The 133,308-nt window shown below is 47.8% G+C and overlaps 2 protein-coding genes and 1 long non-coding RNA gene across 7 annotated transcripts; all 3 read left to right on the top strand.

The window, feature by feature from the left end:
* Positions 1–13,794: 13,794 nt before the first annotated feature.
* On the top strand, positions 13,795–41,293 carry KLHL36 (kelch like family member 36). 5 transcript variants are annotated; one of them, XM_044382356.3, is made up of 6 exons: positions 13,799–14,073; positions 15,891–16,100; positions 26,469–26,547; positions 31,102–32,175; positions 33,710–33,867; positions 35,998–41,293. In XM_044382356.3, the coding sequence occupies exons 1-6, from the start codon at positions 14,027–14,029 to the stop codon at positions 36,551–36,553; spliced, it is 2,124 nt and encodes a 707-aa protein (XP_044238291.1). In that variant the 5' UTR covers positions 13,799–14,026; the 3' UTR covers positions 36,554–41,293. The 5 variants fall into 5 exon arrangements, with proteins under 5 accessions (XP_044238292.1, XP_044238291.1, XP_026350454.1 ...); XM_044382357.3 differs by lacking the exon at positions 15,891–16,100 and having other exon boundaries at positions 13,795–14,073; XM_026494669.4 differs by lacking the exons at positions 13,799–14,073; positions 15,891–16,100 and adding an exon at positions 23,576–23,710.
* A 10,667-nt stretch (positions 41,294–51,960) lies between these two features.
* Positions 51,961–56,642, top strand: LOC130544118 (uncharacterized). The gene is made up of 2 exons (XR_008960111.1): positions 51,961–55,329; positions 55,714–56,642. It is a non-coding gene; the product is annotated as an uncharacterized LOC130544118 (long non-coding RNA).
* A 3,906-nt stretch (positions 56,643–60,548) lies between these two features.
* Positions 60,549–133,068, top strand: USP10 (ubiquitin specific peptidase 10). Its single transcript, XM_026494668.4, has 14 exons — positions 60,549–60,708; positions 92,586–92,654; positions 99,771–99,831; positions 104,209–105,249; positions 115,861–115,952; positions 116,479–116,588; positions 116,993–117,048; positions 117,278–117,381; positions 119,755–119,854; positions 120,610–120,787; positions 123,391–123,556; positions 126,602–126,746; positions 128,542–128,607; positions 132,042–133,068. Exons 1-14 carry the CDS (start codon positions 60,673–60,675, stop codon positions 132,227–132,229), a joined length of 2,412 nt encoding a protein of 803 aa, XP_026350453.1. The 5' UTR covers positions 60,549–60,672; the 3' UTR covers positions 132,230–133,068.
* Positions 133,069–133,308: the final 240 nt, after the last annotated feature.

Here is a 133,308-nt window from a genome sequence, read left to right as displayed (position 1 = left end):
TCCTTCCCCAGACCTCTCCTCCCCTCCCCCTCCTTGCTCCTCCCACTTCCCTAACCCCTTCTGCCTCCTCTTCTTTTATCTCCCCTCCCTTCCTTTCTTCCGCTTCTCTCTTCCTTTTTTCCTCTCCCAGTATCCCCAAATCAAGCCCTTCTTCATCCTCCCTGTTCCCTCCTCCTCAAGATCTGTTCCTCCCCTCCTCCCTTCCCCCTTCCCCCTCCTCCCTTCCTCTTCCTCCCTTCCCTCCTCCTCCCTTCCCTCCTCTTCCCTTCTCCTCTTCTCCCTTCCCCCTCCTCCCTTCCCCCCTCCTCCCTTGTCTTCCTCCCCTTCTCTTCCCTCCCACTCCCTGCCTCTCCCTCCTCCTTATTCCTCCTCCTCCCTCCCCCCACCACCCAGGCTGCGGGGCTGCAGAGCTTCATGCCTCCAAAGGGATCCTCCAAGTGGGTGATTTAATCCAGCAAGCCAGAGGAGACTGCCACCACCTCAGTGTTTGGCTCTTTGGTTTCTAGGTGGGGAGGAATTGGGAAGAAGTAAGCATTTCAAATAGGAGGGGATAGAAAGTGGATTGCATCCAAAACGCTGGTGGGATCACTGTTTACTTTGTATTCTGGTTATTTGCATTCACGTCTTATCTCCCCCTTTGGGTTCCTCTGAGTGCGAGAGCTGACTCATTCTGTCTTCCTCACTCCCTCACTGACTCACTCATTCATTCCTCATCCTGCCATTCCACAAAGACCAGTTACAGTGTCAACGCAGGTAAAAGGGCCAGACCCTGGAAACCAGGCTTTTGAATTTCCTCCAGCACTGCCACTTTCTAACTGTGGGCCCTTGGGCAAGCCTCAAACACTCTGAGACTACTTTCCTCAAATGGGATAATAGTACTAGCATCATGGGTTTGTCTATGGTTTAATGGAAACATACATATAAACAATAGATATTCAATAAACGGTCGTTGTTGGTTATTAAGTAATCAAAATAAATCCTAAATAGAAATCCAAAAAGTCAGGGACAATGTCCAATTAATAATAACATTCTCAGTGGCAAACAAGAAGAATCAGTCAATCAGTGGATGGGTAAACGGGTGGGTGGATGGGACCACATTTTGAGAAAAAGCGGATCTGGTGTCACTATAAATAAAAAGACAAAAACAAATTTCGGTTTGAAGTAGCCCAAAGCAGTTTCTATCTTACTCCTTGATAAAGGTAATGATATGATTGGCCATTGGAAAGAAAAACAAGGGTGGATTCATACCTCACAGCATTGATCAGGATAAATCCAAAGCATCCAAGATTTAAATGTGAATAAAGGAAACCACAGAAGTTGCAGAAGAAAAACATAGGAAGCTGTCTTCACAAGTCTGGAATGGGAAGGGTCCTTCAGCCACGACTCTAAGTCCAGAAGCTAGAACAAAAGATGGATACTTTCAAGTATATAAGAAGTCTTCAAGGAAAAAAACAGAGCAAAACCATAATGTCTCATGCAAAGTGTAAAAACAAAAGACTAAGCTGTGCAAAGTATTTGCAATCCAAATCACAAAGAATTCCTCTTGTTTACATACAAAGAAGCCAATCTAAACAAAAATGAAAACAAAATGGGCAAAGGCCACCCCCAGACAGACCTTGACTCTTAAACATATGCTAACTCTCTGCCCAAATTAAGGAGAGACTGAGATACCTTCAAAATAAATTAACAGGTCAGCAAAGATCCAAGTTCCACAAAGCCTGCTTTGTGGTGAGGCTAGGAAGACCCAGGCCCTCTCAAGCCGGTGGGAGTGCAGGTGGGCATAACCCCCAACACAGGCCACTTGGCAATATCTAGCAGATTTGCAAGTCCCTGCGCTCTTGACCCATCAGGTTCCCCCAGAGGTCAGTGGTGTCCAGGGCCGGCTGCAGGCTGGAGTTTCTGTGATGCTTCCGCAACACACTCAGAGATTCTGATGTAATTGATCTGAGGTTCAGCCTGGGGGGTTGGGACATTTAAAGGCCGCCGCTGTGATTCTCGTGGCAGCGGGGTGGGGGGGTGGGGGGGTGGTGTTGCAGCCACTGCTGTACTCAACGCTCACACGAGTGTAATTCTTTTCAAGGTTATTCACTGAGCTTTATTTCCAGTAGCAGGAGGTTAGGAGCAACCTGAGTGCCCGTCAATAGGGGGACTGGACAAATAGATAATGACACAGGTCTGCCAGGGAGAACCAAGGCAGCTGTGAAAGAGTGGTGGGGGAGGGGAGGTTGGCGTGGGGGAGGCTGCGACCTTCTCCGTGGACGAATGTGGAACATCCTACCAGATACATCATGAGCACACAAAGCTGGGTTCAGCACACTTTTGGGTGTTGCTACCTTTTGGGTAAAGTTGGGGGTGTAAGTAGATATTTCTATTTGTTTACACACGCATAGAAACCTTTGGAAGAGCACACAAGAGAAAAGTCACAGTCACAGTCGTACCTGTGATGGAGGTGAGGTTGGAGATCAGGCACAAGGGGAAGGGTATTGAGAGTAGGGAGATTTCATCCAGTGCCATCCTATTGATTCCATTCTATTCTGAGCCATGTGAGTGAATTATCTATTCAGAATAGATGAAGTAAAGCCCCCCCACCCCCTCACAAAGGTGGCTCCCATCCTGAACATGACCCCACAGCTCAGCATCCCTGGAGAGAGCACCTTGCCTGCATTTCACCTTTAACGGTTGTTCTCCTTCTACTCGTTGCTGCTGTCGCCCCCTACTGGACGGAAATGGAAAGGGCCGGTTTTCAAGGGAAGGGGATTCTGAGTGCCCTGAGGTCAGCTTGCCCAGCTAAGGCGGAAAAAGAAACTTCACTCCGGAACTAAATGCCTGTCAATATTGGTTTAAATCGAAATCCGCACAATATGAAAAGCAATATAATTCATGTTTCTTTAGAAATCAAATAAAAATATTTGACGCTCTGTGTAACGGACTGTGTCAAGAATTGAGGGAGTGTTATAAATTCATTCATTCATTCATCCATCCATTCATTCCTGGCACTGGGCCTATTAAGTGTCCAAGGGGATCGCAGATTCACTTGCCTGTAGGGGGCAGGCGCGTAGTGTAAATGAGCGAAGACGCAATCTGCAAGGGAAGTTTTTCTGGAGAAGGTGACCCTCTCCATTCCGCCCTCCCCTGGCTGTCAGTTTCATCTTCAGATCTGACGTCAAAAGGGGACCACTGGTCCTCCGCTCTGCCCTCACTGCCATGCAGGAATCTTAGCCCGGCGCTGCCAAGCCCTCCAGTTGTCTAAGAAAAGCAAAACAGGGGTGTCTGGGGTTGAGCGTCTGACTCTTGGGTTCACCTCAGATCGTGATCTCAGGATTGTGGGGTTGAGCCCCAAGTCGGGCTTGTGGTCAGTGTGAAGTCTGCTTGAGATTCTCTCTCTTCCTCCCCTTGTGCCCCTCCCCCCTGCTCGCTCGCACTCTCTCTCAAATAAAAAAAATAAATCTTTCAAAAAAGAAAAGAAAAGAAAAATATCTGGACCTCTTTGTGAAAGCTCTGGATTAGGGGTGGCTGAGTGGCTCAGTCAGTTGGGCGGCTGCCTTCAGCTCAGGTCGTGATCCCAGGGTCCTGGGATGGAGTCCTGCGTCTGGCTCCTTGCTCAGCGGGGAGCCTGCTTCTCCCTCTCCCTCTGCCTGCCATTCCTCCTGCTTGTGCTCTCTCTCTCACTCTCTCTGTGTGTCAAATAAATGAATAAAGTCTTTAAAAAAAAAAAAGAAAGAAAGAAAGAAAGCTCTTGATTCTTAAACTTGGGCAATAGAGATGTTACATGCAAGAGCTCCCTGTGTGCAAATTTGAGCTTGACAAATACTCCCGTGGCCCTCACAGGGCTTAGAGTCTCACAGGAGAACAAGCAGTTCCTTCCGTGTGAACACTATTGCTTCTTAACAACAGAAAATTCTATTCAAATGGGCTTCCACAGTGGAGGGCAAGTCATGGCTCAGAGACTGAAAAGCCCAGAGGTAAGGGGGCTTCAGGCGCGTCAGGATCAGGGTTTCCCCTCTGTCTTCCTCAGTGTTTCTGTTTGGCCCTTCCTTGTGCGTCAGTTTCTGCTTTAGGCAAACTCGGCCCCTCTGCCTGGCACAGCCGCCCCAGCGCTGCAGAGCCGACCTCTCCTGCTTACTGTTGTAGGCCCATGTCCAAACACAGCACCAACCGCAGACAGACGCAGAATTCACTGTCGCTGAGTGGATGGATGGAGGATGAAAGAGAGAGAAGGGCCAAGGAAGGGGATACTTACAGAAGGATAAACATACAGATCAAGGGAATACCATTGAAAGTCTAGAAACAAACTCTTATATTTAAGGCCAATTGATTTTCTTTTTCTTTTTTTAAGATTTATTTATTTATTTGAGAGAGAGAGTGGGGGCGAAGGGCAGGTAGAATCCTCGAGCAGGGTCCCTGCTGAGCACAGATGCAGGGCTCAATCCCAGGACCCTGAGATCATGATCTGAGCTGAAATTAAGAATCTGCCACTTCACCAACTGAACCACCCAGGCACCCCTGGTCAACTGATTTTCAACAACGGTGCCAACATCATTCCATGGGGAAAGAATGGCCCTTTTAACAATTGGTAAAGGAACAACTGAACAGCAAATGCAAAAGAGTGAAGTCAGACCCCTACCTCACACCACATACAAAAACTGACTCAAAATGGGTCTTCTTTTTTTCTTTTTTTTTAAAGATTTTATTTATTCATTTGAGAGAGAGAGAGCTAGTATGAGTGGGGGGAGGGTCAGAGAGAGAGAAGGAAGCAGGCTCCCCACTGAGCAGGCACCTCAATGTGGGACTTGATCCCAGGACTCTGAGATCATGACCTGAGCTGAAGGCAGATGCTTCACCCTCTGAGCCACCCAGGCGCCCCTCAAAATGGATCTTCTAAGAACCGCTCTCCGAAGGAAACATGACCTCGGATTAAGCAATTATTTCTCAGCTATGATGCAAAAGGCAGGAGCAACAAAAGAAAAAATTAGATAAATTGGACTCGTCAAATTAAAAAAAAATTGTAATTCGGAGGCACCAAGAAAGTGAAAAGACAATGCACAGGATGGGAGAAAGTACATGCAGCTCATATATCTGATAAGGATCTAGAGTCCAGGACATATAAAGAACTCTTACAATCAAAAAAAAAAAAAAAAAAAAGACAAGTAACCCAATTTATTTTATTTTTTCAATTTTTATTGTCTTTTGAGAGAGAGAAAGAGCCCAAGCGGGGAGAGGGGCAGAGGGAGAAAGAGAGAGACAATCCCAAGCAGGCTCCATGCTGAGCCCGGGCTTGACAGGGGCTCAGCATGGGGCTCCACACAGGATTAGATGCCGGGCTTGATCTCACAACCCTGAGATCGTGATCTGAACCGAAATCAAGAGTTGGACACTTAACCGACTGAGCCACCCAGGTGCCCCAACCCAATTTAAAAATAAGAAAAGGATTTGAATACACATCTCTCTAAAGAAAGTATACAAATGACCAACAAACACAAGAGAAGATGCTCAGTAAGATTAGTCATTATGGAAATGCAAGTCAGAACCGCGACGAGATACCCCCACACTCACCAAGACGCGAAAGTTAAAAAGACAATAGTAAGTGTTCATGAGACACTGGAGCCCTCATCCCCTACTGGTGGGAATATGAAATCCTGCAGCTACTTGGGAAAACAATTTGGCAGTTCCTCAAAATGTTAAACATAGCGTCGGCATATGGACCCAGCAATTCTGCTCCTGAAAATATACCCAAAAGAAATGAAAACCTACATCTACATAAAAACTAGCATGTGAATGTCCACAGCAGTATTGTTCATAATAGCCAACAGTCCAGAATTTTTGCCAGCAGTCACTCTCCATTCCCTGCCACCCATCCCAGCCCCTGGCAGTCACGAATCTACCTCCTGTCTCTAATGGATTTGCCTATTCTGGATGTTTCATACAGATGGAATCCTACCCTTTGGTCTTTTGTGGTTGGCGTCTTTCATTTAGCGTAATGTTTTTAGGGTTCGTCTGCATCGTAGAATGAATCTGTGCCTCATTCCTTTTAATGACTGAATAAATATTTCATTGCATGGAGAGACCACATTTCGTGTATGTATCAATCAGCTCATAGGCACTTAGGTTTTCACTTCCTGGCTGCACAATTTGTGAATATATGAAAAATCACTGAATTGTACCCTTAAAAAAATGTTTAATGATGTTTTTTAAAAGAGTGAAGGAAGGTTCTTGGGCTTAGGTCTGAAGAGCTGGGCAGGTGGAGGAAATGAGCCCAGTTTGGGACACGTGGCATCTGAGATGCCCATGGGACATCAAAGTGGAGACGTCCAGCAGAACCACAGGTCTGAGACAGGACAGAAACTGGGTGGGAGATGCAGATCTGGAAGCTATGAGTCTATGGGGTGGGGGGTGATCAGGCCAGGGGTGTTTGAGATAGCCCAGGGAGGAGGCTTAGGTAAAAGAAGAAGGTCTACGGAAGAGCCCCAAAGATGACCAGCACTTAAGGGAAAAGGAGCCAGTGAAGTAGACTGAGAAGGATATTCCAGAGGGAGAAAGAAGCCCAGGAGAGGTGGTATTTCAGGAAAGGGGGTGGGGTGACCAGCATCAGACAAGCTAGGATCCATCCCTGCAATATTAAGCAGGGGAGAAGACGGAGGTCAGCCAGGAAGGAGGGGGTTTAAGACAATACACGAATAAGTTTTCTCTTTTAAGATTCTACATCCTTATTTATTTATTTGAGAGAGAGTGAGAGCGAGAGAGATCACAGACGGAGAGGGAGAAGCCGACTGGCCGCTGAGCAGAAAGCCCCATGCGGGCCTCAATCCCAGGGCCCCAGGATTATGACCTGAGCCAAGGGCAGATGCTTCACCGGCTGAGACACCCAGGCACGCTTCACAAATAAGTTTTTAAATCTGTCATTGGAAATGGGCAATGGACAGAAACTAGGGTGTGTGAGCCCTGCACCTGTTTCGTAGTACTGTCTCTTTGCCCCGCCCCCCATGCCAGCTGGAGAAATTATTCAATAGACAGATGAAGTAGTACACGGTGTTAATAATAGCCGTCACATAGCGCAGGGTTATATAGTCACTATATTACGCAGTATCAGTAAGAGGAATGCCTTCCTATCCGTTGTGTGCCGGCGGCCATGCTAAGTGTCACTCTTTTCTCAGCGAATTCTCACATCAGCCGGAGCGACGACGCTGTCACTAACCCCCCAACGTGGACGAGGGAGCCGCATTCATCTCCCAAGATGACACAGCTAGAACATTGCAGAGATTCTCGTTGAACCCAGGCAGTCTGACCTCAGGGGTCTGAGCCTCCCCACCAAGCAGCAGCCTGGAGACCTTGACGTTGACCTAGGGTAGCTCAGCTACGCCTGCGCTGACACAATTAGAAAAATTTGTGCTGGCTTTTTAAGACCATCACTTCTGCACGGGTTTTCTTTCTTTCATGGCAAAAACCTTACAGACGTTGTAAGGTCAGCGTCCTGGTTTCCACATTTTCCTTGGGGCTACGAATACAAAAGGAAAGAAAGAAAGAAATCCCACCTCAGCTGTAATTAGAGACGGGAATAAAACGTAACCCTGAAATTTGCTGTTCTCAGCAAGGTGGTTGTCATTCTGAAGCAGGTGCCTTCACGGAATGAATATTTCTAGAAAATGATATTTATAGAATCAGTGCTGAGCTCACCCATCATCAAGTCTCTGAAAAGAGGTTCCCAGGAACGTTTGAAAATTAAAGATGCTGAGCCAGTGACTGAGTGTAAGACGGAGCTCTTGACTGGTCTTTTTCAGGAACTATGAGTCGCTCAGAGAGAACTCCACTCAGGTCCTGGAAATCCAGCAGGAAAATGCTGGAAAGGCAATGTGACCTGGGGTCTTAGCTACCAGTGAGTAGGACAGTGGTCTAATGGTTAAGGGTTTAGAACAGCCACTCACCCAAATCTGGGCTCTACCCTATCCCTCCTCTGCCTCAGTTTCCTCTTGTACAAAATGGATACCTCCCACAGAGGAATTGTTTAATCTGTAAATGTATTTTCTCTTCCTTGTGATTTTATATGATTTTTTAAAAGATTTTATTTGAGAGAGAGAGCATGAGCAGGGGGAAGGGCCAGAGAGAGACGGAGAAGCAGACTCCCCTGAGCAGGGAGCCCGACGTGGGACTGGATCCCAGGACTCCGGGATCATGACCTGAGCCAAAGGCAGATGCTTAACCAACTGAGCCACCCAGGCGTCCCTGCTTGTGATTTTCTTAATAACATTTTCTTTTCTCTAGCTTACTTTATTGTAGGAATACAGTGTATCATACAAAGAACATAAAAAACACGTGTTAATTGACTGTTCATCTTATCAGTAAGTATTATCCAGTCAACAGTTGGCTACTTTATTGTAGGAATACAGTGTATCATACAAAGAACATAAAAAACACGTGTTAATTGACTGTTCATCTTATCAGTAAGTATTATCCAGTCAACAGTTGGCTATACGTAGTTAGGATTTGGGGGAGTCAAAAGTTATATGCAGATTTTCAACTGTGCCAGGGTTCAGCAGCCCTCGTTGTGCAAGGATCAAGTGCATATATGTTATCTCTCTCCATATAAATATCAGGTATATAAGCCGGAAGCATTGAATGCAGGGTGTTGGCTGCCCCAAGGTGGGAGACCTGAGAAGCCAGGCAGGTTGGTGAAGCACCCCGGAGATTAAACACAGCACAGAGACTGGCATCCAACCCTGGGCTGGAGGGACAGAGAGGGGAGAAGGATACTCGAGTCCTGGGGCCGGGGTCACCCAGGGAAAGCTGAGCAGGGAGGTGTAGCTGCTGGAGATCTGCTCCCGAGAGACGTAGAAATACCCCAGCCTTTTGTAGCCTCCTACCCTCCAGTCTCTACCAATGTCCCCCATTGGCCAGACCCAGCGGGGAGCCACTGACCAGGGAGCCTGGGAAATGCTGCCTGCAGGGGAGGCCCTCCTTCCAACCCCCAGGGCACGGGGGGAGGGGCAGACCCAGGTTCTGGAAGGGCGCCAACGCCCAGACCCAAGGAGGAGAAAGACGGGCTTTACTATGAGCCGTCACGCCACCCTTTGAGAATCGTGTTCTGATTTGGGGTTCACGTTTAAAGGAGGACCCCGGCTGACACAGGGCAGTGCTCAGTGCTCAGGACAGAGGGGATGAGGAGCCACGGATGTGGTTTACCCTGCAGGAGAGCAGGCTCACAGAGGACGGGAGAACTGCCTCTCCCTTTGGCAGGTGATCGTCTTCTTACATGAACCTCCTGAAAGCCAATCAAAAACAGTTACAGGAAGACAGAGTTGAAGTCAGTATAAAGAAGCTCTTTCTGATGCAGATGGCATGGGCTCCTCTGTGAGGTAGTGAGTTCTCCGTCACAGCAAAGAACCAAGAGAGTTCATTCTGACTTTTGCCACGTCAAGGAAGTTTCAGCAACGCAGAGGCTCTTGTATCATCGGTTAAATTTTTACACTTTCTGTCTTCTCTCTCCTGAACAGGGTATAAATCCCTCAGAGGCAGGAACGTGTTCGAGAGCTGCCCGACGTTAAGCTAACACAATATATGAAAATCTTGGGTTTTGGTTTTACTGAAAACAAACAAGCGAATGAATCTACCACCGAAGGCTTTCAAGCAGTGATTTTCCCTGGAACTTTGAATACTTTCAGGTTCACCTAAGATTGTTTTCTGAACCATTTCTTTCAGGCTGGAGAAGGGAAACCGTTACACTGAGGAGGCCCACAGGGAGGAAGGAATTAATGTGGACAATATGCAAATAAAAACCCACAATTGTCTGCAGCGTGCAGTTAAAGTTGTCCTCCTCCAGCGGGAAGCAGCCCGTAACAGCAGCCCGTAAAGAAGTCCCGTGTAAGTGAATTGACAGCGAATATTCCATTTAATTCAAGAAGTACAATACGTCAAAATTTAAATATTAAAGAGAATTACAATTAAGTACATTTAAAAAACCAGTTTCCTTTTCGGACATTTACTAAACAGAGGAAGAGGCAGACAAAATAGCAGAGAGAAGGGTAAGGGAAACAGGAAGAACAGGAAAAAGGGAAGAGAGAGAACTTCAGAAAGACAAGGAGGCTTTCTTACCCTGTAAGTCTCAACTCCGGTCAATCAGCTAATTGTGAGGCTAACAAGTCAGCTGTCCCCGGGAGTCCCCTGAAATACATCCCTTCCGTGCGGATTTCATGCAACCCGCGATGTGTGAGCCGACGTTCTTTCCTTGGCCACGGGCTGGTGGTGACACAAGCCTGTGTCACCTCCCCGTTCTCCCCGCATGGACCGCATGACTGCCCACCTGCTAAGTTTCCCGTTTCCTGTTCTTTGCTGCGGCTGGAGAAACTACGATGCTTTCCGAGAGAGCAACCTGCGGGAGGATCATCCCCTCTCCCCTGGGGTCACGGTCCCTCCCGCCTCGCCTTCCCGGTTCCACAGCTAGTTCAGGCGTGGGGCCGGGGTGAGGGTGCTGACGTCTGCTAACCTAGGCAGTCAGGTACGGAGAAGCCGGCTCAGAGAGGGTCTTAAAAATACATGTTTAAAAGTTCGAATTTGATTAGACATTAGAAGTTAGGGGTGGCTTTTATGCATGAGCTCACTTCGTTTGGTTACCCACGCATTATTTCATATCAATAAATATTCCTTCCGTGACCTGATAATACGAGACACAGCGCTTAGCACAGGCTGATCGACAGGGTCGGTATTACCGTGTCCTTTCTATTGGTGGGGAGACTGGGACCCAGTTATTTGTCCTTGGTCGGTGTGTGGCCAGTAAAAATGCCTGGCCTCAAACCCAGGTCCTCACGCACATCCTGCTATGTCATGCTGTGGGTTCAGATTGGTCTTCTCCTTCGACCAGAAGTTCAGATCCTCCACGTTGACGGTACGAGGCAGACAGCAGACAATGCTACAAGCCACTTTGGAAAATGACAGAGAAACAGATAGAAAGGCAAATTTTCCCAGGGTAGGGAACCAGGGTGCTGACAGCACACAGAAGCCACGTCGGATGGAATCCTGAAGAGCATTTCATTCAGGGGGAGCCAAGTTAGAACCGGCAAGGGCTACTGAGGCACCGGGAGCTAGCGAGAATGGAGCTATCACCCCTGAGCCTGGAGACAGGGAGGCAGGAAGGAGCGTTCCCGGGGCCGGGGGCCTGGAGGCATGGAGTGGGCTTTGCAAAAGCTCCTCCTTGACCGGACATTAGTCACGGCTCTTCCTTTTTTTTTTTTTTTTTTAAGATTTTATTTATTTATTTGACAGAGAGACAGTCAACGAGAGAGGGAACACAGGCAGGGGGAGTGGGAGAGGAAGAAGCAGGCTCCTAGCGGAGAAGCCTGAGGTGGGGCTCAATCCCAGAACACGGGGATCACGCCCTGAGCCAAAGGCAGATGCTTAACGACTGAGCCACCCAGACGCCCCAGTCACGCTCTTCCTTGATCTTGGCTCCCGCGTGTCTTTGGCCTGCCAAGCCCTGTTTTAGCAAAGAATCCTGCTAAGTCGGTTTAGGGAGAATCCCCCGACCCTCGGTATCTGATCAAATTCCTCATCCCCCACCTTGATGTCTTCAGCAAGAAACTCCCACCCTGACAGCCCCAACGATCAGGTTTCCATCCGCCACCCCCATCCAGCTATAAGCCCCCAGCCAGCGCGACTGCACTTGGAGGTGAGCTCACAGTCTCTCTCCTATCGCCATGGTCTTTTTTTTTTAACATTGCGTAAAGTTGTGCTTTTTATTTTTTAATTTGTTATTTATTTATTTATTTATTTATTTATTTATTTATTTATATAGAGAGAGCACACCTGGGGAGGGGCAGAAGGAGAAGGAGAGAGATAATCCCTTTTTAAAATTAAGATTATATTTATTTGTCAGAGAAAGAGAGCACAAGAAGGGGGAGCAGCAGGCAGAGCAGGCAGAGGGAGAAGCAGGCTCCCCACTGAGCAAGGAGCCAGGCATAGGACTTGATCCCAGGACCCCGGGATCATGACCTGAGCCAAAGGCAGACACTGAATTGACTGAATCACTCAGGCATCCTGGGAGAGAGACTCCTAAGCAGACTCTTGGAGTCTGACAGCGTGGAGCCCAGTGCAGGGCTCTCTCTCAGGACCCTGAGATCAAGACCTGAGCTGAAATCAAGAATCAGACGCTTAACTGACTGAGCCACCCAGGCGCCCCTCCTATTGCCATAGTCTTAAAACAAGCCTACCTTGCATCTTTAGCGAGCGTCAGAATGATTTCTTTTAATAGGACGGCCTGGCAGGAGCTGGGGTCATGTAAGGGGGCAGGAGCTGACAGACCCTGAGCCCAGAGCCCAGAGCGGCCAGGGGAAGAAATGTCCCAACCTGTCCCCTCCCGCCCTCCAATCTCCCGGTGTCTCCCATTGGCTGAAGCCAGCAAGAAGTCCTAGGGGAGGGAGCCCAGGTGAAGTCCTCCAATGTCAAACTTCTGGGATCTGAAGAGCCTGGAGAATGGAGCTGGGGGGTGGGCAAACAGGGAATAACCAGCCCACCCTGCTTGCCGATGGGTGGCATGGTTAATGGGGTCAGAATTCTTTTTTCCCTTACAAAGTTAAGAAATCTCTGAGATGAATGCAAGAGGAAGTGGCAGGGGCAGGAGGAGGACATGGCAGCCAGGGCAGTACTGGCTGCCAGCCCACCATGGTGGTCAGAGGAAGTGTGCAGGGGACAGGGAATTGACACACAGACCAGGCCAGCCAAACCTCTGGACTTTGCATGAGATTAAAGGTCAACAAAGCAGATGAGAGGTGTGGCAGACAGCTGTGACTCCCAACCCCATTCAAGAAAATCCCAGCAAGGGGTGACCGTGGCCCTCAGTCTGCTAGATGAGATATGCTCACTTGATGAAGTACACACCCTTCACATCCTCTCCCCTACCTCTCCCTCATGCCCCTGGCAGTTCTGCATAGGCCTCAGTGGCTTTGTCAAAAACCAAATGATGGGGCAACCCAGCCAAGGCCACCTACATTTTGCCTTTGGCCCCCACACTTCTCAGACACCATGGCCTGCAACACTTTTGGGGGACACACACATGTACCACCCAGAAGTTGGCAATGGGGTTAACTCCCTTGGGCTACCCTTGACCAGTGGGCTGCAGGATCCATACACAAATGTGTCCCCCTTTTGTCTCCTGGGTGGGCAGTTCTGAGATGCATTACACGGGCTCCCCAAAGGTCCCATGGGATCAACCACGCAGTCACCCTGTATTGGCGAACTTGAGGGTATATCCCTCTGATTCTGTTCCACGCCCCCATCCTGCATTCCTACTTTCTGGAATCACATGTATTATGTAACTTGGAAGAGAAAAGTAGGAAGCTTTCCAGTTGAGCTCAGCCTTCCGGGAACCAACCACATGGGAACAGCCTGGCCTTGAGTACACAGATTCATAATCCAAGATTCTCTGTCAACAAATATGTCTTTATCCCCAAAAATGCTGCCCCTCGTTAGTCTGAGGGATTAAAGTAAGAATGGACCCCACATTAGTGAGGACTCTGTCGTTGCAAGTGAGAGAATCAGAAATCACACTGACGTAAGCCAATCGTTTGGGGAGAAAAAAAGATGGGGAAGGTACTGGCACAGTGTAATCATCTCATGCAGAGAACTTTGAACTTACATCCTCCCCCAGTTAGCAGCAAAGAGGAGAGAGGACTTCTTGCTCCTGGCAACTGTATAAAAATGCCAGGGAACGATTCTGATTGGCCCTGCTTGAAGGACATGCCCACCCTTTCAGCCAATCACTGGAGCCAAGGAATCTGCGACTCTGATTGGCTAAATATGGGTTCTGTGCCCAAGCTTGGGGGTGGGTTTCTCAGACTGGCAACTTCTAGAAGCTTCTGGAAAGGACTTTGGGCAGGAATAGTTTCCTAAAGGAAGGTGCAGCGCATGCTATTGGTTTTCCATTCATACTGCTTAAGCCTCACTGCTCCAGCTGCCGGTATCTGCAGCCCTGGGTCGGAGGGCTTTGCTTAGACAGACAGGAGATGTTCTGTCCACCGGCCCAGCAGGCTGCAAGTGCGGGCTGATGAGCTCCGTGAGCAGCTGTCAGCCAATACACGCCAGGAACGTTGTGTAAGTACCCTGTCTGCCCCACCCCTCGTGTAGGAAAGCTCTAAAGGGTGTGTTCTCCAGTATTTCCGAGAGTTCCCTGTGTATAAAGCTCCAGCCAACCCTCGGGAGTAGCCGCCTTCATTTGTGCCGTCCAGACCCCTTCCCTTTGCTGTCTTGCTTCCTCCTCCCGATCAGTGTTTTTGCACTTTCCAAATTCGCTACTTGAACTTGAATCTTAGTCTTTGGGGAAAGCCAGACTAAGGGGGAAAGGATTGGTGGGGGCAGGGCTATCACTTTACAAGAGGGACAAAACCTTCATCTGCAGCTTCTTATGTCAGGTGTCTAACAAGCAGATCTTGAGACCTGGACTCTCTACAGGGACTTATGAAGGGAGAGCTTGCAGGAGAAACCAAACCTGTAAGGAACAGAGGAAGCAAGACAGGGCAGGAGAAGGCCCAGCAAAGGGTGATCTCAGCTCAATCCCAGAGAGAGCTCTGGGATTCAAGAGCTTGAACAGAACCACGAAATTTTCCCCTCCACCTTGAGGCAAGAGGCCATACATACCTTTATACTCTAATACTGGTCAGCATTTGACACTGGCTGCAGGCTGCCCTCAAGGGGAGGAGGCCGGAAGCCTCCAGGCATCCCAGGGGAGGAGGCTCGGATATTCACAAGGGGCAGGATCTGGGGGAACTGGGCAGCATCTTCTACTTGTGGATTGCAGCTTGGAGGAAAAGGGGCCTCAAAGCTGCTAAAACTTGACACAGACAACAAATATATACAGAGTGTGACCAAAAAAAAAATACGTGAGCTTTCCCTTCTCAAAGTTTATGGTGCCCTTGTAGAATTAAAATAAAGCTGCCTCAATCACCCCAGGCCAGACACCCAGCTCAGTGCTGATGGGTTTCTGTGTTTGTGGAGGCCCCGTTTCCTGCTGTTCCCTGCAGGCGCCCATTGTTCCAGCCCGGTAGGGTTCTTCCTGGACTCATCAGCTGCCTCATTCCCCAGCCTTTGTGCCAGCTGTTTCTTCAGCCTGGGATCCCCTTCCTCCTTCACCTGCCTCCTGATCCCCCACTTATCCTTGCAAATAGCTCAGATATCAATCCCCAAAAGCTATGTGTCATGAGCAGATAAGCTTTCTCCCAGGAATGCCAGAAGAGTTTAGTATCTGAAAAAAAAAATTTAGTTCATGAATGCAGCATGCCAACAGAGTGAAAAAGAAAAATCTCTGGGGACCCGGAGATGTATGTGTGACTGACAATAGCAGTGAGCCAATATCGCATACATACTACAGCGCCCCAGGCACCGTGCTAAGCCCTCTGCCTGCACTAACTCGCTAAATCCTCCCTGAGACCCAGACCCTCATTGGTAGGCTCTGTTGTAAACCCCATTTCACAAAAGAGAAAAGCAAGGCACAGAGAGTCTTGGCAATTCACCCAAGGTCACACAGCTGGTGAACGGTAGACACAAGAGTTGAACTCTGAGGTTTACATCAGGTATCATTACTACACGCTGTGCTGAATGAGTGATTGAAGGGACCAGCAAAACCAAAATGACATAAGATCCAGAGAGAGGACAGCCCTGCTGTGTCAGGCAGGGCCATCCGGGTCAGTCCGTGCGGTGGAGGACAGAGGGACCAGGACAGGCAGCTCAGAGGGTCTGGCTGGAGGCAGCAGTCCAGGATGTGCATCCCCCTGCCCCCCACACTGTGAGGCAGACTCCCAGGGACCCAGCGTTCCTTCCTCCCCTGAGTCCCCGCAACATAGGGCCACCTCCACCCTCCCCTTATCTTATCCATATGGCAATTCATGTTCACGTGTCTGCCTCTCCCACTTCAGATGCAGGCTGAGTTTCACTCAGACCTTTTTGGCCAGGACTGATTTGCCCTGCCTAGAAACAATCCACCTTCTTGATTCAAAAAGAAGAACAGGATTTGAGACCCCAGGAGCCCTGTGCGTGGAAGGCCAGACCCCACTCCAGGAGGCAGTAAAGCAAGAAACCCATTGCTGGCAGGAGGTCAGAGCAGGGCCAGCTGCTCGGCTGACAAGGTAATGACCAGGCATTTGCTCTTTCTCCTAAGTGGGGGCAGGCCTGGGCCTGGAGTCTGAGCTTCCACAGGACCTAAGGGGTCCCCCCATCCAGGATTGGGGGAGCAGGAAGCTTGTAGGAGAATGCAGAGGTGATTTTGTACAGGGTGGCGTGAGTTCTGAGAGAATGTGTCCGAGAGTGCTGCCTGATGCTCTGTTCCTAGAATCCCATAGGTACTTCTGGGTTCAGTGGAAAGCGTGCTGTGATCGATTAGCAATGTCTGCCATGGGTATTGGATGAGAAGTGGAGGCCTGAATGCTATGTATTTAACATTCCAGTTAGCAGGGCCATGGAAGAAGGGAGCTGGGCAGATTACTAGCAATAACAGCAGCTACCATCTATCAAGCACTTCAAATGCCCCAGGAACCATGTAAAGTGCTTTTCTTGCCCTATTTCATTTGATTCTCAAACAGACCCCAGGAGATAAATGCTGTTTTTGCCGCCCTTTAGAAGATCGATCAGATCCATGGGGTGCCTGGGAGGCTCAGTCGGTTGGGCATCTGACTCTTGGTTTCTGCTCGGGTCATGATCTTGGGGTCATGAGATTGAGCCCCACATCTGCATCAGGCTCTGCTGCTGGGCGTGGAGCCTGCTTGAGAGTCTCTCTCCCTCCTCCCCTCACCCACTCTCTTTCTCTTTTTTCCTCTCTCTCTCTCAAAAAAAAAAAAAAAAAAAAAAAGTCAGTTCCAGGAGGGCCATGATTCTATTTATCTGTGTTGTTTCGTGCTGTAACCCCAGCCCCTCGGAGAGTACCTGGCAGGCACCCAATTAAGCACTTGCTGTTGAGTAGATTAAGTCTCATGTTGCAGATGAGGAGACAGAGGCCCAGAGCGGTAAGTAACTTGCTCCAAGTCATGCAGCTAACAAGCGCTAGTAAGCTGGTAAGTCAGGCAGCTAGGACAGCGTCTCTTGTAGAACTTTCTGAGATGGTGGAAATGTCCTGTAACCTCTGGTGCCCAGTACAACAGCCACCAGGGCGTGTGCCTGTGACGTACTTGAAATGTGGCTCAAGCAACTAAGAAACTGAATTTTTTTAAAGATTTTATTTATTTGAGAGAGAGTGAGAGAGAGAGAGAGCACAAACAGGGTGAAGGACAGAGGGAGAAGCAGGCTCCCCGCTGAGCAGGGAGCCCGATGCGATGTGGGACTCAATCCCAGGACTCCGGGATCATGACCTGAGCTGAAGGCGGACGTTTCCCCGACTGAGCCCCCCAGGTGCCCAGAAACTGAATTTTTAATTTAAACCTAGCTAATTGACATTGAAATGGCCACGTGTGGCTGTTGGTGACCATTTTTACACAACACGATTCTAGAGCCCGAGGGCTTGCTTGCCTGCCCTAGACTGATCCCAGATGCCAGATTCAGAACGTGGTCCAGGTTCTCCGCAGACGTGCATGAATACACGGGGACGTTTTCAGTGATAATTCCATCAGGGAGGGCAGGGCTGTAACCAACAAGAGGACCTACAAGCAACTGCACTCGTGCTCTTCCGGTCACAACAGTTCTGGGAAGGCTTTTTTCCGTGTTGTCTAATTTTGCACATGAGAAGTCTGAAGATTCCAGAGGAGGATACGGTGCTCTCAGAGGGACCTGCTGGCCCTGGACCCAAGCCAAACCAGGTTCACGAACCTGAAATCCCAAGCATTTCATGTTAACCGTTGGCAGAAAGAGAAGCACAGGGTCAGTCTGGTGTGCCATGGAGGGGTCAGGCTGCGGGCAGTGCTAGCTGAGTTGGGGGCCTCCGTGGTGAGTGACAAGACCCAAGACAGAGTTGGCTCCAGGTGAAACCATGACCCGCAGGGAGCTTCCTGGACATCTTACCTGTGGCACCTGCTTCCCCCGCAGCCTTGTCCCTACCTCTGTCCAGGGGCTGGCATCTTTCTTCCCCTCTAGTCACAGCATGATCTTGAGAAAGTGCCCTAGGCTGATGAATGCTAAGGTGTGTATGACTAACAGGAAGTGTCCACTTCCTGACAATTTCTATTTTGACAGGACGCAGGGGCTTCGGCCAAGGGCAGCTCTCTGGCCAGCAGAGGGTCAGGCATCCTCAGCAAAAGCTCGTATGTATGCAGCCGCATGTGTCCCGCGCCACGGGAAGTGGTGGTTATGTATGAAGCCATTTAGCTCCGTCCCAGTGTGTGGGAGAAGCGCCACCCCACCTGGAGGTGGAGAAACTGAGGCACACTGCAGCTAACTAGCTGGTTCAGTTCGCAGCTGGGGGGGAGGGCAGTAGCCAGGCCAGGGCTCAGACCAGGCAGAGCTGCGGAGAGGAGCGCTGGGGATGAGAGGGAAGGAGGAAGCAGCAGGTGCCAATTGCAGGGAGGCATTTTTCCTTTCATCTGAGATGAGGGTCTGAGGGCCCGAGGGCTGGGCCAGACTCCTGCTGCCGCTGTGCCCATTTGCCAGCCTGATCTCCAGCAGCATCTGTTGCTTCTTGTCCTCAGGTCTAAACAGTTACAAACTTACAAGAGCGAGCTGGCCAAGAATGCCGCTTGACTTCGTGATCCTGGTTAGCCCCTGGGCCTGTTCCTTTATGCTGGGCTGCAATTTTTCTAGATTACTCAGCCTTTGGGAGGGAAGTTGGGCCAAGGACAAACCTTTGGTGAGAAGAACAGACTGTTTAGAGAACAGGCCCACCTCCTCCACCCTCCCTCCTCCTCCAGGAGGCTGGGGAGCCTGCAAACTCCCTGCAGGGGGCAGGGCTGGTTGCACCAAGCCATCCTAGAGGTCCGCCCCTGCCAAGCCCAGCTGCTCTCGGGGAACCTGGCTGGCAGCTCACTGACACCTTTCCCTGCCCCCCTTCTTATGGGCTGTGACCTCCTGGGTACAAGAAGGTCAGTGCCAACTCAGGAGCCCAAAAGCAAAGCAGCTTGTAGCCCTTCCAGAGAACCTTCTAACATTCTGGTCAATTCTGGGCACTGGCCCACAATGGCACGGGTTCCTCGTCCTGGTTCCTGCACTTATCATCTGCGTGGTTCTAGGTGTCCTATGCCGTCCTTCAGAGCCTCTACTTCCTCATCGGTAAAGTGGGAAGAGCTGTAGCATGGACCTTGAAGGTTACCCCCAGGAGGACGTAGGCCCCTGAGCGAGTTTGGCACAGGGCCTCTTCATTACCTGCCATTCACTTGGGCCTCTCTTGCCTATGTCCCTCCCCTGCCCTTTTTTTGTCATTCTGTGGATCCAGGTGACGTGTTCTTTACCAGGGGCACTCTGCTGTGACGTGTTTTTGAACTGAAGTATTGAGAATAGAAATAACATGAGCCTCGCGTGTCCCTCTTTGGTGACAGTCCCACCTGCCCTATCTGGCCAGCAGTCTCACAGAGCTCCACATTCAGGCCCTGCACTTGGGGTTTAACGCTCTGAGATGGTTGTCTTGAAATTCTTAATACTTCTATTTTTGGGGTTTGGATTGTGTAAGTGAGGCCGAGTGGGACAATGGAGCGTGTGCTGGTGGGCCTGGAGCATAGGTTTCCATGGCTGTCGCTCAGTGGGGGCTTGGGCACAGGTGCAGGAAGCCTTAGAGCCAAGCCTCTGGGCCCTGCCCACCAAATTACATGGCCCCAGGTGCTGTGAGGGTCTGCGTGTGTCCCCTAGGTACCCCCGCGCCCAAGGGACATGGCACTAAACAGCCAATAAAAAGCACCAAGACGGATGGAGAGACTGCAAAGAAAGGAAATAACTTTTTCCTGCTTTCTGAACAAGGGGCTCCAGATTTTCTTTTTGCCCTGGACCCCACAAATGATGTAGCTGGCCGTGGTTCCATCTGGTGCCTGAATCTCAGAAGTGTGAGGTTGCTGAGCTGCCGTCAGGGGGTACCCACTAGGACAGCATTTGGGGGGTTGATTAGAGCCTTACCAATAGGTACTCCCCCGGCCCAGCAATTCCGCTTTATCATTAGAGATGTGCACGAAGGTGTGTGTGTAAGAATGTTCACCTGGCATTATTTCTAACAGTGAAAGCAGTCAGACGCCCCCCAGTGAGGGAGGGTCAAGCACACAATCGAGATGGAGGACTCGGATGCCACGGAAGCACATCGCAGGAAAGAACTCACTGGCATGAGAAAAACTCATGATATTTGCAAAAGAGGAGAAAAGGCAGTTAGCAAAGGGCCTGTACCACCTGACTTCATTTGCATAGATGCGTGGGGAATATATGCATGGGGAACATACTGGGCAGATTTACACTTGAGTACTGACAGCTGTTCTCCTTGGGTGGGCGACTTTTTTCCCTTTCGTGGGTGTCTGTGTTTCCAACTTCCATGCGCGGAGTGCACCTCACTTTTACCATGGCACAGAGGCATGCAGAGGGCAAGGTTAGTTCTGACCTGCGGACCGTGGGGCCTCACTGCCTCGGTTCAAAACCCACCTCTGCTCCCTACGAGCTCTGTGACCTTGGGCAAGCGATTTAACTTCTCTGGGCCTCAGTTTCCCCATCTGTAAACAGGGAAAGTAGTACTACCTCCCTCAAAGAGGCAAGGAGATGAGTGAATGAGTGCAGGGAGCTTAGAGCAATGCCTGGCACATGGTAAGCTGTTTGTGGTGTTGTTTTTATCATAAAGAAATTATATAAGAGAAAAATCTGGAGGCACAACAATATTAACGATGATTATTTTTGGATGGTGCAGAAGTGAGTGGTTTCCTTTTCCTCTTGGACTTTTCTGTCTTTCCCAAGTTAAGCATGCACTTCTCTTATAATTTGAGAGGAAATATTAAAGAAAAAAAAACGTGGAAAAGGTGGTGTGCTAAGTGTTGGGGAAAACAGGATGAAGTCAGGTTAGCCACATCTGCACGCTTTTCAGGCCAAGATCACGAGTGGATTCTGGAACTCGTCCCAGGCCCTTATTCCAGACCTCCCATCGTGTTGTGTGCCTTCTCATTCATAAAGGACCCAACACCTGGTGGACAGATCCCAGTGCCAAATGATAGGCTCTCACAATGAAATAGCTATGACTAAATCCCTGATAGATAGAGATGTATCCACGCACGCGTGGAGGTACATACATATATCGTAACGACTTGTATTATATCTATCCTTCTATCTACTACGGATATAATATGTATATAGAGAGGGAATCTTTAACTACAGCTATAAAAGGAATACTTCCCACCCACAGCCCCCGAATATAACCCTAACATGAGACTGACCGTGATATGGTAATTGCTCATTTACTTGTTTGCCTCACTCCCTAAAATTCTTGAAAATGTCTTCTATCCCTGGCACATACCACAGTGCCCGGCACATAGTAGAAGTTCCCTAAAAGTCTGTTGAATGAATGAATGAATGAATGAATGAACGAACGAACGAACAAGTTCAAGTAACAGCAGAGATTCACATGTCAAGATACAGACAGAGAATGAGATGTGGGATCAGCTGTTTTGGGGTGGAGATGGGTCAAGGGAGGGTCGAAGATAGGGCTTTAGAGTAAAGATGATGCTTGAGTAGGGTATTGAAGGGTGACCATGTGCTTATATCCACAAAAAAAGGGAAAAGAGGTGAAAGAACAGTGAGAATGGCGTTCAAAGGATCTTCTAAGTGGTTCTGGGGTTAGTTTTACCCTAATTCCCTTTAAATTAAAAAGGCACTTTCTATACTTTTGTCTCTCAACAAATTAATGATATTTAATACGAATCTCAATTATCAAAAGTAATTTTTTTCTAAGTCCCATAAATGTAATGCTTTTCAGAAAGAAGCAGGGTGTGAATGTGCCGTGGGCTAACTAGGGAGGGAAGGGCAGGCTGGCTCTGCTCTTGGTTGACCCCATTCCCAGGTGAGGAACAAGGCTCAGGATGTGACATGCACTCAGGAGGAAGTGAGAGGTCTTACCCAGGCCCATCTACCCCTCCTGCAGACGTGAGACCTGCAGTTGAGCTCTCACGGCTGCACCCTTACTTTGCACCAGAGATGACTGACTGAGAGCCACCCACCCCCCTACCCCCACACCCAGGGGCTGGCAGCCTCTGGGGAGATGTACATGGTGAGGGTGGGACAGAGCCCGGACCCAGGCTGCTCAGGGGCCACATGGCTCCTCGCTGGAAATTATCTGATGGGAGGGCCTGAGCTGACTGTCGTGTCTAGCACAGCAAGAACAAAGACAAGCCTTGAGTGTTTGCCTGGCCATGCTGACTCCCCATCCCTATCTTTCTTTTCTGTCCTGGCCTACCTTCAGTGGCTGCGTCTAGCCATGCTTTCTGCAGCCCTGAATGGTGCTCCGAATCCTTTCCAGAGAAGGCAGGGAGTAGAAAAACAAGGAGAGAGAGGGTTTTGTTTGTTTGATTTTGTTTTTGTAACAGCTTTATTGAGATATAATTCACATACCATAAGTTTGCCCTTTTAAATTGTACAATTCAATGGGTTTTGGTATATTCAAGTTGTGCAACCATCAATGTCATCTAATTTCAGAACACTTGTATCATCCAAGAAATACTTATACTTTAACAGTCACCCCCATATCCTGCAATTGCCCAGACCTAGGCAGACACCAGCCTACTTTGTCTCCGTGGACTTGTCTGTTCTGGACACTTCATATAACTAAAATCATACATTCTGTGTCCTCTTTGTGTCTGACTGCTTTCAGTGAGCCTAATGCTTTCCAGTTTCACCCATGCTGCAGCATGAGAGAAGTTTCACAATTCATAGATTGGTAGGTGATGCTTAAATTCATTCGTTCCACAAATATGTACTGATTACTGAGCACCTACTGTGTGCCAGTCCTGGGGGCCCGGCCAGGAATAAAACCTACAGTGAACTCTTTCCTGGAGGGTTTGTAGTAGGGAAGAGAGACAGTAAGACAAATGAGTAAGAAAATGATTTGTAATATTCGACGGTGCTAAGAGCTACGTGAAGCGCAAAGCGGGCAGTGCCAGAGCAGGAGTGGGGGGGTTCTTACCTAGAGGGGCCAGGGGAGGCCTCACCTTAGGGTGAGCGCAGCGTACTGATGAGCTAAGACTGGGAGGAAGTGAGGGAGCCAGGAGGCTGTCGGATGACCCCTCGCAGCACTCAGGTCGGTACCTAAGGGCTGAGCCAGGGACCGTGGCGGACCCCAACGGGCGCTTCCAGGTGCGAGGCTGGGGCCCCCCCGCGCACGCCGCAGCAAGTCGGGTGACGCGGGCCTGGGCCGAAAGTGGGCGCCCCCACCACTCCGACCCCGCGCGCTGACCCCCTCCCCCCAGCCCCCACACACCGCCCTTTACTACCCCCGGCCCCGCGCGCCACCCCCCCTTCTGCCCGGCTCACTCTCCCTTCTCCGCGTGCCGCCCCCGCGGCCGGGCCCCGCGCACTGCCCCGGCCCCGCGCACTGCCCCCTCCCATCCGCGCTCGCCCCCCTCCCCCCGCGCGCCTCCCCCCCCTCCCGTGCGCAGGCCCCGCCTCGGCGCCGCCTGAACCCACCCCCTCGCGGCCGCCGCCATTGGCCGCGCGCGCCGCCTCCGCCCTCGGCCTCGCACTTCCTGGCGGAGCCATGGCTGCGCAGCCTGCCGGCCCCGGGGCTCCGGCGACACGGCCCTCCTGCCGCGCCCGCCCGGTCCCGCCGCCGCCGGGGGTCCCCGCGCCGCTTCCGTAGCGCGCCCTCCAGGTGGGCCTCCGCGCGCGCCGTCGGGGGGTCGGGGGACCGGGCGGGGGGGGCGCCCACCCTCGCGAGCGGTGACCCCCGGCCGCGCCGCCCCCTTTCCCTCCCCGCGTCCCCGGGTGCTGGGGGGCGCGGCGGCAGGGGGAACCGCAGGTAAGACAGGTGCGGCCTGTGCGGCCCGGCCCGCGCGGCCCAGGTGAGTGTGCCCGCGTCCCGCCGCGGGCGCCGGCCCGGCCGCGATCCGACTCCGCCTCCCTCCGCCTCCTCGCTGCCGGCTCGAGCCTGCCCGGCGGCCGTTGTGCCGGCAGTTCGGCCGGGGAGGGGGCGTGCGGGTGCGGGCGAGCGACCCCGGCGGCCGCGAGACCCAGGGCTGGTGAGTTGCGGCGGGCGTCCGAGTCCATTTCCCGATCGCTGAGGTCGGCCAGGTCCAGGGTAGAAACCGGGAAGCAGCTCGGAGAGCAGGCTCCCTGGGGACCCTCCGTCCGGACGTCGCCTCTGTTCCCATGTTTACTGAAAGACCTTTTAACGCGTAACTGGGGATCGCCGCTGCCCCTGTGGGTGGTCTTGGCCCCTTCATCTGCCTCCAGGAAGCAGGGGAGGCGGCTGACACCCAACACTCCTGCACACATTGGCCCCAAACCACTTGCCCCGAGACAAAGGGGAGCCTCCACCAGGGGAAACTCTCTCAAGAAATCTTGGCCTAGAAACGAAAGCTTTCTGCGCTGAGAGCAAACCTGAACCCTCGCTGGCTGCAGGGGTGGTGGAGAGAGGGAGCTGCTGCTTTCTGGGGTGTGACCTTGGGCGGGCCTCTCTACCAGCTGAGCCTGGGCGGCAGCGATGATGGGGCACCTGTCTTAGAGGGTGAAGGTACAACACCCAGCAGGCACTACATGAATGTTGGTTTCCTATCCCTCCCTCTTGAACCCCCTAGCAGCCCGAAGGCAGTCAGAAGGGACAGGGGTGGGTACAGCTGGTCTTTGTCACAAAGTTGCTAGTTTGTAAAAGAAAAATCTAGTTGTCCTTTCCTTTCCCCAGGGAGCTGGACGGGATGCATTGTACCCAAAGTTACTCCCGCGGGAACGCTGGAGCCCCCTCGGTGTGACTCGCGTTGTCTGGACACAGTGCTCACTCCTTGTGACACTGTTCTTTATCAGCCTGGGCTGTTTGTTCAGTAGGCAACAAATTGACTCTTCTCAACTCAGATGGCAAGGGGAAAATTCCTCCTTAAACCCAGTATGTGACTTGTGCCTCTGTAGCTGGGGTAGTCCTTCCTCTGTGTTCCCATCCCCCCAGGTCCCCCAAAGCCTGGCTCTGTGCTATTATTAGTGAGTTAGTTGGCATTTCAAAGCTGGAGGAAACTTTCACATTGCCTGATACACCAGCCCATCCCATAGAGGAGGTTATGAGGTCTAGAGAGGTGGACATGCTGGGTGTTCCAGGCAGGACATACTGCCTGTAGGCACTTTTTAAAAAGATTTTATTTATTTATTTGACAGAGACAGTGAGAGAGGGAACACAAGTGGGGTGGGGGGAGCTAGAGAGAGAGAAGCAGGCTCCCCACTGAGCAGGGAGCCCAACGCAGGGCTCGATCCCAGGACACTGGGATCATGACCTGAGCCGAAGGCAGATGTTTAACCCAGGCGCCCCTGTAGGCATTTTTTTTTTTTTTAAGATTTTATTTAATCACTAGAGAGAAAGGCAAAGCACAAGGAGAGGGAGAGGCAGACTCCGCGCTGAGCTGGGGCGCCCCCCCCCCCCCCGCCACATGGAGCTCGATTCCAGGACCTGGAGATTATGACCTGAGCCAAAGGCAGACACCTAACCATCTGAGCCACCTGCCCCCCCCCCCCCCCCCCCGCTTTAAATGGCCAGGCAGGGTAGCTTAGGGGTTGAGAGCACAGAAGCCTCCCTGGGTTGCAATCCCAGCTCTGCCGCTCCTTCCTGACTGTGTGTGGCTGGGCCAGTGACCATATCACCGTCAGCTTTCTCCTCCATAAACTGAAGAGAATAATAGTGCTGGCCTCCTGGGGGTTTTGTGCAGATTAAATGAGTGAAGACCTAGAAACGCTCTTGAAGGAAAGCGCCTGTGTCTAGAATGTGACTGTATTTCATATGTGGCTGTCATCACTGCATCACAGCCTGGCCTTCATCATGATATTTTGATAGTAAGATGCTCTCAGACACGGGGCCATGTTCAGCAGAGCTTCCTGGTGAAGAGCCCACGCTGCCCACTTTGAAGCGGGATGGGCTCAGCTTTGATTCCCAGCCATTTACTAGCTTTGTGACCTGGAGCCCGGTGTCCTCATCTATAAAATGGGATGTGACCTTAGCCCGGCTGCGTAGATGTGGGGCTAAATGAGACCGCACACGTACACCCCTTAGCCTAGTTCCTGGGTCACAGTCCGGGCTTCGAAATGGTGACTGTTGTCATTATAATTTTGATCTAGCCGAGGGCTTCCAAGAAGAAGAAGGCCTCCTTGGGATCAAGCAGCAAAAGGCGGATATTTGTAGGAGGTGGCCTAAAAGCCATGATGTCAGGTTTTACTTAATAAATGAGCAGCGTTAGATGTTCCGTCCGATTCTGATTCTAACCTGATTGTTTTCAACTCCGCGTACGAGAGTTCTTGGTAGTGTACTGTCTTCTCTCCCTCTTCCCTCCTCGTGACTGCACGCTGGTTGTCACTGATGTCTGCCAGCAGAGCTGCGATGAATGAACGGCCTAGGGTTTATTATCACACACTCAGAGATCCTGTTCTCGTTCCAGGGCTGCGGTCTCTTTCACGATGGAGGGAAGCCGGCAGACGCGAGTGTCTCGGCCGTACAAGATCAGCGAATCCTCAAAGGTCTGTGAGTGGTCACTTGCCACCTGTGCAGGTTGCCTCAGAAGTGCGGTGTCTTTCTGATGAGTTCATTCCTATCGCGCAGACTGACTTTCTGTTCTTGGTGGAGGTGGTAATCTCCTTAATGATGAGTAGAGAGGTAGCAGGGGCACGGAATGGAAAACGTCCTAAACTTAGAGGGGTGGCGGGCGGAGGGGGGGCCATTAGAGATACACCTTGACTCACTTGTTGTTCGCCTCAACCTGAAGAGGTGGATGGCACAGAAGAAAAGCCATGGGATGCTTGTCCTCGCGGGGGGGCTCAAAAAATCCCAAGGACACGTCTGTTGACAAGCCAGCGGCCAACCTCATGGTGGGGAAACATGTTGCAAACCTGGCTGTTAAGGACCAAGAGTCTTCCCCCAGTCATGACTTCTGGGACCCTAGGAGCAAGTGAGGGTGGGTTCCCCAGGGCCAGGCTACCAAACTGTGTCACATCACGATCACCCCGGGAGAAGGTGAGGGGGAAGGTATCTAATTAGAAATGCATATGTGCCGTCCCACCCCAGACCTGCTAAAGTAAAATCTGAGAGCAGGACCCGCCCATCTCTACCTTCAGCAGACCTTCAGAGGACTTGGAGCAGCCCCTGTCCCCAGGCTACTAGAAGGAAGGATCGGGGGACCAATTTGCAGGGCAGTCTCTATATATACCTGTCCCTCTACAAATATTAATAACACCCTCTTTTCTTTAAAAGTGTTTCTTTTGGAGATTAATAAATTTTACGGTTACCTTAGATCATGCATTTTCAGTGGAGCTAGTATTGCTCCCAAGGGGGCAAAATTGATTCTTGGGGGTGCAGAGAGAATTCTACTCTTTTGTGGTTAGAGCACAGTCGTACATACGGTTCATACACAGATACGCAGAATATATGGGGTGTTAAAATTTCACGGGAACCGTTATGAAAAAATATCTTAAAAGAAGATTGAGGAAAAGATGAACAAATACCACTTTAGGTAAAGGAGTTGTGAGCAGCCTATAGATTTGAGGGGAAAAAGAGGGACAGAGGTTCTGCAGATGTGCATGGTAGGAAAACGGGGTGTCATTTTCAGGAGAGGTTGGTCCTCCTGTTTCCATCTGAGTTACCGAGGAGCGCTTGCCAAGCCCGGCTTTATCTGCTGTGAAAACCCAGAGAGGTCTCGCGGCTGTCTCAAAGAGGCTTTGTTTGGGACCCTGGCTACGGAGACAGTGTAGCTTTCTCAGTGTGATAGAGCTAGAAATCTGTGTCCCTTAAAGCCACATCCAGTGTCTGTTTCTGTCTGAACCTATCCCTCGGCTAGATTGTATTTCTGTTTCTAACGTTGTGTATTAAAGAAAGAGCCCAAATGGTAAGTGTAACTTCGGTTTTCTAGACGTTAAGCACATCTGTGTCGCCAGCACCCGAATTACAAAAGACCATTGCCAGACACACACACACACACACACACACACACACACACACCCACCCATCCCCGGCTTCGAGGACTGGAGTTTTGTCTGCCCTTGAACTCAATGTAAATGGGACCGGGGGTAGGTATGCCCGTGTGCCTGGCTCCTTTCATGGGTTAGTGCACTTCCGAGGTTCATCCCGGTTTTTGTGTGTAGTGGGAGGGGGTTCCTTCCCAGTGTGCCCACGTCTTCCCTTGCGTGAAGGCCACCGTTCGTTTATCTGCTCTGAAATGTCTTCATCCGTTTTGATGGTGATCATTTTTTTTGTATGAAATACCCCATACCTGCTGCATTCTGGCGAGGTTAGCTGCTGAGAGGCTGTGTTCCTTCACCCGCCTTGCCTTGCCTTGCCTTGCCTCTGATGAAAGCACTAAAATAGGAAATCAGTGAGTAGGGTTAATACTGTCAAAGAATGTTGGGGTCGGGCCTTCCAAATTTTAGGCAACGCTGCGAGACTCTCACTGATGTCCCTTTAAAATTGGGCAGTCACGTTTGACTGGTTTTTTGGAAGTTTTCATCTTTGCAGCTACACAAAAATAACCAGAAACGGGTTGTAGTGGAGACCTAGGTGAAGACTGAAATGTGCCTACTTAGCACGGAGACCCAGTTTTAGAAAGAGTGGCTGCCCTGCTCCCTGCCCCAGCTCCCTGGAGCAGATGGCCCCCTCAGCAGCTGTCATCTGGGGCTGTCCCTGCTCCCCGGGGGGCTGTTTCTCTTTTTGCACTGCAGATGGGGGTCCTTGGTGCACCCATTTAAGTGTGCTGGTTCCACATCCCCACCAGCCTAGAGACAAGCGGGGGCCCAGAATGGGCAGCCTGCCCACTCGATGCCCCTCACTTCTCGGGCCTTTGAGCCTTTGCTGTTACGAGATAGCCTGCACGGCCATAGGGCTTTTATACTTCCTTCCTTCAGTCCACGCCCGAGAGGGGCCCCACGCCAGGGTGCGATGGAGCCCAGGCCATTTCTGCTTCAACAGAAGCCCAGACCAGGCCAGCCTGGCTCTCTGTGCCAGTAACCAGAATAGACCGGGAGACCGTGTACGGGACCTCCGAGAAACCGTCCTGTAATGCAACAGCGGTAGAGCCTGGCTCTTGGCACTTGGAAGGGAAGGCAGCTCGGGGCAGTATCTGTCTGTGTCCTCAGCAGAGCGTGAGAACGTTGGCTGCACCTGTGATCTAGATGGGGTGATTGGCGTGGGAAGTGGCAGGACCCAGAGGGACTGGAGGGGGATAAAGTAGCGTGATTACACCTGCGTTGGAGGCAGGAAGCAGAGAAGATGAGCTCCATGCAGTAGGGCACGGCTTGAGAGGAGACCTGCAGGAACCCAGGGAGCCCTCAGCTTGGCTCCCCGCTCCCATACCACTTCCCCTTGCAGGCTTACAGCCCAGCCAGCCCTTTCCTCAAACACCCTCAAATAGGCCAGTGACCTCGCGGATGTGTTTGGACAGCCTCTATCTCCCTGTGCTGAATTCCGTGGTGTTTCCAAGGTAAAAAAGTCAAGCAGCGTGCAGAGCCTGAACGCCTGGAGCCTAATTGGTCTTCCAAAGATGGAGGAGCTGCTGTCTCGGTCTGACGGATCTTTGCATCCTCCAAAGCACATGGCAGGCCTACAGCACTCAGTCAATGTCTCCCAACCTGAATGGCTTGAATTAATCCATTTTAATTGTTCAAACTAATTCTTTTATTAATTTCGGTGCTGTATGGTGATGAAAAGTGTGGGCTCTGGAATCAGAGCTAGCCTCAAATCCCAGTCACTGTGGGACTTTGGGCAAGTTTCCTAGTCTCTCTGAGCCTCAGTTTTCTTCATCTGGGAAATGGGCATGATAACAGACCTTGAAGGGTCATTGTGACCCTTGAATGAGAGAGCATATATCCAGGGCACAGTGCAGGACACATAAAAGCCCTGCTCTGGGAAAAGACCACGTTCCTGCATGTTTCGTGATTTCTCTCTTTTAATCTCAGCAGCAACTGGTGGGGTCATGTTTCTGAAAGTAGGAGCCCCAGAGCACCTTAGTCTGGATGCATTAAACAGTCTCTAGGACCGGCCACATCCCTGGACCCCATCAGTAGAAGACAGGGGTCTCTGTAGCACAGCTGGGTGCTGAGCTCTTTCTAAGAGAGAGAGCAGTCTTCCTCAGCGCGAGGCCTCGGTGGGAACTCCAGCTCTCCTGGCAGCAGCTCCGTGCCATGTTCTGTCTCCGGAGCTCCCCGTGCCGGAGTGCTAATGCCCTCAGCCTCACTCACTTATCGCAGCTTTCCCACGATCACACAGCTAGTGAGTAGCAGAGCTGGAATTCAAACCCGGATTCTGTCCGAGTTTAGACTAGACTGCACTTGAGCAACTTCGCCTGATAGGACAGCAGGTTGGGTTTTTTTGTCCTTTTTTTAATTAACATGTATTATTGGTTTCAGAGATACAGGTCTGTGATTCATCAGTCTTATACAATTCCCAGTGCTCATTACATTACATGCCCTCTTTAAAGGACAGCAGATTTTAGACCTATTTGCTTATGACCCACAGTAAGAAAGGATGGGGGCAGGGAGAGAAGAAAAAAAAGTTATAGGAATTTGATTTAGAAAGAAGAAAAGAAGGACAAGAGAGAGAAAGAGAAAATAACTGTTTAAGAATTGTATATATAAAGAAAGAAAGTAGGAAGGAAGGGAGAATGGGAAGTTAGTTTCTAGAAACCGCATTTGATGCACCACATTTTTTTTTGAAGATTTTGTTTTTAAGTAATCTCTACACACAACGTGGGGCTCAGACCCACAACCCCGAGACCAAGACCGAGTCTCCTGCTCCTCCAGCTAAGCCAGCCAGGCGCCCCTTTAGGACTAGCGTTTGAAAAGAAAGAAGGAAAGCGACAGGACACACACGCACACACACGCAGAAACACCCTTATTTCCCGCACGCTCTCTGATCCGCCGTTCGCCGTTCTCTTTCATTGTACTGTGTGCAGGTGCTGGTCGTGGGGTGTGAGATGGACCCCAGTACCTGGAGCAGGAGAGGGGAGCCGGGGTGGGGGAAGGGGGCGGCCACGCTTCGGCCTCCTGAGCCCCGGTGAGCCGACCCCTGAGCCGCGCTCTCTGCCGCAGGTGTACCGCTGGGCCGACCACTCGACCACGGTGCTGCAGCGGCTGAACGAGCAGCGTCTCCGCGGGCTCTTCTGCGACATCGTCCTCGTGGCCGACGAGCAGCGCGTGCCGGCCCACCGCAACCTGCTGGCCGTGTGCAGCGACTACTTCAACTCCATGTTCACCATCGGCATGCGCGAGGCCTTCCAGAAGGAGGTGGAGCTGATCGGCGCCTCCTACATCGGGCTCAAGGCCGTGGTGGACTTCCTGTACAGCGGGGAGCTGGCGCTGGACGGCGGCAACATCGACTACATCCTGGAGACAGCCCACCTGCTGCAGATCTGGACGGCGGTGGACTTCTGCTGTGAGTACCTGGAGCAGGAGGTGAGCGAGGACAACTACCTGTACCTGCAGGAGCTGGCCTCCATCTACAGCCTCAAGCGGCTCGACGCCTTCGTCGACGGCTTCATCCTGAGCCGCTTCGGCACGCTGTCCTTCACGCCCGACTTCCTGCAGAACGTGTCCATGCAGAAGCTGTGCGTCTACCTGAGCAGCAGCGCCGTGCAGCGCGAGTGCGAGCACGACCTGCTGCAGGCCGCCCTGCAGTGGCTCACGCAGCAGCCCGAGCGCGAGGCCCACGCCTACCAGGTGCTGGAGAACATCCACTTCCCGCTCATCCCCAAGAACGACCTGCTGCACCGCGTCAAGCCGGCCGTGTGCTCGCTGCTGCCGCGGGAGGCCAACTGCGAGGGCTTCATCGAGGAGGCGGTGCGCTACCACAACAGCCTGGCCGCGCAGCCCGTCATGCAGACCAAGCGCACGGCACTGCGCACCAACGAGGAGCGCCTGCTGTTCGTGGGCGGCGAGGTCTCCGAGCGGTGTCTGGAGCTCAGTGACGACACCTGCTACCTGGACGCCCAGAGCGAGCAGTGGGTCAAGGAGACGCCCCTGCCGGCCCGGCGGAGCCACCACTGCGTCGCTGTGCTGGGCGGCTTCATCTTCATCGCCGGTGGCAGCTTCTCCCGGGACAATGGAGGGGATGCGGCGTCCAATCTTCTTTATAGGTATGACCCCCGCTGTAAACAGTGGATCAAGGTGAGATTAAAGCCGGATTATTTCTTTACTTTTGACGACTTTTGGTCGCTTAACCTAGCCTTGACTGCCCTCCTCCTCTCAGGCCTTGCCCGGCGTCCTGCTTCTGAATGAGGGGTGACGCCGAAGTGACGTGCCCCGCGATTCCCACGCTCCTGGCACGGGGCGCGCGAGGGCTGACCGGCCTCTGTCTGCAGGCCCGGTCTTCGTCCGGAGTGGTGCTTGCTCTCCGGTAGAATGTTCTATGGCAGTAGAAACGTTCCACACCCGTGCTGGCCGATATCCTAGCCACGGGCCACATGTGGCGATTGAGCATTCAGAATGTGGCCATTGGGACTGAAACACAGAATTCTCTATTTTACTTCATTTTAACTAATTTATGTCCAAGTGGAAATGGCCACACGAGGCTAGTGGCTGCTGTGCTGGATAGTGCCAGTCAAGAGATTTGACCCGGAGTTCAAACACTGTTCCCCTGTCTCAGAGTCTCCCTGGAGCTCCCTTTTTGGGAAAGTTTGGGGCTGGTTGAGGGAGGCCACAGAGGCCCACGCCTGCTGGTAGCTGTGGTGCCTTGGCAGGTGTGGCGAATTCTGGGAAGTATGGGTCTCGGCGTCAGACTCGACTTCACACCCCAACTTGGCTAAGTCGTAGCTCCAGATTTCACGCTGGTCCTTGGCCTCCGAATTTCAGCTTCTGCCTCTGGAAACGGGGTGGGAGGGCACTGACCTTCTAAGGTCAGAAGCTATATGTTGCTCAGAGTGGTTGGCAAACACCTGGCACAGGGCAGGTGGCCCTTTCTCTCACGAACACCTCTCCAGGCCACCGCCCTAGAAAATCAGTCTGTGTTTATGCTCACACCTCCGTGTTTTTACTTTACTTGATGGGGTTTTTTTCTGGGCACAAAACTCAGAATGGACTCCGATGACTCCCCGGGTGTCTACCCCCACCCCCCAAAGTGTAAGTCCTGCCACTAGAAAGAGGCTCCCAGCTTTGGAGCCCGTCCTCAAAAGCTTTGTAGCAGTGACAGCCTGAAGGCATGGTCGCCTCCAGGACTGTGTTCATTTCTGTGTTCTGCCTGAATTATTAAAAAAAAAAAAAGATTGGGTCTTCTGCTTTTTAGTTTCCTTTTGATTGCTGTTAACATGACAGCAATCAGCATTAATTTTTAAAGTATCTGATATGGGGGGAGCAAAAGGAAAGATGAATTTTTATTCCAGGAAACCACGAAACCAATGTTTCTGAACTGTACGTTCTGTGAAACTCAAGTCCATGAGGTCAGCCACATGGCCAGACAAGTTAGGGGAACTGTGTTCTCGATCCCCTTCTTGGGGACTTGCAGTGCCCCAGGGTCCTGGGAGCTCTGAGAAGTCCCATCTCAAGAGCTCCTTTCTTCAAGTTTGACTTCCTTCTCCCAAACGCACTTGGCCACCACTTGACCTTCCTGGGCTGTGTGTTCCATAGAACACATTTGGGAACTCTGCTCGTTGTTGACATTGTCCGGGGATGGGCAAGGGGAGGTACAGGTGTCCTGCCTCCGCAGGTGGCCTCCATGAACCAGCGCCGCGTGGACTTCTACCTGGCCTCCATTGAAGACATGCTGGTGGCCGTCGGTGGCCGGAACGAGAATGGAGCTCTTTCTTCGGTGGAGACTTACAGCCCCAAGACCGACTCCTGGTCCTACGTGGCCGGCTTGCCAAGGTGATGGGGGGCTCTGTGGCACTCAAACGTGATGACTTTGTCCCCCTCGTTTTCTAGATATTTTGATCTCCAATTCCAGGAAAAAACATCTCCTGGCTTGTAAATAACCGTGGGCAGACCGTGGGGGCAGAGGGCATGGTGGTGACCAGTCAGGGGTCTGGTTTCAGACCATCTGGGTACAAGTGTCCGCTCTGCCGATCAGGCAGCTCTCCCTCAGTGTCCGAGTCTGTTCACTTCTGGAGTTTCATGGAGAGAGTATTGAGTTCAGATGGCGAGGCCTTCCCTAGGAGTGTCCCCGAGTGTGGGCTTGTGTTGTTCCGAGAGGTGACAGATGTGTGACATGAGCCAGTGTCTTCACCCTGCTCTCTTACTTCATCTGTACAGTAGGTGTGATAACGCCTACCCCGTAGGGCTGTCATGGCGAGATGTTCCTTAGGAGTCGTTCCCCCCCGCCCCCCCCCCCCCCCCCCCCCCGCACATGGCATCCAGCACCCGGGGAGTGCCCTGGGGCTCTCGCTCCTCAGTTGCCCTGCGTCGAGGTCTGCACTCGGGCTCTGGTCGTCCTCACAGATCCAGCAGAAGGTGCTTGCCACTGATTTTACCAGCTCCTTGTAGTTGAACCCGCAGGCACGCTTTGTGACCAGTCTTGCTGTGGGCCACAGGCAGCTGTCTCACACACATCCCCAGGAGCTGGAAGGCGTGTGACGTAAGCCTCAGGTTGTGAGTTCCAGTCCTGCAGCCCCTCGCTGCTACCACCTTTGCGTCGAGGTTCCAAGAAGCCGATGGAGTAACACCCTTGACAATCGGGATAGTGGCTTCTGATTAGTGTGTGCAGTCTCTTGGGCCAGATGTTTTAAGTGACGAGTCCCTCGAGACCCACCGTGACCTGGTGGGGTGGAGGTAGGCGCCTACATGATTTGTCATCCAAACCAGGATGGCAGGGAGCGGGGAAGGGTATCAGTGTAAATACTGACCGTGTTGTAGGCAAACCGAGACCTCTGGTCTCCCTGGCTTTAGGTACTGTTTTGTGTATCATCCCATTTCACAGATGGAGAAGTGAGGCTTCACGGTGGTGGTGAGAGCATCTGCTGCCGTCACTTTCTCTGGGCCAGCTGCTGTGACTTACGTACCTACACGCTACACCAACCCTGGTTTTTTCCTTTCTAAATGGGCCCGAGCTGTACGAGCCTGGTGTAAACATGGCCCATGACGCGGTGATCGTTGGTGTGTGCGCGTAACGGGGCCTCCAGGAACCCGCAGCCCAACCCCGGAGCTGCCCCCTGCCTCCCCTCACAGCCACTCCTGAGTCTCCTCCCCTCTGTCACCTGTGTTTGCTCCTGGGTTTTGTTCTCTTCTTTTTTGTTTTTATGTAAACTGCGCTTTTCAGAGAAAATTGAAAACGGAGCAGAAGGTGCAGACTGTTCTCATAGACCTTCTCAGCGCGTTTCCCCGTTGGTGACATCTTGAAGCGGGCGCTACATCTGTTACAGGCCGAGCGGCTCCCTTCCCCTGAGGGAGGTGCCCCGAGTGAGGGCTCACCGTCTGCGTTGCACCTGCTGTGGCTTGGGACAAAAGTGCGGGGACGCGCACACACTGTCACACGGAGTAGGTTCAGGGCCCCGAGAATCTCTTGGGCTCCGCCCAGTCATCCCACCCTCACCGCGAGCCCCTCGGATATTTCAGCGCCCTTACGGTCTTCTCCAGAATGTCGCAGGGTTGAGTAGTACTTTGGTTGGTTTCCGTCGGCTGTGTAATTTGATCAGGTGCCTCGGTGTGCCTCAGTCGCATAGCCTCATTGTTCCCAGCTCCTCCAGGAAGGATCAGCCTCATCATTCTCCCCACTGCTGACCTGGGGAAACGGGAGCGCGGGCCACAGGGCCCAGGCGGTGCGACTGCCCAGCTGCACGTACATGTCCGTGCCAGGCTCGGCCACTTCTTGTCCAGCGACAGCTGCCATCTACAAAGCGTGCATGGGATGCCTGCTCCCTGCATGGTCCCCTCAGGTCCCCCCAGCCCCCCTCTCTTCCCAGAGAGCAGAGGGAAAGAGCCAAGGCCCGGTGCCCAGAGGCCCAGCCCGACGCGGCACTGAGCTCCCTCTCTGTGTCTGCCCGTCCCTCCGTCTCTCCGCAGGTTCACCTACGGCCACGCGGGCACCATCTACAAAGACTTCGTGTACATCTCGGGGGGCCACGACTACCAGATCGGCCCCTACCGCAAGAACCTGCTGTGCTACGACCACCGGACGGACGTGTGGGAGGAGCGGCGGCCCATGACCACGGCGCGCGGCTGGCACAGCATGTGCAGCCTGGACGACAGCATCTACTCCATCGGCGGCAGCGACGACAGCATCGAGTCCATGGAGCGCTTCGACGTGCTGGGCGTCGAGGCCTACAGCCCGCAGTGCAACCAGTGGACCCGCGTGGCGCCGCTGCTGCACGCCAACAGCGAGTCGGGGGTGGCCGTGTGGGAGGGCCGCATCTACATCCTGGGCGGCTACAGCTGGGAGAACACGGCCTTCTCCAAGACCGTGCAGGTGTACGACCGCGAGAAGGACAAGTGGAGCAAGGGCACCGACCTGCCCAAGGCCATCGCCGGCGTGTCCGCCTGCGTGTGCGCCCTGAAGCCGCGGCTGGAGGACAAGAAGAAGAAGGGCAAGGGCAAGAGACACCAGGACCGGGGCCAGTAACCCTCCTTCCCCCACTCCCCCCCCCAGCGTGCCCCTGGCTGGGACCTGCTCCCCGCCCCACCTGCCAGAGCGTCTAGACCAGTGAGGACTTCGTAGCGTCCTGGAACCATGATGTACTTCCTAGCGGCTTTTTTACTTTTATGATTCTTGGTATTTCTATGATATCACAGTAACCGATTAAATATTCTCTATAATTTTACATATTATCTTGCTTGAATAATTGAACCAGGCAGGAAATATCCCTTCATCTCTGTGCAGGGCTTCTCCCCTTATTTTGAGTCTCCCCGAGGATGCCCCATCCCCGTCCCCCTGAGAGTACTTAGGGCAGGGGTTATGCAGCAAGTTTTGTAAGTGAAACTAGGGGCCATGGTGGGGAGATTGCAGATCCTCCAGTCCACACCTCCCTCAGCTTGGCTGAGCTTTTAAACAGATTCCTGGGCCCCACCTCAGAATTATCCGTTCTGAAACTCCAGGAGTAGGGGCAGAGGGGGGTGCCAGAAATTATAACCGATTCCTGGAATGACTGAGCACCGGCCACATTTGGCAATCACGGGCAACGTAAGGTGCGTTCATGTTTATGAGTGGGGACTCAGAGACCCCGACAGGGTGAGTGGGCTGCCCACTCACCGGACAGTCAGGCAAGACCTGGGACTTCTCACCAGGGAGATGTTCCCACCAGGATTTCCTGATCCGGTGACATTGTTTCCGAGTAGTCCCGTTTTCTTGATTAGTAATCTTCATGAATTCTAAAAGGGTCTAGGTAATCAAGGAACTTAAAAAAAGGCATGAAACTCTTAGAAACATGTATCTGTAATTCGTGGGGTTTTTTTTTCTTTTTTTTTTTTTTTTCCTGAACCCATTGTTTTCTTATGTTACTGACATACTGAGCCCCCAAAATCTATGTTCATTTCTCAGGAAGGAAAAAATGGGCATCCTAGAATTTGCCATTGCTTTCTCTGGCTTGGCTCCAAGAAGCCCTCGAGAGCCCCTCCATGAGCGAGCCTTACTCCCTAAGGAGGATGTCAGGTACCCCCCCCCAACCCAAACTCAGCCGTCTACTGCTCAGTTGTTTTGTGCTGCTGGGCAAATTCTTTAACAAGTCCTAGCTGTTCCCTCATTCATCACACGGTGGGTTCAAATCACCGCCTCCCAGGGCTCGGCTCCTTCAGTCCGTGTAAGCTATTGTGTATCCAGCACCTCCTCTCGCGATGTGTGACCGCACTGCACTGCGTCCCGCACGTGTCACTAACAGGGTGTGCCCTCGGAGGCGAGCTGGGACTCCTGCCCTGGCTGCTGTGGACACAAGGACGTGGGAAGAGAAGCCTGCTTGTGGGGGTAGGCGTTCACCGTCTATGCCTTGACAAAGATCAGATTGCAGAGGTGAGAACACCTCCAGGTTTATTGTTAACCTTGGTTTTAGAATATGAATCTCTGTTAACTTATGTCTTTAAAAAAAAAAAAAAAGATCTCTTTACTTCTTTTCCTTTCCCTTAAAGGGTTACTGTAATTTTGAGTGACTTGGGCGTTGAAAGTTTCACTACCTGAATCCACGCCTTCTGTCGTTAGTGGCGTGAGGGGTCTGCTGACTTGGCTAGTTCCGTGCCCGTGGAAGTCCCTAGAGGCTTACAAACTGTTGAGAACTTCTGCAAGGCACACAAACAATCAAACCAAAAACTGTGCACTCTTCTTGGAGCTCCACAATACTTCAGTGTATTAAAGGCTCTGAGAAGTCCTGCGTTAACTGTTAACCTTCCATCAATCCAGCATTTCCAAGCTTCAGTGAGCCCGAAACCCTTTTTTGTCTCATACCTTGTCCAGCCCTCCACAAGACATGTTTTGCAGAACTTCTGCCAACTTTGGGATAGCTTACCCCCTTCCTATTTCAGGAAAGATGTTATTATTGGAGGACCCTTTAGAAGGCATGGAACCTGTGGTCTGTTCTAAGTCATAAAGAGGTGGTTGTTCAACCAGAGTCCAGGGGCAGGTGGGGAAGAGCACATAGATTGCACGTGTGCTTTGGGGAGCAGGATGGCTTTGACCTTGGGAAGAGGAGAGCCATCAGTTTTTAGCTTAAGCCAGCTGTTTTGTTTTTGACTACCATGACGTGTCCCCGGATCCAGGTGCAGTGCTGGTCGCTATTCAAATTCTCTTGTGCCTTGTGGGTTCCGTACGATGTCCTGCACCTTGTACTTCGTGGTGTCACTCTTGCCGCTCTGAAGGCAGTTTGTCATTTACGTCGTTGAGAATCGGATATCATTACTGTCGGGAATGTTCTTTTAAAGGTACGGTTGATGAGTTTCTTCTCATGGACTGGCTTCGCATGGTTGGTGGTGGCGTCCCTATGCTAAAAAAACTTGTTGAGCGTCACAACCCGTGGACAGCAACTGCGTGGACGCCGGGCAGCACGGTGGTGGGACCCATGTCAGGTAGCTGCTGTCCCCGTCGTTAAGGTGCAGTCCCTCTGCTGTGCTGTCCAACTGAGAATGGGAGAAGATGCTGTTGACCCCCGCGGGCGGCAGCTGGGGCATGCGCTCCTGCAGAATCACTGCTGGGATTTCCAAGCCCAGTGACAAGGTTGGGTCCCTGCGGCTGCCATCTTGAGCCACAGCAGCCCCGCCCGCTGCCTCTGAGAACCGGGAGAACACCCGGATCATTTCTTTCTTTCAAATAAGCATAGTGGGCTTTCATTCACGTTTTTGGGTTTTTTTCTCACTTTTAAAGAACTAAAGTTTTCACTTCACGTGAGTTGTATGTGTTGAGTTTTGCTCACCCAAGTTGGAACCCTGTTTGCTTAAGACATAAATGTCATACCAGAAGGGAGGAGAAGAGAAGGCTGAAGAGTCCTGGTCCCTCCCAGTGGGCTTCCTGCTGTTTAAATGTACAGAGGTTGTCTTAGCAACATGTGTGCGCGTCCGGCTCAATTGGCGTTTTTAACATTTTAGATGTTACGTGTTAACGTTTTAGCGTTTTAGAAAGACTGCCAGGTAGGACTTGCAGATCTCGATCTGAGCAGAAAACCTCGTGTGTGTAACTATATTGCGAATGCCCCTCCCCTTGCTCTTTAATGATAAGGTAACCTCACGGTGACTTAGTAGAAACCCCAGAAGCCAACCCTGAGGGGTTTTCAGTTTGGGGTGGAAACCCAAATGCCAAAGGGAGTGGGGTCCCAGTTCCTCCTCTGAGCTCCACGGTCCCACTCTGGGAGCTCAGGTGAGTTAACCTGCGGTTCAGAGTGCCTGGCGCCTCGGCCAGATGACCTGCCAGTGGCTCGCAGCACTGTGGGGAGTGGAAGACCTCCACCCCCGTCCCCGCCCCCTCGTTGAGCTATCAGGCTTCATCTACCCTGGGCCTCCACAGCGTGTGGCTTAGCCAGCACCTGCCGAAGGAGTACCTCGCGGGCCTTCCGTCTCTCAGAGCCTTTGGCTGGAAACTCAGAGCACCAGCCCTACCCATCCTTGGCATCTCCGTGGATTCCGAGTGTCTTCAGAGGGCAGGGGAGGGGGCGGTGTCCTGCCCTCCAGCATAAACCTCTGGAGTGTGGGCCAGCGCCACAGGCCCTCGGACACCCTGCCCTGTGCGTCTGCCAAGCCGGGCAGTTTTTAAAGTTTTTTGAAATGTTTTAATACTTTTTGATACCATTTGCTAATAACCGTTTTGTAGGTTGCTGCCAGGGTTTTCCACTTCACGCCCCACCCCTCACCCAACTCCCTTGAGCTTGCACTAGACAGCAGGTGCCCTGGGGTCAGCGCCGCCACCTCGCCCGCCTCCAGTGGCTTTGTCTTGGCTCTTGCTCTCGTCTGGGGCTGTGATCTGATACAACTCTTGAAGTTTGTAAGGTCCCGCCTGGCCCCGCCCGGCCCCGCCCGGCCTGCGACGACGACCGCCTTAGGCCCCCAACTGAGCAAGAGGGCACTGACCTGCCAAGAAGACATTCTCATTCCCTTAAGATATTCTGCATTTCTCCCAAAGTGCCTCCCTCAGCGGTGTGCACAGAGGTGAAACCATCCCTGAGGACCGACCCATGTGTCACCTTTCTCATACGGGTCATTGCTCAACCCAGGGCTTGCCCGGGTCCCCGTCCTCTCCCATCCACCCCTCTTAAAGACATTTCAACACAAAGTCTGTAACAGTGAACCACCCTACACTTTACAGAATTACTGCCCTCAGCTGGGGAGTGAATTCTGCTCTGTTTTAACAGGAATAGAATCTAGGGCTTCTGAGGATGTGTTGGGGTCTGAAGAATTTGTCTCTCGGTTGCCTTAAAGAGATAAATGAATGTACGAATGTGGTGGAACGGGGCAGAGGGGATCAACCTTCTGTCCGTTTTCTTTGAGAAAAGGAGCTCCGCTTCTCAGAGTGACTTGATGCCTTTATAGGCTGGCTCGCAGTGGAAGGAAGGGAGGAAGACTCAAATCCTTTGGGGTCAACTGAAGTCAGTCATCACCACCAGCCCCCCGCCCCCCTTTCAAAGTTAGTAAGATATTTGACGATTAAGCAGTTCACTGGGTATGTTCTGGCTACTAATGTTACCAAAATCTGTAATTGTGTGTGTGGGTGTGTTTTAATTTGTTGCTTTTGTATTTGTAATTTTATGACACTCGAAGGTTTTCTGTGTCTTACCTCTTTTTAATTAATTTTCTGCACGTTGATTTTTTTCTTTGTTTTTAATTCCATACAGAATATTCAATTCTCAAAACACATTAAAATGACTTGCCTGCTAGGGTATGGTTTATTTTATAATTACGTTCCTAGGCTTGTGTGGTTATTGTAATGATCTTCAGACCTGTTTTCTCTGCCCGAATGAAAAAGAACCCTTCGCGTGTTAAGCCCAAATACAATTTGGAAATTAACCAGACTGCCTTTTAGGGCTGTGGGAGGCTGGGATATTTCGAGGCTGCTTTCATTGTGCTTCTAATTACTATATTTTGCCAGGAATTTCATTCAAATCCTTGATTGCAGGACGAAGTCCTGTGACCTGAAATGAAGCTATTTGCTTAAATTTGTGTCAGTTGGGGTAATTTGATTAGAGAAGAAAAACAGAAACCAGGGGAAACCTAGCTTATGACAAGCAGTTTATTATCTTTATCAGAAAAATAGCATAACATTTCTAAAGAATAGAGTTGGCTCTATGTCCCATGGGGCCCAGGACGAAAGTGTGACCCGACTGCCCCCCAGGGGTTTCACAGCCCATCCCCAGCAGACAAGCCCAGTCACCGTTGGGACGCCTTTTCCCTGTACCTTTAGTAATTCAGCATTGGGAAGACGGTGGGAGGTCCCTGGCGCGCCCATTGCCCCTGGAACCTAGACCAGCATTTGCCTCTGAGCCAATGAGCTGCCCCAAACAGGACCCGGATTACCAGATGCTAAATTCACTGGAATTCTTTCTTTCAACCCCAGGAAAATCTTAGGTTGGAATTGGCACTCTTCCCATTTTCCAGGTGAGGAATCCAAGGCTAGGGTTACGTTATCTTCCCTAAGTTGAATGACCTTACCTACCCAGCTGGTCAGTGCTTGTCTTGCCTTGGTAGCTCTTGAACCCAGAACTTCAGACAAAGCAGATGATTTATATGGGGAGGTGGTCCCCACGAAGCTGGAGTGAGGAAGGACAAAAGGCTGATGGGAAGGAGCTTTCTCTCCAGCTCAGAAAGAAACCTCTCCCAGGCAGCGGCTGTGAACGGTAATGAGCATTTACTTTGCGGACAAATCTGAGGGTTGAGCGGGGTCCGCTAGGCAGCTCCGCCCTGGGTCTCACGGACGAGCGGGGTCAGGTCGTGGCTCCCAGAGGCTCACTGCAAGATGGGGCTCCTCCGGCACCCCTCTTTCAGGCCTCCCTCCTCCTCCCACCCCTTTGCTCTCTCTCTGCTTTCTCCACATGGTGACCTTACCCAGTTCTCTGACCCGGCAGCCCCAGGCTCCCAGAGCCCGCGTGCCCGCGTCCCCAGCGTGAGGAGCGGTACGGCCTCCCCTATCGCAGCTGCAGCAACACAACACAGCCCCCTCCCGAGTTTGGGGGTGGGAAATAGAGGGGGCCCCTGTTGCTGGGAGAGTGTTGGTGAGATATGTTCGTGCGTCTGCTCCGGGAAGGAGAGCAGGAGCGTTGACCGGCCTTTGCCTCCCCGGTCAGGGCAGCTCCCAGAGGCCTTTGCGCTGCGCACCCTGAGCCGGCTCTGCTGTGCCAGAGACCTTGGGGGCAGCAGGAAGCGCCTTGGGGGGAAGAGCTGCTGTGGGAGAATCAGAGGACGGGAGTGGGCGTGAGTCACTCGCCAGAGGACCCGCTGCAGCCGGAGCTGGAGTAGCTGGGGCTAGGCCATAACCCGGCTCTGCAACTCTCAGCTACGTGAGAAGGACCACCGTTCAGACTCTCCGTGTGAAGTGTCCTGTCCTGCAAAGACCCCCCTGGGATGCAAACATGTGACCTCAGGGGCTCAGCAGGGAGGCTCTTAGCTGTTCCCAGCCTCAGAGGCGGCAGGGAAGCCTGTATGGGGCTGGGTGGAAGGCAGAATGGGGGGCACAGGCCCATCTCTTTGGAGCCCCACACGGACAAGGTCCTCACCACACGTCAGCGGAGGCCGGGCCATCTTCTCAAGGGCCTGATCTCATCCTTGAGATCACTTTCTCCATGCACCCAAACAACTGTGCCTGCCAGGCACCACTGCGGGGGGGCCGGGGACACGGTGACCGTCAAGCCCGAAGCACTTACATCCCAGTAGGGAGACAAGGATCGACAAGCACTGGTCAGGTAGGGCAGGGACACGCTGATCTGAGCGCACTAAAACCCGTCGAACTCTACTCTTCAAAGGGGCCAGTTTTATGAGATAAGAATTCTATCTCAACAAAGGTATTCATTTTTAAACCTCAGCATGGGGAGTGTGCATGGCGGGTGAGGGAAACCAAGGCACAGAGAGGTAGAAAGTGGCGAGGTTTGGGAGCTGGGGCAAGTCACAGAGGGCTTGGACAGAGGGGGGATGTGACCTGCCCCCTGTTTTCGAAGCAAAGTCTGGGCCATGGTGGAGAGCAGGGACTGGGTGTGGGGGGGGAGGATAGGAGGAGGGAGCTGCTGTCTGCATATGGACGTTGCTGGCCAGGGAGAACTCCCTGACAGACCCCCAGGGAGGGTCCGGCCTGCCCTGTCACCTAACGCCCACAAATGACACACGGACTTGGTGGCTCACGAGGACATCATCTTGTAGCTCAGAGCTCCGTGCCGGCGGACTGGCCGGGAGGGCGGCTGGGGCCCACCTAGGGGATTCTACTGCCCCCTGTGGCGGCTTGGCCAGGGTCTCCTGGGGGCACAGCCTCACTCCACACCTGCCCTGGAGGGGAGGCTGGCCCCACCCACCGCCCACCTGGGGGTCTCAGAGACCCTGAGCTCTCACCTGGGGGCTCAGGCCAACCCTGTTCTGAGACGGGAAGCAGAAGCTATCTGTGTCCTTTTTCTAAAAATGACCATACGATAAAATGTACTCTGTGTGTACAGTTCCACGAATTTTAACGAAAGACCAATCAATTATTTGCCGCAGAAACTAAAGCCCAGCACTGGATGAATGGAGACACAAAATGGGCTCAAACCACACAGTGAAGTATCACTGAGCCGTGCGCAGAATGAGGCTGGGATCCAGGCCACAGCGGCGAGGAGCCTGGCAACCACCCCACGGAGCCGGAGAAGGCAGACGCAGGGGCCGCATCCTGCAGGACCCACCTCCACGCCAGGGCCAGAATGGGCAAATTTAGAGAGCCAGGAGGTAGGTTAGGGGTGCTTAGGGCTGGGGTAGAGATGACGGAAAGAGAGCGATGCTCGTGGGCGCCAGCTTCCTCCTTGCAGGGATGGAAACGTCCTCGAACTGGTGGTGGTTCTGGCTGCACGTATCTGCGCCCACGAAAAATCAGTGAATTGTACCCTTCAACGGGGCAAGTGCTGTGTGATGAGAATTCTATCGCGATAGAGCTGGTGAAAGTATTAAAGCACTCATTCAGCCTATTCTCTGAGTTCTGAGCTCGGTGTCCCAGATAGCTCCAGGTTGAGAGCCGGGACACAAGCTCCCCGCTTGGGTTCTAAAACTGGGGACAAGATGGTTGAGACTAGAGGCAGCATTCATTCTAGACCCGTGGGGCAGCAAGTCTGGGGCTGGTGCTCAGGGCATCGTCCACGAGCACCCTAGAGCAGCGCTCCCCAAGCCGTGGTCCCCTGCCCCAGCGGCCTCACCATCACAGGGAGCTTGCTGGGTGTGCAGCTTCTCGGGCCCCACCCCAGACCCGCTGAGTCACCCTGCCTGGGGTTGGGCCAGCAATGCCTGTTTTCACAGGCCCTCCCAGGGAGTGTAATGCCTGCAAGATTGAGGACCACTGCCCTCCAGAGGTGTCTGTCTCCTGTCCCCAGCCACAGGCCTTCCCGGGCCGTGAGTCTCTGCCACATCGATCGCAGTTGTGCCGGTGGCCACAACCCGAACCGCGGGGCTTCTCTCTAGTTCAGCACAACCCACTCTGGGGGCGGCTGCAGCTTCCAGCTTGAAAGGCTGGAAAAGGTCTGGGAGCCAACTTCGGCAAGGCCACACACCTGCTGTACCCGGAGAAAGTGAACCTCGTCTGTGGGCTTCCTGCTGACGTGGGTGTGGCCCAGGCCTTTGAATGATCTCCAGCCTCCTCTGGCTTTAACGGGATCATTGGACCAGGCATGCCGCAGGGGTGACTCATCTTCCCCAGGGGCCGCGGTCCCACTCCTAGTCATCAAAAGGCGCTAAAAATATGTAACTCCCATAGGCAGCTTCAAGCGTCCAAGCTGTAGGCCTTTTTTTGTTCCAGGCTGAGGTTGAGATCTGGACCCCGATCCAGTGTTTGTAACGAGGGAGCCTCGAGCAAGGCTTCACTCAGTAGCTCCTGTTTGTAGAAAGGGACTGGATCTGCCCCCTGTGATGTTCACAGAGCATGGGCTGTGAGGCAGGAAGGCAAAGTTTAGCTTTGGCTCGGTCACGCACCCCCTGGATGGGGCACCGCCTCTCAAATCTTTGCGGCCGTGCCAGGAGATGGCTGGAGGCGACTTGGGTCCCTCGGTGTGACTTGCAGAACCCTTGTCCCCTAGGCAACCACCTAAAAGAGCTCCGTTCGCACACTCGAAGTTCACTGACGCTCCATGAAAGGGTCGTATCTACGTAGTTGACTAAAGCTACGCATGGGTTTTGAACGTTTCAAAAATAAATAAATAAATAAAGGCGTTCTGGTCAGGAAGGGTTTGGGAAATCCTGGAGACAATACCCACCTCTTGGAGATTCACACCAGGGTGCACATTTGTACATCACAGCCTCCAAAAGGCCCATCAGATAGCCATCGAACCTTGCTTAAACCTGTATTTTCCCAGCTCGTTTGCCGCCAGCCCCCTCCCCCTTTGTGCTCTACCAAGAACAACAGAGACTGTTGTGTCAGCACGTTACCCTCTGGGAAATGGGAAGCTGAAAGATTTCTGTGTCCCCATCAATTCTGACAGTCAAAGATCGAGTGATTGTTTCGTCACCCACATGGAAGGATGCCACGAAAAATATCAAAGAAAACGGTCAGCGGGCTTTGTAAGACATCTTCCCCCACGGAAGACAGGGGTTTGATGCCATTGCTCTGTTTTTGGGTCTGGCTTTCAGTTTTGCAGGTCAGGTATCTTGATTTAGTTAATGCATCGGTGCCGGGGAATTTTTTATGCGTAAACTTGTCTGAGCCACTGTGTCCGGGCATTTGGTCAAACGTCACTCTGGGTGTTTCTGTGGAAGTGTTTTTTGGTGAGATTAATACTGAAAGTGGTGACAGTGAAGTAAAGCAGATTGCCCTCCATCGCGTGCACGGGCCTCACGCAATCAGGTGAAGGCCTTACCAGAACAAAGACGAAACTTCCCAGAGCACGAGGGAATTCTCCAGTAGGTTGTCTTCAGGCTTGAACTGCAGCATCAGCCCCTCCCCAGGGCCCCCAGCCTACCAGCCCGTCCTGCAGATTTTGCACCTCCAGCCTCCATCATCACATGAACCAGTTCCTTAAACTGAATGTCTACCTTGGGGTGTGGAAGAGGGAAAAGAAAAGAAAAAGAAAAAGAAATTTCTGTCTCTGTGTATATACACCCTATTGGCTCTTTCTCTCTGGAAAACCCGAACTAATACAATGTGATAACTTGAAACGTAGAGACCACCTTAAGCACGAAGATGCTTATTAATAGTCATAAGAATGAAGGATTAATGCAATTTAAATACAGGAAATGTGCACAAGACAGAATATTGTACAGTGTTTATGACGTGGTTTTTTTTTTCATTTTTAATAAAATGGGAAAGTAGTTGCATAGAAACAGCCAGGATACAAAATCAGATATCCAATAATAATACTGGTAACACTTCCCGAGCAGTAGCCAAGTGCCTCGCACTGTCTTGGATGTTTTCTGCACACCATTGAACTCAATGAAATTCTCACTATTATGTTAATATCTATCTATCTATATATATATTTTTTTAAGGTTTGGAGATTATATACCAAAAAGCCAACAGTGTTGGTTTTTGAAGAGAAATGAGATTGTTCTTCTTTCTAGTCTGCTTTACCCTGTTTACCACATTGAGCTCGAATTGCCTTTAGGATTGGAAAGAATTAGAACAAACTGGATTATTCAAAGTAGGTTGGAGCCTCAGTCTCCTGCCTCTGATTCTTCTTGCCATTGATCTGAGGTCACAGCAGTAGTGGGGACAGCACTGGCAGGTGGTAGGGCGCCCCCTCCCCCTCCTGGGAGGCCACCATCCCCAGAATCTACCCATGAAGTTAAAGTCAAAATTATCGCATAACTAATGTATCAGTAGCGCTAACAGGAACAATATTATCTTATATGCAAATCACTTTTATTTAATCCTAGAGCAAGCACAGCATCGTAATTACCTGTTAAATGGTAATTATGCTTTTATTATTTTTTAAACTTCCATTTAAAGAAAAAAGCCTTTTAAATTGGAAAGAAACAATCCATGTCACAAGCCAGTTAGTCAAAAAATGTTTGTCTGTTTGGAATTCCCAGAACGATCATCCTAACGCCCACCTCTGACACAACACTGAACGCATACCAGGCACCTTGCAAAGCGGTTTGCATTCGGTGTCTCAGTACGTATTCCTCACCGCTGTGCTGGAGTTCCATCTTGTTATCCCAAGATTACGGATGAAGCAGCAGGAACTGAGTCAGATGAAATGGCTTGTTGTGGGGGCACAGCTAGAATTTCAGCCTAGGAGCACTGAACTCGGAAGCGAGGCTCCCTCAGCCACCATGGTTTTGCCAGGCGAGGGGTGTTCTTAACCTCTGCTGCGGTGTTCACAAGGGTGTGTTGGTGGAAGTGAGGACTAAGACGAGGCACATATCCTGTGTCTCGAGAGGAGCACTGTCATTCCCTTGGCTTATGTTTCTCTCGCCCGTCATTTTGAAAGCAACCAGACAGGTTCTACATGCAGTTAAATGCCTCCTCCCGGGCTGCCCCGTATACCCAGTCCAGCAAATCAGAAATATGGCATTAGGATAACATTGCCAGTCTCTCACCTTGCACATCAGTCGTCGGACTCCATCCCCTCAGTATCTTCCAATTCTGTCTCCCGTTACCTAGCTTCTCTCTAGCATCCTATTGAGGATGGCCTAATTGGGAAGTCTATGAATTTTCTCTAGCTTCAGGTATGGCTGTATCCAGGCATTAACAAAGTGTCTCCAGCCTTGGATTTAGTTCCAGGCTTTTAACTAGCTACAAGTTCTCCCATCTTTTTGTGGTCCTCTAGCCTCACCACCTTCCTACCCTTACCTCGCTGGTTTCCACGCTGATGCCTGAAATATCTTTTAAAAATGAAAATCTGATCACCATTCCTGTGCTAAAAGTCTTCAGTGCAGAATAATAGTTTAACTTCCTGCCTTAGCACAATCTGCCATCTGCCTAGCTCCCCAATCTTAACTCCCACCATTTCCCCCCATACGCCATTTAAAGAAAACTTATTCTAGGGGCACCTGGGTGGTGTAGTCAGTGAAGGGTCCGGCTCTTGGTTTTAGCTCAGGTCATGATCTTAGGGTCCTGGGATCACGTCCTGTCTCAGGCTCTGTGCTCAGCGCAGAGTCGGCTTGAGATTCTCTCTCCCTCTCCCTCTGCCCCTCCCCCTGCTCACATTCTCCCTCGCTCCCTCTCTCTCTGTCTCTCAAACAAATAAATAAATCTTGAAAAAAAAAGGGGAAAATTATTCTAAACTTGGAATACTGAATGCCCTTCAGATGTCACATCAGACTACTCAAGCAACGTCCTCAAGTCTGCCCAGAGGTCACCTGACTTTCAAAGGCATTAGAACCCTGGGGAGCCTGCTTTTGGAGTTTTTGATTCCATGGGGCTGAATGCAGAAGGAGTGCAAGCATTTACCTTTCTAACAATGCCCCGCTGCTGTTGCTCGTAGTTCAGGGACCGCACTTTGAGAACCACAGCTCCAGGCCAAGGGTCAGGAAACTGTCCTGTAAGCGATCTGATAGTAATGATTTTAGACTTTGTGGGCCAGAGGGTCTCTGTTGCAACCACTCCGTTTGCTGTTCCAGTGGGAAATCAGCCGCAGATAACACGTAAACGCATGGGCATGACCGTGTGCTAATAAACTCTCTTGCGTTGATTGAGTTCACGCTAAGGACCAGGCACTGTGCCAGATGCTGACACAAACAGCTCCACAGAACTCCCCCGGCATTAGCTCCATTTCATGGATGAAGACGCTGAGGTTTGGAAACGCAAAGTACTTCACCCAAGTTCACACAGCGATCAGTGGCAGGACTGTGACCCACGTCTACCTGAATCCAAAGCTTGTGTGGTTTCCAGTAATGCTGGTGGTGGGGTGCACACGCTGAGTCAGTAGGAGTTCGCCAGCCCGGAACGTTAGGGAAGGGTGTTTCAGACAGAGGGAAGGGCACTGCTAAGCTATGGGGCTGTGAGAGGTCATGTTGCCTGTAGTGGCCGGCCAGCTGGTGAGGCAGCATGGCAAGGCCAGAGGGCCCAAAAGGGGGTTCTCTGTCCACGCTGCCTGTTAGCACAGCGTGGGGCATGGGGCGGGGGAGGGGGGGAGGTTCATAAAACACGTGTGCCCGGGCCCATACCTGGAGACTTTGACTGATTGGTCTAGGATTGGGTCTGGCATCAGTGGTTTAAAAATTTAAGTAAAAACAAAAGGGGAAAACTCTTCCGGAGGTTTTGTTTATTTGTTGTCATTATTATTATTATTTTCACAGGAGGTCATTTTTTTAGATTGTATTTATTCATTTTATTTAGAGAGAGAAAGAAAGAGGGCACACGTGTGAGTGGGAGGAGGGGCAGAGGGAGAGAGAGAAGCAGACTCCCGGCTGAGCACGGAGCTGGACACGGGGCTCCATCCCAGGACCCCGAGATCACGACCTGAGCCGAGATCAAGAGTCGGGACCTTAACCGACTGAGGCACCCAGGCGCCTGTTTTGTTGTGTTTTGTTTAAGATTTAATTTATCTGAGAGAGCGTGTAAGCACGAGCATGTGAGGGCGTCTCAAGCAGACCCCGAGTTGAGCGCAGACCTTCAGGGGGCTCGATCTCACGCCCCTGAGATCACGAGCTGAGCGGAGAGCAAGAGTCCGGTGCTGAGCTGAGGAGCCACACAGGCCCCCAGGAGGGTGCATTTGCATGTGTTTTAGGGATGATGTTGGATGCGGCTGAATGTTCGTGTCCTGCTCCCCACCCCAAACACATATGTTGAGAGCCTAACCCCACAGTGTGACGGTGTGAGGAGGCAGGGCCTTTATGAGGTGCCGGGTCACGAGGGAGGAGCCTTATCAGGGAAACCCAGAGAGCTGCCTCCCTTCTCCGTCTGTGAAGACACAGGGTAAAGATGCCATCTATGAACCGGGGAGCGGATCCCCCAACCGGCCAGTGTCTTACTCTTGGACTTCTCAGACTCCAGCACTGTGAGAAATGTATTTCTGCTGTTTAGAAGCCATCCAGAATTATGGAATTATGGTGTTCCGGTGATAGCAGCCCCAACAGACCAGGGCATATGATTATTTATGACTGCGTAACGCGTCACCCGAAATATAGAGGCTTAACACAACCACCGTGACTTAATCTCTCACGATGTTGTGGGCTCAGCTGGGCCATCGTTTTCTCTGTGTGGCAACAGCTGGGGCTGCCGCCATCTGGGGTCTCAACTGGGTTGGGACATCCCAGGTGGCTCCCGCATGGGGCTGACAGTGGATGTGGCCGTCGGCTGGGAGCCTGGCTGAGGGGGAGGGCAGGACCTTCTCATTCTCCCCCATGTGGCCTTCCCATGTCCCTCGGACTTCTTACACCACAGGGGCTGGGTTCCACGAAGAAACACTCCGAGCACTAGAGAGAAAGGCTCGGCCTTGGAACTCACACAATGTCGCTTCCACTACATTCTGTTGGGCAAAGCAAGTCCCGGGGCAGCAATTCCAGGGGAGGGGAGCAGACTCCCTCTCCCAATGCAGAGCGTCAAAGAATTGGCAGCCGCCTGTACTCTTCCACACAGATGGCTCTGGGGGTGTGAGCGCGGGAGAAGTCCCTGGGGTGACTTTGAGTGTGGTGGAGCTAAAGGCCAGCAGGCTTTAGAGCACATTTCAAATGGAAAAAAAAAAAAGGTCTTGGAACCAACAGATGAGGAGTCAAAATCTTGATGTTCATCTGGAGGTAATGGTTGTCAGAGGTAAAAGAGGTCTTCGAGATTTGGGGACATCCTCCAAAGGTCCCCAAATGAAGACCCCAGATAAAGGAAGTGACTTGTCTTGGCTCTCAGGAGACCCCATTTGGGTTCATTAACCAAGCACTTAATTAAATCAGCACATATTTATGGAACACTTACGTGGAAGGTGCTGTCCTAGGCTGTGAGGACATTAGAGTGAACAAAGCATCAATATCTCTGCTTTCATTTAAAGAAAATAGATTCAATATAGGCATGTGAGTGATATGTCCTAATGAGAAAAAAAGAAGCAAAGAAGAGGATAAGCAGTTTGGGGTGGTTTCCCTTTGTCAAGGGCAACCAGGGAAGTCCTCATGAGAGAGGGAGGGAGTAGCCACGGACCTGTGGGGAGGACATCCCAGGCAGATGCGTGAGCGAGTGCTAATGTCCTGGGGCGGGAGGACCAGCAGGGAGGCCGGTGTGCTAAGGGGAGAGGGTGTTAGGGAAAGGAGAAGATGAGGGGACAGGACCGGATTGTGGAGGGCCTTGCAGGTCACTGTACGGACTTGTACCCAGAGTGCTGGGGGCCAGCGTGGGGTCCTGAGCAGAGGAGGGACAGGAGCGAGTGTGAGCTTCCACAGGCTCTCTGGCCGCTCCGCGGACAGTAGACTGAAGCGGCAGGGTGGAGTGGGAGGGTACTGCATGAGTAGGGTGTTGCTATCCTCCAGGCAAGGTGTGGGTGCTCATTTTTTCTGTGTTTAATTAGCCGGGTCACCTTGTCATGTTTCAAAGACCTAGTTTGTCATGAATCAGAAGAAACAGAATCTCTACTCTGGAGAAAACGTGAGGGTGGGTTCTGAAGGCTCAAAGCTGCTGCATCCCTGTCCGCACACTCTAGCTATGGTTCGAATATTCTCAGGGCCCCCATTGTTCATTCATTCATCAAGCATCCGTGAACACTCACCACGTGTCAGGGATTTGCCTGGTGGTAAGTCTCTAATGGAAAGCAAGGCGTGTATGGACCTCACCTCCCCAGAGCAAAATCATAATTATTGGGGCAGGACGAGGGAACCTTGTGGCCTTGACTGACCAGCATGTGATGGGACAAAACCAGTCTCCTGCTCCGTGTCTTCAGCTGGGAGTGGCCTCCCTTACAGGGAGTCACACCTGTCGGGAAACCCTTGGGTGATCCCCCAGCTGAAATGTGCTCACCAGCCACCAAGTGATTGCTTGTTCAATTGATAATCAAAAAGAAAGTCAGAAGGAGATGTGTTAAGACACCCACATTTCATGGCAGTGTCCTCAGTGATGGTGAAATGCTGGGGACAACCTGCACGGACAGTATGAGCTCAGAACGCATGTGTGTCTCTGTCCGGTAAATGGAGGCATTCTGTGTCACTTTCCCTCCCATCTCCAGCATTTAAATTAATACTTGCAAATGGTAGCAGCTCAATGCACTTTTGTCAAATGAATAAATACATGAATACATGATGGGCTGGTGCATATAAAAATGTAATGCAAGTGCCTAGCACACAGCCCTCGGTACATGGTAGATGTCATTATACGACCTGCCCCGCGCGTTTCTCCGACATCCTCTCTACCAAGACTCTGACAGTCCAGCCCTATTTTCCAGGCACTGCGTGGACTCCTCTAGTTTTTCCTGGACCGAACTCCTCTCCCCCTGCTCGTGCCCCACCATATCGCTTGCAGGGTCATTTGGTATCGGCTGCTTGGGGCGCCTTGGCTGACTCCTCCCTTTGATCCCCAGTTTACCGCACTCTAGCCAATATATATGAGTTCATTTAATCTTGCTGACTGTGTGAGAAGGGAAACGGAAGCTTCCAGCAGCCGGCTTGCCCACGGTATCCCCGCTGCTGAGTGGGTAGCTGGGAGCTGAGCTCAGATTGGCAGATTCCAAGTCCTCTCTGGAAAACCCCGTCCCATCCATGTTAACCACAGGCTTAGGGAGAAAAAAAAAATGAAGAAGTCAGAGTGTTTGTGCCAGAGTGCTGGGGTCATGGATTATTTTTTTATTTCTTGATTTTGTCATAATGATTAACCTTGCCTTTAGAGTAGAAAAGAGACTTATTTTTGTAGGCTATAAGAGATTGGAAGACTGTGGTATTTTTGTTCTGTTTTGTTTTCCCTCTGAGCTCCCTGTCTGACAGACAGGAAAAACCTAAGTTAGCTGAAAGTCAATGAAAAATAAGCAATTCTTGGCTGAGTGGGAAAGAAAGGGGAAGGCTTGTAAGGGGGACTGGACCGAGACAAATGAACGGCATCAAATTGCAATGTTGCCACTTGAACTCATTACTAACGCGAGCACTCAGCCATTAATGGCTCATTTTACGAGACTAGAGTCGCGTCACATTCGTGTCTCAACTGATCCTCTGAGGCGGGCAGGACCTCCCCCGTTACCTGGGACCTGAGCTCCGGGAAATCAGTGGTTCTGCCACGGTCTCCAGGTGGTTTGCCCTCCGCCTTGGAGATGCAATCCATCCCAGCGGTTCTTCTCACTTTGTGTTCACTGCCCTTCCTTAGCAGGGTCTCCCCGGCCATGGTGACGTCCTCGTCTGGGGCTGCGTCTGACCTGGGGGGAGGGCAGGGGCAAGGACATAAGGACAACGTGTGAGTGAGGAGCTGCTTTGCATGGATACTTAAGACCCTTCAACTTGATGAGTTCTGCCACCGAAAACGAGAGGGAGAGCAAGAGAATGAGAAGAAATAAAAAGGTGAGCGGTTGTGCTCAGGATGTCCCGGCCAGTGCACGGGCTGGGAGGTGGCAGTCTGGGTCCCCGTGTGCCCCCAGGGCAGCCTGGCTGAGTGTGACCTTCATGTTCACTACTAAACAGGTTTCACGTAATGTGTCCTGTGGAATAAGCTGCGATCAGGGGCTCAAGTGCACCGCCTGAGGTTCCAATGGGCTCAGGATGAAAAGTCCTCTGTGTTGGTTTTATTAAGGGACACAGAGACAGAGTCTCACAGCAGAAGGCCATGCGACAATGGAGGCAGAGGTGGGAGCCATGCAGCCACAAGCAGAGGCGTGCCAACCCCAGAGGCCTGGGCCGATTCTCCCCAGAGCTTCCAGAAGGAGCCCACACCTGCCGCCCACACCTTGATTCCAGACTCCTGACCTCCAGAGCTGTGAGCGTACAAGTTCCCCCTGGGTTAAGCCCGATCTGTGATACTTTGTTACAGCGGCCCTAGGATACGCACACTCCGCAGGCTCTTCCCTGAGACATGGGACCTCCTGGTGGGAAATGTGGCTCAGGGGCTCCTCGATGGCCCCGCGGAAACTCTCAAAGACTGTGGGGTAGCCGAAGACTACTCCTACCCAGCCCTGCTTGGTCCCCGTCTGCTCCCAGGGGACAGCCCCACAGCCCAGCCTGCAGGCTCCCGCCTCGGCCAGCTCCCTCCCGTTCCCCCTGCGGCACATCTTCACTCTGGCTTCTCAGAGGACCTGAACGGACACCCCCACATCTCGCGATCAACACCTACCAACAGTCTGCCATGTTGCCTCATCTTCTCCTTTCTTCTTTCTGTGCTTTCCTCAAATATTTTAAAGCATCGTACATCACGTATTTCACCTCTACGTACTTGAGCATACATCTCCTAAAACCAGAAGGGCTATTTTCGAGCATAGCTGAGATGGCTCTAGCACACCTAACCCATTTATTGATAAGAAATTCCGTGGTATCCTCCACGCCTCATTTGTACTCCCACATTGTCTCAAGAACGTCTTTGTACGCTGCTTGGCTTGACTCAATTTCCAAATAAGATCCCAATTCTGCATTTGACACACCCATGTTTTTCATCTCAATCTGCCCCACTTATTAGAGGTGCAAGTTTAGGCAGGTTGCTTGACTTCTTTGGGTTTCCCCAGCCCTAAAACGGGGAAGCCAAAAGCATCCACTTCACTGGGTCTTGTGAGAATTAAACGAGGCCATTCATTCATTCATTCAACAGATATTTATGGAGTGGCTGGCAAATGTCTGTCACTGTTGCGGATGCTGGGAATAGGACCAAACGCTGTGCTCCCTGAGCTTGGGGTCCTGGGGAGGAGACAGACGATCCACACATGACGTCAAGATTCCGCAGACTGGCAACTAGCGGTAAGTGCTCTGGAGAAAAATAAAGCAGGATAACAGGTGGGAAGGTGGCGAGGTGGCCATTAGGGCCAGAGTGGCCAGAGACCTCCTCTCAGAGACAGTGGCCATCAGAGAGCTGAGTGGCTGAGGGGAAAGAAAGTTCCGGGCAGATGAGCAAAGCAAAGAGGCAGGCTGTCTGTCATTCTCAAACTTCCTTACGTTCTTCAGAATTATTGCTGACCTCAGAAAATCTTTGTTTTTGTAAGTTATGTCTATTGTTATTTACCATTTAGGAATGAAAACTGAGACATTTAAAAAATAGAGTAATGCATTAATCATAAATGCACTGTACTTCAACGTAAAAACAATACATTTTTAAAATATTTTATTTATTTATTTATTTGACAGAGAGAGAGAGACAGCGACAGGAAACACAAGCAAAGGGGCTGTGAGAGGCAGAAGCAGGCTCCCAGCGGATCAGGGAGCCCGACGTGGGACTCGATCCCAGGACCCTGGGACCATGACCTGAGCCGAAGGCAGACGCTTAACTGACTGAGCCACCCAGGAGCCCCATAACATTTTTTTCTTAATGAGAAATAACTATTTTCCAAAGCAAAAAAAATGGGTGAAAAGAATGGCATTATGGTAGATTTTTCTTTTTTTATTTTACTTTTTAAAAGATTTTACTTATTTATTAGAGAGAGAGAGAGCGCACGCGAAGCAGGGGGAGCAGCAGAGGGAGAGGGAGAGGGAGAAGCAGGCTCTCCGCTGAGCAGGGAGCCCAACTCAGGGCTCGATCCTGGGACCCTGGGATCGTGACCTGAGTCAAAGGCAGATGCTTAACCCCCTGAGCCACCCAGGCGCCCCAACTTTTCTTTTTTTAAGTAAACTCCACACCCAACGTGGAGCCCAATGTAAGACTTGAACTCACGACCCTCAGATCAAGACCGGGGCTGAGATCAAGAGTTTTGTTTAACTGACTGAGCCACCCAGGGACCCCATATGGTGGATTTTTGTAAAGCTCTTTAGTGTCTGGCTTAAAGGAAAACAGCTGGGTTTTCACATCTGCTGCTGAATTCAGTCTGAAGTGATATGTTGCTTTGGTTGAGGTATGTGAAGAAAAGCCAGCCTCACACAGAGAGTGTGGTTAGGAAAGGGAGGGTAGGGTATTTTCCTAAAAAGTATATTCCTCCAAAGGAGGGATGTTTTTATTTTTTAATCTATTTTGTTTTATTATTTTATTATTTATTTTTTAGGAATGATGTTTTTAGACAGTGCTGGATATTTTTCCTCATCACTGCCAAAAGCAGACAGATTTCTTAAAGAAACACTGCAAAGCGGAATGCGAAATCATATTAATGAACTTTTTTCTACTCTGTTAGATTAAAATCTATTGGTCTGTCTTGTACTTTGAATGGATCTTTTACTCATGCATGATTTTATAATACCCCACTTGGGTCATGTGGGAAATATTGATTCACTGAGGTATGCAGATCTTCCAAATGCTGAAACATTCCATTCTTCATTATTAAAAAAAAAAAATCACATTTGTTACTATCGCCACCAATCCCACCAGAAAAATCTTTAAGTATTGGGAAGCCACCCAGCTCACAATGGTGGATATGTTTCCCAAAATTCCATTTTTTGTTTGAAAACTTGAATTTCGTTATCAGCAATAAATTCTGTCAAATACACTTCATTCTTCCTGTGCAAACATCACTTTCTTTTCCAAGGAGTCTGGGGTAATGATAGTTTCCACTGTTTACTGAGCTCTTGCTGTTGGCTGGATATTTTCCCAAGAAATCTACATATGTTATCTTGTTACTATATTCATTTTCACTACATCTTTGCAAGGTATTGTTTTTCCCATTTTTCAGATGAGGAAACTGAGACCAGAGAGGTCAGGTACTTGCCTCAGGTCATACAGCTAGTGGTATTCCTCTATACTATCAGAATTCCAGAAAAGAATTTTCCAGATAGGAAAGGCCTAATAGAAATAGTCTGTCCTCTGGGATCCAGGAATTAACTTCTGCTTGTCAGACTATGTATCTACCAGTTTATTTATTTATTTATTTATTCCTTTTTAAAGATTTTATTTATTTATTTGAGAGAGAGCACACAAGCAGGGGTGAGCGGCAGAGGGAGAGGGACAGGCAGACTCCCCACTGAGCAGGGAGCCCAATGCTGGGCGTGATCCCAGGACCCCGAAATTGTGACCTGACCTGAAGGCAGACGCTTAACTGACTGAGTCACCCAGGCACCCCATCTGCTGGTTTATTTTTTATTTATTTATTTTTTAAAAAAATATTTTATTTATTTATTCAACAGAGATAGAGACAGCCAGCGAGAGAGGGAACACAAGCAGGGGGAATGGGAGAGGAAGAAGCAGGCTCATAGCGGAGGAGCCTGATGTGGGGCTCGATCCCGTAACGCCAGGATCACGCCCTGAGCCGAAGGCAGACGCTTAACCGCTGTGCCACCCAGGCGCCCCCTATCTGCTGGTTTAGATGGGGAAATACAGATCCCTTCTCAAGATATACTCCTCAAGATTTAGCTCAAATGTTACCTCTTCAGAGAACACTTATAGCCTCCCTAGATATAACAAGTTTGTTGAACAGTAGTTAAAAACTGCCAGGCACCATATTCCACGTGCTGAGCCATTGCTTCATTTCCTCCTGGCAACACGTTTGCAAAGCAGGGGGTATCTTTCCCTCTGTCAGTTTTCTATTGTTGCTGTAACAAATGACCACAAACTTACTGGTTTACAAAGGATTATTCTGCAATTTTGTAGGTCAGAAGATTTACTGAAATCCAGGTGTGGGCAAGGCTATGCTCATTCTGGAAGAACTAGGAGGAAATCTGTTTCCTTGCCTTTTCCAGCTTCTGAGGCTGCCTGCATTCCTTGGCTCCTGGCCCTTCCCTCCACCTTCAAAGCCAGCAGCATAGCATCTCCAGATCAATCTCTCTCTCCCCCCACTCTGCTTCTGTTGCCACATTTCCTTGTCTGATTGTTTGACTCTCTGGCCTCCTCCCTCGTTCCCTTATAAGGATCGTTGTGCTCACCTGGGCCCACCCAGATAATGCAGAATGATCTCTTCATCTTAAGGTCTTCAATATAATCACATCTGCAAAGTTCTTTTTGTCATGTGAGGTCATGTATTCATAGATTCCAGGGATTAGGACGTAGACATTTTTGGGATGGAAGAGGGGCTGGCATTATTTTGCTTATCATACCTCCTTTTACGAAAGATTTACAGAAAGGCTAAGTAACCTGCTGATGTTCACACAACCAATGAGTGAAGGAGTCAGGATTTTAATTCAGGCCTGTGTTGACTCTGGGTTCCTCCAATGCCCCTGAACTGGTTGCAAATACCAGGGCCTGCTCAGCATTGTGGGGCCCAGAATACCTATTGATATTTTCTCTCTCTCTCTCTTTTTTAAGGTTTTATTTATTTATTTGACAGAGCACAAGCAAGGGGAGCAGCAGACAGAAGGAAAGGGAGAAGCAGGCAGAGGGAGAGGGAGAAGCAGGCTCCCCTGGGAGCAGGGAGCCCAATGCGGGGTTCCATCCTAGATCATGATCTGAGCAGAAGGCAGTCGCTTAACCAACTGAGCCACCCAGGCACCCCTGATATTTGCTCTTTACCATCTACCTCCTTGTACTGAAATCATGTGTTAATATCTCTGTGAGTGATTTGAAACTTAGAACTAGGTCCTATTTGATTTTTATTTTTTGTCCAAGCACCATTATGATAAAATCGAACATCAACCACCATAAGACTACACTGGGTTTTCATATCGCTTTGTCTTTATCCACATGCAGATATAATTTTTCTGTCGTAACCGTAGCATGGATACAATACCATATTGTTAACCCAGCTTTTTGTTATATAACTTTTCAAATGTACGGAAAAGTTGATAGTACCACTTTGATCCAATTGTTCACATTTGCCTCATTTGCTTTCTATGTCTAGTTGCCTGTCTTTATACACTGTTTTTTGTTGAACCATTAAAAAAGAACTCACAGGCATTATGACATTCATCCCTAAATTCTTCAGAGGCATATTCTAACAATAAGAACATTCTCTCACACGTGCACAATATCATTAGTACACCATTACAATTACCAATAACAAGGCATACTCCAATTTCTCTGATTGTCAAAAGATATCTACTCGCTTAAAAAACACAGCAGGATCCCATCAAGATTCAGCCATTGTATTTGGTTATATTTTAACTCTTTTATTTTAGAGCAATTTCCCCCCCTCCCTGTGATATTTTTCGTGGTGTCCCATTTTTGAGAAGACCAGGCCCTCGGTCTTAACAGAATGTAGCCATGGATCTTACTGTTGATCTCTGCTGCTTAGTACGGGGTCTGGCAACAGTAGGCTCTCCATGTATATTTGTTGAACAAGTGAAACCAATAATCACAGTAGCTACTTTTTTTTTTTTTTTGGAAGGCTGGCTCTCTTGGCCTATTTGTTCACATTCATCTAATATAATCCTCACAGAAATCCCTTGAGTTAAGAAATTGCATTCGTCTCATTCGTAGGTGAGGAAAGCAAAGCTGAAGAAAGAGAAGTAACATGTCCAAAGTCACACACCCAGAAAGGGGGCCAACCAGATGGTAAACTGCGTGGTCAGGTAGGGGGCTGTTTCTGGGATCAGTGATCCAAAAGGTGATCTGTCTGCATACGTGCACGTATGTGTGTAATAGGGAGCACTTCCTGAGTGCTTGCTATTTGCCAGCCCCCAGTGCTGAGCGCTTACGCGTGCGTTTTATTTGAATCTTCTCCGGTGCCTGGCAATAGGCGTGGCACAGAGTGGGCGCGCAGACGTTTGTGGAATGAAGAGTGAATGAACGAATGAATGGACAGAAGTGTTATCGCCATCAACAGGGGGGTTCCTCCGGGAACCTTCGGCGCTCACTTGGGAGACCCCGGCCTTGCGGCTCGAGGCCCGGGCCGACCTCAGGCTCCGGACGGTCCCGAGTCCCGCCCAGCACCCAGCTAGCCTCCCAGCAGGTGAGAAGCCCAGACCAGCTGGGCGCTTTGGCGTTACCATCTCCGTCCCCTGCCCATTCCCCTTTCAGCAACGCAGTCGGGGCCCGGAGCCCCCAGTGCACCGCCCAGCGGCCCGCGGCGCAGAGGGGCACGGGCTCACAGGCCACCAGGCCGGCTCCCGCCGCGCACGCCCACCTGTCGGCCGCGCATGCGCAGCACGCGCCCGGCGCGCCCGGCCTCCCCGCGCCCCGCGGCGCGCGGCCTGTGCGCAGGCGCGGCGGCCGATGCGAGTGTGTATGTGCGGGTGAGAAGATGGCGGCGGCGGGGGAAGCAGCGTGAGGAGTCGGACGAGCGCCGAGGCTCAATGAAACAGGCCGCCATGGCCCTTCGCAACCCGCAGGTAGCCGGCGGCCCGCGTTCTGGGCGGGAGCGGCCCCGAGCCGCGGCGGGCGGCGCCGGGGCGGGCGAGCGCAGCCTACCCGGAGCGAGCGTGTGGGAGTGGGGGAGGGCGCCGGGACACGCTGCCCCGGACTAGGCCCCGGCCTCCCGCCGCCGCCGCGCCCCGGCCGCCCCAGCCGCCTCGCGCGGAGCTCTAGGGCCCCGCCGCGGGGGAGCAGCGAAGAGGGGTTCCTGGCCGCCTGCGGAGGGCGCGGGGGACGCGAAGGGGTTAACCTCCTGGTGGACTGCGGGGGAGCCGGGGGTCCCGAGGGGCCCCTGGGCGCCCCGGAGAGGCAGCCCGGGCAGGGGGGGAGGCTTCGAGAGGTCCCGCAGTGTTAGGGCCCTCCAGACGCTTGGCTCGTCCTTCCGCGCCGAGCGGGACCCCAAGGCGTGGGGGTGCCCTGCTGCCCAGAAGGTTTCTTCCCCAGCTTGATTGACCGCGAGGGGCTTACTGCTTTTCTGGTTGATGGACTCGAGTCACTGCGGGGCAGTCTTAGGTTACTGTTGCAAAGAGAATTGGAAATTGAGTCGCTAGGACCATACTTTTACTTGCATTAGAGTGACATCTTTTGCACGAATTCATCGCAGTCTGGCTGACACTAACGCGCCGTGTCTTAGCTGTATCTAAAGTTTAGGGGCCGTTTATAATAACGTAGTGGGAAGAAGGGTAGGACTCCCCTTTCTCTTCTAGGGAGATGTACGTGTAGAGTCGATCCCCCCCTCCTCCATTACAATTACTCATGTGGTATTACAGTTACTCATGTGGTATTCTCTTTCAAGTTTGCTTTAGACCCCTGGTTTTTTGACATCTAATCCCTAGAAATTACTGCGCTTTATACAGTCCCAGGGTGCTTTGGAGTTAAATATGGGAAAGTGAAACAACGTAGCTACTGGGAAAACTGGTGCCCGGTAAATACTAACCCTCTGTAAGCTATTGGTTTTTCTCGCTCTTTTTGGAAATGAAGTCGATTTTAATGGCCATTGTAATTAATGTGTGTCGTGAAATTTGAAACGAGAGAACCTTTTTTTTAAAAATGAGATCTTACAGGAAGCTAAAATTCTGTCAAATTTTTGGTATTGTAGTTTGCAGTAGAAGTTTCCCCCTTTAACTTTTTGTTCACTTGTACATCTGCTTTTGTGAGTATTTAGTATGATTTAGTATTTGAATAATTTTTACACATGTATAATTGAAAGATTTTCTTATGAGATTTGGTATTTGTCGCTTTCTCAACTTAAATATTAATGTGAATAGCTCGTTAAAATTAGTAAGAACAGGTGCAAGATTGTGGACTCGTGTAATGTAATATGCATAGTGATTTTGGGAAACGAAGAAAGCATGTTTAGGGATAATTCAGTCCATTTATTTTTTTTCAAGATTTTATTTTTGTAAGTAGCTTTTACATCCACTGTGGGGCTCGAACTCACAACCCCGAGATCAAGAGTTGCACGCTCCACCGACTTAGCCAGCCAGGCGCTCCTAATTCAGTCCATTATTATAAGCACCCATTACAACGCAAATTGATTGAAATGGTAATTAACAGTGACTATGTAAACTTAATTGTAATTTCGTTTGCGTTCATTGTCCTAGTATTTATGTTTTATACTACAGTATTGCCTATACACATCTTTAGAAAATTGCAGTGGCTGAAGTCAGCTGAGCATAAGTGTTAGCGGCTTGAGTTTATTCTTTTGTTGGGTTTATTTTTAAGAGTGATTTAAATGCTTTGAAGTTCTAGCATGGAGAAGGTGGCAGAGGATTAGTTTGATTTCTCTTAATTTTCTTTTTAAAAGAATAGTAATGAAAACAAGTAATGAAATCCTGTGACAGGCTTTCATGATTGTATCCTGCTTGATACACGATTGTATCCTGCCCAGCCTGCTGAGCATTTTTAGAAATTTGTTTTCATTCAGTTACCTTCCATCCTGAGGGTCCTGCAGCGTCAGTGGTCATCCATTCATTCATTCATTCAACAAATGGTGATCACTTACCATGTGCTAAGGATGGGTGTTAGGTGTATTACCTGTTTATAATTGGGAATGACAACCACAAATTAATAGTAAGGGTTTTATATTAAAATTGAATTGTTACGGTTACAGTTTTAAAAATTTATATAGATTATATCCTATTTCCTTGTTACTGATTGAACCCTGTTCCCTGGATTGAAGTGAACCAGTGCAGAACTTGGAAACATTTCTAATGCCAGTAGCTTTCAACATTTTACCAAATACAAAGGATAAACTTTACAGTTGAAGTGTAAATACATCTCTCATTTATGAATATTTGTTGTCTGATGAAATGCTCTGGGATAATTAGTTTGAACTGACCAGTTCTTCATTAAACCAGAAGAGATTTTTGTGGTCATTGAAGTTGTTTGTAATGAAATTCCCTTAACAGCTCATCCTACCCCTGTTTGAGTATCACGGCAGCTCTCCTGTCCTGGTCCCCTGAAGCGGGCTCACTCCAGTCTTTTCATTACCTCACAGTAGCGGGGCCCCCACATTTTATACTATGGAATTTCTTGGATCCCGTTTACAGCATATGGCAGAGTGTTACTGTGTCATTGAAAATCTGTTTGTAACTGACAGCTCTAATAGTAATTCTCAAAAGATACATTTTTATGGAGTCTCCCATAGTGAGCAGCTGAAGTAAATAAAATTATCTGAAATGCAGGGTATTTGGAGATCCTGATTTTCTTTTGCGTAGTGACAGCAAAATACGGAAACATGGCCTAAGACTAGATATGCCATTTAAAGTCTGTGAGCTGATGGTTGCTGCCGTGGTTTACAGAGCGGCGGTGCAGATGAGTCGTGTCCAGGGCCCTGGCCTCGTGTTCTCGAGCCATCTTGTTGGGACCACTGTTTACTGAAATTACATTGAAGGTGAAGCGGACCTGCCTCATTCCAGATTCCTCTCTAGAGCAAAAGTTAGGACATACATTCCAGTGCACTTTTATTTGGAAACTGCGTGATTTAAATAGTGGTTCACATAGAGAACTGAAAGGAGGAAAGGATTACAAGATTTAATGATCATTTAATGACAAACCTAGTGGCGCATTTACTTTGTGCCGTGTTTGGAGTGTAATATTCAGGTAATTGAGAAAAGTTGTATCATCTCTACTTGAATTATTAGTTACATCAAGATTCTTTTTCGTTTTTGTGTTTTTACTGATTTCAGACGTGTGAGTATGTGCTGTTAATGGATCTGGTTTTTCAAGTGGTTTGCTAAAGGTGGCTGCTGAGGACACTTTTTACTGATCTACTGAAGTATGAGAAATTGTAGGAAGAGCTTGCTTTTGGATTTGTAATTAGACTGTTAATATTTCTATTTACTGCCTCCCATGCAAGAATCCCAGTGGCACAAAACAGATAAATCTGTTTGCAGTGGAATCTATTGGCCTTGGGCCATGGGATTACTGTCATTTGTCACTTTAGTGCTACTTCAGCAGTGTGGATGTTCATTTCCAAAGACTTACATGTGCTTGGATTGCAGTTTGCCTGTTTATTGAGGTGATCTCCCCCAAAGGTCTTTTTGTGATCATTTTTGTCACTACAGGCTGGATTAAGTGTAGGTGACATAAAGGTAGCCCGTGCGGTATGTTCACAGTATTTGTTTCAAAGATCAGACATTGTAGAATCTATCATAAACCTGGATGTGGATCTTCAAAATGTAGACTTTTCGTGAGCTCGCTATTTTCTGACTATTTGAAAGCTCCTTAGCTGTGACCCCATTCCAGCAGAAGACCTGAGAAACCAGAAGCTGTTGGCCAGTGACTCCATTCTGCCCTCTGTCTTGACACATATGGTTCTCCTGTTGCCCTCTTTTGGGAATAGAGTAGGTGAGGAGTAGAGAAGATAGAGGTGTAGTTTAGAGCTGGGAGAATAATGTAGCGCAGAGAGGATTAGAGCATATTTTGTTTGAGTTTCCTTTTCTGGCTTACTGGAGAATTGTTAGATGGTACTGTGCATGGAGTGTTATCCCCCAGTGCCTGCCACCAAGTGTCCATGTGCTGATGCTGGCTGCTCTTGTGGTTCTCAGACCCCTTCCTTTTGGGCTTTGTCTGCAGCTTTATTGGTTGTCATTCTTCAGATTAATTCTTAATTTATGGTTTTGGTATCGGCTTGAGTGACATGCCTACACTGTCTGATTCAAGAGTCTCACAACTGCACTACAAGTGAAAGCAGCTTCTAGTAGAAAGGCTGGGATCCCCACTCTTGCACCTTTGGTACTTGATTTTTACATCTAGTTGCCTTTTTCCCTTCCTCCCCCTTCCTTTGCTCCCTTTTTATCATATATGGTGGTGGCAGGTTTTCTTTCCCCATTTGTCCTTGTTTTATGAGGAAAGTTTTTTCGGGGATCCTGGGAGGCTCAGTCAGTTACGTGTCCGACTCTTCAGCTCAGGTCAGATCTCAGGGTGGTGAGATCAAGCCCTGAGTTGGGCTCCACACTCAGGGTGGAGTCTGCTTGAGGATTCTCTCTCTCCCTTTCCTGCTTGTGCTTTCTCTCTCTCTCTAAAATAAGTATATAAATCTTTGAAAAAAGAAAATTTTTTCATTTCCTGTACTGTGTGCAGACAGCTTGGTGGCTGGGGTGGGAAGGCAGGGTGCCATGAATGGTGCACCCCCTGGAGCTGTTGTTCTGAGATGAGACCTGTTGATTGTGCTAGAGGTGGTGGGGACAGCTTTCCAGACCATTTTCTCCACTTAGTTCTCCCACTGTCCACAAAAATGGTGGTTTTGCATTATTATGAGTACATGTCAAAAATACTTGTGTTATAAAATGAATTGAATAAAAAAGCTAAATATCTGTGTAAGTTACATTTGCAAGTACAGGCTTGTGAAGTGGAACTGCTCACGGACAGTTAAGATGATCGTGTGTAGAAAATTGTGATTGGCCTTTTGGTGTAACTGGTTACAGTCTGCAGTGTTTACTTGTTCTCACAGAAACATGACATCCTTTGCCCTGGATATAAGGAGTGCATTTTAAATTTTATTATATTCATTTAAATTCAGTTAGGACTAATTAACTTATGAATTTATTTGGTATTCTAATAACTGTTAAGAGGATTTCTGGTGTTTTTTTTTTTTTGGGGGGGGGAGTTTCTCCTATTTTAGACATTTTATAACTCTAGAGAAGCAGTGCCTTTCTTGAGAAACTTTCATACGTCATTAAAGTACTTACTCTCCCTATTCTTTCTGAAAGTCTTAATTTTTTTTTTCTTTTGATTCGCTGTGTTGAAGCTTTAGGGGAGATGGAAGAGAATTTGACAGCGAAATTTAATTCTGGAGTGTTTTTTTTTTTAGATTTAGATTTAGATTTATTTGAGAGTTAGAAAAAGAGAGTGTGCGAGAGCGCAGGGGGAGGGAGAAGCATACTCCCCGGTGAGCAGGGAGCCTGCCGCAGGTTCCATCCCAAGAAGATTCCAAGATGGTGGCATCATGACCTGGGCTGAAGGCAGAAGCTTAACTGACTGAGCCACCCAGGCGCCCCTTTCTGGAGTTTTTTGAGAGGCTTGCCTGGTGTTGTAAAGTACTTCTCTTGATATTTTAAGTAGTAATTCCACTTAGATGGCTGCCAAGATGTGTATATTTATTTGAGACCTGAAGTAGGCCTTCTGTGTAGATCCCATAATTGGGCAAGGAAGAACATATTAATAATAAAACACTGAATGTCACAGTATTCAGCATTTGAGGAATGTTGTGCCGGGTGTAAGCGTCATCGTTTATAAAGTGCGGTAGCTTGTTTGATCGTTATGGCCACTGTGCAGCATGTTGTTGTCATCACCATTTCACAGATGAATGAAGTGAGTGAGACCCAGCTTGTGACTTGAAGTCCCATGGCTGTTAAGTGTGTGATTAGGGTCCTGCAAGCAGGTCTTTGGACTTCTGAATTCTTTGTTTTTTCTGCTTTGCCAGACTGCTTTTCTACAAGAGACTGGTAAAGACTTAGTGCTTCACATGGTGACTTTGCCATAGCACTTCCTCAGTGGAAGTTTACGGAATGGGTGAATGCATGAAATAAAAATTGAAATGTTTAAAGATTTTATTAATTTGAGAGAGAGCGAGAGAGAGTGTGCATGCATGAGCAGAGGAAGTGTAGATGGAGAAACAGGTTCTCTGCTGAGCACGGAGTTTGACGTGGGGCTCCATCCCGTGACCCTGAGATCATGACCTGAGCCGAAATCAAGAGTTGGATGCTCAGCCTACTGAGTCACCCAGGTGCCCCCCCCAATTGAAACTGTTTAAAGGTAGTAACCTTACTACGAGTTGCTAATATGTTACTCGTTACTAAATTTTGTGTGGGGTGCGTCCGTATTGATTTTTTTTAAACACAAAGTCCAAGGGCGATATATGTCTTCCATGCTTTTTTCTGCTGGGTGTTTTTGTTGTTGTTCCATTGTGTGGTCTGTTTAACCAGACGGTCACTGAGCTGAACCTTTTGGAGCAAATCTTGTTTTTAAAATTTTTGAAGGCATCTATTCAAGCATAGTAAGTTTTCTTCTTTATACCTGATTTTTGTCAGGGAATGGAACAGATATTCTGGAGGTTAAAGTATACTGAAAACTGTGGAAGTGCTCTAGAAATTTCTGAGTAATAAAATGTCCAAGCACTCTTTTTTTTTTTAAAGAAATGGTAGTTTAAAGAATTCAACCCCTCAATTATAGCAGCCATGCCATCCAGTTTTTATATAGTAAAAAGAGACCTGAATCAGATTGGGATTCTTGTCTCTTGGTCCCCCCTCTTCACTAGAAGGTTATTGAGAGGATGAACCTTTCCTTAGTTGGAGAGATTGGTAGGTAGGTCACCAGCCCGAGTGAATAGTGGGGGAATTGGTAGTTAGCCTGGGTTTTCCCCTGTCTTCTATTAAAATCAGGTTTTCTTCTCCTCCTCCTTTGTTTTAATCAAAGCACTACGATGGCAGAAAATAAAACACTCTTGCATTGCCCACCTCAGGTCCCTCTCCCCAGAGACAACAGCATTCAGCCACTTCTGACAAATAAAATGCAAAATCAGGTCTTCCAAGGGTAGCATTCTTTTTCATTTGGAATTAATTTGTAGGCTATCAGATGCTTTTATTCAGAACCACATATAAAGGACTTTATATTTTTTGTGATTGTTCAAACAAAAATTTTTGGCACCTGGGCATTAGGAATACAGAGCTGAAGAGAGTTCCTGTGCTTTAGAAGAAGTTCACAGAGTAGCAGAGGGGAGAGAAACAGGCTAATTGGTGAATTCTGATTTCGGGTGGTAATTCCTGTAACGGAAGTGTGAAGAACTTTGTCAAGAATTTTCATTCATTCATTCAGCAAATAGTTATTGAGGGGCTGCTGTGTACCAGGCACTGAGGATGGGGTGACAAGCAAAAACAGGCATTGTCCCCCCTGCCAGGGAGCTTACTGTCTGGTGAGGGACGCAGTTGCTGATCAGATAATCACAGTAATGCATGTGTGGTTCCAGGCCGAGAAGCGTGTCCCAAAGGAAGGGGACACAGTGTGTTGGCGTGGCCTGGGGAAGTCAAGGAAGTGTTTCCCTGACAGTGGTGCCTTAGGGGAGATGAACAGTGTGAGACAGCGCAGACTGCCTGTGCACTGGCCCTGTGGCTGAAGGGTGTTCAGAGCGCTCGAGAGAACTTGGACAAAGCCTGTGTGTGCAGAGCTCAGTGCTGGAGAGGAGAGGCAGACCAGGGTCTATCCAACCTTGCCGGCTTTCTCAGATGTTAATGTCTTTATCCTGAGGAAAACATGGAAGGAGGGGCTCATACAGCGTGGAGCCACATAGTCATGTAGAGTCATGTAGCAGTGTGGGCTCACTCTCTGACGGCCCTGTGCAGAATAGACTCATAATGGGGTCACAGTGGCCATCGGAGGGTCAGGTAGGAGAGTTTCTGGCTTTTTGTTTAGGGAGAGTGCAGTGGGGACGCCTGGGTGGCTCAGTCAGTTAAGCGTCTGCCTTCAGCTCAGGTCATGATCCCAGTGTCTCGGGATTGAGTCCCGCATCCGGCTCCTTGCGAGACCCGCATCCGGCTCCTTGCTCAGCGGGGAACCTGCTTCTCCCTCTGCCTGCCTTTCCCCCTGCTTGTACTCTCACTCTCTCATTGTCTCTGGAAATAAATAAAATCCCTAAAAAAAACAGAGTGCAGTGGAGAGAGGTGGCATGGTTCAAGAGATATTTAGGTGTAAGATGGATTGAACAGGAGGAGAGAATGACTTGAGTGTCAGGGGAAGCTGGGAAGATGTCTCTTCTAAAAAGGTGACATTTGGGCAGAGAAGCGTGAGGACAAGGGCTTATGGGAGAGTGCATGCAGAGGAACCGGGTCCCAAAACCTGAGGCATGTTTAGAGACCCGGGAGAGGTTTGTGGCTGACATGATGTTTAGGGTGAAGTGGTGGGGCAGGAGTCAGGAGAGGTGAAAGACCTTGAGAGAGTCCAAGCCAAAGACTGCCTTTGATCTTGTAAGCAGGTGGGGGTCTGTGGGAACCCACAGTTTTTTTGTAATAAAACCACAGGTTTTAAAAAGCGGTAGTACCACTTTGTGTTAGCCTTGCTGGCGGAGATGGTTTCCAGGGGGTTAGTTGAAGAACTTCATGGGCTGTTAAAGGCTTCACTCCTCTGGCTGTCCTCCAGATCTGGGAATGTCCTCTGTTCACTTCACCCCAAGCATGTTAAACCCCAAAACTTTGAGGGGAAAAAAGTAGGGCAGTCTTTTGGGGGCATCTGAGGCGGATTAATGCAAGGCAAATAGCTCTTGACTGTCCTCAGTGATAATTGGATAGATGTGTTAGGGAAGGCTACTTGGGGACATTATTCCCTTTATTTGGGGGGGCACCTTTAAAAACAAGCATTTGTTCCTTTGTTGTGATCCTAGGAATTAAAATATAAGAAATACATGTCACCTATAGTATCCCACAATCCTGAGGTGACTTAATGAGGTTAATATTTTGAAATGCTTCCCTTCAGCCCTTTTTATGGTAGATGTTAGAAATTTGGAATCATTTCATGTGATAGTATTTCTTACATTGTGACTTTTTTTTTTTTTAAAGATTTTATTTATTTATTTGCCAGAGATAGAGACAGCCAGCGAGAGAGGGAACACAAGCAGGGGGAGTGGGAGAGGAAGAAGCAGGCTCATAGCAGAGGAGCCTGATGTGGGGCTCGATCCCAGAACGCCGGGATCACGCCCTGAGCCGAAGGCAGGCGCTTAACCGCTGTGCCACCCAGGCGCCCCTACATTGTGACTTTTGATCATAGTCTTTTCCTTCGGGAATCTTTGCACCCTGATGGCTAGCCAGACCTCCTGGGTAGGGCTCCTCGTGGGCAGGCCCCCAGATCTGGGTTGTAGGCAGTTCCCCCTGGATGTTATAGCCATGCTCAGGTTTCAGAGCCTCCATATGGCTTTGGTTCTGGCTTGTTTCACTTAACCTGTTGAGCACTTACTATAAATAGGATTAATCTAAATCATTTTGGGTAAAATTATTTAACTTATCCATTCTAGGTTAGGTGTGAACAACAAAAATGCATGTATGTACCGCTGTGAGAGGCAATAGTATCTAATTTTAGCACTGAGTGGAATGAATTGTGGGAATAGAACAGGCATGAAAAACCTGAAAATTTTGCCCCTTTGTCACATTGGGTCTTCTGATGGAGATTTTATCTATCTATCTATCTATCTATCTGACAGAGAGAGATAGCGAGAGAGGGAACACAAGCAGGGGGAGTGGGAGAGAAGCAGGCTCCCAGTGGAGCAGGGAGCCCGATGTGGGGCTCCATCCCAGGACTCTGGGATCACGCTCTGAAGGCAGAGGCTTAACGACTGAGCCACCCAGGCACCCCTAGATGGAGTTTTTTTTTTTTTTTTGAAACAACTATCCAATTTCTTTTTCTTTCTTTCTTTCTTTCTTTCTTTCTTTCTTTCTTTCTTTCCTTCCTTCCTTCCTTCCTTCCTTCCTTCCTTTCCTTCCTTTCTTTCTTTCTTTCTTTCTTTCTTTTTCTTTCCTTCTTTTCTTTCTTTCTTTCTTTCTCTTTCTTTCTTTCTCTATTTCTTTCTTTCTTTTCTTTCTTTCTTTCTTTCTTTTCTTTCTTTTCTTTCTTTTCTTTCTTTTCTTTCTTTTCTTTCTTTCTTTCCTCAGCCAGCGAGAGAGGGAACACAAGCAGGGGGAGTGGGAGAGGAAGAAGCAGGCTCCTAGCAGAGGAGCCTGATGTGGGACTCTATCCTGGAACGCCAGGATCACGCCCTGAGCCGAAGGCAGCCGCCTAACGACTGCACTACCCAGGCGCCCCAACCAGATGGAGATTTTTGATTAATTACTTTTCAGCAACATTTGTCCAGCTCCTGCTGTGTGCTAGCACCTGTGTTGGGGTTTGTATGTTACAAAACACAGTTACAAAAAAATACCTAAGTACAGATACATTCTATAGAGCCACTCTGCTTGTGGTCTCGATGCTCTGAGTTGTGGGTAGGACCCAGTGTGGACGGTGTGGGAGCAGCCCAGACTGCCACACGGCTCATTCGAACTGTGACTATGTGATGTCCCAGAGAACTGGGGTGCACTTTCTAATTCACCCTAAAGTCTGGTCGTAGTCAAAATTTCTCTGAGGTTGTGTGTACAGTATTAAGCCAATTTGTTTTCAGAAATCGTGCTACCCTTTTTTGTTGCTGTCAGGGATTTGTCAGTTTAGGAAATTCTTGCCTCCGTTTCTTCACAAACGTGCTAAAATAATTACTTTTCTAAAGAAAGATTTTATTCACTTATTTTAGAGAGAAGGAGAGAGATTGAGAGAGAGTAGGGGGCAGGGCAGAGGGGCAGGGAGACGATCTCAGGCAGACTACATGTGGAGCTCGGAGCCCAACTTGGGACTCCATCCCACGACCCCAAGATTATGACCAGAGATGAAATCAAGAGTCAGATGCTCAACCGACTGAGCCACCCAGAGGTCCCTAAAATAATTACTCTTGGTTCCATCTTCTTATTGAACTCTTGGGTTTTCCATGCCACAACTGTACATGATGAATTAAGTGCCAGGAACACAAATTCTAAATTTAAAAATTGAAATTGACTAGTGTTAAATGAGAAAGATATGAGAGAGCTACTTTTTTCTATTTTTTTTTTTTCTTCAAATCTGAAAAGCATTCTCTGCAGTTTTGGCTGGAAGCTTAGCTGACTATAACTTGAACTTCACACACGATGACACTGTAGCAGTATCCTAGCAGTGACTAGTCTTGGACACAGAATTACCACAGCTGAGTTTGCAAAGAGTTTACCTCTTATCCCATGTTGAACAAATAGGCTTTTCTTTCTAAGGTGGACAGAAAGTAAAGTACATTGTCATTTTGTTTCTTTGACATTGATCTCTTTTTGGGTGGAAACCTATTTGAACTAGCTTTGTTAATTAGTCCTTCACTGTCCTATGAAAAAGGAAAGGAATGCCATGTATGTAACGTGCACAGTAAGCTTTGAGGCCCCTGTGGACTTTGGTTTTGTAGATGCACTATCTTTCCTCTGAGAGTCAGTCAGCCGTTCATAGAGGCCTGCAGCCTCCCAGGCCCTGCGTGGGCACTGTGCCCAGAGAGGGCCCTGCCTGGTGGAGGGGAACACCACACACATGGTTGTCTAACTAGAGCCCTGGCAGAGGCTCTGAAGTAAGAATAAGGACCCTGGGAATGACCCGGTGCCCCAGGAAGGCTTTCTTGAGGTCTGGTTCTCCTCCAGCACCTCCACTGTCAGCACAGCGTCTTGCCTCCGCTGTGTGTGCAGTGGTAAGTTACTTGATGGAGGGACCAGTTGGAGGAAATAAAAAGAACACCTGGTTGTCATTCAGTTTGTTCAGGACTGCATATGGGTTTGTTTTGGTGTTTCACATTCTGGAAATGAAGATTAGGACCACAGCGTGCAGAACCATGAGGGACAGATTGGTCCTCTGTAGAAATAACTTTTAGTAACGAGACCTGAATAAGGAGGATAGGCTGCTGATGAAGTAATCAGATTGATTATAATTTCTGCCTTAAGAATGAGTGGGTGGTGGGCGCCTGGGTGGCTCAGTCGGTTGAGCATCTACCTTCAGCTCAGATCGTGATCTTGGGGTCCAGGTCGTGATCCTGGGGTCCTGGGATCGAGCCGCATCAGGCTCATTTCTCCCTTGCCCTTTGTTGCTCCCCCTGCTTGTGTGTGTGTGTGTGTGTGTGTGTGTGTGCGTGTGTGTGTGTGCGCGCGCGCACGTGCAGCTCTCTCTCAGTCAAAAAAAAAAAAAAGAATGAGGAGGTGGGGCACCTGCCTGGCTCAGGTGGTGGAGCACGTGATTCTTGATCTCAGGGTTATGAGTTCAAGCCCCACATTGGGTGTAGAGTTTACTTAAAAAAAAAAAAAAAAAAAAAAAAAAAAAAGCATGGGTGACCTCTAAGCTTCTTTTAGGGTTTTTCATGGTTCTCTTTATCTCTGTTGTGTAGTTTCTTGAATCCAGGTGACTGACCTCAGTATCAGATAATAAGGTATTTTGTTTTATTTTCTGGGTTGTTTCTCAGTAAATGTAATCCTGAGATCAGAGGACAGTTGCTGATGCCAGTACAGTGCTTTCAGCACCCCTCTCCCATGCCCTGTTAGTGGGCCATGGTAACCATCCTTTATTGACCAGGCCAGAGCAGACGCCGTTAATCCCCCCAATTCAAGAGCCACAGAACTGTCAGCCTTCCCAGGTAGAGAGCCTAATTGTATGTCAGAGATGAGCATAAGTTTAACGAGAGCAGGGATTTCTTTGTTTTGTTTGCTGATACATCTCCAGGGCCTAGAACGTAACAGTGCTCAGTAAGTATGTATTGATGAACAAACTGGAGAAAGATACAGCACAGTCCATATATTGAGGAAGTTCACAGTTGAGTGTGGGAGAGACTAATCCACTGCTACAATCCAGAGTGAGTAACTCTGCAGGTTTGTTGGGAAAATAGTTGGTAAAGCTGAGACTTTGGAAGTGACTGAGTTCTCTGGTGTGAGAAGACCTCTAGGCCAGAGAGAAGGCCCCTGGTGCAAGAGACCCGCGTGTGCACAGCAGCGTGGAAGCGAACAGAGAGAGCTGCAGCGCCAGGCTGTGGGGGGAACTTGCTGATGAGTCTGGACAGGTAGGTGAATGACAAACCCTGAGTTCTTGTATGCTCTGCTGGAGCCTTTTCTCCTGAAGAGCTGTGGAAGGCTCTTCCTAGGGACCAAAATCACATTCCCATTTTAGAGAAAGTGCTGTGGTGGCTGCCTGTGGTTTGGAGTGTGGAGGCTGAGCCTGGAGGCAGGGACGGCTGACCCACTGAGGAGCACTGAAGGGATGGGGTGGGTAAATGAGGCTTTGGGTGACCAGCTGAAATGGGATGCAGAGGGAGCCAGGCAGCATTATTGTAATGTATTTTAATAATGCATTTTCTTCTTCAGTGAAATGCTGTGTGTTGTTTAGTAAAGTGTTTTTTTCCCACTTATATTGTGAATATTCTCCATTATTAAACTTTTTCTTCAGTATTATTTTTAAGTACTGTGGTACTTAGTTATTTAGTATTATTTTTAAGTACTGTGGTTTTATACATACTACCAACAGTAATGGGAGACACCTGGGTGGCTCAGTTGGTTAAGCATCTGCCTTCTGATCAGGTCATGATCCCGGGGTCCTGGGATCAAGTCCCGCATCAGGCTCCTTGCTCAGCAGGAAGTCTGCTTCTCCCTCTGCCTGCTGCTCCCCCTGCATGTGCTCTCTCTGACGAATAAATAAGATCTTTAAAAAACAACAACAACAAAAACAGTGATGGGCATTTTTTGGATACATTTTTTAGTTGTTTCAGTTTGTGAATTATCTTATTTCTCACAACTAAAGCATTGAAGTAAATCAAAAGGTGAATTTAAATCATTGATTATCTTGGGGGTAGAGGGGGAGATATATTTTGCTAAGTAATATTAAGTAATTAGTGGTAATTTAAAACAAAGTTTTTTTTTTTAAGATTTTATTTTTAAGTAATCTCTACACCCAATGAGGGGCTCAAACTCACAACGCTGACATCAAAAGTCTTATGCTCTACTGACAGGTCCAGCCAGGTGCCCCGAAAACATGAAGTTTTTTTAATGTTTGGATTTTTATTTTATTTATTTTTTTTAAAGATATTATTTGAGAGAGAGAGAGAGTAGAGATAGAGAGCATGAGTAGGGGGGAGGGGTGGAGGGAGAGGGAGAAGCGGACTTGCCACTGAGCAGAGAGCCTAAGGCAGGGCTTTATCCCAGGACTTCGGGATCACCTGGAATCATGACCTGAGCAGACGTTTAACCACCTGAGCCACTCATGTGCCCTAAATGTTTGGATTTTAAAACTACATACTGATTTGATCAGAGACAAGTTATACATGTGAAATACTTGAAAAAGATTGAGAAAGCTCTTTCCATAAAATATTTGTCAATAAGCTGGTTAATGTTTGGTGAAGGCCAACTATTTTAGCTGCTGCTAGAACTATTCAGGAAGGTAACTGAAGTGCTCTTACCCTGTGTGGGCAGTGGGTGACTAAGCACATGTTTGAGGCCTCGGGAACAGCTGGGGCACGTTGTGAGATGTGTAGTTAAGTGCCGAGTTTGTGTGGTGCACGTGTGAAGTTCTCCAGTAATTCAGAGAGTGAAGGAGATGAGTGACGAGTAGCCTTGACAGTGAAAGAGGATTTTGGCGAATGGAGTGGAAGTAGGAGGGCATTCTGTGTGGGGAAACAGAATGAGGAGGGCTTAGATTTCACATTAACCAGGTTTTGGCTTTTGGAGTGATCTTACTTTCTATGAATCCCCTGATTGCTACCACTGAACTTGGAGCAGGCCTTTTATCTCCTTCATTACTCACTTCATTCCTATCTTAGTTAGGATGCTTTTGATAACAAGTAAAAAAAGAAAGGCCGACTCTAACTGGCTTGCGCCATACACTAGGGACATAGTGGCTCATGGAACTAGAAATCCCAGAGGGAGGCCAGGCTTCAGGGCTGGTCTGCTGAGTCAGTCCAGTGCTGTCTTTGAGGACCTGGTTTCTTCTCACTTCTGTTGTGTCAGCATTTTCCTAAGGCTAGTTCTCCAAATGACACCATGGTCATAGCAGATGCAGGCTTCACGGGTGGTGTCCAGCCTACAGCGCATCAACCAGAACAAGAGAGTGCATGTGTGTTCTGGAGTTCTTGACTGTGTCCTGGGGTTTGTGCCCTTTGGGTCACCCTTGAACCAAGCACTGTGGGCAAGGGGTGTGGTGTGCCAAGTCAGGCTCCATCTAGAACTGGGAGTGTGTGTGTGTCAGCCTTCTGAGCTGGGGGACCACTCACTAGCAGGGAGGAGGAAAACGCACTTTCAGAGGATGGCTGCAAAGTTCATTACCTTCCCATCCGGGAACACCATTTCTTCCCACTCTCCTTTTTCAGGTTTGTCAGTTCCTCCTCCTTCTGGACTCCTCTGAATGAAGACTCTGCCGTTTTTTCTTGGCAAGTCATCCTGCACAGTCCGATGGCATTCTATTGTATTTCAGTCTTAATTAAATTTTATTCTACCTTAACTATTCATGTATTCTTTTTGGGTAGCCCCAAGCCCCAGGTTCTAATCCTGGCTCTCCCATCTTCTGTTCCTGGGATCTTGGGCAGTTAGTTCGCTGAACTTGAAGTTTTTTCATCTTAACACACAGTCAACAGATATTTACTAGATTCTAAGTATTGTACTTAAGCACTTAAGTGGTTGGGATCCCGAACTGAAAGACACAGGAGGTCACAATTCATTTACAGAGACATACAGGTAAATGAGAAATTACCATGAGATGTGATGTTGCTTTGACAGAAATAAGGAGTTGGGAAGACTTCCCTGAGGAAGGATGCCTGTGTTGACCCTTGACAAGCGGTGGTCACAGCAGCGAGGGAGGAGGGAGCTGCTTGCATGAAGGCTTCAGGGCAAGAGAATAACTGGGGTCGCTGCACAACAAGGCAAGGCTGGATTATTTAGGCGGGAATGGCCCTTATTCCAAGCTAAAGGGTTTAGATTCCATCTCTTTATACTGTACAGTTATACATCCTGGTTTACACTTGTCCCAGGATAATTAATGTGATTCTTTCATACTGAACTGTGCTTCCAGTTGGGGTGATAAATGGTCACCTGACTTAAAGTGGGAGTTGAGAGCCACGTGGTGGCAGTGTACAGGAAGCAGTGCTTACCTTAGAGTAGGACCTGGGATCACATAGGAATATAGCAGAACTTCTCAAACCTCACTACAGAAAGAGTCAACTGGGGATCTTTTTGATGGCACATTTGGCTGCTGTAGGTGTGAGGTGGGGCTTGAGAGCTGCATAAGCTCTTGAGTTATGCTATTGTTACTGGCCTGGGGACCACCCTTTGAGTAGCAGGGTAGGATAGGACATTAGGAGTGTCAAAGCGTCCCTGAAGTCCCTGGAATCATACACAAAAATGTGGGTGTGTGCATTCTTCAGGAAGTGGTCCTAATTTGCTTACATCAGATTCTCAGGGGCTCTGCAACCACCCCAAAACATTTAAAATCACTGCCTTTTAGAAATAATGTAATGATGAAATGACATGTATACATGAAATGCCTTTAAGGCAGTGCCTGACTCAGGAGAGTAATCCAGAATGCTTTAGGTATTTGTCTTCCTTCCCTCCCACTCCTCTTCCCCTGGCCAAGTTCTTTGAGGCAGGAAACATTGCTTAAACATTTAAAATAACTTTTTAATGTTTTGTATACTATCAGTGCTCAGCAAAAATCTGTGTAGTTTGGTGACAAACTGTTTCAGGACTGTTAGCCATCCTGACCGCATTTGAGGGTCCTCTTTGTGTGTCAGGTATTTTACTAGGTGTTGAGAGGCTGCCATTGGATGTCGTGCGTAGCCAAGCTTGAGGTAGGCTCATCAGGGCTTGGGTTGGATAGTAACAGGAACAGCAGGATTGAAGAGGAGATGAATCATATTTTTCTAATCTTATTATTGAGGTGTAATGTATGTTCAGAAAGGTGCTACTCCTGCCTTTGATGCATTGAGATACTGTTCTCTGGGTCTCCGTCATGTGGGATATCGGTAGGCATCGGTTAGAATGCTGCTTGTACTTCATGTAGTTGCTTTGTTCAAGCTCTGCTGGTAGAGCTTTCTGAACATTTTGGTATTTTGTTGATTGTCCCAGAAATTTGGGATGGAAAGAGTACCTAATTTAAGATAATCTTCAAAGTTTCTCATCTAGGAGGCTAGCAGAACAATGAAGTATGCCATTGGCACAAGTGTAGAAGCTGGTTCTGAAAAAATAATGGGTCTTTTGAATTTAAGGTTAAACATAAAAGAGGAAGTGCTGTGGGCCTGGCAGCCTGGAAAATGGAACTGCAGTGTGATGGCGCAGTCCACATGGAAGAAGTGAATTTGGACTTTACCAACACAGTTGATGCTTGGAGAGCAGGAGAGCTTCTTGTGGGGGATCTTGAGGGGCCAGCCGAAATGAGAGGAGGGAGTGGTGGGAGGCAGAGTCCAGTCTTACAGGGTATGGGAGCTACTGGTAGATGGAGTGTGTGTGAGAGAGAGCTCTTGATGTTAACAGATTGATGCTTGATGGAAAGACGCACTAGCTGGAGGGCGTAAAAGGATGCTGGATTGGATGGGAGGTTATTTCTGAAAAAGAGTGTTGGAGGTGAGTGTTAGATTTCAGTTAGTTAAGAGCAAATGGGAAATGAGCTCAGTTATAAAAGAACTGTCTTTGTGGAAAAGACATGACTAAAAAGTTGGGAGGGGGCAGGTACCAGGCTGGTTGAGTGGGTTGAGCGTCTGACTCTTGGTTTTCTCTCAGGTCGTGTTCTTGGGTTCATGAGATCGAGTCCCACATAGGGCTCTGCACTCAGGGAGGAGTCTGCTTGAGATTCTTTCCCCCTCCCTCTCCCTCCCTTTGCTCACACACTCTCTCTAAAATAAATAAATTAAATTTTTAAAAAGTTGCATAGGAGTGGAATTTTTTTTGTCAAATTATTTCAGTTGCATGATAGTTTTTCTTCTGATTGCCATTTAGCCTTGTTGTCTTTAAGTTGTTAGTGATCGATACACCCTTAAAAACACTAAAAGAGTTCTCATTTTATTTTGTTATTTTATTATTTTAAGATTTTGTTTATTTATGAGAGCACATGCATGTGAGCTTGAGTGTGGAGAGGGGCAGAGGGAGAGGGAGAAGCAGACTCTCTGCTGAGCACGGGCAGGACCTTGGAATCAAACCCAAGCCAAAGGCAGACACTTAGTCAGCTGAGCTACCCAGGTGCCCCAGGAGTTCCCCTTTTAAAAACATCTGTCCTGGATGTTGTTCATCAAGCAGTAGGTCATCTTATAAAGTGAATAATCGTTTCAAATTGTTTCATAGTTGCTTCTGTCTGGTTTGGGGGCATAACTGAGTGGCAAAGTAGCTCTGCTCACCTTCCCTCCTGTTGTCTGCTTAGTTTCTCCCACCCTTCAATTGTGTATAGTGGTAGAGCTTTTCCCTAGGTTATGGGAACACCCCTGCACAGTGATTCAGAACCCTAACTGCACATCAGAATTACACAGGAAGTGTTCAAAATGTCGAATGAAGCCTGGGCGCCCCTTACCCCCACTGAACCCTGATTTTTTGCAGCTATGACCTGAGGATCCTCAGGTGATTCTAGGGGATAGCCTGGGCTGAGAATCACTGCCTTCGGCCTTTAACCTGCATAGCTCACCCTGCTTCCCTGCTAGGTGAGCCCCACCAGTGTTTGATTTTCTGCTTCTGTATGGGAAACAGTATTGTGAGCTAATTGGGTAAAATACCTCTTTTCTAGGATACTGAAGTTTTGAGCTGTACATATTTACTGTAAAGGGGACTTTCTGAAGTCTCAGGTTTTATTTTCTCTAGATTTTTAGGGGCCCCTGGGTGACACAGTCGGTTAAATGTCCGACTCTTGGTTTTGGCTCAGGTCGTGATCTCAGGGTCGTGAGGTCAAGCCCCATGTCAGGCTCCACACTTAGCTCAGAATCTGCTTGAGGTTCTCTCTCCCTTTCCCACTCGTGTGTGCTTGCTCGCTTGCTCTCTCTCTCTCAAATAAATAAATCTTAAAAGATTTTTAATCATAACAGTGAACTTAAATACATACTTAAGGAATGAAGTTCAGTCTGTTGTTTTGGCTGGTAAAGGAAACTATTTCTGCATAGTTGCAGTCTTCGTTTTCAGCAGATCATTAGGTAGAAGTAAAGCTGAAAAAGCAAGCAGTGGACTGCTTCCTCAGTGGACTCTGCTGGCCTTAGCTGTCAGCACCGTATTTGTTGTGTTCTTTTATTTTCAGCAGGTCGTAGTTTAGCAGCTTTTATTGCTTGGACCAACTCTTCTAAGTAACTTTGATTTTCATTAACAACCAAAGCAACTCATTAAGGGGAACACGGGGAAGTTTTGAGAGCCATAGAAAGGGTTGACGGTATCTTCCTCCCTCTGGATGTATGGGATACAGACAGGGGTGTAAGTTGGGCAGCCCTAGATCTTGCGAGGTATTTAAGAAACCATGGGTAATGGCCAGCAAATTGAAGAAAGTCATTTATGTAGTAACACTGCTTTTTTCCAAATGTGTTTAAACCTGAAACTCTGGTTCAGCGATGCACTTTCCTTTCTGGCAGGTGGCCTTCAGTAGGCCAGCTTCTGTTGGTTTGGTTCCAGCATATTTCATTAAGTGAAAAATCCTGTAGAACAGACGCACTTACAAGTTTCTGCCCATGTAGCTCTCTGTTTAATGAGACACGTGAGGTTTGACTCAGTGTTCCTGGCAGTAATTGTCTGTGTGTGGTGTGGGGTTTGGATAGGGGGTCCGGGGATCTAGGCACTTACAAAGGCTGAGCCGGGCCAGAACAGTCTGAGGCCTAGTGATTGGAGAAGTACAAGAGTGGACACCCTTACGGTGAGAACAGGCAGGAAGATACAGGTGTCCTGCACAGTATGCTGGGTGGTGGTGGATGCTACCAGTAAGTCTTTGGACCAACGAACATGGCATCTTTAAAAAAGTCCTAGTGCGTGGATGTTTACAAACAGAATACTTAAGAATACTTATGTAAATGAAAGATTTATGCTGTGGTCCTTGGTCTTCAAGAGCTGTTTTTATAATACAGCTGCCTCATCCACCTTATTTGTAGGTGTGCATTGATTGCGCATGGATTTTGAAAAATCAACCATTTTGAGGTATAATTTAATACAATAAGTGTGCTCAAAATTTTCGGTTTTCAGTTTGAGCTTTGATAAATACATGCCAAGGTAACTACTACCACAGTCAGTCTGCTGCCCAGAAGTTCCCTCATGCCCCTTTGCCGTGGATCTCTATCCTGTACTGAGGCAGGTCTTGATCTGCTGTCCCTGGAGGCTCTTCCCCTTTTCTAGAATTTTGTCGAGGCAGAATTATGTGGCGTGTACTCTTCTTTCTGGCTTCTCTCACTCTGCGTAACATTTTGAGATTCGTCCATACTGTAAGAATTCTCTCCCTTTCAGTGTGGAGTGGTTTTCATTATATGGCTGTACTACGGTTTCTTTCTTCACCTCCGATGAACATTTGTTGTTGTCGTGTTTGTAATGATTGAAGCTGTGGTCTGCATTCATGTGCGAGTCTTTGCTGGACATAGGTTTTCACTTCTTGTGGGTAAACTATCTGGAAGTGGAATTGTTGGGTCGCATGGTGTGCACGTTTTATTTTATAGAAAGCTGCCGAGTTTCCCCAGAGTGTCTGTGTTGTTTGGCACCTGCACCGGCAGTCATGAGAGCTCCCCTTCTTCTGTGTCCTCCCAGCACTTGGTACTGTCAGGCTTGCTAACTTTATTGTGCATCAGTTTAAAAGGGAAGAATTGTTTGTCCACAAGAACAAGAGTCCACGTTGATGACAGAAAAGTGAATCTGAGTGCAGATAGGTGGTTCTTAGTGGAATATGTTAAAAAATAAAAAGTTTGAACCAAAAAGAGGGAGGGACAGTAAAGACTGGGAGAGTGCCCTCTTCACACTGTACATAGGAGACTTATTTGGTAGGCAAGGATAGTAGGGGTAGGGAATGAAACTGGGTTTTTAGAACGTTGACCTGCCCTGATACTTTTTGACCACATCTGTCATTTGTTTTACCCTTTTTTCCCCTTCTGGATTTAAAATGTGAAAGTTGGTTTTTCTTTAGTTTGGGAGACCCCGTGGTAATTGTGCATGATTTTCCTCTGGGTCAAAATACATGCACTGAATAAGTTTTCTGTAAAGCTTAATTCAAATTGTCTTATGTTTAAATGTTACATTTAAAAATTAAAAGTTATATATTTAAAGATTATATTGAAAAGTGAAAATTGTGCTTCTGGCTGGAACATCTCTGATCTTAAAAACAGAATAAAAAACCAGTCAGGGCAGTCCAGGTGATTTGACAGCACTGACATGTGGGAAGTTTCCCGATGTGGAGGCTGGAGAGGTTATCATTCCTTATCCCTAGAACTTACATTGGCCGTAGGGTTTTCTCTTCATCTTCCTTTTCCTGAATTCACTGCTCAGCAAGGCTTTTTTGAGCACCTACTGTATGCTAAGTACTTACTGTATTAGCTGCTGGCAATACAAAGATGAATTTAACTTGGTTCCTATTCTTTAAAAAAAAACAAAACAAAAAACAACTTTATGGAGACATAATATATCTGAATTTCACCCTTTTAAAGTATATATGATGAATCTTAACAAATGCACATGTTTGTGTAATCACCTCCACAGGTAAGATACCTTTCAACCCTTTCTCTGGCTCCCAGAACTTCCGCTTGTGCCCCCTGCAGCCAGCCTATCTTCTCATTCACCCTGGGCCCCAGCAAAGGTAGAGCTACTGCTAAAGTTTCTTGTTTATTGGTGTTCTGCTTGTTTTCCCTTTTCTTCTCTTTTCTTCCCTTCTCGCCTTCCTTGCCTTTCTTCCCATACCTTCCTTCCTAGATTAGCACCTAGGTGATTGTAATGAAAATTAAAGTAGGTGGAATCTGGAATCTTGAACTTCTACCAGAGCTATCCCGGATAACATGCACTAAATTCGCTCCCTAGTAATTTATCAGGTCTTTTCCATGTGATTGAAATTCTAGATAGCAAGTTACTGTATAATGTGGGCGCTTTTATCTTGCTGTTTAGTATTAGTTTAGAGCAAAGCAAGTTAAAATTTAACTGCCTTTGTGTGAAGTAACTAACTCTATTGTAGACATAGGACTGGATAGTTGGTAAAAAATGGATTTCTGTTATATGAATCATGTTTTCTAATTTGGAAATGCATTTGGTAGGGACAAGTTTTAGCTCAGAATCTCCATGAAAGCATTTAGAGAGTATACAGCCAACCCATTACAGATCCTGCTCGGGAAGGTGAGAGGCAGTCTTCTGATAGGACTTCAGTTGTCACATAAAATACACAAACCACGTGAAACTAGACACTACATTGTGCTCTTTTGATGCTTGAATTGTGAGAATGGGGTCCTGCCTGTGGGAGTGGCTTTGTAACACAGTTTGTCCATTCTGTCCCTTTCTCAGGACCCCTCTGCTCCAACCCAGTCCATTAAGGATCAGGCCTTCCTCTGCCTCCCTTTGTCTGCTTTTGCCCCTTGTGACACTGCAACTTGCAGTCTACTGGTGCTGCGATAAAACTGTAAATGTCACGGTGTCCTGAACCCTGTGTCTGTTGTATTCAGTTTCTTATAATCTAGCACAGCTCAGTGTGGGTAGTCGGTGCTCAGTACATACGGTTAAATCAATGAAATTCCTGCTGTGCATCGACTCCCCAAACAGTGTCATCTCCATGTGTTCCCAAACCACCCACACCACTTTGTGGAGTTGAAAGTGTGCTGTGACCGACTGTTCAGTAGACAGCAGTTAGCATCCATCAAGTAAGAGGCATGATCAGTAAAGGTTAGTGCAGGGGCACCTGGGTGGCTCAGTTGGTTAAGCATTTGCCTTCAGTTCAGGTCCTGGTCCCAGGGTGCTGGGATCGAGCCCCTTGTCAGGCTTCCTGCTCGCGCGCTTCCTCTCTCTCTCTCTCTCAAATAAATAAATAAATAAATGCTTTAAAAAGTTTAGTAAAGAAATTAGACTTTTTAAAAGGCAAGCACAGACCTTTTTTTTTTTTTACTTTATTGAGATAGAATTCACATACCATAGCACTCACCCATTTTAAGCAGAGTGCGCTTTAGTGTGTTTAGTGTGTTCACAGAGTTGGGCAGCCATCACCACAGTCAGTTTTAGAACATTTCATCACTCCAGAAGGAAACCCCATATCCATTAGCAGTGACTTCCCCTTTCCTTGAACACCTGACAACCACAATTTACTTGCTGTCTCTAGATTACCTCTGCTAGACGTTTCGTATGACTGGAATGCTACAGCTTGCAGCCCTATCATGTCTGACTTCTTTTACTCAGCGTGATGTTTTCAGGCTTCGTCCATGTGGTAGCATGGATTCGCCTGAGGACGTTTCCAGACCCCGTTTCTTTGTTCTTGTTAGATTCAGGAGATTTGGAGCCGGGGAGAGCTCTGGAAGTTGCTTAGTCCAGCACACCCTCATGTTAGAGATGAAATTAACACTTACCTCACCCTTGGGAACAGTTTGTTAGCCCTTCGTGTTTTGTCATCTCTCCCAAATTCAGCTTTCTTGGGCTGGGAAATGAGGGAGAAGGAGACTTTGTGCCTCTCGGCCTCTTGTTGGCGGCGCCTGCTTCTGTCCTTGCATCCTGCGAGGCTTGACTTAGGCCTGGACGCCAGAGGTGGTTCTGGAACTGGGGCTCCTGCCGTTGCCTGCCTGCCTTGGGAGACTGAGGGACGTTCACGGAGCCTTGTATCTTCATTTTTTCCCTCGGAGGCTGATCTCGTATTTCCAGAAGTCCTTATGAAGGCAGAGAACACGCTTTGGTGGCGCCCTGTGTATGTATTTGTGCTTTTAGAGGGGAGGTTTTTGAAAGTTGGACTGGAGGCGCGGCGTGCTGTGCTTCTGCGCCCCCTAGTGCCTCGCTGGAGTGCTAGCACCCCGTTTCTCCTGCCTGCGCTGTGGCAGATCTGTGTGGAGCTAGCCCGCCCTGTAGCGGGGAAGCTTCCTGCGGGGACCTTGCACGGTTGCTTTTCTTGTAGCATGAACGTGCTGTTTCCACGTTTAACCAGCCCCTTCCCTGGGCTTTACAGAGCCAGACCCTCTTAAGGGCCATGGCCTCGGGTCTCCGGAAGATGAGACCCAGAGCAGCCACATCCAGGGTCTGTGTTTCAGTGTGGTGTCTTGTCTCTGTCCTGTGTTGTGGGTTTGCCACCTTTTCCTGCAGCACTTCTTAAATCTGTTTTTATCATATCCTCTCTAGCAAGGATCAGAAAATAATCAAACATGCAAACTGGGAGTTCTGAAAGCCTGAGCTGAGGTGAGTAGGAAATGAGGGGAAGTCAGCTGTGTCCCTGGTGTTGGGCAGGAGCCTCTGCACCTCACTGGCTTGTGTCCCCGAGCAGGGAGTGGAGAGGCCGCAAGCCCTTGGGACATGCCCCCTGACCACGTGCCTTTCCTGCGGGCATCCTGGCTGCTGGGGAGGGAGCATTCCGTTTTGCTTTCATGTTTCTCCTCCTGACTCCATTATTTAGCCAACTCTGGTGGGGGTTGCTCAAAACCTAGAGGGAGTTTCCAGCTTTTGCCTTAGACAGTATTTGCTACAACTATTAGAAGAGTGAAATTATAAATGACAATATAAACATTTTTGTCATGCAGTTGGGTCGACAGAGGGCCTTCAGGCACCTTCTTTTGTTTTATCCTCACCGAACCTGTGGCCTGAGTGAGCTTCTGTCTGCCGGGCCCGGCACCGGTGTTTGAAAATGCGAGAAAGAATGCACTTGCTCATACTGTTTCTTCTCTCACGCAGACTCAGTTGTCCATGCAGTCAATCACTAAATTAGAAATCCTGTGAAATCAGGCAGAATCCTTTTTATCTTTTCTAACCCAGACTCCTATAATATTTTTTCCCTAAAAAGACTTTAAAATACATTTATTAATAATCCTCCAGAGAAAGGTGAATGTCTCACACTCACATAAAGAGAGGGTGTGAGGGTTTTCTTCGCAACTGAGTATTTTCTGCTTTGGCTTTTTAAAAAATAAATCTCTTCATTTGGAAATAATTTCAAATTTACAGAAGTTGCAAAAATAAAAATAGTATGAAGAACCCCCATTTACTCCTTTCCCCAGCTTAACCAGTTAAGATTTAACCTTTTCTTAATCATTGGTGTGTGCTTGAGTTCTCTCCTCACTCACACACATATTCCCAAACTCGCAGACACACCCGGACACACAGTTTTTCCTCCAGTCTCCGAGAGTTGAGAGATTATGCACCACGATCTTTTACCCCCATGTGCTTGAATGTATTTCCTCAGAATAGGAATATTCTCTTATATAAGCACAGTAGGACAGTTACCGCTTTCATAAATCTACACTGGACAGTACTTTTCATAACCTACTGTCAGTATTCTAATTTTGTCAGTTGACCTAATAATCTCCTTTATAGCATTTCCCTCCAGGACGGGATTCAGTCTGGGGTCAGGCACTGCATTCACTTGTCATGTCTCTTTAGCTTCTGTCATCTGGGACGTTTCCACGGTCTCTCATAACACTTTTTTTGAAGAGCACAGCCCTGCTCCTGTTTGGTCACATTCCTCATTTTGCCAAACACCTAGAATAATTTGTGATTGAACATTTGGAAGGCTTTGGAGCAGGAGGTGGTAGAACCTGAACGTGTAATGGCAGTTGGCCGTCCTGAATTTTTGTGACAGACTCCTCAGGGTCACATCACTGTGTGGCTTCAGCCTCTCGTCAGGCAGATTTAGTTAAATACTTGTCAGTAGAACGCAGGGCAGCATACTCTATGTCCATGCATTGGGATTTGCTCGAGAATAAATATTTGGCCTTTGTAGTTTCAGGTTATTTAAAAATTACCTTTTTTTTCTCCCACTGAATTTATGTAAGCTCACTTTTATTTTATAAGCAACTCTATTTGCCTTTCTGGAACGGTGTGGATAATAAATGCTTACTTGTGGTAATGCTTCCTGTAGTCAGTTTTGAATGATGTAAGTGATTTTGTTAAACACTGAAATGATGTCATAGCCTTAGAATTTTTACCATACTTCGTTAAATTGTTCCAAGTGAACATTTGAATGGTTACCAAAGAGGCATTCGTTACTGTTCCTAGAAAGAAACAATTGTCCAATTTGTTGCATATGCGCTGCGGGGATTCACGTTCAGGAAGCGTTCCCTTGCCTGAGCCCCCAAGGGCTTGAGCTCAGCTCCTCTGTGAGACTGAACTCCCTCCTGTACTGTTCCTTCATTACATTTGCATTTCTGGTTAAGCATCAGCAGTATGTGTACAGACACACAGAAGAAAGATCTGTGTTGTTTCTCTGCCATGAACATCAGGAAACACATCCCAACCAGGTTCCTCAGGGAGGTGGGCACCTTGCACAAATGCCGCCGTTCTTGGCACCAGCTTCCTATCAGTGCCCTCTGTCATCCCACTCACACAACTGAAATGACCGCTGTTTATATTGTGGAGGTGTAGCCGCTCGCTTTCAAAGATGTGCCTTTGAAGGGTTGGAAATCGGTGGCAGGAGGATGTGATGCACGGGTACTTCGACGGCGTTGTTTATTGAAACCACGTTGCGGGAAGAGCGGCTCCAGCTAGCCATTTGTTGAGTGCTCAGTGATATTTTAGCCTTGCATAGTTGGTAGTTAGTTGCTTATGACGGCTCTTTTGGATTGAATGTTTTTGTCAAGTCCTAACCTGTTGTCATTGAGATCTTGAAATGAACACAGGCGCAAATTTAGGTGCAAACTTGTAATTTTTTTGCGAAGTGGGTATCTTTGAATAGTTGTACAGTGATTTCTGAATTGTTTACATTGACTTTTTGCAAGTAATTTTTTGAATAGATAAGGTTTTTATATGGTTCAGAACTAAGAATTCTGACAAGAGACACACTAGGAATCTGGTGGGGCTGCACTGCCTCTGCTTGGCTTTTCTTCTGCTCCAGCTTTTCTTCTGCTCCAGCTTTTCTTCCCTTGTGTACCCAGAGTTTTCTCTTCGTTTAACAGTACCTGGAGATTTTCTTCCCACTTGTAAAGCAAGCTCTTCTGCATTTTTCCCCAGTTAGATTTGTGATCAGGTTGAAGGTATGTATCCAGTAGAGAAATGATTGGCATGAAGTTGTAATAAAAACACATTTAGGGGTGCCTGGGTGGCTCCATCAGTTGAGCATCTGACTCTTGATTGCAGCTCAGGTCATGATCTCAGGGTTCTGGGATCGAGTCCCGCAATGGCTCCTCACTCAGTGGGGAGTCTGCTTGAGGATTCTCTCTGCCCCTCCCCCTGCACTCTATCTAAAATAAATATATCTTAAAAAAAATAAAAACACATTTAAAATCTATAGGGAAGTTTTTCTTTTCTTTTTTTCTTTCTTCTTCTTCTTCTTTTTTTTTTTAAAGATTTTATTTATCCATTTGTCAGAGCGGGTGTCTGCATAAGTAGGGGAAGTAACAGGCAGAAGGAGAAGCAGGCTCCCTGCTGAGCAAGGGGCCTGATGCAGGACTGGATTCCAGGACTCTGGGATCATGACCTGAGCCAAAACCAGATTTTTTTTTTTTTAAGATTTTATTTATTTATTTGACAGAGAGAGGCATCGAGAGAGGGAACACAAGCAGGGGGAGTGGGAGAGGGAGAAGCAGGCTCCCGGAGCCCGATGCGGGGCTCGATCCCAGAATGCCCCAGGACGCCGGGATCATGACCTGAGCCAAAGGCAGACGTTTAATGACTGAGCCACCCAGGCGCCCCCCAAAGGCAGATTCTTAACTGACTGAGCCACCCAGGAGTCCTGAAAGTTTTTCAGATAATACTTAAAAAAAAATTTTTTTTTTAAGATTTTATTTATTTACTTGAGAGAGAATGAGGTGGGGGTAGAGGGAGAAGCAGACTTCCCGATGAGCAGGGAGCCCAACTCGGCTCTATCCCAGGACCGTGAGATCATGACCCCAGCCGAAGGCAGATGCTTAACCCTCTGAGCCACCCAGGTGCCCCTCAAATAATACTTTAAAAATAAAGAAAGCCACTGGGTGGCTCAGTTGGTTGAGCGTCTAACTCTTGATTTCGGCTCAGGTCGTGAAATTGAGCCCCGTATTGGGCTCTGTTCTGGGCATGGAGCCTGCTTGAGATTCTCTTTCTCTCTCTCCCTCTCTTAAAAAAAATAAATAAGTAAAGCAGTAAAAACGTAAAATTGAATGTAACAGAAAATTTTTCCTTGGAACCTTTCTGAGCATTGCCATGGTTGGCGGTGAGGCTGCTCCTAGCCCCCTGGTGCAGGGACTTGGCGCTCACAGGTCATACTGGCATTCGCGTGTCCTTTTTATTGACGGTATTACTAAGTCGTCTAGAGTTTTAGTTCTCTTACTGCACTACCCATATCTCTGTTTTTAAGACTTTAGATTGTATGTGAACCGAAATAAGAAAGTGTGCTTAGAAGTGTGATTTAATTGAGCGTTTTGTTTTTATTTTCAGACCCAGGAAGAAAACGTGCCTCAAGAAAATAACCTAATGATCTTGTCGAACCTTCCAGTTCTCATCCTTATATGTCTTCTCCACATTCTGAAATAAAATAGGGGTCCTTCTTCGTAAGAGAAGATAAAATGGATGTTTTTGCTATTTATATTAAATTAAGCACCAGGAATCCAGTTTAGTGACTCTTATTATCTGCATTGGACTTCACAGCTGCAGTATCAGCAGTTTCTTGGGTCCTGCTGCTTTGTTTACAACTCTTGTATCTCTTGAATTCATTTTCTGGAATTCTTAAGCACCCCTCCCCCAACAGAAAGGTTTGTGGTTGTCAAAGAATTATTTCTGTTTTGCATTTGAGGAGTAATCTTAATTGTGGAATAGAATGAAAACAAATAAAATGCTCAAAAATTCTACAGACATAATAGTTTTTTCTTGGAGATTGCTTCATTGCTTCATTGCTTCATTGCTTTATAGTCTTGTTGATTCTGCCTGTTAAGACCTTCTGCTGAGTTTTTAAATTTAGTAATTTAAATTGAACGACCTTCTGATCTGCACGAATACTTCCTTGTTCTCTGATAGCATCCTCCCCCCTCTTCCGCTTTTTTAAGTAAGTGGGTTCTGTGCCCAACAGGGGCTCAGACTCACACACAACCCTGAGATGAAGAGTAGCAAGCTCTTCGACTGAGCCAGCCAGGCGCTGCTGCTGGCTCCTTCGTTATGTCTATCTGGGTTTATTTCATCGGCCAGAATCTCTGTAAGGATACACATTAGAATTTCTTTGCTTTCTCTTCTTTTTCCTGTGTTTGCTACATTGACTCATTTTTAAGAGTAATTCTTTTCATTCATTGTCCTCACATGTCCATTCCTGTATGGGGACTGAAATCATTAATGTTGTAGTGGGTTGGGTGTTTCCTTGGCAATTAGGGCAGGTACTGTTTTTCCAGCAGGCTTCCCCTGTGAATATTTCATCACCCCCAAAAGTTCTCTTGTGCCTCTTTGTGATCAGCCCTTCCCCAGCCTTTGACAGCCACTCATCTGTTTTCTGTCCTTATAGTTTTGCCATAGAATATTACATAAATTGTAACCATACCACATGTAGTTTTTTAATTTGGACTTCTTTCCCTTAAATGCTTTTGAGAGCCATTGAGTAGCATTTCATTTTATAGATGTACCACATTCAGCTTTTGATGGACATTTGGGTGGTTTTTAGTGATTATGAGCAGAGCTGCTGTAAACATCAGCATACAGGTTTTTTCACGGACATAGGTCTTTATTTCTCTTGGGTGAGTGAGTAGGTGTGGGATAACTTGGTATGAAACTGCCAAACTCTTTTCCACAGGGGCTGTACCGTTCTGCTTCTGTGTCAGCCATGTAGAAAGTTTCAGTCATTCCTTATCCTTGTCAGCATTTGGTATTGTTGGGATTATTTTCTCCCAGTTTATGGCTTGTCTTTTCATTTCCTGCTGAGTAAATTTTGAGGTTTTATATCTAGACCTAAGGATCTCTCTCTGTAGTGGGACTCTAAAGGAATGCCAGTTGGCAGAGCTGTTTCTTCACCCCCACCCTTTCTTCCACTTCCTTTTCACTGAAAGATCCCTTTCCCTTCCGTAGGTTGCGATTACACCTGACTGCAGTTAATACAGGCTTTTTCCCTGGTGTTGGAAATGACAAGTAGGTCTGAGTTCACGGTGAAAGTATTGCAGGCGATGATTTCTAAATTGTTTTGGGACCCTGCTTATTTTCACCATTACTATTAATGCACAGTTTCTTTATGGATTTTTGCAAGTATATGTGAGTATTATGTGACGATATTCTTGTTATTAATACATATTTGCAGTTTTGCTAGCTATTGCTAAAGAGCCCCTCTAGCAGTATTTTCCTGTGAAATATTCGTGCATTGGGGCACCTGGCGGCTGAGTCAGTTGAGTGTCTGACTCTTGGTTTAGGCTCAGGTCATGATCTCAGGGTTGTGAGATTGAGCCCCTGTAGGGCTCTGTGCTCATCGGGGAGGCTGCTTGAGATTCTTTCCCCTCCCTCTACCCTTCCCCCTCTGCTCCTCCCATGCTCACACTTGCACACTCTCTCTAAAATAAATAAGCAAATTTAAAAAATTTTTTAAAGAAATATCAGTGCATTCTTTTTTTTTTTTTTTTTTAAGATTTATCTATATGCGAGAGAGAGCACATGCAGAGGGGGAGAGGGAGAATCTCAAATAGGCTCCCCGCTGAGCTGGGAGCCTGCCATGGGGCTCGATCCTAGGACCCTAGGATCATGACCTGAGCCGAAATCAGGAGTTGGCCATTTAACTGACTGTACCGCCCAGGTGGTCCTTGGTGTATTCTTACTAATAGGCTGTGGGAGTTAGTTATCATTTATTCACATTTACGATAATAATAGGCATTATCCATTTATATAATACGTAGTTACTGGTTATTTTTGAATCACATGCTTGTACATTTCCCTGCAGGTTACTCAGCTCTGTTAGAGCAGAGGAGCCACAGGTCTGCTTACCATTTTTATCCCCAGTACTGATACATCATGCATGGCGTTAGTAGGCTCTGAATAATTATTGATTAGATGAATGAATAATTTAGTGAGCGCTTCTCTGTTGTAGAAATCTAGTCGTACTGATTCTTGTCAATGACTTAGTTTTTAAAGTTCCAGGGAGAATATGAACTGCTAGGCACTTGCCAGACTTGCTTCCGTGCAGTTGAACCAGTAGTTTTTCCAGAAAGTCACGTTCAGAATTCTTTGAAGTGAGGGTTTACAGCTAGACTTGTGTCTGTTCAGTAATACGGTCATATGTCATGGTTAAATAAAGTTTCAGGATAAGAATGTACATACACATCTTAAAGATCCTCAGGATCAATAGCATTATTCTTTTTTTGGATTTCTCTGTCTTCCCATGTGAACCGTGTTTTCTGCTTTCCAGTAGTGCGTGTAGCAGACAGCACTGAAATGGACATATAAATGAGTCAGCGGAAAGGTGAATGGGACACCTGGAAGTGTCTGTGAGCCAGAAAGTTCTCCTTCAAGCAGAACTGTGCTTACTCGTTTGGTGTACACAATTGGCCTGTTTCAAAATAAGCTTTATCGATTTTACAGTGTTCTTTGACAATTTATTGAAAAGGCTAAGTAGTATCTTCTTGTTTGTAATTGGAAATCTCCATTTTGCAGAGCACCCTTGATTTGTTTAACTAAGGGTCTTGGGGCTTCTGGCCTACACATTTCATAGGATTGGTTTAATATGTAGCATTTTTCCTGAAAGTATATAAATTGTATGCCTTATGTGATCAGTGACTTTTTTTTTTCTTTTCCAGTATATTTTTGGAGATTTTAGCCCTGATGAATTCAATCAGTTCTTTGTGACTCCTCGCTCTTCAGTTGAGGTAAGACAAAACGCTTTATTGAGTATATGTGTAGATATAATTAATGGTTATGTTTTAGTTTTGATTTTTTTAATTTATGCTTTTGATAAATCCAGTGTACAGGAAAATACAGAGACAATAGGAGAAATGCCCAAAACCACCAACCAGATTTGACTGGTATTAACATTTTGCCGTATTTATGAATAGCAAAACATCACAGTTACATTTGAAGCCTCCTTTGTACCCCTCTCCCATCTCGTTCCCCTCCCTTCCCAGAAGTAACAACTCTGCTGAATTGGTATTGTTTACTGACTATGGTTTTCACCTCTTACTACATACATGGGTATCAACAGATAGTAATATCATACTGTTTTATGTGGTTTAAATGATAAACGGTTTCATACTGCAGTTGACTCTTGAACAACGCAGAGGTTAGGAGCGCCAATCCCAGTTCATTTGAAAATCTGCGTTAACGTTTGATTCCCCCAAAACTTAACTACTAATAGCCTACTTATGACCAGAAGCCTTACTGATAACATGAACAGTTGATTAGCACGTTTTGTGTTGTAAGTATTATGCAGTTATTCTTAGAATAAAGTAAGCCAGAGAAAAGAAAATGTTAGGAAAATAATAAGAGAAAATACATTTATAGAACTGTACTGTATTTATAGAAAAAAATCTGCCTGTGAAGTGGACCTGCACAGTTGAAACCCATGTTGTTTAAGGGTCAGCTGTATATTCATTATTTTGAGGTTTTTTTATTTCAAACAAACATATTCTTTACATTTATCTATGCTAATATGTTTTGGGTTTTGTTCTTTGTTTTTTTTTTTTTTTTTTTTTTTAAGATTTTATTTATTTATTCGACAGAGATAGAGACAGCCAGCGAGAGAGGGAACACAAGCAGGGGGAGTAGGAGAGGAAGAAGCAGGCTCATAGCAGAGGAGCCTGATGTGGGGCTCGATCCCATAACTCCAGGATCACGCCCTGAGCCGAAGGCAGACGCTTAACCGCTGTGCCACCCAGGCGCCCCTGGGTTTTGTTCTTTGATTTTAATTGCTGAGTACCGCTGATAGAACAGCTATCAACAGCTATCTCCGCTCATTTGCATTTTTTCCTCTGGAGGACCATTTAGGTCTTTAGTTTGTACACTGTTACAGAAAGGTTGCAGTAAACATATTTTACGTGCCTCTGTGGGTTTCTCCAGGATATGGCCGTAAGAATGGAACTGGTCAGTCTGCAGGGAGTAAGCGTCTATAGTTTTACTGGAGACTGCTGATCTGCTTTTGAAGTGGTTTAGCAGTCTGCATCCCCATCAGCAGTGCATGAGCGTTCTCACCATCTCATTTGAAGAAAAAGTTCTTGCTTATTCTCAGTAGAGGCATACTTAAAATTTTTGTGAGTTTGATGGGTATGAATGGATGCTCATTGTTTTAATTTACAATTCCCAGGTGATAGAGTTGAGAACTGTTTCATTACTTGCGTGTGCCGGTTGGTGGTAACAGATTTCCACCTCAGTGACTTAACCCTTTCTCCTCTTCCACATTTTTTATTAAGTGGCTTGCCTTTTTCTTACTGCTTATAGGATTAATAATCTTTGGTTTTGCGTGTTACAGGTATCTCTTTCTATCATGAGGGTTTTTAAACTTCATGTATGATGCACTTTAATTTCTTTTGCCTTATAAGGGAATTATTTTTTTAACTTTAATGTCAAAAGTATTGGCTTTTTTCCTCATGGTTTGTAAATGTCTTTAAGAAATATTTCCTTTCTTTGAGGTAATAAAGACGCTGGTTTTCTTCTAAAAGTTTTAAGGTTTAGTTTTCACTGTAGTGTGTAATACAGTTGGAATGAACTTTGCTGTGTATGTGAGGTGGGGCTCTGACTTGTCCTCTCCCACGGTGGTAGTGCCCTGTGGCTGTGACCCTCCTGCTTTATATCTGTATCGTTCCCACTCGTCTTAATTGCTGCAGCTCTATAACCCATCTTCTGGGAGGGCACACACCCCCTTACACTTACTCAGAAGTATTTTGATTCTCCTTCATCCTTAATTCTTCCTTGGGAATTTATGAGCTGCATGTCAAGTTTCATGAAAAATCCTATCGAAATTTCAGTTGGAATTGTGCTAAAATTGTAGGTTAATTTATAGGAGAATTAGAATCTTTATGATAGTTTTCCTAAATATGATTTCAGTGTATTTCTCCATTCAGTTGTTCTTTTATGCCCACTCTTCATGTGAGTAATGGTATCCATTTTAGTTTAATAAAAGCTTACCTGCAACATTTGTTCATATTTGAATTGTAAATGTGAAAATTGTTGAAATTGCATTGAAGAGGAGAAAGGGCAGTGGGAGGAACGCTAGGTGCCAATCAAGTAAAACTGTACTTTAATGAGACCTAACCGGCCACTTAGGTCCCTTAATAAATGTCCGTGGTAGGTTTGCACACATGTGAAGTGTTTTTGCATGAAGTTCTTTTATTTCTCAAACTGGAGCAGGAGAGGCTGACTCCTGAGATTTGGAGTCACAGGGCCAGTGTTGCATGTGGCCTTGGCTGGTCCTTCCTTCTTTACTTTGGCTTCTGGAACTCTAAGCTCTTTCTGGAGCTGTGGAGGAAGGATTAAATGACAGTGTGTTGAAAGTGTTATTTCAGTTGCACAGATGAGAGAAAGATTTATTGGTTTCTCCTCTTTCATTTTAGGAAAAGGGAAGAAATCAGAGAAGACTAAGCTTGTATCAGGTTTTATTTTAGAAAACGAGTAAATCCAGAGATTTGTGCCATCTCTGTCTGTTTTATGTTCATTGATGGTAACAGTTAGGATTTTAAGGAATATAAGGATACAAGCCAGGAAACCGTGAAGCTAAATTGTATATTGTATTTCCTAAGGCAGTAAAATATATCTGTGCATTTTAGATTCTGTAGGATAAGGCTTGAAGTTTAGTGTTTCCTGACAAAAAACAAAAAACACAATAGTTAATTAGGCAAAACATAACCAGATCCCATATTTCCCAAGTGTTAGTATTAACTGAGCTTCTACTCTATATAGTCTTCTAATGGTTTGAATTTTAAATCATTTCTGTCTCTGAATCATGATAAGATATGGAGGCACCTGCCAGGAATTGGACAGTCTGTGTTCTTCGCAGTTACGGTTTTAAAAAATGATAAAGCCCAACTTGTGTGTTTTACAAAAGCTTTTCTCAAGTGTGTGCATTTGTGTGGGTTTGTGAGTGCCTGTTTGCAAATAAGTGTCAGAGTAAAACCTTGGCTTTTCCTGTGATGTGAAAGTGGAAAAGTTAACCATATTTCAAGTTTGAAGAAGCTGGGCTCCTTCCTCTCTCTGCTGCGTAAGCAGGCTGGGCAGTCGTGGGCAGTTTCCTCCATTGCGTTGTGCTTTCTTAAATAAGGAAATGGAGAGTGTTGACTTACCTCACAGAACTGTTGGGAGATGATTAGTGTCTGGTGGACTACCTAGTGGATAACAGACATTGTGGGTAAGGGTGTTGGTGGTAAAGTCATGTCAGACTTTTTATTGCAGAAATAATGGCTCTGTCTTATCAGAATAAATTATAGCCAGAAGTCTAAATCTTGCTTATTTTGGGGTCTTCTGTGTTTTTGCTTTTGAGTATGCACTGACAGATGTTGTGTATCAAAATCACATATGGTCGGTCCAATAACCCGCAAAAGGGAAATGTAGGCTAATTAATGTGACTGGGCCAAGCTATCTTTCTTTGTATTGTAATTATTATAATTCAGGAGTCTGGAGTGTACTAATAGTATAATCACATCGGACACAGACTGTTTCACGGGGTTATGTGTGGCTCGATCGGTGGGTGTGGGAGTGATGTTCTCTTCCCCGCACTGCTGGGCCTTTTATCTCTCAGTGAAAATGACTGCAGCCCCAACCAGCACTGCTCCTGCCCTGTGCTCCTGGCGCGAACTAGAACCCCTCCCTGGTCTTCATATAGTTTTTTGGGTGTTAGCAACTCGATAAAACATTTTTTTCTCTACTTGGGGCCAAGAACCGATAAAACAAAATTTGAGAAACAGGTGTTAAAATGTAAAAACATTCTACCTTTCAGCTAAAGCACTGATCCTCTCAGCTGAGTTTTGGACTCTGTTTTAGTTTGCCTGTTTGAAAGCTTGCCACTGGCCAGGTAGGGTGGTTAGCAGTTCAACAGAATCAGAGGAAACAATCTCAGCTGATTTCTGTGTGTGATCCTAAATATCAGTATAAATTTAAAGGTAACATATCCTTTCTAAAGCTGTGCTCCAGTTCATAAGCCATCGTGATTTCAAGGTGAATTTCTCCAACTGAAAAAAAATAGTCAATTTATTGAATAAGCATGTTTTGAACCCCATTCATAATCGTGTCATTAGTGTTCAGAAAGAAGAGAATGCTCATTGTTCTTGAGACTTCCAGAACTCATCATTTGAGGCAACACACGCACACTTTAACGTGTTACTGGACACACAAGCCCAGGATAGCATAGTTCAGCTGCAGGCGTGCTGTTGTTCTCGGTGGTTTGGGGTCTTCGTGGGATTTCAGAGGAGAGATTTAGGGTTCATGAGGGCAAGAACAAATAGTGGCAGTGCCAAAAAGACTTAAAAACATTTCATTTTATTTTATGAAATATAATCAGCGTATAAAATCGTGTACGTTTAAGACGAATGCCATACTGATTTGATACATTTCTGTTGCGAGATTGCTGTTGTAGCGTTAGCGCTATCGTGTCACATAATTACCATTTCTTTGGTGGTGGGAACAGTTAAAATCTGGCTTCTTAGCAGGCTTAAAGTTTATAATAAGGTTTGCTGTCTGTAATCCCGGTACTGTGTATTAGACAGCAGGGACGTGTTTATCTGCTGGTTGCAAGTGTAAGTTCTGACCCCGCGGCTCCCCCGCCCCCTACTTCAGCCTTTGCTGGTGCCTTGCCAGTCTTCGTTTTTTTTATTTGAGTTTCTGTGTTTTGTTTTTTGTTAGATTCTAAAGATAAGGGATATCATATTTAAAATATTACCTTCCTAATCCAATGGCCTGAGTACTGACTTCACAAGATGGTAACATTGTTTTCAGACTAAATTGATTTGACCTTTTTTTTTTTTAAGATTTTATTTATTTATTTGACAGAGAGAGAGACAGCCAGTGAGAGAGGGAACACAAGCAGGGGGAGTGGGAGAGGAAGAAGCAGGCTTCCAGAAGAGCATGGAGCCCGATGTGGGGCTCGATCCCAGAACCCCGGGATCACGCCCTGAGCCAAAGGCAGACGCTTAATGACTGAGCCACCCAGGCGCCCCTGACCTTTTATTTAATATAACTAGATTTCACTTTTTTACATTGCTCACCTTGAATTCATGTCTGAGATTTTGTTTTTGCTTTGATTTTACAATTTCGTATTCTTATAAGTAGCTATATATAGTTAAAGAGGGAACTTTGAGCAATTCTTACAATTTCATTCTGTAAATACACATTTTCCACAGACCAGGGGGCATCTTATAAATGGTAGAGGTTTGTTGAGTTAAAGGTGCCACGTGCCTGTAGAGCAAAAAAGATACACATATACCCCTCCTTAGGACCTGAATTCATTCCAGTACTAATTCTCACAGTTGCACTCTTACCAGCTTAGTAACTCTTAGTAAGTGTTGTAAACGTGAACAGAAAATGGCTGCGTTGCCCTGGGGTCTGCTGGGGTGGGGAGTCTGTTTTCAGGTCCTGCCTCTATCACTTAACCACATTTTGTGTAAATACTGCATGATTAAAAAAAAAACAAAAAACTTTTAGTGCCTCACAGTTGTACCGATTTTTTTTCACCAGGGGGCACCCTGGTATCACTGATAGAAAAAGAAGGCATTCTGCCTCTGGGAGTTTGCTAAACTTCTTTTGTGACTCCAGGGGAACATGAACCTGATTGATCCTTGGATGCACCTTTTTTGCTCCATGTGGCTGTGCCAGCGGTAAATGCTGGAGCACGGGGTGCGAGCGTTTGACTGGTCTTTGTGCTACAGGTGCAAGGCCAAGTGTAGCCCTTGGCAGCACCCGGAATGGGTTCTCCTTTTGTGTCAGTGTGATGAACACCGGGCACCCGCAGTGGACAAATGTGCAGCTCTCAGGTCCTGCAAGCCTTCAGTTCATTTTGAATTGCCCTTTGTTTCCTTAGGTTCTTACTTGTCATTCATTCCCTGGGGGAGAGAACTTCTTAACTTGTTGGTTGAATCGACTTACTAAGAGTTAATTGGAGAAATCAGCTGAGGAGGCCCTTTGCGCAGCAGTTCTCAGACAGTGGAGGGCCTGAGAATCGCCGGGGCCCCTGAGCATCTCACGTTGCGGGGCCCATCCGGGAACCCCGGGTGTTGCAGGAGGCACGCTTGGGGAAGTGCTGTGTTAGGAGGTCATTGCTTTGTTCTTTTGTTCTCTAAGTCCGCTTACCTTAGCCCTTCCGTCCTGAACTTTCTCATCCCCAGTGTGTCGATTTGAAACATTTCCAATTCTTAAATATTAAATATTGGGATGGCTAGGAAGAAGCAAAATTTGGGATGTTCATAATACCTTCCTGCTTTTCACAAAGAGGTTGGATACTTGGCATTTTGCTTTTTCTCTTCCAGACAAGGAATGTGATTTCCAGCCATTAATTCATTAATTCATTAACTTAAGGCACTGTGGTAAAAAGGGGGCCGTGGTTCCCAGGCTTCTTTGTGGGCTCTGTGCACTCTGCCCGGGGGCCTGCCTGCCCGGGCTGTGAGGACATGGACTGCTGCGAGTGTGACATGCACGTGGTCACTAGGACTCATCTCTGTTAGTGGCCCAGGACGATGGCTGTGGTATCTGTGGGTGGTCTCTAACATCCTACGACACAAAGGGTTTATCGTGACATTTTATTGTAGTTGATTTACATGTCCCTTGGAATCTTTTTTTTTTTTAATTTTTTGCCTCATTTTTGGATCTTAAAGACAATATTTAAAACCGTTCCTATGGTATTTTTATATTAAATGAAAGTGATTTAATTTTACTGTCTCAATGTATGTTATTTTGGTAAAAAAAAAAGTCTTGAGAAAAGTTGAATGGATAAAGAGTTTTTAATGAAAAAATGTGTTGGGTTTTAACATTTTGTTGAATTACAATTTGTTTTCCACTTCCCTGTGCAGCTTCCTCCATACAGTGGAGCAGTTGTGTGTGGCCCACCAGCTACAGACGAACTCCCTGATGGTAAGCCGCTTCTCTCCTTTGTCTCCCTGACGCGCATTCTGGCCATGTGTGCTGGGTGGGCAGGCTATTTGGAAATCATGTTTTCCTGCTGGTTCATACTTTTCGAATAAACATTCCCTTACTGCTTGAGGTTTTTGCTATAAACTATAGTGTATTTAGTCTCTGAAGCATTTTGATTAATGAAGTATATTCTGTGCTTCAGAGTGTCAGATGTTCGAGGTTTAGTTAAGGAAATACTTGTCTGATTCTGTTTTTTCTTGACCATTCTCAGTGGCACACATGTGTTCTTTATAGCCAGTGCTTTTTGTAAAAGTTCTCAGGTGGCCTTTCTTCTGGTTGTAGAGGCTCCTGGGCCCAGATCTGGTGATTCTCTGAGAATGTGCTCTTTGCATGGCTCTGGGACAGCTCAGATCTTTTTTGCAGTTTACATTTTTGTCCTAGTCTGTCATTTAATGCTCTTGGGAATTCAGAGGACCTTTATACTTCCTGGTCTCTTATTTTTTTTGTCTCTACACAGACACAGAGCTCATTACTGGGGACGGTGCTTCCTGGGATGCAGTGATGCTGTGTGGTTGAGTAAAGGCGGGTTGTTTGGTTACTGTAGGTTGCCGGGGTGCAGGTCCTGTCCGTGTGGACCAGTGTGCAGTTTGGATCATTAAAGGCCCTTGCTGGCCTTGGAGAAGCGGATGCTGACCCTTTGCTTTGAGAGCCAGGGGTCTGGTTCCCTCTTTCATTAGCATGGTCAGACCTATGAACGGGTTTTCATTATAATTTAAACATAAACCTTGAAGAGTCTGTCCAGACTTTTTATGTACAGTAAACTCAGAGATGTGATAGTATCTAACATTCTTAGTAGTTTGTAGGAAACCGTGATCTGGAAGGCTGAGGCAAAGAGCAGTTCTAGGGGCACCTGGGTGTCCCGGTCAGTTAAGTGCCTGCCTTCGGCTCAGGTCATGATCCTGGGGTCCTGGGATCAAGCCCCACATCGGGCTCCCTGCTCAGTGGTGAGCCTGCTTCTCCCTCTGCCTCTGCTGCTGCTCCGTCTGCTCTGTGCGCTCGTGTTCTTTCTCTCTCTCTCTCTGTTAAATGGATAAACAAATAATCTTAGAGCAGTTCTAGTGGCAGCTCAGGACAAGAGCGAAATGGAGTGAGCTGGAGGGGTCCAGACGCCCTGCCTGGCTGCCCAGCCTTCAGAGCACCTGTTTTCCGAGTCTCTTGGATTTCTGTCTCCACGTACTTTGCACATAGTAAGCATGCTACGATGTCTATTCAGTGCTTTAAAATGTTTCATTCTTTTCCCTTTCGTGTTGTTCTTTTCTTTCTCATTTAGTTCCTGGCCTCACCATCCTCCCGGGGGCCCAGGCTGCAGATTCGAGGCTCCACCAGCTCCTCTCAGTGTCCTCTCCTTCCCTTCCTTACACCACACCCCTCCTTCCAGGCTAGTCTCTCTGCTTAGTTCCTGCTTTGTGGCTCCTTTTCTCCGTTGTCTCTCCTCTCAAGTCCATCTTTTAATCTGCCAAAAACACAGCTGGGATCTTGCCACCTGCTCACAATGGTAGTGACAGGCCAGCTTAAAGGCCTGTTTCCCTGGGGCCTTTTCTGTTCTCTTGTGTTTCTGTGACGTTTATTGCTTTTACAGTGCCTGTCCCGCTGTCCAGTAATGAGCCTGCCTCCCTCTTTACACAGAGTTCGGCTGTGGGCAGCAGGGGTCATGATCATGCATTTCTGTGTGCTCAGCAGCTGTGCGCTGTAGTAGCTGGAAGGTTGTAAACCTTCCGTGTGTTTTTGGATGAATGATTGAGGATGATTTGTTCTCCCTCCTACCAGAGGCCTACAGCAAGCTCTTTGCAGGGGCTGCTTATCATGGCGTGCCTTTTATACCTCTGCTTTTTTTAGTGCGATCCTAGAGCTGGAAATAGCCTCCACTCCCCCCGCCCCCATCCAGCTATCCTGCCAGTTCCACTGACTTCTCTGTAGCTTCTGACTGGAATTGGTCGCTCTTTTCTGTAGCTGGAAGGGTTCTTCCTGTAAAGCTGTTGAGGCCTCATCTTGCCCTTCCTCTGCACTATCAGCTTCAGTCCGAGGTGTTTTTCTACTAGTCAGTGTCACTCCCTGAGGCAGGGACTTTGCCTCACTAATCTCCCTGCCCTCTGTGATAATAAGCACTTTGCACATAGCTAGTGCTGTATTAATTGGAGAAATCAGTGGAGGAAGCCACTTAAGCAGCAGTTCTCAAGATAGGTGGGCATGACAGTCTCTGCCCCCCCCCCCCAGCACTGGGGACTGTGGGGCCTGTCCAGCACCCTGGACGCTGCAGGGAGCACGCTTGGCAGAATGCTGTGTTAGGATGGCATTGTTTCATTTGAGCTGGTTTTCCTTCCCCCAACAACCCACTGTCTGCATGGCCTGAGCACTGAGGCCCCATTCACCCCATGCATCAACTGTGTTGTTTCAAGCCCGGGTTTGCAGGCTTTCATCACTCCTTCAGCCCACGATTGGGCTTTGTGCTGACTCCTCTGCTGTGCAGTGCAGTGCGCATGTGTGTCTGTGAAACGTGTTGTGGCTAAGAAGAGGAACTGTTCTGGGTGGGACTCTGCCTTTCAGTGGTACAGTCAGACCCTATACAGGGTAAATGTTTTGGTAATAACCGTAACATATTGAAATGGTTCCATTAATGTCCTATATCATGTTCTAGAATATTCTGATACGATAAGATTAAGGATTGAAATGTGGAAGTCACTGTGTCTATTGGAAATAGTTAAAACCTTGCACAAGCTGCATGCCACAACGCATACTAATGTCTGTTTTGATTTCACAATGCATGCCACAGTCTCCAAAGGGTAGCCTCCCCACGGGGAGTGTTCTTCATTTCCTCAGGTATATCCATGACAGACCATATAGTGGCATTGTACCCTCGAAGTGTCATGGACTAGGGGAAGCCTGAAATCAGAATGGACAGTTTACTTTTAGGTGTAATAATAGAGAAATTAATTTCTCTTTGGTGATTCTTTTCAAAATAAGGAAAATAAAAAAGCGGTGCTCAGAGGCCAAAGGATTCAAATGGTCATATTGGTGACTTTATATGAAAATGTGCTGTTAGGTATAGCCATCATTAGTATTCCTTTTTCAGGAACTTTCTGTTGTTGGGAAGGTGTACCCTCCTGCCCCCCCCCCCAGGCGTGATTACAAAGCAGATAAAGAGGAGACTGGTGACGTCCCTGCCCCTAACTAACTCACGCATAACGGGCCCCTCTTGGGGCTGCTTGTTGAAAGACTTCCAAGGTGAAAAATAGTTATTTGTAGTAGAGCACAGTTCTTTTGGTAGTATGGTTTTTGTTTTGTTTTGTTTTAAATACTTGCCTTGAGAAGAAGTAGGCCTCTTGTGCAAGACTCGGAGAGATCTTCAGTTAACACATTATGGGTAAATGAAGAGGCGTGTGTCCTTTCCTTAACTTCAGAATTTTTAACTGTTTCATCAGATACAAGATGACACTGATGCTTGACGTCTGTTGAAAGATGCAGCTGATTCTACAACTTAACGTAATTTCAGAAATGTGAACTATGAAAAAAATGTACATTTTGGAATGGGTGGAATGTGTAGATGGTCTATACTCCTGCTGGCCAGTTGGCAGGAAGTATCAAAGGGTTCCAAAGAGATTTTTAAAAGTTTGCAGTCCTTATTGTCCTTCAGTATTTTTGGAAGTATTGTCACCACCCTTGGATCCACTATGAGTTCATTTAGGGCACGTTGACAAGCATTGATGCGAGGCCGTCTGCAGACCGCAGCGAAGGTCCGTGAAGGAGGTCAGGAGTTGGAGGGTTCGAGAGAGTGCCTCTGAAGAGCACTTTTATAGAAAGGATGAATTCTTGGTGTAGTGCATACTTTCTCAATTACTAAATTACACAAATCAGGAAAGCCATAAAGACAGCAGTGACTTTAAATCCCTAAGGTAGTCGTCATGATTTTCTTTTTTTAAGTTGTCCAAAATACCTATACCCTAGTCTCAGTCAGAAAGTAAGCCAGTAAAGTCAGATTTCATTGAGGAGTGTTTTTAGACAGGCAAAATATTATTTGCTTTTTATTATAATTTCATTTAAATTTCTACCTTCTGAAAGTCTTCCTTAGCTACCCTGAGAGTGGAAAATGAATACAGCCTTCTGGTTTTCATAGCTCTAAAATTAAATATGGTTTTATAGTCACTACTTATTTTTGGCAGATTATTTGTCACAGAAATGAAATGTCATAGCTGTGTTAATTAGAAGAAGACTTTAAAGGCTTAGTTTCAAAAAGGAAATAATTGGTTATTGAGACTTACGGTTTATGTAGCTATGTTCTTAACTAATGGCATATTTACTGATCATTTTCTTTCTAAACAGGACAAGAATATCAGAGAATTGAGTTTGGTGTTAATGAAGTAATTGAACCCAATGACACTTTGCCGAGAACTCCCAACTACAGTATTTCAAGCACATTGAATCCTCAGGCCCCTGAGTTTATTCTCAGTTGCACAACTTCCAAAAAGACCCCTGATGACCTAGATAAAGAAGCGACCTACAGCTCTGTTGACTGCCAGTACCCGGGCTCTTCTCTTGCCCTGGATGGCAGTTCAAGCACAGAGGTGGAAGTTTTAGAAAGCGATGGTGTCACGGGTGGTCTTGGACAAAGGGAGCGTAAAAAGAAGAAAAAACGTCCCCCGGGATATTACAGTTACTTGAAAGATGGTGGTGAGGGTAGTATTCCCACAGAAGCCCTGGTCAATGGCCACGCCAATCCAGCAGTCCCAAACAGCGTAGGCTCAGAGGATGCAGAGTTAGTGGGCGATATGCCCCCATCGGGGACACCCAGGACTTGTAACAGCCCTCAGGATTCCACGGACTTCGTCAGTGACGCTGTGCCTGCTGGGCCTTTCCCCGGAGCCCTCGACGGTGATTCCAGGACTGCAGGGCAGCCCGAGGGCTGCCCCGGGGCTGACTCGGAACAGTCCTGCCTCCCTGCAGAGGCTGACAGGGACAGCCTGTTGAGGACAGCGGTGGCTCAGCCTTACACGGGAACTCATACTACTGAAAACCTCGGAGTTGCTAACGGACAAATACTTGAATCCTCCGGTGAGGGCTCAGCTGCCAATGGAGTCGAGCTGCACACTGTGGAGAGCGCGGACTCGGACCCCGCTAAAGCCGGGAGCGCTCCCCCTGCTGCCGACGCCCTGGCCGCTGCGACGGGCACGGCTCCCACTAGCCAGCCCAAGTCATGGGCCAGTCTTTTTCATGATTCTAAGCCCTCTCCCTCCTCACCCGTGGCTTCTGTGGAAACGAAATATTCCCCTCCTGCCACGTCTGCCCTGGCCTCTGAAAAGCAGATTGAAGTCAAAGAAGGGCTCGTTCCGGTTTCGGAGGATCCTGTAGCCGTAAAGATTGCAGGTATAGTTCACAAGGTCCAGGTCGAAAGTGAGGATGGGATCAGATCTCTGCTCCTGTTGAATACCTCTCAGGCTTTCTGGGCTGAGAAACTGTGTGCTAGATTGTTACCCAGAGCAGTAGTTGGTGACCTGTGTGTTAATAGGAGTTTCGCAAGGATGCCTGTGCCTTGAATGCTGTCTAGAAGTAAGATGATACTTAAGCACAGTACCAGCGGGTTGGGGGGGCTCAGACCTTTACGTTAAGTGAACACTTCATGTCTATTACCAGTCCTTCTCTGCTGACAGAGTGCGTTTCCACATCCTTGCCTTTGGATCTGGTAATTCTGCTCCAGCGAGTGACTGAGTGCGCTTGTCCTATCCGCGTCACAGCTGTCGGGCACCTTTGCTGTGTAATCCTTGATTTGGACTCACTTTGCGCTGTTTCTCTTCTGTATTAGGATGTAAGAAAGCATTTGGTTTTTTTTTTTTTTCTTATTGCCTATTTTGGATTGAGTAAATGGATTTTACTCATTTGTAGAACTCTTAAGGGTCAGCTCTTGACAGGAAAAGAAAAACTACCACAATTGAGGCCAAAGTTTGTGCTTTGTTTTTGAGTGCTCAGGCTCAGAAGTAGGGTGGGTTTCAGTAAAAATAGCTGCGTGATCTGCACTGTTTCTGAGTTAAACTAGGAAGTCAGAAATGCAGGGACTGTGCACGTGTGTACATGTCTCGGAAGCCAGAGCATCTCTTCAGGTTTCACTGTACCAAGAAGTTCAGCAGCCAGCTCTTCAGATTCCTGCCCCATTAGCTGAATTAAAATAAGCTGTCCCATTTAGGCTTTATGGGAAACCTACCGATTGAACATTTGGAACAGCTGACAGCACCTGTTCCCGGGGTCAGGCTCAGTTGCAGTAGCAAGCTGCAAATACACACCCTTTTATGAATGGTCACAGTTCCATCAACACATCCTTTTGAATAACCTTGATGTCTCGAGTTCTCTTAAGAAGGTAATTGGTAGGCCAGTCATTTTGGGCCTTATACATATTTTTTTACAGTTAAGTGATTTCTTTATTATAACTTTTGGAATGTATTCATTGCTTGAGAAAGCTGTCAAAGTCGGGATAAGACGGTGTAAACCTTTGTATAGATCATTATGTTAAAAGTTTTATTTTTAAACTCTATATGAGAAATGCATGGGTGGGATGCTTTTAAAAATGTGCATTCTGAGTTCAAAGTTATGAAGGCGTTACAATTATACTTCTGTTCCTAAAAATCTCCCATTTCTAGGAAATTTTCTGTCTTTATTTAAAATAAGAACAACTTCATTTTAAATGTTTTGAAACATATTAATCCTATGACTTTGAATGTGGTTTGATACAGTTTGCTATGTTGTACGTTTGTTAAAATCTCACCTGCTCAAATCTGCTGTTAACCCACAGGTAGACTGCTGTGGAGGCCGTCGGCTACTTGTATTTGGGGGAGAGCATTGCCGGGCACAGTCCGCGTGTTTTTGAGTTGAGGCAGTGCCTCCCCAGCAGGCTTATTTCCTTAATCCTAGTTTGATGAGTCTAGTTAAGAAGATGTTTTAATCATCTCAGCAAAACTGTAGTGCTTTTTAAAATACTTCATTCTTTTGAGCCTTTTTACGGGGCCTTAGAAATCGGGACCGTAGCTGCTGACAGTTTTGAGTGTTGCTTCCTGTAAAACCACACAGCAGTGGGGTGACACTAAATGACTCGGGATCACACACAGCTGGGGTAAAGTGGTGGGTTGGAAGTTTTTCCCTTTGTCATATTCTTCTGCGTGGAGGTTTGCTTTATAAAAATGGTGAACTGTATTCAGTTTGTCATGAGTAAGATGCACTACCACAAACTGCCCTTGAATGGGCGTGCTTTTGAGTGTAGGCTTACTTGTTGAAACAGCATTTAACTGTGAGATTCTAGTTCCATAAAAGATCTCTTGATTGACATTAGTTATCCTAGGATTAGCATGAGCATCTAACTGGTTCTACTAAGAGAGTAATTTTTATATTTATTATTATATTTATTAACTTTGGGGAAAGAGGGAGAAGGCAGCAGTTCAGGCATCAAGTTTATTCTTTTTTTGAATTCTTAGAATAGTATCAATATCCACAGTTGATTTTTTTTTTTTTAAGTCCAGGTTCATTTATTTTGGATGTCCACATTTCTGGATTCTCTGCCCTATCATTAAGTCTGTGCTTCCTAAATGCCAGCTGATTTTTGTATAACCACCCGTTAAATACAAATTAGGACAAACCAACTGTAAACAAAGAATAAGAACACCATATAAGGCATTTTGAACAGAAATACAGCCGGCTCCTGATTACTTGTAACTGTTTATCCATTACTTTAGCGGGTTCTGCTTTCACCTTCTTGGTGTAGACTGTCAACATTTTGTTCATTGGCTATTTCTTCTTAAGTGTAAACTCTGATTTAAGGAGTTGGAAGGGAAGGGCACTTGTCCTGATGTGCTAAGTGCCTTCCCCAGCCCGCGGAAAGTAGGAACCGACACAGAAGCCTGCATAGGCTTGCAGAGGGGTCCGTGTTCCAGTGAGTGGTTATTGTCAGTCTGAGAGGGAATATTTGCCACTTTTCAGTAGGAACAACTGAACCAGGAGGTGAGAACAAGGAATTTGAAAATCCTGGTAGCTTGTATTTGAAAGTGGTTGCAAAATATTAGATTTGTCTACGTTCAAGAATAAGTATGTGGAACGCAAGTAGCCCAGGGAAGGCCGACGCGCATGTGCTGCTCCCTCGGCTCCCGGAGCTGGGGCAGCGCGTGCGATCTTCGTGATGAAGCGTATATATCCTTGTGATGAACATTTACCTTTTCCTGGGTTTTTACTAAGAAACATTTGTCATATCCCAAGCCTAAATTGTATCAAATGCTTTCGAATCACAAGTAGAGCTGTTTTGTATTTTATATTTTGCTTTTAAAATCTTGCATCAATGTATTTTGTTTTAAAGGAGTGTAAGTAATGGTAGGCAAGGAGAAGGACCAGGCTGAAGGCCCAGATAAAATGAATTAAAATTCCAGTGGAAAGAGAATGAAGTAAACTGAGGTCTTTGACAGCTCTAAAAAAATCTTTTCTGTGAGGAAGTTGAAACACAGAGTCATACCATTTATTAAGAGCTTTAGTCCAAACCTACTTAATATATGATTTTGCACGTAGTTTTATACCTAAAATTTGTTCCTAGAGAGCAACAAAACCATTACAAGTTGGATCTGCTCAGAAAAATGAATTCCCATGTCCGTATTTATTTTTATTGTAAACAAATACATACCTTGTGATTGATAATTTTTTGGTGGCTTATAAATTATACTCACCTCTTCCTTGGGAAATGATTTCTTAAATATTTTGCATTTCCTTTTCAAAATTGTCCAAAATAGCAAAGGTAGTAATAATGTAGCATACCCTAAGCTGAAAAGGTATAACACCTGTTTGTAGGAATCCCTGCCTGTGGGTGGAGAGTTTGGTCCATACCTGATTCAGTGTGTATATGTTCTTGCTTCTAGAACTGAATTGAGATCCCTCTACCTATAAAGCATACGTTGATCTACAGCCAGTGGACAGTGATACATTTTGGTCACTTTGCTGTCCTCTACGTGATTAGGCAACCAAGCTAGCTAGCACGTGTTCTTCCAAAGTGATGTAATGAGGAAAACAAAAACACTTGCAGGATGTTCTGTGTAGTTGAGGAAGAGGACAGAAAAGCAGGTCAGCAGCATCAGAATGTTGATTACAGGCCACTTATTGGGCCTGAAGAATCAAGGAGCGTTCTTACCTAGTATTTTCATAGAACTTAAATGGTAATGTGACCTCTACATCCTAATTTTAGGAAAACAGAATTTGATGCATGAAGTATGTGTAAAAATAATCCTACCTTATATTGACTTAAAAGTTTACAGTGCAAATATTGCCACTGAGTTTGTAAATCATTTCATTGGAAAGATTTGTGGCAACATGTGAGCTGTGTATGTTTTAAAATATGAGAAAGGCTGTTAACCACTCAGTTTTTTTGTATGTCAGCAGATTTCATAAGAAAGTTGAATTTTAATTCAGCCATCTAATGTTTAAGCTGTTACAAAAGTGAAGACACCAGTTCCAGTTTTGTACCTTTCATGTGATATGGAATCATTGTGGCCTTCTGTGCCGTTCTGGTTACGTTGTTCTGTGGGTTGAGGAGGCCGATCTCCTTAAGGTTGCTGTCTCAGTGGATCTGAGTACTAAATTACATGGACGAGAATGAATTGGAAAAAACGCCTCTGGAGGAGAAGTGTGTTAATACGGTCAACTTCTGCTTATTCGCCCTCAAAGGAGGTGAGATGGAGAACCAGCAGTGACGACTTTGCAGCACAGGTGTCTTCAAGCTTCGAGCTCCAGAAGTACCCGCCTTCTGTCCTGTGGCACCGCCCTTCCAGGCTTTAATTCTTCTTCTTCTTCTTCTTTTTTTTAAAGATTTTATTTATTTATTTGACAGAGAGAGACAGCCAGCGAGAGAGGGAACACAAGCAGGGGGAGTGGGAGAGGAAGAAGCAGGCTCATAGCGGAGGAGCCTGATATGGGGCTCGATTCCAGGACTCAGGGTTCACGCCCTGAGCCAAAGGCAGATGCTTAACGACTGAGCCACCCAGGCGCCCCCGGCTTTAATTCTTCTGACCTCAGTCATGACAGTGCTTGTTGGACTTCAGGGTAGGAATACAATAGTAAAAGGAACTGGAGCCAAGAGTTATACCAAAACTCTAAAAGCAGTTATCATACCGGCTGGTCTGCAAGTGCAGAATAATTGACTGAATTATAGCAGCAGGATTCAGTAATAGTGACAGGTGACTGTGGACAAGAATGAGGATTCGCGTGTATGTGTGCGTGTGTGTGTGTGTTTCACTAGGCGGGAGAGGAGGAGGAGCGCACTGACAAACTTTGTCACATGTTGGTGTCTGGCTCAGTTTATGGGGATTGAAATTCTTGAGGTAAAGGCCCAGTATACACTGTTACAGAACCGAAACTTGGCATTGTGTGGATGTTTGTTTCTTGTGAGAAAATCCTAGATAAGATATTTAATTTTTTTATAAGTTTTTATATCTTCTGAAATGGAACTGTATATATTCACAAAATGTTCAATATTTAATTTTAAGTAATTTAACTGCTTAGAGTACTGAAAATTGTTGGTTCACTCACAGTTTTCTGTAAATTTCCTTTTTGCTTCTCTTGCCATCTGTATCAGTTTTTTCTCCCCAGATTTATTTATTTTAGAGAGAGAGGGAGCCCTGGAGAGTGAGCAGGGGGGCAGAGGGCGAGGGAGAGAGATCCTCAAGCAGACGCCACTCTGAGCATGGAGCCTGATGTGGGGTTCGAGGAGGGGCTCAATCCCAGGACTCTGAGATCACAACCTGAGCTGAAATCAAGAGCTGGGCGCCTCAGTTCATTTTCTAATAGGGATCAGTGCCTGTGATGAGCTGGCCATCCTGCTAGTTGTTCTCTTCACGCCTATCACATTATTTCATGTCTTCACTGAAGCCGTGCATGGTGTGGCTTGTTGGCTCTCGTACAAGGGAGGAGTGGGGTCTTCCATTCCAGGTTGCAAGATGAAGTGGCAGAGCCAGGCTTTGAACCCTGGTTGTCTCGTTTGTCTTCCTGGGCTCTCGTCTCTTTCACAGGGGCACCTGGAGTCTTTCTGAACAGTGCGGTAGAATGACCTTCAAAGTCCACTGGGTCATTTCTGATAAGCTCGAATGGAGTCATTTACCAAAACCAACAACTTTAGTCTCCAGATGTTTAATTCACCCCCTCCTACTCTTAATAAGTACTTTGTGTAGGCCACCCACTCTCTCGGTCAGTGAGTAATGATCGGCTTTGTCATGAGTGTTGTCTAAAGAATAAGATAGGGAAGGAACAGATGTCTACTCTTAGTAGCAGAAAGAGCAGTAATCATTTGCAGAGGGGTTTGGGGGCTAGGGGCCAGTAGGAGATCTTCTGGAACTTGGGGATGGCAGGATGAGGCCGGGACAAAGAAGGCTTGGAAGTTCTGTTACCTGGCCAGGGAGGGCTCAGCAGAGCAGTGAGCAGTGAGAAGGACTTGTCTGGAAGGAGCTGCACACCTCTGATAAAAGGTGGAGTCCGTGGTGCCTTGCTGCTGTGGAGAAAGGCCGTGTCCTCTCTAGGTACCTTCAGGGGAGGCTGCTTCCACTCCAGCCAGTCCGTCTTACTTTGAGAGTAGAGTTCAGGCTTGCTGGAACACAGGAGCGACAGAGTGATACTCTATTTTAGCTTATGTAAGACTTGCCAGTGTAGAGAAAGTTTTTCTAGAATAACAGCATAATGATTAAGGAAAATCTGGATTGTTTAGTGTTTCTTCTCTGTATGTTCTGAGTCTATAAAGATACTAATCTACAAATTTATGAACATTATATCAGAGCCTCTTTTTTCTTTTTTAAAGATTTATTTATTTCAGAGAGAGAGAGTGAACAGAGGGAGGAGCAGAGGGAGAGAGAAAATCTCAAGCAGACTCCCCACCGAGCACAGAGCCTGAAGCGGGGCTGCATCCCTGGGACCCTAAGATCACTACCAGAGCCGAAATCAAGAGTAGGCCGCTCAGCCGGCTGAGCCACCGGGTACCCCTGTACCAGAGGCTCTTTTATTTATTTATTTAATTTACTTTTTAAAAAGTTTTATTTATTTATTTGAGAGACAGAGAGCAAGAGAGGGAACATGAGCGGGGGGAGGGGCAGAGGGAGAGGGAGAAGCAGACTCCCTGCTAAGCAGGGAGACCCATACAGGACTCAGTCCTGAGACTCGGGACCATGACCTGAGCCAAAGGCAGACTAACTGAGCTACCGGGCGCCCCTGTACTAGAGGCTTTTTCAAAGAATGTTAAAGACTTGAAGCTAGTTCAGTGCGTTCTCTGATAAATGTCCCGGGTGTCATTTTGTTCCACACTACGTGTCTGAGTTTTTGCCTTGTTCCTTTGGTAGATAGATGGCTGTTTGTCATGTTTTGTTACCTGCAGTTATTGGACAAACCACTAGGTGATGCTGAGAGCCTTGAGTTTAAGATTGTAGAGGCCAAACAGTGAAACTGGTTTTTTCCTGCCTCTTCCTTAAAATAAGTGAAGCAAAAGAAATGGCCAGAAGCTGGCCCGGCTTCAAGGGAAGGGTTGATGTTAAAGGTTTCTGTCCAGCCAGCACACGCTGCTTCCTAGATAAATGATGGAGAGAAGTCAGCTGCTGTCGGATATATTCTCTGATTCCCTAGGCTTGAGTGTTCCACCATGCGCAGGTGTGCACGTTACTCTGGGCACATGGCTCAGTAACAGACGTAAGAGGAGGTGCGTTTTCCACTGGAGCTTAGAGCAGTTCTTGATATTTTTGCACCTGTTTCCCTCTTGAGCGTGGAGTTGGCCTTGTCATAAGTGATATTTTTAAATTTCATAAGATACTAATTCAAAGTACTTTTGACCAGCTATAAATCTGTTTTTCAATCTGTTGAGACAGTTAAGGTGGGAGGGAAGTTTCAGATCTTACATTTCAGTCCCTGGTCATTTTCTTTCCATTTTCCTTCAGTGTCTATACTAACCAGGGATTACTGTCACTAAGCCACCTCCCCATCTTCGCCCCTACCCCCACCCTAGAAAATGTTGCGTCCTTCCCTGTCATCAGAAGAAATTGAGGTTGCTGTTTCCTGTCTTTTCCCACCATGAACTGGTGAGTCTGTGCTTCCCTAGCTCCCTCCCTTCCACAGTCCTGTAAGCCTCTTAGCGACCCCATCCTGTCTCCCTCAGGCGGGCTTTAGGCCGCGGCTCCCCTCTTCGCTTCCCTCTTTGGAGCCCTAGAACCTACTTCCACCTCCACTGCAAATTCAAACTGCCCCGTCCTTGTAGATGGTACAGGTTCTTCTTGGCCTGCCGCTTAGACATGGGTAGTGCTTAAGACTCCACTCCTGACACATCACTCCTCTTGAGGTTTGTGTCATCAGGACACACAGTGCCAGCCCCAAGCTTTGGGCCTGTGTGTGTGTGTAGATCTGTTACTTGCTGCTCTGTGGTATAAGTACACTGTTGCCTGGTGTAATCTGGGTACCTCTTATCAGTGCCTCTGAAACTACACTTGTGAGCTCATCACTGTACAAAACAAAAAGAAACCTACTCCTCCGGGTGGAAGGCACCATCACCCCAGCTAGGGCCCTTGTGGTATCAGCTGCTGTTTGCTGTCGTTGGCCCCTGGCCCTCTCATGGTTTCTTCAGTCTGTGGATTGAGCTGAGCGTCCCCTCCACAGATCCCCCTTCAGCTTAGCCTGCACTGGGTTTTCCCTTCTTCACTGGTCCACAAGCTCAGGGGAGGGCCACCTCTTAGTCACCTCTGTGATTCCAGGAGCCGGTGCCCAGGCAGGGCTCAGTGAATGACATTGGGTCATTTAACAGAGGTCCTTGTGGTAGGAGTGCAGTTGATTTTGAGTCTTACGGTTATGTAAAAACGTAATATGACTGTTCGCAGATATAAAAGCGCTATGGCAGGGGCGCCTGGGTGGCACAGCGGTTAATCGTCTGCCTTCGGCTCAGGGCGTGATCCCGGCGTTACGGGATCGAGTCCCACATCAGGCTCTTCTGCTATGAGCCTGCTTCTTCCTCTCCCACTCCCCCTGCTTGTGTTCCCTCTCTCGCTGGCTGTCTCTATCTCTGTCAAATAAATAAATAAAATCTTTAAAAAAAAAAAAAAGCGCTATGGCAGAGATTCACAGGGTCATGCTAGAGTATTCATTTGGGATTGATGCTTATTTGAAAATGCACAGATTTTTTTATGGAGTGATTATATTAAATAATTGCCAATCTCTGGCACACACTGGAGAATGTGGACTGTTGTGACAACATGCATCAAAGACAAATGGACAGCTCCACTGTCAGTGGGAGGTCTCAAGCCCGGGGGGCAAGTTAGTATGGAAACCTTTGAGTCAAAGGGTTGTAGAGCGGAGCCTGTTACCTCGTGAGAGGGAAAGCCGACCTCCGTCAGGTGTCTGCTTAGATACACAGCCTGTCCCAGTTCCCTGACCCTCTGGACCTCTGTGTTCTCACCTGTAAAGTGAGGAGGATAACCGTGTCTCCTTGATAGGGTTGTGAGGACGATTATGAACAGTGCACATGAAGCCCCCAGTGCAGTGTCTACCATGTGCCCGGGACTGTCTGCTGGGGGCTCTCACATGGAGCTTGTAGTTCAGTTCTAACTGATGTGGTCCTCACATCAGCAGGAGGAAGATGAGAAGAGCTTTGTAAGCCCAGACTAATTGAATAGATGCATTGGGTTTTCTTGAGCCTGTAATGCTTTACTTTTTATAAATAGGAAAATTATTCTGTGTGCTTCCTCAGAGGAAAGAGGGCATTTACTCTCAGAGGAGGGAGGGAGTGTGTGTGCGTGTGCACGCATGCACGTCTGGACATTAGAATTTTGCAAATTAACTTCTTCAGTTAATGCTTAAGTCTGAGACCTCCCAGTCCAACTGTGTTAGAATTGAAAAGCTGCTTTTGTTTGAGCGGTGTCTTGGGTGGATGGTGGCGTCCAATGTACAAGCACTTACTACCTCTTTCCTGGTTCACAATTTACAAGTAAAGGGAGGCGGTATGGAACGGCCACAGATCTTGGGTTTTAGGCCCTGGCTGCACTACAAAGCTGCTGACGGATCACAGGCAAGCTAGTTAACGTTCCAGAGACTCCGTTCCTTTACTGGTGAAAGGCGGATAGTGGTGGTTCTCCTGGGTTACTGAGGATTAAGTGTAAATTGTAAAGCACTTGCCGAGGATAGAATGTGTCCATAACTTGTAGCTGTCACTGGTACAAGATTCATAATGGGACATGGGGAGACTTTGTCTTGTTTTAAAGCAGTTCTGAAAAAAATATTTAAAGCATTTAATTAAAATATTAAAGCATTATATGAAGATGGCATTCACATCTGTCTGAAGGCTGTAGAAAAGAGGATGAATCTGAGGATAAATGTGTTTCTAAATGGAGTGAGGGCATTCCGGCATCCAAAATATTGCATAAATTGGAATTCTATTGAAAAATACAGTTCAGTTAGTATAAGACAGTTGTCCCAGAAAGGAGTATCGTCCCTCACTGAACAGTGGTTGGTTGCCCACTGTGGTGGGTTGGGTGCCCTAGTAGGTGCTGGGGGTTCCCACTGGCTGAGGCTCGGGTTCTGCCCGTGGACTCCCTGGCTGGTGTCAGAGGGCCTACACTGTTAGCAAGGCCCGCCTTACCCTCCCGCCTTGCCCTCAGCGTGCAGGGGGGAAGCCTGTGTCTCTCGGATCTCTGTCACCCCTGTTACCCATGTATCTCAGCCTTTTCTCCTTCTTGTTAAAAGAGTTGTGGTGTTCCCCAGTTACATTCCCACAGAAAGATAAATAAATGTTGGTGTTCATTGGGGGGGGGATATTAAAAAACAGTTTTAATCCTTAAATATTGTACATGGTGTTGGACAGCATGTGGCTTCCACACAGTGTGCCTCTTCTTTGGATATGTGCTCTCTCAAAGGGGTTTTTAACCCTCCACCAGAGTATAAGAGTTTACTTCCATGTTATTCACTAGATGTCATTAACTTCTTCAATGTGCTTCTTCACTCTTGCAGAGTTACTGGAGAATGTAACCCTAATACATAAACCAGTGTCATTGCAACCCCGTGGGCTGATCAATAAAGGAAACTGGTGCTACATTAATGCTGTATCCTTCTCAAGTGCTGTCCCCGAGGCCGGCTGGCTGCACCTCTCTTCCTCCCGTGCCTTTGACTTCGTGCAGCTGCCGTGGGGCCTCTGCCCTAAAGTTTGAATCCAAAAACTTGGTTCCTTGCTTAGTCTGCCTACCTTGCTTATAAACAGAGTTATTCTTGACCCCAACAAGATGATTTGTTGACTGGTGAGTGACAGAATCAGGCGACTTTTATTTTCATTAGCATGGCCCTAATGGGGCAGCGTGTTCACTTACAATTGGAAATGTTGTGTTAATTGATTTATCTTGGTCGAATCATGTTTTTGTATGTAAATGCTGATTGTAGAGTAAACCCTTACATGGAAATCACAGGGCAGTTATCCTCATGGTTATTTGGTTTATTCCTTTTTATGTTTACATTTGTAAGTCTTTCAGTGTCCTTGGCGTATTTAGTTTTGTATGCTTTGGGTTTAATGTACCTTTCAGAAGCATTGGAGTGTCTGTTTCATTTCCTTTACGCTTCCTTACTGCCAATACTCAGACACTGCAGGCACTGGTTGCTTGCCCTCCGATGTATCACCTGATGAAGTTCATTCCTCTCTATTCAAAAGTGCAAAGGCCTTGTACGTCGACACCCATGATAGATAGCTTGTAAGTAAGGTGCTTACAGATGTGTTTAGGGGCTGGGTTTTTTCGCCTCTGATAATTTTATTTCAAATAGTTTAGCAAGGTTCTTAATTTGTTGCAAATGAGTCCTATAGTTTTATTTCTTAAAAGAATGTCCTGCTGATGTTGTGTGGAAGTTGACCAGAGCGTTTATTCGTGCTCTGCAGGGTCATTTACGTAAGTGTAATGTTTACCAGTGTACGATCCTTAAAGTACACCAAAACCTGACAGAGAAGAGATTTAAGAACTCACTAGCTAGTATGGCATTGGTGACTTAAAATTCGCCATCTTCCTACTAAAATTCTACTTAGCCATCAAGGCTCTTTAGTAAAATATGTCTTTTTTAAAACATGTACTAAACTTTTTCTCCCCCCCCCCCATGTTTATAGTGTTCGGCTAATGAATGAGTTTACTAATATGCCAGTACCTCCAAAACCCAGACAAGGTGAGTACAAATGAGGTCTTCTGATGCCCATGACATATGGACAGTTAGGAGGTCAGGTGATGGAATGTCATAAATTGAGTCCTGTTGGAAAGAGAATGTTTTTAAAATGCAAGATGCTACACCTGTGCTATTCTCAGCGCTGCGTGAGGGTGGGGGGGGGTTCTGCTGCTTTTCATCATTTTAAGACTTCATTTTCGTTACGAAAATCTGTGTCCTGTTTCCATTGCAGCTCTTGGGGATAAAATCGTGAGAGATATCCGCCCTGGAGCTGCTTTTGAACCTACGTATATTTACAGACTTCTGACCGTTATCAAGTCGAGCCTGTCTGAAAAGGTTTGGCATTGCTCTCATGTAGCCAGTAGAAAGTTCGCCTCTTGCTCCGCTCTGTGTCTGCGCCGGAGCCTGTCCAGGGCCTGCTCTGCACTTCGAGCGCGGGGGTTGGCTGGGGCTTCGGTAGATCTAGGCTTACTATGGAGTCAGTTGCTTGAATGAGTATTAAAAATGTGATAATCACCGTCATCAGAGCTGCTCACGCATCATTTACTGTGCCCCGAGTACTCTTGTAAGTTCTTCCCATACGCTAGCTTTCCTAACCCTGTGCGCGAAGTGTGGTCGTCTCCTGTTACAGTTGAGAAAAGTGAGATCCTCGTCCAAGGTCACACAGCTCGTAAGTGCAGAGCCTGGCGTTACAGTCAGCTTCTTCACCACTGCACTGCCATTTAGATGGGGCCTGGTCATTGCGCCCGGAATCGTGGCGGCCTTCAGGAGAGCTAGGTCTTCGCCATACACGTTTCTAAAGCAGCTCCTTGACTCTCTTATCTGTGTCTTCCCGTCATACACTCGCTCCTGAAGGCGTGGGACCAAGGGCCAAGGAGGTCTTGTGTAGAGTTTGTGATGAGTCAGTGTAAGCAATTGAAATGATGCTTAGGGAAATTATTTAGAAAGAAAAAGCATCAAAACAATTCTGTTAAAGCTGAGTAGAGTAATACTGAAGCTCCTTGTTTTGAGGAAGGGTGAATGGCCGGGACGGTGTAGCCGGACACCACCAGGAGTGCTTTATTCCTCTGAGCTGCTGCTTAGCTCGAAGTGCTCATCTCCCAGGGAATAAGAAATGTACAGAATGGTAGGGTCGCAGACATGGAGTAAGCTGCCCTCTGCCCGCAAAGAGCTCACCTGTCCAACTGGAGAGTTAGATATGTCATCCAAGGAGACAGACCAGCAAGAGAACTACTAAAATAGATGCATACACCGATGCTTTCGGAGCCAGAGGAGGGCTGTGCAGCTCAGGCGGAGGCAGAGGTAAAGCAGTGAATCTCAGGGGGCATCCTGTGGTCAAGTCCCACCCAAATCCTGTTCAGAAGTTATATTCATTGACAGAAGTGTCTTTCACTTCCAATATTCACATGAATATTGGCTCTGTTGGGTTCCCCACACCACGCTCAGGTTTGGTGATTTGATGGAAGGACTCACGGGACTCAGAAGCTGTTACCACGCAGGGTTTAGTACAGTGCAGGGACACAAAGGCGAGATCAGACCGCCATGGGAAACCTTGAGACTCCTCTCCTGGTGCGTCAAGAGAACGCACTTAATTTCCCAGCATCGGCGTGTGACAGCACGTGTGAAATGTTGTCTGCTGCGGAAGCGCATTGGAGACTCAGTGCCCAGGCGTTGTACCAAGGACTGGTTACAGAGGCATCGTCTGCCTAGCGCAAACCAGAATCCCAGACTTCAGAGGGAGAGCAGGTGTGCGCCACAAACCGCACGGCGCGATTTCGGCACAGTCCCTTTGCTTCTTGGAATGGGGGGATCCCTCCCCACGTCCAAGTTCCCAGATGCCAACCGAGGACCAGCGCAGCAAGCAGACCTTTCCAATAACAGTAGCCCCACGCCTGCTATGTCAACTTTTCCTGCATCTTGAGCTAGCCAGTTTCTGTCCTTTTCCACACACAGAGCGTACTCAGCTCCGAACAGCTGCTGTCTGTGTAGAGCCGCAGTTCTATGTGGAACAAACAAATATACCCTGAGACTGCGAGAGAGGACTTTGAAAATCCTTGGAACACGTGGTTCTTCTCCAAAGAATGAAGTGGGAACTAATCCCGAGATTATAAGACAAATATGTGACTATCGCATGACTCATCTATAAATGATTTTGCTGGTGTGTGTGTGTGTACAACTGTTAGCTACATCTTTGAATCAATAGAGCTTTTCATGTATAATTTGGGTCCTTTCCCCTATAGTTGCCCATCATCAAAAATAGAAGGAGACACACAGGCTGCTATTCACAACTGCCAGTGTGACCGTTAGCCCCTGGGGTTGTGCAGTGAGGTGGCCCTAGACCTCTAGTTCCTGTTCTTCTATTTCATGTCAACAGAAGAGCAACTGTTAAATAACTTTTTTTTCATAAAGGTAATGTGTATTTATTGTAGAATATTTGCAAAAATATGAAAAAACAATAAATAAAAGCTCCTACTCATTCTGTACTCAGACATAAAGGTATAGTTGGTCCCCCTCCCCCATCCTCATTCCTCTCAGCTTACCCATTTCAGTGGTCCAAAGGAGAGCTCATGTGACTTTGGGAAACACTTTACATTAAATCTTGTTGAAAATTTAAGAGGAGACCTAGTCCGAATACGCAGGTGTAATATTCCCTGCAGTCCTTGCATGGTGAGCAATTAAAATTAATGTGCTCACATCTGGCCTTTTCAGGGTCGACAGGAAGATGCTGAGGAGTACTTGGGCTTCATTCTAAATGGACTTCATGAGGAAATGCTGAACCTGAAGAAACTCCTGTCACCAAATAACACAAGTACGTTGCGGTCTATTTGCCACAAAATTAAGTGAGAACCTTTCCTTAAGAATTGCTTTTGAACACATGTCACCTGCCCGTGGAGTACGTTGCTTTTCCCCCAGGTCATTGACCCTTTGAGTCCCTTTCTCACTAGGGCGAGTCTGGTTATCTTTATATTGCTTTTTTTATAGACCATTGAGAATGTTCTACTTGGATAATTTAAAATATATCCAGAACCTCTGCTTTTTTTCCCTTCAACTCTTAATTAGGAAAATGATGAAACATGCAGAAAAGCTGGGAGAATAGTTTGGCGAATGCCTGTATAAGCGCTGGATCCTGCACCTGCTAGCATGTTGTCATGCTTTGTCTGTCTCTGTCCCCACACACAGTTTCCTGAGTGACACAAGTTAAGTTGCAGATACCAGTTTAGTTCGCCCCTAAGTGCCAAAGTGTGCATTTCCTGAGGATGAGGACGCTCCCCTGCATGACCGAAGCCCCTTACCGAATTAGGAAATCTGGCTGTGATTCCATAGTCAATGCCTGATTTCCAGTCCGCCTTCGGATTTCCCAGTTGTCCTGAGCACGCTGTCTTGGGTAGTTCATTCCAGCAGGGGTCCGGTGGACATACGTGTTGCATTTGTTCTCCATGTAGGACACACCCTGATTTCACTTTGAAAGCTAACTGTGCGGGTGGCTTATGCAGAACCTTTCTCTAAAACCTTTTTGCTGTTACTGTTGCCAGTGGTAGCTTAAGCGAACTGTCTCCTTTTCAGAACTCACTATTTCCAACGGACCCAAAAGCCACTCAGTGAATGAAGACGAGCAGGAAGAACCAGGCGGAGGAAGTGAGGACGAATGGGAGCAAGTGGGCCCCAGAAATAAGACTTCAGTCACTCGCCAGGCGGAGTTTGTTCAGACCCCAATCACTGGCATTTTTGGTGGACACATCAGGTTTATGCTTTTCTGGAATACTTTAGTGTTTGCCTTTTTCAGGGTTTTGCCGTTTTGCTGAAGGGGGAAGGTATAAGATGTGTCTAAGAAATTTTGGACTCGATGGCTTGCCTTTACGCCTCTGTGCCCGCTCTGTCCCTGGACTTCCCTGTGCTTGTCCTGCCCAGTGCTTGCACTGCTCCCGCCCCGCACAGCACCTCAGCACAGGGCGCTGGCCCCCAGGGCCTGGCGACTGCTCTGACTCCTGCTCCCTCACTCCATCAGCACTACATTCCCTCAGGCCAGCTGCTCACCGCTAGGTAGGAAGAGAAAGACTTGTTAAGTTGAAATACATGTTTTGTTAAGAGAAGAAATTCTTGTGTCTGACTAGAGGAATATTAGACGCCGGAACTGAGTGAGCTAGAAAGGTAAGGGAGTGTGGAGGGAGAGTTCTGTGTAAAGGGGCACGTGGGGCCTCCTGGAGTGTCTGGGCCCCTCCTCTGCCCCATTTCCCATAAACCAGCTGCTCATTGCGCTTCCATGACGTCCTTCTAGAAGGCTTTTATTTGATTGCATTAGAGCCGTTCTGGACCATCGTTATGTGGAACTCAGGAGCATGGGGGCCGTCTCCAAGGAGGTTCAGTCATCCAGAGTCCCAAAGGGCCTCTTAGAGCAGGATTTCTTCTGGGAAGGCCTCGCATTGTATCCTACAAGGGTGGTTTTTTAGTGAGACTCACCCTTTGCTTGTCCCAAATGCTGTGTATCCAAAAGAAGTAACACCCTTTCCAAGGCATGGAGAGTTAGTTCGGTCTCTCTCTGCTGTGGTACAGCTTAGGGTGAGCCCCTTTCAGTAGGCTAATAAAACCTCAGCATGTCCACTGGCTCCTTCACAAGCCAGTCAGTGCTGCTCTGTCGGATGGGATTCAGAAGCCAGTCATGCCACCTCGTCACCTTGAACAGGTCATTTCTGTGCTCTTCACTGTGAGCTTGAGCCTGCGGGCCCCCTTCTGTTCTGGAGTCGCTCCACATCAGCCTTGTGATCAGGTGTGCTCTGAGGGAACGCCCGGCCCCTGACCGCTGCCGCCATAACTTGTTTTTGCCAGATGTGATTCCTTGGGCTGGGCCGTTTTGGGAAGGGAAGCAGGGATCCAGGTCAGGCGACAGCAGTGAGAGGAGGCCGTCTTGTGCCCTTAGCTCTGCATTAGACCTCTGATGTTAGCATTCTTGGGCCGGTCCCTTAGGGATGGGAGAGAGGATGAGGGAACAAGCCCGGTGATTGCAAGGCCACTGAGACCAACATTCCCAAAGAGCCCACACTTGTTTGAGACTAACCAGTGGGAAAAACCAGAATCCACTCTGAGAAATTTCTAGCTTGGCCTCCATGGCTCTGTCAGGCCTCTAGCCTCAGTGGTCTTTTTGTGTTGAAATTGATTGTTGATATTTTTGAGAAATCATAAAGCAAGGATAGGAATTAACTCTTACAACTTAGGAGACTTCTTTCCTGTGTGCATTAGCCATCAGGAAGTGCACTTCCTTCCTTGTTCGGACAGCCGGAAGGTTTTTCTTTTAAAATTCACCCTCTTTGGGTGGGTTTTCACTTCCCCCAGGAAAACCAGCACCTTTCTTCACCTTTCCCCTCAGGCCACGTGAATAAAAGTCCAGGCCGTTGGGAGTCAAGAGGACCGCCTCTTGATTCCTTCACCAGTTTTAATGCCTGCTGCTCCCACTGCCGCTCTCGGAACCAGGGGAGTGGCCGTTGCTCCCGCATCCGTACACTCGAAGGGAGGGCGCATGAAGGTGCGTCCTCACATCGCGCTGCAGGGAAGCAGCATGCGAACGGGAGGCCCTTTAGCTTGCTCGTCACGGCGTCTGCTCTGTAAAGCCTCAGTATCCACGCACACCCATGTGATGGCCGTCGTAAACTAGGTCACTCAGGCTGCAGAAGTGGAATTCCTTGTGGAGCTCCTGGAATGTTTCCTTGCTGGGGCTAAGTGAGAGATGGGCCAAGCACACAAGTTTTTCTGAGTAAAACTTAGAAAAAGAAAAATGAAATGAAAAACCAGCTAAGAAAACAAGGTTGAATCGGCACCCTTCTTCTTGAGGGTGGTAGGTAGCCTTGTTTCCTGGAATGTTAGCTTATTTTTTATCATACACACCCTGCTCCTCTTCTCTTGTAAGTCATTTTCGTAGGGGGAAAATGCCATGAAACATACTCTTTACCCTGGGGTTTCCTCTCTTTTATTAGAACAGGCTATGATACTTTGAGAAATGGAGAGTGTCCGCATTTGAGGCCATGGCCAGATAGGCGCATTTACTGACTGGTGTGTTAAAGTGTGGGGTGGAGGTGAAGGGATTCGGAAGGTGAACTGTCTTTCTTCCAGCGTGCTTGCCCTGGGAGAACGATCAGCTGGTGCATAGTTGCTAGAAACACTTAGGGGGTGGTATTCAGCAGGATTGTTTTTAAATTCAGTGCATTTTTGGCTTTTGTGTTCTCTCTGGTCTTCTGAAAATGATTCTCAGCAATCTCATTTTCAGTTAATGCCTCTTCTCCTGCTGGCTCACCTTAACAGAGAACGGGAAGGAGTGGTCTCTGACAGTGTTCTGTTTTTGTCTTGGCCTCTTAGGTCTGTGGTTTACCAGCAGAGTTCAAAGGAGTCGGCCACTTTGCAGCCATTCTTCACCTTGCAGCTGGACATCCAGTCTGACAGGATCCGGACGGTCCAGGATGCATTGGAGAGCTTGGTGGCAAGAGAGTCTGTCCAGGGTTATACCACAAAAACCAAACAAGAGGTATACTCATAGCTGATCTTGAACGTTTGTGCTGAGGCACTCTGGCGTGGTGGAAAGAGCGCAGAAGTAGGAGCGAGGAGAAGTGTGTTTGCATTCTGCCTCTTAACCCTGTCGCTTAACTGTTTTGGACTGGAAGTTTCCACATTTTTAGAATGAAATGGTTGAAACATGCCCCTAGCAACCTTCTTTACCTCTAAACTGTATACCCAAGGTAATGATCGTTTAGGTTATTTACCCTGAGCTACATTTAAGTTTCTGGTAGTCTAATCATGATGAAATAAAAATCAGTACTACCTCTAACGGAGGCCATCCCTGATGTCATAGAGCACAGTTCCACGAGATTAGGAGAGAAAAGAGATTCCAAACGTAGCGATTTTGCTTTTGATGGTAGGTCTTCAGGGACATTGACAAATAGAAACTAGCTTATTTCATGCCTATTAGTCTTTTATTTGGTCTGAAAAGGATAAAAGTCTGAGTCTTTCACTGTTCAGGAGTCAAGGGAAGCAAATAGCTTTGTGGGGTGTACTTGTCAGCCGAGTCAGGAGAGGGAGAGAATATTCTGCTCTCGAAGAGCTTACTGGGGTCCAGATGTACCCTCTACGCCTGTTTTCCACTCTGGTCGAGGGGGTCTTCTCCTTTGCTGAGATCGTGCTGGTGACTCCTGGCAGCACTTGTTTGGACCGTCCCTAGTGTCCCTGGGAGGCCTGCTGTGAAGGGACTGTGTGTCCGCTGAAGGTGCATGAGGAGTAGACGTTGCCAGCACCCCACGGAGCTCAGTGGGCCTCCCTGGCTGTGCAGCGCGCGCCGGGAGAGCAGAGTGGAGGAGGACGTGGAGACCTTCGGTTCATCTGGGGCCTCCTGCTGGGGCTGATGAAGCCGTCCTCTGGGGAGAGCCACACATAGTTACGCCTAATCCTCCACCACGTTTTCTGACTTGCTTCCCACGGGCGATTTTGTTTAAAAAATAAAAGTGGTAGGAGCGAGAGACAGAATCTTGGCACTTGGCTTAAGTGAATAAGCTGAGGCTGGCGGTGGAACTTAATGAGAGAGAAAGTGGGTATTTGTTTTCGGGGAGGTTGGTTGGTGTGGCTGAGTTGTGTGCTTGGCTCATACTGTGGCAGCTGTGGCTCTGGAGGTGGAGTCACTGTCCTGGCCCCCGAGCCTCTCTCCTCGCTCGCTCTCTGCGGCCACCCGTGGGGGTTGGTAGGCACTCATCCCGTAGGCGGCTTTCTGCTCTTCCCCAGGCTGCCGGCAAAGCCCCCTCACATGGCGGTTGTCCTCTCCTGCTCCTGCTGCAGTTAGCTGTGGACTGCGGGGAGGGTGCAGATGAGATAGAGGAGAGAGTGTGAGGAACAGGTGGCTTGTTCTAGATAGCAGGTGGAGGAAGGATGGAAGAAAGAAGAGGCATTTTGGTGGAGTCTCGAAGAAGAAAATGGAACTGCAAACTGTCCCAGCTCCGTGATGGTGGTGGTGTGTTACCAGATCAAGAGCAGGAACACTCAGAAAAGCAGATGTTCGAGAAAGGAAGATTTCGGGCAGTTCGTATGGGGTGGGGATATCTGGAAAGAGCAAGTATCACGTTTTCTGGAATGTAGTTTCTTTAAATTTACTTGTTAAAATACCCAGTTGAATGTTTTTATATTTTAAGGTCACGAGGTTTTTTGCTTTGGGAACACATTATGAAGGTCCATGGGAAAATACGATTATACAAAATACTTGCTGTATAGAAAAGGTCTGGTTTTATTGGGCGAAGAAAAGTGTGTCTCAGTTTGTCTGGAAACCCAAAACACTCGGAAGAATTTCAGATTAGCCACTTGATGAATTGCCTGAAAACTTGAGGTCAGAATCTGGGTTGCCAGCACTGAGAAGCATCCCAGAGACACGTTTGTCCAACTCCCGATTCACGAATGAGGAAGCTGGAGTCCACTCATCAGAATCCCGGTTTTTTAACTGTTGAGCTGTAGCCACACTTTACCATCATTCACACGTTCTTGTTGGGATCGGAGTCAGGGTGGGAAACCAGGTGCCCATTAAGACACCTCCACCCGGATGTGGATGTGGTCTTCTGAAAGCTTTCTTGGTTTCTTATCTATGCTCTTATCTTTTAGATTGTGACTCAAACAAATATTTCTACCAGAAGTATCCTTCATGTAAATTCAGAAAGCATCGAAGGGTTTCTAAGTACAAAGAACAGTAAATAAAGGGAATAAGAATAGTTTGTGAGGGTGCATTTTATTTATTTATTTATTTATTTATTTATTTATTTAAAAAAAAGATTTTATTTATTCATTTGACAGAGATAGAGACAACCAGCAAGAGGGGGAACACAAGCAGGGGGAGTGGGAGAGGAAGAAGCAGGCTCCCAGCAGATGAGCCTGATGTGGGGCTTGATCCCAGAACGCCGGGATCTCGCCCTGAGCCAAAGGCAGATGCTTAACAACTGAGCCACCCAGGCGCCCCCATGTGAGGGTGCATTTTAATGAAAAGCAGCATTCATTAGACCTGTGAAAGCATGTAGGGAGCATATAAGTTGATAAAACTGAAACTTGTAAAACTAATGGTTAGACTAGATGGCTGTTGGGTTATTTAGAAGAGGTTATTTAGAACACTTACTTTGAGAAACACTCTGGCTTCCGTTTAATTGATGCTACGGGACTGACTAAAAAAAACATGTTAATACATATGTAATGCAAAGTACTGCTGCTAAGTTAGCTTTTTAATTTTTGTGCCGATGCGTCATGAATGCGTCACAGAGCAAAGGTTCTTAACGTGGCATTCACACATGGGATTAGGGATCCATGGGATCTCCTGCAGTTGCGTGTAGAGGGATGTATGCCTTTTTCTAAGAGGAATGTTTGTAGCTCTCACAAGGCCTCTTAGCAGAATGTTAGATTTTCAGAAGCTGCCTCGACCCAGCAAGGGTTGAGCAGTGCTGTCCTGGACCGTCAGGCCACCGGCTCTCACAGGGGGTCCTTGTGTGACGGACATGTGTCTGCTGCCGCGTGAAGTAAGGCATGGTGGGCCCTCCTCTGCTTTGTGCCTTAGGTGGAGATAAGTCGAAGAGTGACTCTGGAGAAGCTCCCTCCTGTCCTTGTGCTGCACCTCAAACGGTTTGTTTACGAGAAGACTGGTGGATGCCAGAAGCTCATAAAAAATATTGAATATCCTGTGGACTTGGAAATCAGTAAAGGTAACAAACGTGGAAGGTGAAACCCTTCATGGTGACAGTTGTCCTGGGAATCAGTGAACTTGGCACTTAGCATTTCTGTATAATGACTTTCTGTTTTTAAATTTCTCGGCTTATAATAGACCTTTGTATTAAAATTGTCACCAAAGAGTAGCCTTGAAAATTAAAGGCAAAAATCAGTAAGCCGTGTAATCTTACTAGATTAGAGAAACAGAAATTTTGTCCCTCAAAATGAGCGTCATTTTTCTAGAAATACCTATAGATTAGTGGTACAAAATCATTTTCTTTATACTAAGTGTTAGCAGCTGTCCCGGCCCAGCCTGGTGAAATGGGCTTTTTCAGTGAAGTGAGAGAATGTGGCCCATAGGCCACTGGGGGTTCCTCTGACCTCTTGTTGCATGACGCTGGGTCAGGTTTGTGGCATGCTGTCAGCCACAAGTCTCTGCAGGTAACCGGGGCTCAGCAGCCTCGACACATTTTGACCAAAGCACGAAGTTTAGGTTGTCTTGGTAAAAGCGCAGCTTGAGGGAATACTTTCCTTGAAAGCTTCGGGATTTGTGAAGAAGGTACCGTTCAGTCCTAGGCTTCATTGGGAGCAAGCTGGAGGTAATCCTCAAAACATTGAGGAGTGTGGAAAACAGAGAAGGAGTTGTGGGACCTCATTCCTGGGTTTTGCAGAGGAGTGAAGCTGTCGCTGGCCCCTCCCCTTCCGTCCCCACCACACAGCACAGCCACACTCCACTCCTTCCCAGCTTGTGACTCCAGACCTGGGGGGTAGCTGGCCCCACCCAGAGCCCCAGGCAGGGACGCTGCATTTCCGCAGCCGGTCTTCAGGTCTTCAGGTCGTCAGCTGACGGCTTTGACTCCTGGGCCGGGTTAATGTGCCTCCCGCCTCCCCACTTGGAGGGGCTTCCTTCAGAGGCAGCATGTTTTCCTGATCCCATTTGAGAACCAGAAAGTGGGAGAAAATGGCCCCCCCCCCCCCCAGAAGCACATACTGGGTCGCCCGTGCTGTTGTGCCTTGGCTGTGAGGGAATGAGGAGCGTGCACTGAGCCCAGAGGGCCATCCAGTGCCCCGTACTCTTGTATCGTCCCTCAAGCCCAGATTAACCATTTGGACTGACTACACGAATTTTATAGACAAGATGTTTTCTTGCTTGTTATGTGTGTTTTTATATCAGCTGCCACCTTAAATGCTTTCTAGAAAGAGAAATGAGCTAAGAGAGGACCGGAGGCCCTGATGTGGGTCATGGGTGGGGGGATGGGAGAGGCTGGCTGGTGGTGGCTGTGGCAGGAGTCCACGTGCAGGCGCACAGCTCCTGCAGGGGGCCCCGGGGCCCCGAGGACAGGACTGCCCCCCTGCCCAGCTGGTAGGCCAGTGCCTCCTTGGAGAGACCATCTGACTCTCGCACAGTGGAAATTCTGTGGTCTCACTCACGCATAAAACATTTCAGTTCTTAGGTTTCCTGGGGCTGTTCCGTTTCTAAGTGGGCAGCTTTCTTCTTTTCCAGTGTTTAGACTATCTGCTTCTAAGGGGCTTCAAGCATGAGCGCGGGGTGCTCAGACTGTCTCTTCTCTTTCTGCTCCGACTGGTTGCTGGCGATGTGCGTTGCTGTACCGCCCGCTGGTCCCCCCATGGGCAGGGCCTGTGCACATGAGGGGGGCAGTGGGTTTTGTTATTCTGGTTTGCCAGGTGGTGCATGTGAGTGGGGACCATTGTCAGCTCTTCGCTTCCGTCACTCTGAGCCTTTCTTTAAGTGCTTTTATAGACCACAGCTGTTGGTATTTTGTTTTTCAGAACTGCTTTCTCCAGGGGTTAAAAATAAGAATTTTAAATGCCACCGAACCTATAGGCTATTTGCAGGTAAGTAAATTTGTCTATTATTTCCTTACTAAAGCAGTGATAAAAGGGTTTATGCCCAGGCACGGTTTTGCTGTAATACCACCTAACACAGAGAATAGACGCTTCTGCTGCTTTCCCCACGGACTTGCTAAGTCAGTACATCTTTTGAAAATGTGTGTTTGTCCTGACATTTGGTGCTTGGAAGTTGACAGAATATCCTTTTGGCTCTAAGCTGAATCCAGCCCTTGTTTAGCATCATTTCTGTCTTCGAGTCAGAGAGCAAATGTGAGGCTGCCCGGCCAGCAGTTTGGGGGTGTGACCTTTGCTGCTGCAGTTGCGCTACCTGTGGGGGGTGGTACCTGTGGGGGCGCTACCACGGAGCGGCCTGGTCAGGTTAGGAGAGCGGGTCTCACACGGACGCTCCGCCGGGTGGTCTTCCGCACTGCGCTGGCTCGCTTGGGCTCCTGGGCTGCCACACTCAGGCTCAGAGCCCTCCGAGGGAGGCGATGGCACCCCTGCGGCCCCAGAACTGGGGGCCCTGACACCTCTTACCTCCTGGCCCGGTGCTTTCTGTGGCACCTTGTGTCCTTCCTTCCGTCCTCCTTGCTCTTTTATAGCCTGAGTCTTCTGGCCCTTGGAGGCTTTATGTCTCTTCTGGTAGTCACTGTTTGCAACAACTGCGTGTGCTTTCTGGCCTTTTTTATTAGGATTTTCTAGCTGCTTTGTTATCCGCCTTTTGTGTTGGCTTTGATGAGCCTGTTTGTAATTTAAAGTAACATAACTCTTATTGACCCCCACATGTTTATTGAACCTTTCTACTAGGTACCTTTTTTGTAGTACCTCATTTATTCCTCACAGCTGTCCTGAGAGATATGGTGGTATCCCCATCTTACAAAACAAGAAACCCAAATTCTGAGAGACACGCTCTCTACTCTGATGCGTGGTGGCCTGGCTGGGCTTCACCGTGCAGCCGTCAGTCCCTCCTGTGCATTTAGGAGGTTGGGTTGGGCCCTGATCAGGGGGTCAGGTTCCTGCACCACACAGGTAGGGGTTTGGCCCAGTCGGGTCTTTCTTCCTGCACGCTGTGCCCTTGACTTTCTCTTCTCCCCCAAGGCAGCTGATCATGGCTCCTCCCAGACAGGGTGGCCATGCACTCCTGTGGTGTCTCCAGCCCTTTCCTTGCCCTGCCTTGTCACGGAAGCCCTGCCGCCTTGGCTGGCGCTCAGGCTCTGCAGCCTGCCTCCAGGACCAGATGAGCCCTGGGGTTCTGCCCACTCAGGGAGCTTGGCACCGAGGCCCCAGGGGGAGATGAAGTGCTGCTTTTGCTGCCTCCCTGCCGCTCTACCTCTTGGGGCCATTGTGGGGGAAGGCTGTGGATTGAGGGCGAGGTTTTCCAGGTTTCCTGCTCAAGGAGCCCCGGTGTGGTCCTGTTCCGCCTGCTGTGGCCTTGGCCCAGCGTCTGAACTGGGGCTGTCACTTGCAGTCCTGACTCCTCCTCTCACGGCTTCTAATCTCAGAAATAAGGGCACTGGATTCGTTTGGTTGGAATTTTCTATAAAATGTGAGTAAGGAAGAGCTTGGTGAAAATGGTTCGGATGGTGGGATCGAGAGAGCAAGTGAATGCCGCGCTGCCCAGTCCGGTTCATCAGGGGCTCTCCTCTGGCCCTGACGTGCCCTGCCAGTCCCCGGGCGGCCGCTTCCGAGACCCCAGCCGTGTGCAGTCCCTGCTCTGGAGGTTTTAAAATGGAGGTGTCCGGAACGAAATACGGATCAGTTAAACCACAGGTCCTTTAAATCCCACTGATAGGTCACTTTATATAAACTCTTGCCCAAGTCAGGTAGGTCTTGAAAGTGAAAATCCAGGACGAAAGCCTTAAAGCGGATTTGGGGTCAAAAGGACCAGCTGTGCCAAGCTTCTTCCATGCCCTTGACGGCCCTTTGAGCGCTGTGGCCAGCAGCACCTGTGCTGGTCCTGCTACTGCTGCCTGCCTGGTTGTGCTGCAGTCTTCCACCCTCGGGCGGCCAGTGTGTTTGTCATGTGGGTGGCCAGGGATAGAGCTGCGGCAGCCTCTGAGCCCCCAGAGGCTGCTTTGCCAGAGGGGTTGTCCTCCCACCAGTGGTGGCCACGGGCCCGGAGCAGGCTGGGTCCTCCCGAGGAATGACCGCGGCCACCAGAGCCCGGTGACATTCCCAACAGCCAAGTATAGTGCCTCTTCAAGTGTCTGTCCTTTTTGCCCCTAGTGGTGGCACATAGCTTGCCTGGCCACGTTGCTGGCCCCCTGGACGTTTCCCCCACCCCGCCTCCTGTCTGCTGCCTGGGCCCCTCAGCCCTCCTCCTCACGGAGGGGAAGGTGCGGCTTTTGGTGTCTTTAGGTTACAGAATTTTTTTCTTTCTTTCTTTTATTTTTTTTTTTTAAAAGATTTATTTATTATTTATTTGACAGAGAGAGAGACAGCCAGCGAGAGAGGGAACACAAGCAGGGGGAGTGGGAGAGGAAGAGCAGGCTCTCAGCAGAGGAGCCTGATGTGGGGCTCGATCCCATAACGCCGGGATCATGCCTTGAGCCGAAGGCAGGCGCTTAACTGCTGTGCCACCCAGGCGCCCCACAGAATTTTTTTCTAAGTATATAACAAATGGTATTTTTATTATTATTTTGGCATTATTTGTTGAAACATGGAAAATTAGAACTTTTTAAAAGGAAAAAGTGTGATGACTGGTGCCCTCTCGGTGGGGCTGCTACACACTCAGCCCACATCACAGCCCTCCTGTCCCTCCTGAGGCGGCGAGGTCACTCGTTGTGATGACAGTCACAGAAAACCTGGGGTTCTTGTGTTTTCATGTTTTTTCACAAGCATATTCCTATGTCCCCAGTCCCTCTCTCTGTCCATCTTATTGTGATACAATCCACTAATCCTTCTAGCACGAGTATATAGGTTTTTCTGTTTTTTTTCACCGTTATGACATCTTTGAGATTCACGGGCTCTCCAGAAGTCTAGAAGTGGGATCGGCTGGATCAAGGGCATGAGCGTTTTGGGGTCTCTGGGCGGCATTTCTGGAGGTTGGTCGGTGTGTGGTGATGGCAGCTCTGTGGGGGCCGGCCGGTCTTTCACGCTGTGTCCCGTGTGCTCTCGTCAGTGATGGACATGAAATAGTGGGCAGTCCTCACCTGAGGGGCTGGCATGTGCGACAGCCCCACCGAGCTGGTGTCTCTTGTGTTTGTGAGGTGTTAAACATTTAAAAAAATGTCATTAAGATACACACGTGTGGCTTTTTGCTGTAAATTGTGCAGGGAGTTTGATTATGTGACATAGCTTTGTGTAGTGACGTCTCTGTGTCCCACCTGCCTCGGTAAGGTGTGTCACATGCAGTGGCTTTGTCGGGGGGGTCAGGCAGGCGCCCTCGGCTGCTGGGGTGCGGTTCTCTCACCGGGGCGCCCGTGGGCCCTCTCTTGCAGTGGTCTACCACCACGGCAGCAGTGCGACGGGCGGCCACTACACCACAGACGTCTTCCAGATCGGCCTCAACGGCTGGCTGCGCATCGATGACCAGGCGGTCAAGGTGATCAACCAGTACCAGGTGGTGAAGCCCACTGCGGAGCGCACAGCCTACCTCCTGTATTACCGCCGTGTGGACCTGCTGTAGCCGCCTGCGCTCTGTGTGCCCGACGCCCGCTTGCAGACACCGACTCCCTCTGACTTCCTCCCTCTCTTTAGCGCCTCTCTAGAGAGACTCTTTGTCCTTTGCAGAAATGGGCTAGAACGGAAAGCAGACGCCTCGGGGTTTGTGCGCAACAGTTCGCGTTGACGTCTACCTTCCAAATCAAAATCATTCGGTTCCAACAGACTGTCGCTTGATTTAAGAAAATACACAAAACCCATGTTTCTGAAATAATGCTGATTCCTGAGTAAGAAGGGGGACTTGCATTTGATTCCCAGTCTAATTGCTTAGTAGAATAAATCCTGCACCAGCAACACTTGTAAATTTGTGAAAATGAATTTTATCTTTCCTTAAAAAAATAAATTTTTTAATCCATCACACTTTCCTTCCCACCCTTTAGTTTTTGATAAATGATAAAAATGAGCCAGTTATCAGAGAAGAAATAGTTCTTACTTCAAAAGAAACGTAAATACAAAAAATAAGTTGCTGGTTCCTAACAGGAATAAATACGTTTTAATAATTGTGCGATGAGAAGCTGCTTACGAACACATTGCAGATCAGATATTTGGAGTTAAGATGTTAGTCCGCATAGATGGGTGATTGTAAACTTTATTGCCATTAAAAGATTCAAATTGCGTTCATGCTTCTGTGTACACGTAATGAACAGTGGGCAAAATAATGAAGATTGATACTTCCCTAAGTCGCTCTGTTTAATTCTGCTGTCTGCTCTCTATAATGCTGCGTCTCTAATCGTACACAGTTTAGTGATCTCTAGGAATACAGAAGTTGTCGCCCATCAATAAAAATCACAAAGTTGGTTTAAAGCTGTGCGTGGTGTTTCTTTGACTGCAGACGCCTCTTCCCGTCACTGGAGTTCCGGGGGCACGAGGACACCCCCAGAATTATAGCGAGCCCTCCAACCAGATGAACCAAGACTCGGGTTGTGCTCGTTTCATATGTCCACTGTTAGTAACTAGTGATTTGGGGAAATAGAGCTTTTGAATCTTCTAGTCGCAGAACAGGGGAGGTGACGCGTCCCTGCGGTGTTCCTGGCCCTGGCGTGG

This window comes from Ursus arctos, unplaced genomic scaffold, assembly GCF_023065955.2.
Source record: "Ursus arctos isolate Adak ecotype North America unplaced genomic scaffold, UrsArc2.0 scaffold_19, whole genome shotgun sequence".
NCBI lineage: Eukaryota > Metazoa > Chordata > Mammalia > Carnivora > Ursidae > Ursus > Ursus arctos.
Note: the sequence above shows the minus strand (reverse complement) of the source record. Positions and strands in the feature narration are given on the sequence as shown.

Bases quoted from the DNA above. Each gene is read 5' to 3' on its own strand.
- USP10 (XM_026494668.4), top strand. From the start codon at position 60,673: ATGAAACAGGCCGCCATGGCCCTTCGCAACCCGCAG. The intron at 60,709-92,585 runs GTAGCCGGCGGC...TTTCTTTTCCAG, and splicing joins TGGCCCTTCGCAACCCGCAG to TATATTTTTGGAGATTTTAG. The intron at 123,557-126,601 runs GTATACTCATAG...TTTGTGCCTTAG, and splicing joins CCACAAAAACCAAACAAGAG to GTGGAGATAAGTCGAAGAGT.
- KLHL36 (XM_044382356.3), top strand. From the start codon at position 14,027: ATGAGCTCCGTGAGCAGCTGTCAGCCAATACACGCCAGGAACGTTGT. The intron at 14,074-15,890 runs GTAAGTACCCTG...CTCCCACTTCAG, and splicing joins ATACACGCCAGGAACGTTGT to ATGCAGGCTGAGTTTCACTC. The intron at 26,548-31,101 runs GTCTGTGAGTGG...TCTCTGCCGCAG, and splicing joins AGATCAGCGAATCCTCAAAG to GTGTACCGCTGGGCCGACCA.